Genomic DNA, 144,179 nt, shown 5'->3' on the forward strand with positions numbered 1-144,179 from the left:
TTCTGGAATTCCTACCGTGAGAGAGAGGGAAATGTATGCTGATTGGTCCAGAATTGGATCCACTACTTCACTGAAATCAACAGCAATGACAAAGGTGCAATGTCCCACATCATTCAGATCAGCAAGACAGACATGGAAAGTATTAGGTTTGTCACAATTAGGGCGTATAGGTAATAGCTAAAACAACTGTTGAATTCTCAGTTCAGTCTTCAATATTAGATCTACCATTTTATCTGTCCTAGTATCAGTACCCTTGGAGTTATATCAGCTAGGGGCTGTAGCCCAACCTAGTCTCTTTGCAGTTTAGCAACCTCAGTCTCTATCAAATGTGTCTCTGCTGGGAGCATGACCAATTCAATCTGATCTCTTTTAAGCATCAAGTAGATTTTTACCCCTCTCTTAAATGGACTATTTAGTCCCCTCTCATTCCAGAAGACACGCTTAATTGTCAGAATAATTGAGTACTTAGCACTAGAACAGATTGTGCACAAGGGTATTTTATACAGTTAAAAAGTTATAAGAGAACAGTGGAAAGATAACCTTCACCAGTCCTCCCCCTCCACAGCACCCCTGAGAAGAAAATAACCCCAAGATTCAGTTGTAATGTTCAAGTATTAGTCCAACAACCAGGGTACTTGAAGGTTGACAATCTTAATATTTTGCCTGGGCCAGCCCACTGATATACACCATAGTATCAAGCACAACAAGTCCTCAGCCAGGTAGGCGAGGATTGAGACAACAATACCTGCAGGGTATCCTTTAACAGAGAGGTTCAGCAGATACATGGACCAGGCCATAGACACAATCCCAACTATACGCAAACCAAACTATAACACTTATTAAAAAAGATTCAGTGGATATACTTGCAGTTCTTTGAGTCCAGTGTATACCTCATACATATTTTGTTAACATCTGACATTTTATCAACACTGGCTTGTAAGCAACTCAATGGGGGAAGGAAGAAAGGAGAGGTGGGTGATACAGGGGAAAGCGGTCAAGTTTAAATACCATGCAGAGCATAGAAGACAGACATTCAGCTGTATGCACAGAAAGTCACTGAATGCATTCTACATTATGACTAGTTGATCAAACCATTTCAAACAGCACTGTCAGGAAATAAGTATACCCAAAGAATCTGTTCTTTCAACCAATGTGACCACACCAGAGTTTCACTGCAACCCTCTGTATTGGCCAGGGAATGGGGCTCTGGCTATAGCACCAATGAAGAAAGATCAGACACTAATAATCCATTATGTTCACAATGTGCACAATCCATTTAAAAAACCTTACTCCAGGATCCTGGTAGTACTCAGTCTAGCTACTGCGAAATTCCGGCATAATCTGTGTTGGATTTTACATTGCGGGAGCTGGGCTTCCTGACAATGATGAAGCAGCTGAAGATCAAGAATCTCAAATCTTCCTCCTTAGGTAGCGAGCCAATATAATTTAAACAGGGTGTTTTAGCCACTGAGGAATACTCAAAGGGTAAGATGTCTTGAATTGGATTATGGCACCTAATGGATTATCCCTGAAGAGAGCTAGAAAAGAACAGGATGCAATCTTGGCCAGATGTTGATCTGCTGTGCTCTCTCTTTGGTAAGGTAAATTGCAGTACTTTCCCCCCATGGGTTGGCAAATTAGAGCACATTAGACATTTAGAATTCTAGGAGCCCAACAGAAAAAAGGAAATAGGGAGAGAAATTGAATCCACAGGCCATTAGTTCCAGATAGTTAAATTTGTTAGGAGTTCATTAGAGGTCACAAATGTAGTTTGTTTGTTTTAAACACAAGCATGTAGTGAGAAGAGGCTGCTAATCTTGTTGTAGCCCATTAAACAAGTTTTCTACCTTTTGAGACTTTTACCAATCATGGTCTCCTCTCAGTGCTTTACATGAGACATAGTTGAAAACTCCATATAGTAAGTATTTAAGGCCTTTTTGCCATGTTTCTTGAATTATTAAAGGCAGTCCTGCACTCAACATCTCTAGTGAGAGTCTGAAAAATCATGATCTTAGCATTCAAAGCACCCCACGGTGTTTTCCCCAGGAATTGAAATTAGGGGGGGGTGTTCAAATTTACAATGGGGGGGGGTCAAGCCGATGCGGGGTGAGACCGTGAGGGTGAAGGTGGGCTGTATGGCACCATAGTAAAAACTGAAAAATGTTTCATGACCATTTTATTAGATTTTAAAATCATCACAAATTAAAGTTGGCTACTTAAGCCTTCTATGAAGCACTACATCTACATCCTTCTTGGTTTCTTGTTATAATTTTGCGCAACTCTGTTAATGAACTTCTTGAATGCAATGCATTCATCTTTGGTGGCTTCTCATGTGTCCGGTACTTCCATTCCTTCAACTGATATGCTCATTAGTTCGTTCACATGATCAGGCAGAAGGCAACTTCTTTCAAAACACAAAATTCTATTCAATGATGAAAAAGAATGCTCAACTGTAGCTGTTGTGACTGGGAGTAGGAAGAGATGAATTCCAACTTCTTTCATTTCAGCCCAGGAAACATAGCATAAAGATCGGGTTGAGCCACTGGTGATGATAAAAAATAAGTTGAAGTCAAACCTTCATTCATTCGTCGTATGATATTCCACTCTGTGTTCAAATTCTCTATTCTGTCCTGAGCACATGGCAGTCCCATTGGTGATAGTACCTCACTCCACTCAACTGTCGGTGTTTTATAAAAGACAGGCATCTGTAAAAGCTATGTAGAGGTTGAGTAGAATCTAGAAGTCGGTGTTGTAGATTTTTAAGAATCAAGTCTGTGTACTTTTTCAGTTGTCTTAACAAACACTTCTTGTCCTCTTCACTTAAGGATTCAATATTAATGCCTTCATTAGTCAACTTCTGGACTGAAGTCTTTGCTTCTTCCAGTACTTTTTCAATGGATAGCTCTCTGATTGATCCAAATGTAGCTTCTATTGCTGGACAAAGATCTACTACTGTTGTAGCAGATGCCTAGATGGTATTGTTTAATGACCCAAGTGGTTTCAACAGTAGACTTACAAGACAGAGGTTGGCAATAGTCTTTTCTGAATGTAGTAGCAAAAGTAATCCACCAGCCTCACTACTTAGATCCATCCCATCTTGGTAAAAAAAAAAAGGAGTTCTTGTGGCACCTTGAGACTAACAAATTTATTTGAGCATAAGCTTTCGAATGCATCCGATGAAGTGAGCTGTAGCTCATGAAAGCTTATGCTCAAATAAATTTGTTCATCTCTAAGGTGCCACAAGTACTCCTTTTCTTTTTGCGGATACAGACTAACATGGCTGCTTCTCTGAAACCCATCTTGGTAGATACTTTCCAAAGCCAGTAATAATGGCTGGAATAATTTTAAGAAAACAGCCAAGGATCGCTCATGAGAAAGTCAAAGGGTTTTCCCAGGTTGAACTACTTTGAACTTCAGTCCCAGTGTATCTTCTATATTTTCCAAGATATTCAGTCTTTTTTGACTCTTGCTGAAAAAAGAATATAATAAAGACATTACATTTATAGCTTTTTAAATGTCTTTTGAAGAGTCTGCAGCTCGTACTAGCGCTAGTTGGAGTAGACAGCCTCTGCAGTGTGTATAGGAGAGATTAAGGTTACACTTTTCTCTGAGCAAAGCTTGTGCTCCGCCATGTCTTCCGGAGAAGTTTGCAGCCCCATCAAATGCACAAGCAGCCATCTGTTTGGGGTCCAATTGACAAGCATTTAACTCTTCTAAGATGTGGGTTGTCACAGATGTAGCTAATCTGTCTCTATAATTTGAACATCTAGAAATGCATGTACTGGCCTACCACTGACATCAAGATAACGTACACAATAACTTAATACTTTATGACCATTTGCACTGGTGCATTCATCAGCCATGTATGCAAATTTTCTGAATGCGGTGAGAGTTCTTCACTTTTTCAACTGTTGAGTCTTTCACTGTTGCACCACATGCGTCTAGCCAGTCAGTTGAGTTTCTTGCAGTGACAGTGAGCATTTGCTGGTTCGGAACCAGTGTTCAACTTCAGGATGAACAAGTGACAATGCACTTAACATTGGCCTTCAGTTTGTGATGTGTGGTATTTCTTGCCTAAATAGAAAGGATAATGCCACAGCCATGTTTGTTCGCATGAACTGTGTTGTGTAACAGCTTCATTAACACTCACCGGTGTAGTCCTTGGTCAGTGGAGACCCAGAGTTCAGAGATGTTTTCACATAAGTTCACCTCCCAGGTAGGGAGCAAGAAGACACCCTGTTCGTTCCTCCAGCTGCTCACTGTTCATTCTGGCCACTGTTGTTCGTTGTGCCACCGTTCACTCCATCGCTCTGTTGCCAATGGCCCTGAGCCATCACCTTCTGCTGCCACCTGCCACTGTGACCTCTGCGAGTTGGTCTCTTGAGGTTCCACCCAGCTCTCAGTGATTTCAGCTGAGTGGGGGAACCTGGCTGCTAGTGCAGGCTGGGCCGTCTCTTCCACAGAAACACTATCCCACAGCAGGTCTAAGCACTTAGACCTGATTTCAGCTGTAGTGGTCACTTAACAGAACAAAAGACTATTCACGGAGCCTAACCAGTTTTGTCTTTAAACAGTGGAGAGGGGCAGGTCAAATAGTATCTGTGACTCAGGCAGACCATCAAGCAAAACACCTGTCCCCACCCTCTCTCTTGATGCCCTCAATTAGCACACTAAGTACAATTCTACTGCCCTTTACTCATACAATAAGAATAACAACATTTCATTACCCCCCACATTCAAGTGATCTGTAAGCCAACCCCAGCCAAAATCTATCACTTGGGCAACACAGCTCTATTTGCTGGATACCTAGGTAGATTAGGTGTGAATGTAAATACAATCTGGTCCTGAAGGCTTTCCCCCCAGCCCATCACTGGCTGTCAGGGAGAGCTCATTTAGACTTTGCTTACAAATCATAATTTGAAATTATTAGGTTGGCCAGCATTACCAAAATGAATGCATTGACATGGTCATAAAAACAACAGCTGTATAAAGAAGCTAGTCTATGTTCATACTTTTAAAATCTATTATACTTTTTCAGATACACGTATTTTATGATACACTTTATATGCTTTTAAAGTGTGTATTAATGTTTCAATTTCAATTCAAATTTCCAAACAAGCACTAAATTGGCAACACTGCATGTAACTAGTTCACAAAACTGGGGGGGGGGGAGTTGGGGGAAATTCAGGGGGGATAAACACACCCATAGGAGGGGTGTAGGAAAATCCCTGCCCACCACAGTTCTCTCCTCTCTCTAGCTTTCTGCATAACAAGCTCACTAACAATAAATTTCAGGAAATTGACAATACTAGCTCTTGGTTTATCCCCGGGGCACACCTACAGGCATAATCTACAATTCTACAAAGGCATAATCCTCTGGAAAGTCCAGAATCCCTGTGAGAAACCAGGGTGTGAATTCCAGGGGTTTGCCCCTCTCAGCTCCCACCAGAAACCCCAAATTCTCAGATTATTATGACAATCTTTTTTCAAAGTTCGCACTCTTGCAGAATTAGGCCTAACAGTCTACCTGCTTGTTCCCTGAGGTCATTCTCTATTGGTCTTCTGACATGTACTACTTTTAAACTGAAATTCTAGAGAAGCCGTGTTTGCAGTGGTTTTGTTCTTTGAATTAGAAGCTGGCAAGCCTCTGAAAGTAATGAGTCTTGTTCCCTCACTGTCATTCCTGATGCTCTATGAGGAAATTCCTAAATAGCACTGAACTCCCTCAACTTCCACTGATGTTAATGGGCCAAACTTTGAGGTGCTGAGTATTTTCAACTCCCATTGACTTTACTGAGAGTTGATGATGCTAAAGACCTTGTGTAGATTTGAAAGATCAAATATGCAACATCTAGGCTGAATTAAATGGGAAAACCAGAAGTGTATACCCTGAGTGACCACTGTCTTTTTTAACTTAAAAAACATTTGAAGATCCTCATCAAGTTGACATATTAGCCTGTGAGCCTAGTTGGGGCCACAGCTGAACACGAGCACTCTGAAAAAAGAGCCTTGCCTCATCCTTGGGACAATTCACTCGTGTTAATTTCTTTCTCTGTTTGCTGACAACCCCCAAAGGAGCAGACTGTTCAGCCTCTTATGACTGCACCGGCCTGGTGGAACACCTGGACATCGCAGAGCAGATGTCTAGGTGAGTGCAAGGGCCTAGCCCGGGAACACCCTTGGAAAAGAATCCAGTGACTGAGGCATCTGCAGAAAGTTTCAACTTTTGCAAGGTCAGGCATTAGTCCATTTCAGGGTGGATAAAAATCAATGATTTAAAAAAAAATCAGATGTTTTAAATTTAAATTGGATTTTTTTTTATAAAATGCTTTTTGAGGAAAAAAAACTATCTAAAGATAGCTTTAATTAAGATACATTGCAACTCAAAGATATCTGATCATGGAATAGGGGTTATAAATTCTAGTTCTATAGTATGAGACAATATATTCATGTAATGTTTAAGAAAAGTTTTGTAAATGAGTTCCAATAGTTTACGGATCAGAGACCCAATCTTATGGGGTTCCAGGGGCTTCTGTATAGATTATTTAGGTTAATCTGTCTATCTACCCAATGGGACTCAGTGCTTAGTCTAGAAGATATCATCAGAGATGTTTAGTTTTGCAGTTCTCAAACTGTGGATTTGTGTCTCCAGAGATGACAAGCCTGTTAACAGCATACATGTTTTTAAATAAATAAATAAATAAATAATATGTAGAGGTGAGAAATAACAGACCTCAGCCCTATAGTCCCTCTGCAAATTTGTGTACACAGAGTCAATCTCTTACCTCTCTCTAAAAGTGCAAAGTTTCAATAAGTTCAATTAATAGAAGATTGTTGGGGGTGGAATACATCTGGACAGGGAGAAGAAGTCTGGAGATAAATGTGAGAAGGGAGGGACAGGCAGTAGAAACAAAAGTGAAACTGTTTGAGCAGCATATTCCAAAAGTCTTGAGGTCTTTCTGAGTATAGCCTTCATTGATTTGAGATCTACCATACCATTCTCTCACTGGAAGGGAAAACCTATAATGGCAACAGGCCATAAAAGAGACCTAGTTTGGAAATATTTTAATGAAGTTCCTCTACCTCTGGGTAAAACAGGGATGTGTGCAAAATGCAAACAGTGCAACAAAGAAATGCAAGGCCTGATTGACCGAATGAAACAACATCATGAGATGCTTCTCAGGAGGAAGCTACATTGAAGATGATGAAAGGAACATGTCTGAACATGCAGGATCTTCAGGTTAGTAAACTTTTTTATTTCATACTTCTTTCTTAAGGATTGCCTGTCTTCCTTCTGGACTATTCTTGAATTCTCATGTTTGAGCAAAAAATATAGTTGTTACTCTATAGTACTATCATTTTAGATGCAGTTGTGATAAAAAATAAATAGCTAAATTAGCAGATCTTCCTTTTACAATTTCACCTTTGAAGTAGTACTGAGTGTCAGTGAATGCAATGAGTAATACTAAATGATACTAAATACTAAACTATTGTGGTAATAATTAAATAACTGCATTGACTTATTTTGTTTAGGAGAAATCATCCTCAACATCCAGGATTCGGAAGACTATCCACCCTCAAGATCACCATCATTTTCTATAGTTTCAGAGTTATCTGCCAATGATAGTGTTTCAGTCACATCATGTATAGCCACAGGATATCACCTGTAGCAAAAAGAAAAAAAAATCTCCATCATCCAGAAACAACCATAATTAAGTTTGTGATAAGAACCAGCAGATAACAAAAAACGGTACCTGATGAAAAAATTGCCCAGTTTGTTTATGCAACAAACTCTCCTTTCCATATGATTGAGAAACCAGACTTCATTAACATGGTTCAGTCATTAATACCAGGATACAGCCCACCCAACAGAGCAGATGTCACAGGCAAATTGCTGGATAAAGTGTATGAAAGAGACATTGAGCAGTGTGCAAAAGGTCTAGAGGGTAAAATTGTTAACCTGAGTCTTGATGGATGGAGCAATGTCCACAATGATCCTGTTGTATGTGCTTGTGTGACAGAAGAAGGAGGAAATGTCTTTCTTACAGAAACAATTGATACATCAGAAAATGCACACACAGCAGAATACTTACAAGCAGTAGCAGTAAAAGCTATAACAAAATGTGAAAAAAAATTCAAATGTCTAGTACGCAGCTTGGTCACAGGCAATGCTGCAAATGTATCCAAGATGAGAAGAAATTATTTAGAAGAGAGTGAAGAGAGTCCCAAGCTAATAACATACAGCTGCAGTGCTCATTTGATGCATCTCCTAGCAAAAGACTTTAGTGTTCCAGAAATAAAGGTTAATGTTGTTGAAATTGCAAAATACTTCTGTAACAAGCACTTTACAGCAGCTGCTCTGACAAAAGTGGGAGGAACCAAGCTAACTCTCCCACAAGACGTGCGATGGAACTCAGTAGTGAACTGTTTTGAGCACTATATCAGGAACTGGCCTAATCTAATGACAGTTTGTGAACAAAATTGTGAAAAAATATATGGCACTGTCACAGCCAAAGTTCTCAACATTGGGCTTAAGAGAAATGTTGAACACATGCTGAGTACCCTAAAACTTATTTCTGTAGTCTTGAACAAAATGTGGGGAGCAGAGGGTTGGACTAGATGATTTGCTGAGGTCCTTTCCAACTCTGATATCCTATGATTCTATGATTCTAAATAGCTGTTTTATTGCTGACACTGTTGAAATTTGGAAGGAACTGAGTGAGATCTTAAAAAGAGAAATATGCAATGACAGAGTTAAATTACGAGCATTAAAAAAACAAATGGGACAAGCACTATCTCCAGCTCATTTTCTTGCAAATATTCTCAATACTTGGTACCAGGGTCAAACCTTAACTGCTGAAGAAGAAGAGTTGGCTATGAAATGGACATCCAGCAATCAGCCCTCCATAATGCCAACTATAATAAATTTCAGAGCTAAGGGTGAACCATTCAAGAAATATATGTTTGCTGCTGATGTTTTAAAGAAAGTCACACCAGTGAAGTGGTGGAAGTCACTTAAGCACTTGGATTCAGAGACTGTTGAAGTGATAATCTCACTTTTAACAGCAGAAGCTTCTTCTGCCGATGTAGAAAGAATATTTTCTTCCTTTGGACTAATTCATTCCAAATTGAGAAATTGTTTGGGACCTGAAAAAGCAGGAAAGCTTGTTTTTCTTTTCCAAATTATGAATAAACAGAAAAATGAAGGTGAAGACCACTGAGTTAGCTGCAGAAGCCAATATTTTAAAGTTTCACATATTGACCTGGCTGACATAGTTGATTTAATTTTTTTTAATATTTCATTTAATGATTTTAGTTAAAAATAATTTTAACAAAAACAAACCTGTTTTTAAAAAACGTGAACGTTTAACTAAATTCAAAAATGCATATGCTTGTTTTGTTAAAATATTATAAGTTTTCTGTTGAAGAAAAAAATCCAGAATACATAACATTGTTGTTTTAGTTAAATAAAACAATTTAAATGTCTGTCTGGTGATGTTCTCCTCCTAATACAGCATGGCCAGAAATTCCTCCAAATATTAATGATTAACCTGTTGAATTGGAGATGGTTCATCTCCCAATGACTTCATAAATATCTGCTTCAATTACCTTTGGTAAAAGAAATAACCAAACAATCATTCATTTTCTGATATACTTGTTAAACTAATTTGAAACATTTTCAAAATAAATCACTTTAAAAATGTCTAGTGTGTACCTTCTAAAAATAAAACCTACATCTATCTCTGAGTTATGAAGAATATGTATTAAGGTTATAACAGCCAACAAGAATGCACTTTTATGTAGAAATCTATGATTAAACTGAGTCTTCCTGGTTAGTGATTTAAATCATGACTTAAATCATTTTGATTTAAATCAAATCCATCCTGGTCCATTTAATCTCTCTTTTATGCTTTCAATATCATTTAATAGCTTTGTTAGGTAGAGACCACTCTTTAGCAGCCACCTATAGCTGAATATCACTCCTGAGTTATAGCTACAAACTCTGGGAGCAGATGATCGTACAAAGATCTACACCCATGACAGAATCACTTTTGAGTGATATGCAGGCAGGTTTTCAACCAAACTGAAGCACCTGTGATCAAATGTTAACACTTACTACATACACTGAGAATGGATTTCAAAAGAAGAAAATTGGAGCTGTCATTTTTGACTTTTCAGCAGCCTTTGACAACATCTGGAATACTGGCACGCTGTATAAGATGTCAAGAGTTTTTCTTAAATGAGTTGTCGTGGCAACTGGACCGCTGCTCTGAGGTAGGCATTTTCAGGTGGCTCTGGGCCAAAAACCAGCACCTGGAGATTCCAGGAAAACAGACTCCCACAAGACTCGGTTCTGGCACCAATTTTATTTCATATATTCATCAATGACTTACCGAACAGCATCCGCAAGTGGTTCATGTGATAGCTGCTTGACCTCAACGGACTGACTTCCAAAAGGCTGAAGAGAACCAGAACAATGATACAACTGCCTTCTGTGACTGTTTCAAGAAAGGGAGACTGAAACCAAGTGCATCAAAGATCATATCAACATCCTTCCACTTACATCATGCTCAGAGCCAACCTGAGAATAACGTCTTTTTGAATGGTCAGTGGGCTAGCACATGATTCAAAGCCAGTATATCTAGATTGCATCCTCACATACAAATACTATCTCATTAAAGGTTTCAGAGTAACAGCCGTGTTAGTCTGTGTTCGCAAAAAGAAAAGGAGTACTTGTGGCACCTTAGAGACTAACCAATTTATTTGAGCATAAGCTTTCGTGAGCTACAGCTCACTTCATCCGATGCATCGGATGAAGTGAGCTATAGCTCACGAAAGCTTATGCTCAAATAAATTGGTTAGTCTCTAAGGTGCCACAAGTACTCCTTTTCTTTTTATCTCATTAAAGTATCCCAAGAGATCAAGAACTGAAACTGTCTCCTGAACAAACTGTTCTTATGCTCCTGGGGACCCAGTGAGCAAACACTGAGTAGTTTGGGACTCTTTCTGATACGCAGTGGCAAATACAGTGTCCCAGTTAGGTTAAACTCTGCCCACATTGGACTAGTAGACACAGCTTAATCATACCATGAGAATCATTGAAGAATTGAAGCCATCAGAACTTGTAGTTACCAGTCCTAGCCAATATTTCTCCACCTAACATCCAGCATCAGAATGCAGCCAACAAACAGATCTTTAAGGTACAATTGCCACAATTGCCACTGTTCAGAAATACATAGAATGCATTCCACCACTGACTGTGTAGCAGAAATCTTAACTGAACAGTGCTGCACACTGTCCATCCAGCTGATACTATCAGACCACTATGGCAGAGAGAATGGGAAGAGCCTCTGCCACTACCTGGAACTCCTACATCATCATCAGGTTGGATGAACAGCTCCCTGGCTTTGGGCTCGCATGCCACCTCTGAATCCAGTTTAACAGATTCAGGTGTGGTGTGGTGGGCTGTACCAAGGCCAGCCATGCCTGGGGCATCCAGGACAATCCACTGTGCATCTGTGGGGCTGTGGAAGATGCTACATACAAACTGGATGGTTGCTCTTTTTGTAGTGAGTTCCCCAGAGATCTTCTAAAGTTGAACACTGCTGATTCAGAGGCCATTTATTAGCTTGAGATCATTTAAGCTGTTTGTTTGGGTTTGTTGTGCCCACATAGAATCACTAGATATAATAAATTTAAGAGTATTCCCTTTTTATCCACAATTGTTTGCTCACTGCGGTGAGGTCTACAGTAAGCCAGCAGCTAGAGTTGTCAGAATTTTAAAATCAAACAGACTTAGAAAAATTACAAAAATAAGTTGACTGTATTGGAGTGCTATAGTTTTACTTGGATATGAAAAGAAAAAATGCTTGTAAGATGAGCAGCGTGGATTCAACAATATCTCATTTTGCTGTGAGTTGGGACCATTGCCAAGGGACAAAGATTAAGTGTTGTAAAACTACTGAAAACTGACATCATTAACATTCAATATAAAAATATTGCAGTAAATTAGGTGACACTCATACACTGAAGCTCCAGTTTAATTAAACTTAATAGCAAACAAATAATTTGGCCAACCTGTACAAATCGAGATGTTTACTGGTCCTGAAACCAAGCACTGGTCTTAGAAATATATTTTTTCTGATGATTTGTCCATCTCCAAGTTTCAACCCCATCAACCAACCTGATCCCAGCAACTGAAAGCCACAACTGTGCCAATCATCCCATCCTCCCCCATCAGTATCTGAAGCCTATGCTTGCAGCATGTCATCTTGGCTTGTGGCCTAGCTTATCTACCTCCCTGATTCTCTGACTAGTAGATCAAGCGCTCTCTGGATGTGCTTTCACTCACTGTACTACTCCTGATAATGTTAAAGCACCAGGGTGGAATAAAAATCAATGATTTTTTTAAAAATGTGTTTGGTTATTTTTGTTTAAAATAAAATTGGTTTTAATTTAATACAGGTTCACTTTTTCAAACTAAATCCATTTAAAATTCAATTTGAAAGTGACAACCTATAGTATGACCGAAACTTATTATAATCTATTAAAGTCATTTAAATGCAGCAATTATATACTGATTAATATATTTTTGTAAGTTATAAAGAAAGTCAAACAACTGAACTGCTGGAAGTCACTGGTTAAGCACCTGCAACCAGAGTTTGAAGTGCTTAACCAGCTTTTGACAGCAATAGCCTTTTCTGAAGGTACAGAAAGAATATTTTCTTCATTTCAGTTTATTCAGCTACAGTAGGACCTCAGAGTTATGAACACTAGACTGACCAGTCAACCACACACATCATTTGGAACTGACCAGTCAACCACACACATCATTTGGAACCGAAACCGAAAGTACACAATCAGGCAGCAGCAACAGAGGAGGGGAAAAAAGCAAATACAGTATGTGTACTGTGCTATATGTAAACTACTAAACAAATAAAGGGAAAGCAGCATTTTTCTTAGTTAAGTTTCAAAGCTGTACTAAGTCAATGTTCAGTTGTAAACTTTTGACAGAACCATACAATTTTGTTCAGAGTTATGAACATTTCAAAGTTACAACCAACCTCCATTCCCAAGATGTTTGTAACTCTGAGGTTCTACTGTAGTTCAATATAATAACTGGTACATTCAAAGTTAAGAAACCAACCGGTAGTTGAAAAAGCAGGCAAGTTTGTTTCCTACTTCTAACCTTTGAACAAAAATTAGGTGTGAGGATCAGACCTACTAATTCTAGAGTTTTGATGGACACGGTGACCAGAAATAATTAGTTCACTTCATTAATCAAAGAAAATGCTTCATTTGTTTAATAAATGGGTTAGTTTTAAATGTAACATGTTTTGATAAACTTTTTTATTAAGTATCTAGCACTTTTAGGGACAGTTTATTAATAAAATTAAAATGCTGGTTTTGTTTATTTAATTGAATTTTAATCCAAACAGCACTTGACACAAAGAACAAGTAAAAATTGATCATTTAGTAAGAAATGCATCTGTAAGCAGTATCTGAATGAACTACCCCTGACAGCTAGTTCGGGAGGGGAAAGACTTCAGGAGCAAACTGTATTTACATGAACACACCTACTCTTCATAAGTATCTAGCAGACAGGAATTGCGTAGCTCCAAGTGATCAACTTTGGCTGGTGTTGGGTTACAAATCATTTTAATATTGAATGCACGGGGAGTAAAATGTTGTTATCTTCACTGTATGACTAAAGAGGAGCAGAACTGTGCTGACCTTGTCCCAATTGAGGGGTCACCCGAAGCTGAAAGGAACTTGCTAAGCCAAGGGCTCGAATGCCAGACACCTGTGAAAGTGTGGGGCAGGGCAGGACAGGTGCCCCAGGAGGTGTGGACTCTCCCCAAGGGTCCCCAGTCTGGTTTGACCTGTTCCTCCCCACTGTTCAAAGACAGAGATAAATAGGCTTCATTAGGAGCCTTTTGTTATATTAAAGTGTTCAAATGAGAGCTGAAATGACTTGTGGTAGGGCAGTGTTTCTGCCCAGTCTACAAAGAGCTGAAAATCACTAAGAGATTGATGTGCAGCGGTCACAGCAGAGAGGCAGGTGGCAGCAGAAGGTGACTGACAGTCGGCTGGCGAACGAGTGACTGACGAGGTGGTAAGCAAAATGAGCAGCTGGCCAGCAGAGAGGAATTGCGGCTAGCGGGGGCGGTCAGTGGAGAGGAACCATGTCTGGTGGGGTAGAGAGACAGAGCAAGTGCTCAAGCAAGGTGCCTTCTTCTCCGGGTGGGAGGAAAACTCACACAGATGCACCTCTGAACCCTAGGTCCTCACAGACCAAGGACAGCCACTCTGAGTGGGGTATGGTGAGGGAGCAGAAAGGGGCACAGAATAGGAACTGTTGGTTGTAGAGCTCAAGAACATGAGGCAGAAGGCACTGCCCCACACATTGGGGTGGGTGTCCTGCTCACAGTTTTATGATTATGAATCCCACTTGTGGCATTTTCTCTAATTGGGTGACTTCCCTCCTTTCCTTAAAAGTTTCTTTTCTACACTCAGATTCTGTATTTGTGAGTGGGGAAGTATTGCCTCTCAGAGGCGCCCAGGGATGGTGTGTAATTTTCCAAGGTCACTGGGTGGGGGCTTGAGCTGGTTCTGTGTTGTATTGTTGAAAAGGAACCCCTACATATTGAACCCGGCCCTGTTGCTGTCGGCTCCATTGGGCAGAAGGGTTACACATCATTCACCATTTGCTAACATAATTTAAAAAGTAAAAATTAAGAATCTGAATAAATGCAAGCAAAGCTACAGAACTGCTTAAATCTATGTGTATAAATATATTGTATCCTCTATATTAGCTAAAAGAAGCAAAAAAATGTAAAGACTGTATTTAGTTACAAACATGTTTTATTGGTTACTTATGAATGAGAATCAATTTTTCTTTAGGAAAGTAACTAAAAAGTACAAATACAAAACATTATCAAAACTGACAATTTGAATCAAGGTTTCCTGCTTCCTGATTTAAACCAGGATTAAAAACAGTGATTTAAATAGCTGATTTAAACCAATCCACTCTGTAAAGCACTCTGAGAAGGAGCAGAAATGGCTTTTCCCCTGACTGCAGTCAAACTTTAAACACAGCCGAACAGTGCTACTAAAGTAAAGGTCACTCACACTAATGTGTTTTACCCTATCAGGAGTGGCACTGTACAGCACAAAGCTATAGAAACCACATATAGAAAAAAATACCTCGTCCAGTGCTTATACTTCTTTCCCATGTGTTCAGCAACAGGATGTTAGAAAGGAATGGAAGATGAGACAGAAAAAAAAGAGAGAGGAATAATGCATATAAATTGTCCAACAAGCCCCCACCTCCACCCAATCTCCCTATCCCTCCCCCCACCCCACCCCACACCAGTATTTGAATTATGCTCAGTAAATGTTAGATCATATCACTTGCAACACTGTCAGGCAACACAAATCCTCCAGTTCAAACTCATAAATTATAACCAATCCTCAACAATAGATGTTTCTGTCTGGAGTTTTACTGATTAGCCTTTATTATAATTTATGAGTCTGGCCTGGAGGTTTTGTGGCCTGACCTTTATTTTGCTGGTTTGGTTTAGTGTTTTTATCTGGGATTATTAAATCATGTACATATTTAATCTGAATACTGTATTTAGTAGAAAGTAAACACAGAATCAGTTATTTTCAGTGAAATCAAAATTGAGGATGTGATAATGTGTATGTGACATATATTACAGAATGCATATGTATGGTTGGTCCTGCATAATTATGTATAACAAAAATAATACTTAGCACTCATATAGCACCTGAGGAACTCAAACCAATGTATAAAATGGACTAGTACTATTAACTTTATTTTACAAGTGAGGAAACAGTCACAGAAAAGCTGTGTTCAAAGTCATGCCTCAAGTAAGTGTCAGTGTCTGTGGAATTAAGCATTATGCTCAGCACTATTCCCATTAATAAGCAATTTTTTCAGGATTTGTCCCTATGTATGCAATACAGAGTGTATTGCAGAAAATGTAATATAAACTCTGTTGCATATGTTCATTTAAATATAATGTGAATCAGAAATCATTCTGAGGGACAGAAACTATTCAAATCACAGAATCTAATTACACATTTTAAAAGACACTACTTCAAGTGAGACCACTATGTGTTGCAGTAATTTAGAATGAAGTTCAATTCTGTCATGTAAAAGGAGGCTGGATTGGGCTGAAGAGGATATAGGGTGATCTTTTCTCCCCCACCCCCATAATTTAGCTATTTTTTTACATGTGTAAGACCACAAGATATGTCCCACCTTCCATTCCTTGCAGCTTTGATAATGAATTAAAAACACCACTAATATAAACCAGAGAAGCAGCAGCAGCAGCAATCCCATAAAATACAATAAAAATTAAATGAGCCACAAATTGCAGCAAAAATACCCCACCTGTTGTTAAACATCGCCGTACAAACAGCCTTTCCCTCCCTAAAAGGTCCCTTAAAAGATGAGCCTTGCAGTATACCCTCAAGGTCAACACATTCAGGCTATTTCAAACAGGGGATGCCATGCGGGGAACAGCACATTCCAAAGGACAGGCATCCTAGCAGAGAACACTGCCAGCAGCCCCCTTCTGTTTTCAGTTTGAGCCCCTCAGTTCTCAGCTGCAGCAATATGACACCAGGAGAGAGGCAGTCTTTCAAGTAGATAGATAAACCATCTACAGCTCTCGTCCCCTAAAGCCCCTACTCTACTTGCGCTATACTGATGACATCTTCATCATCTGGACCCATGGAAAAGAAGCCCTTGAGGAATTCCACCATGATTTCAACAATTTCCATCCCACCACCAACCTCAGCCTGGTCCAGTCCACACAAGAGATCCACTTCCTGGACACTACAGTGCTAATAAACAATGGTCACATAAACACCACCCTATACCGGAAACCTACTGACCGCTATTCCTACCTGCATGCCTCCAGCTTTCACCCTGACCACACCACACGATCCATCGTCTACAGCCAAGCTCTGCGATACAACCGCATTTGCTCCAACCCCTCAGACAGAGACAAACACCTACAAGATTTCTGTCAAGCTTTCTTACAACTACGATACCCACCTGCTGAAGTAAAGAAACAGATTGATAGAGCCAGAAGAATTCCCAGAAGTTACCTACTACAGGACAGGCCTAACAAAGAAAATAACAGAACGCCACTAGCCGTCACCTTCAGCCCCCAACTAAAACCCCTCCAACGCATTATTAAGGATCTACAACCTATCCTAAAGGATGACCCAACACTCTCACAAATCTTGGGAGACAGGCCAGTCCTTGCCTACAGACAGCCCCGCAACCTGAAGCAAATACTCACCAACAACCACATACCACACAACAGAACCACTAACCCAGCAACCTATCCTTGCAACAAAGCCCGTTGCCAATTGTGCCCACATATCTATTCAGGGGACACCATCACAGGGCCTAATAACATCAGCCACACTATCAGAGGCTCGTATACCTGCACATCCACCAATGTGATATATGCCATCATGTGCCAGCAATGCCCCTCTGCCATGTACATTGGTCAAACTGGACAGTCTCTACGTAAAAGAATAAATGGACACAAATCAGATGTCAAGAATTATAACATTCATAAACCAGTCGGAGAACACTTCAATCTCTCTGGTCACGCAATCACAGACATGAAGGTCGCTATCTTAAAACAAAAAAACTTCAAATCCAGACTCCAGCGAGAAACTGCTGAATTGGAATTCATTTGCAAATTGGATACTATTAATTTAAGCTTAAATAGAGACTGGGAGTGGCTAAGTCATTATGCAAGGTAGCCTATTTCCTCTTGTTTTTTCCTCCCCCTCCTCCCCCAGATGTTCTGGTTTAACTTGGATTTAAACTTGGAGAGTGGTCAGTTTGGATGAGCTATTACCAGCAGGAGAGTGAGTTTGTGTGTGTATGGGGGTGGGGGGGATGTGAGAAAACCTGGATTTGTGCTGGAAATGGCCCACCTTAATTATGCACATTGTAGGGAGAATGGTCACTTTGGATGAGCTATTACCAGCAGGATAGTGAGTTTGTGTGTGTGGTTTTTGGGAGGGGGGTGAGGGGGTGAGAGAACCTGGATTTGTGCAGGAAATGGCCCAACTTTATTATCATGCACATTGTGTAAAGAGTTGTCACTTTGGATGGGCTATCACCAGCAGGAGAGTGAATTTGTGTGGGGGGGTGGAGGGTGAGAAAACCTGGATTTGTGCTGGAAATGGCCCACCTGATGATCACTTTAGATAAGCTATTACCAGCAGGACAGTGGGGTGGGAGGAGGTATTTTTTCATATTCTCTGTGTATAAATAAAGTCTGCTGCAGTTTCCATGGCATGCATCCGATGAAGTGAGCTGTAGCTCACAAAAGCTCATGCTCAAATAAATTGGTTAGTCTCTAAGGTGCCACAAGTACTCCTTTTCTTTTTGCGAATACAGACTAACACGGCTGTTACTCTGAAACCTGTCATCTACAGATTGTAGAGGTCAATACCAGCACTGTAAACTCAACCTGGAAATTCATAGGCAGGTAGTATAGATCCTGCAGCAGGGATGCTGGAACAATTTGTATAGTGGGGATGCTGAGAGCCATTGAACCAAACTGTAAACCCTGTATTGATGAAAAGCACTCCTACTTCCAACACCTATGTCCTAGAGCAGGGGTGGGCACATACGGCCCGAGGGACCGTCCTGCCTAGCCCTTGTGCTCCCGGCTGGGGAGGCTAGCCCCGGCCCCTCCCCTGCTATCCCCCCACCCCCACAGCCTCAGCTCGCCGCGCCGCCAGCACTCTGGGCGGTGTGGCTGCAAGCTCCTGCCAGGCAGCGCGGCTGCGAGAGCCGCCAGCCTGCCCAGTGCTCTAGACTGCGTGGCGGTGTGGTTGAGGACATTCCATACCCTGTCCCCGCGAGGGACAACCGGTTCTAAAAGGGCTTCTAAATTTAACAACTGGCCAAAAGTGGCACCATAGCGCTGACTCTTTGGGTGCTCCGGGGCTGGAGCACCCATGGGGAAAATTTGGTGGGTGCAGAGCACCCATCGGCAGCTCCTCGCCCCGCGCTCGGCCCCAGCTTACCTCTGCTCCGCCTCCTCCCCTGAACATGCTGCCCCACTCTGCTTTCCCCCCCTTCTCAGGTTTCCTGCAAATCAGCTGTTCGTGCGGGAAACCTGGGAGGGCTGAGAAGCAAGCTGCGGCTTCGCACTCAGGCCCAGGGAGGCGGAGGAGGAGCAGAGGTGAGCTCGGGCCAGGCGCAGGGCGGGGAGCTGCTGGTGGGTGCTCTGCACCCACCAAATTTTCCCTGTCAGTGCTCCAGGGCTTGAGTACTCACAGAGTCAGCACCTAAGGCGCCACTTTTGATGTGATCAGTGGAGGGAGCAGCCGCTCCCCCTGCTCCTCTGCTAGCTACGCTACCCCGCCCCTAGGAGCCAGAGGAACCTGCCGGATGCTTCCTGGGAGCTGCCCCAGGTAAGCACCACCGGGACTCCCCACCTCGCCCCCTGGCAGGTCCCTCTGGCTCTTAGGGTAAGGGTGGGCACCCACTACGGTGGCCCACAAGACCCTCCTGCCCAGTTCTGGGGGCAGTCAGGGGACGGGGAGGGGGATGGATGGGGCTCTAGCCGGAGCATGCACAACAGAACTGGGGCTGGGAGCAAGGGAAGTACCTGGACCTAGTATTGCCTTTTAAACCCTTCAGGCCCAGTATGAAGTTTGTGTATTCCATCACACTCCCCACCCTTGAGACCTCAGACGACCAGGGACTGCTGTTTTATCAATACCTGATGGCCAATGGTATCAAAGGCAATTGAAAGACTCATCATAATCAGTCACGGTAGTTTTTTATTATCCATTAGTATATGGAGGTCAATCACTACATTAAGGCTGTTTCAGTATCATGAGACAGTCTAAAGACTGACTGAAATGTTTCAGAATAAACTGATAAGTCCAGAGCCATATGATTGTTTTGTGACTATCAATCATAGATATTCAAAAGTATTTATAGATTCACAGGCCAGAAGAGATCATGGTTATCATCTGGTCTGACCTCCTTTATAACATAGTCCACAGAACTTCCTCAAAATAATTCCTGGAGCATATCTTTTTAGAATACTATCCAATCTTGTATAATAATAGTCAGTGATGGAGAATCCATTGTGAACCTTGGTAAGTTGTCTCAATGCTTAATTACTCTCACTGCTAAAAGTTTTCACCTTATTTACAGTCTGAATTTGTCTAGCTTTAACTTCCAGCCATTGGGTCATGTTATACCTTTTTCTGATAGACTGAAGAATATAGGTTCCTATATAGATACTTAGAGATTGTAAGGTCACGCCTTAACCCTCTCTATCTTAAGCTAAATAGACTGGTTTCTTGAGTCTATCACTATAAGGCAGGGTTTTCTAATACTTTAAGCATTATAGTGGCTCTTCTCTGAATCTTCTCCTATTTTTCAACATCCTTCTTGAATTGTGGTCCCCAGAACTGGACACAGTATTCCAGGAGTGGTCGCACCAGTGCCAAATACAGAGGCAAAATAACCTCTCTACTCAAACTCAAGATTCTCCTGTTTTTGTAACTAAGGATTGCATTAGTTCTTTGGGGCACACCATCCCACTGCAAGGTCATGTTCAGCTGATGATCCACCATGACCCCCAAATCCTTTTCAGAGTCACTGCTTCCCAGGATAATGTCCCCCGTAGTGCAAGGGCTTGTCTACATTTACAGTGCTGTAGCTCCATCGGTGTGGCTGCTCCACTGTAGTGCTGTCAAGGTTCCTCCCCCACTCTGAACTCTAGGGTACAGATGTGGGGACCTGCATGAAAAACCTCCTAAGCTTATCTTTACCAGCTTAGGTCAAAACTTCCCCAAGGTACAAAATATTCCACCCGTTGTCCTTGGACTGGCCGCTACCACCACCAAACTAATACTGGTTACTGGGGAAGAGCTGTTTGGACGCGTCCTTCCCCCAAAAATACTTCCCAAAACCTTGCACCCCACTTCCTGGACAAGGTTTGGTAAAAAGCCTCACCAATTTGCCTAGGTGACTACAGACCCAGACCCTTGGATCTTAAGAACAATGAATAATCCTCCCAACACTTGCACCCCCCCTTTCCTGGGAAATGTTGGATAAAAAGCCTCACCAATTTGCATAGGTGACCACAGACCCAAACCCTTGGATCTGAGAACAATGAAAAAGCATTCAGTTTCTTACAAGAAGACTTTTAATAAAAATAGAAGTAAATAGAAATGAAGAAATCCCCCCTGTAAAATCAGGATGGTAGATATCTTACAGGGTAATTAGATTCAAAAACATAGAGAACCCCTCTAGGCAAAACCTTAAGTTACAAAAAAGATACACAGAAAGAAATAGTTATTCTATTCAGCACAATTCTTTTCTCAGCCATTTAAAGAAATCATAATCTAACACATACCTAGCTAGATTACTTACTAAAAGTTCTAAGACTCCATTCCTGGTCTATCCCCGGCAGAAACCAGCATATAGACAGACCCACAGACCCTTTGTTTCTCTCCCTCCTCCCAGCTTTTGAAAGTATCTTGTCTCCTCATTGGTCGTTTTGGTCAGGTGCCAGCGAGGTTACCTTTAGCTTCTTAACCCTTTACAGGTGAGAGGAGCTTTCCCCTGGCCAGGAGGGATTTCAAAGGGGTTTACCCTTCCCTTTATATTTATGACAAGTGCTTAGTGAAGACACTGCCTACGCTAATGTGAAAGCTTCTCCCATTGGCATAGACGCGCCACCTCCCGAAGAGGCAGCAGTTATGTTGATGGGAGAAGCCTTTCTGTCGACATAGCTCTGCCTACACCGGGGTGATTGGGGGCGGGGGGGTTAATCTGATATGATTATGTTGTTCAGGATGTGGATTTCAAAACCCCTCAGTGACATAGTTACATCAACATAAGATTATAGTGGAGCCCAAGGCTCAATATGGCCTACACTCTTTGTTCCTAGATATAGAGATTAATCTACTCAACAGAAGAAAGGCTTCAGATTTTGAAGAGTGGTTTTTTTTTCAAGACTTTTCACACCATGGTATCATTCTGGAACATTCAACTTCTTCACTGATTTCCAGTTTCTTAGTATAGCCCTTTGTCCACTTCAGGAATTTGTTTTTTTATCAGATAGCATGACATGAACTATTAGCAATGTGATCACTGAAAAATTTTGCTTTATCTCTCTACTTTTGCCTTCACAAAACAAGAAGAAAAATGACATTACTTTACATTGTCTTTAGTACTGATTTTCCCCCAGGGAGATCTGAATAAAGCGTAAATAGACAATTATAGTGACTCTTACAATTATTATAATGGTTAAGTGAAAATTAAATATCAAAATGGAAAAGTGTAGACTGCTGCACTTCAGCTGCCAAGGTGCCTGGCTACCTAGCCAAACAAATATTAGCATATATGTTATTTTACAAACACTTATGGATTACAATCCTAAATACCCACAGCTTGCCACAACCTTAAAACTACTGCACTGACAATCCCAGGATTTCAAGATGAAAAAAAATCCTATATTCCTGGTCCCCAAATCTGCAATCCCACAATGAGAGTAATGAATTTCAGATAGTTGAATTGGGGATCCAGAAATTGTGAGGCTGAAGAATTGTTTAGGGGTCGCGTACCTTAACCCAGATGGTGTTCATGTATGCTATGTCCATTAAGAGTCTGTTCTGAAAAACGAGTTCTGCAGGGGTCAAAAGAACAAGATTGAAATCTGATAACATGTTATAAGGTAATCATTATGGTTAACCTACCCAGCTTTAATGAGGAGTATCATGCTGTTCACTCACAAATAGATGACAGTTAGTATCACATTTCATTTTTCCTACACAGTGGAGGTCTGGGTCAAAGAAAACACAGCTGATTTTAGTTTTTTCTTATAGTTTCATAATGTAAATGCATTCATAGGTTCATAGAGTTTAAGGACAGAAGGGGCCATGACATCATCTAGTCTGCCCTGCAGTATATCACAGTCCTTTAAATTTCACCCAGTTACAACTGTATTGAACCCAGTAACTTGTTTTTGACTAAATATATCTTTCTAAAAGGCAGAAGGGATGGAGTGGTGAGAAGTGACAAGGACAGGAGGGCAACAGTGCAAGGGGAGAGGCCCTAGGACCACCAGGTCCTCACTACCCCCTGTCTAAATCTAGAATCCTTTCCCTCTCCCCCCCACCCCCAGTGCACAAAATCAATGTTGTTATAGAGTTGTAAAGCTGGTGTGGAAGCAAAGTTTGGCCAGTTGTCTCCAAAGGGCAAGGTTTGAATTTACACCCATAGAAAATTTGGCTCACAAAAATTCTAAGTGGGAAAGATCTGCCCTTCTCCTTGTGGGCGGGATTGGTCTTTACACATATTGTCAACTGCTTCTCTTGGGCTGCTTTTGAAATGACTTCCTGACAGAGCTGAGTAGCCCCAATTTTCATAGCTCTATCTGGGTACTTATATAGCTCCCGTCACCACAGTGCTCAGGGAAGCTGCACGAACATTAATGAATGTATCCTTGCAATACTTTTCAGATGGGAAACAAAAGTTACACAGGGAGTTTGTGGAATAGATAGAGTTCTCCTGAGTTCCAGGCCAGTGCCTGAACCACAAGATGCGGAAGGCACACAAAATAAATACAGTACAGCAGAACATGTTTTTCTTAACCTTGTCAGCTCAGAATCACCTGGGAGCATGTGGATGACTCCACTGCAACATGGTAGTTCATGGTTTTTCCTCCTTTAGTAGCTCTATCTAGGTACTGACAAGGTCCCCATCATCACAGACTCATACATTCCAAGGCCAGAAGAGACCATTGTGATAACACAGGCCATAGAACTTCCCCGAAATAATTCCTAGAGCATCTCTTTTTGAAAAACCTCTAATCTTGATCTAAAAATGGTCAGTGATGGAGAATCCACCATGATGCGTGGCAAACTGTTCTTACCGTTGAAATACTTTCTCTGTTAAAAAATGTACGCCTTATTTCCATTCCGAACTTGTCTAGCTTCAGCTTTCAGCCAGTGGATCATATTATACCTTCTCTGCTAGATTAATGAGCCCATTATTAAATATTTGTTCCCATGTAGATACTTATAGATTGTAATCGAGTCACCCCTTACCCTTCTCTTCATTATGTTTAATAGACTGGGCAACTTGAGTTTATCACTGTAAGGCAGGTAACACCATACTATCCCAGTGCCTCCCAGGTATTTTGAAACAACCCTGCCAGGTAAGAGAAACATCTTGATTAATTTAGAAGGGAGGAGGTGTTATATGTTTTGTGTAAGAGATCTATGTTGTTTACACTGAAATCTTGGAGAGTGGTGTCTTCACCACACTTTTGTTTTTTAATCCCAACCTCTTGTTCTAAAAACTAAATTATGCCCTCTGATATACTGATGGAGCTTTCATTGGTTTCAATGGGAGCAACATCTGAGTAAATCTCCCCTGAAACATTTCCTGCACAGTCACACACACATTCTCTCTCTCTCTCTCTCTCTCTCTCTCTCTCTCTCCTTGGGTATGTCTACATTTTAAGCTGAGGGTGTAGCCATGACAGCATGAGTGGCGAGATGAGCTAGCTACCCCGAGTACATGTCTAGGGTCTCAGATGGGCTAGCCCATCCCTCTACTCATGGTGCCACAGCTACACACTATTTTTAGCGTACTAGGTTGATCAGAGCTAGTATGGGTATGTCTCCTCAAGCTGGGACTTACATCCCCAACTCAAAGTGTAGACATACCCTTAAAAACTGAAATCCTGCCGACATGGAAGTTAATGGCAAAACTCCTGTCAACTTCAGTGGGGCCAGAATTTCTCCCTAAGTGTTTCAAAAAGAACAAAACTACTATAGTAAGAGCTAATCTAACACTCAAAGGTCATTCAGGTCATCTTAATTACTCCCTTTCTTCTGTCCTAAGTCTGAAATGCAGTAATTTTCCTGCCTTCCACTCTTCCAACTTCCCGGCTTGCAACATGCAATTCTAGGTTGTTTGTTCCTCTCACCATGTCACTCTGGTCAATCTTAGCTCATTCACCTGTCTGCTGTGCATCTGGTACAATACTGTAGCTGAAGCTCACAAACTCGCCATTTCCAGAAGTGACAGCTAAGGATCTTATAGCCTTTGTTTCTCTCCTTCTCTGGCTTCCGGAACTCCACATACAAGAATTGTTTTTTCCTGTGTAGAAATACAGTAACACCACAATCCAAAAGTTTGTCCTTTCTAATTATTTTTTCTTTGCAGTTCTCTATAAGGTCTTAGTGCTAGATTTCTCTGTACCAAATCCCCAGGGTTTTTAATTCTTTTTTTAATTTTTTACAAGTGTGCAGTTCATGGGTTTTAAGGTTACATGTTATGCTATGACCTTAAGGAAGAAGCACTGGCAACTATTTCTCAAGATGCAGGTATATTATTTTCCCCTTCTTTTGCCTGACCCCTTGGCTGAAATGGAACTCTTCTTAGCACCACTGAGGCAAGGGAGGAAAGAGGGCAACTATGACTATAAGCGATCTTTGCACTCCCTCACTCTTCAGGGCTGCCTGGGGCTGCTTCAGCCGACAGCATGATTTAAAGGAGCCTTAGGGTTGCTCTAATTTATACTAACTTGTAACAGCTTCTCAGCACCAATAAGCCACATGGCGACTGCCAGAGTGTAGTAAAGACCCTGTTTATCGTTGCCCCCAAACCCTGTGTGCAAAAGTGGATGTAAAAGGCTCCCACTCTGATCTGTCAGCACCCTGCACTGACTGTCAGCACCCTGCACTGCACCAAGCACAGCACAACAGTACACACCCACTGCTGGAACATAGGGGCTGGAACAATTTGGATAGTGGGGGTGCTGAGAGCCACTGAACCAAACTATAAACCCTGAACAGGATGGAAAGCATGTTGGATCATATTAAAGAAGTTCTGTACTAAAATCACAAATAAGTTTGATTCCCCATAGTTTAAATTCCAGGGTATTACTATTTAAGAGGTCTCTTGGTTTTTGGTACTATTTCTCTCCCTCTCTGTGTGAAACTTGCAAGCTGCTAATTGTGTTAGTACATTCTAAGACAGAGTCTGCTCTCAGAGCAATTCTTTGTAACAACAACTACTCACACAGAGAGAGACTCAAAGCAGTACTCTGTAACAATAGAAACAGCACCCAGACACTCCCTGCCCTTTTGTTGTATTCATCTCGCTTTGTTAACAATTGTGATTAAAATAGAGATAGAAGATGTATGTGGATGGATGCTTGGTGTGGCTAACAACTGAATGATCAGGGAGGTGCCAGCCTAAGAATCCAGTGTCCATCGGCTGAAGAAGGTGTCAAGTGGAAATAACCAGAGGACCCCCGGAGGGCAGACTGGAATCCACCCAACAGCCTCAAGAATGGGAGAACCAAAGAACAAGATAACATCTGGCAGCACAGAGCCATCAGGAATGTGCCATCTGCTGATTGATTCAGCAACAGCATGGTGAAGCAATTCCCATAGACTGGCATAGGAAGAAATTCCTATAAAAATGGACTCTAGAAAGTGAGAACTTTGGGGTCTGATTCTGCAAACCAACTTCCAGGAGCATCAGATGAGCATCTGACAAGGCCCTGCTCCCTCCTCATATCCAGACCACCTGGCCAGTGGCTTGGCATGCGCAACTCTAAGGCTGTTAACTATGATAACAACCTTGCAGAACCTGTATGTGTTTATATGAATGAATCTGAGACTGAATGGAATGTTATAGCTATAACTAACTGCTTACTATGATTCTTTCTGTATTCGCAATAAATGTGGCATTTTGCCTTTTCCTCTTTAATAAGATCCTGCTGCTTTTTATTTTATTGGTATAACAAGCACATCAGGCCAGCACCTAGGTCTGGGAATTAAACCCAACCCCCACTCCCCTTGCCCCATATGCTTGAGTCTCTCTCTTACTTGGCCTGCGCCAGCACCCTGGGGGGGCTTCGGGCGGGCCACAGCTCAGGGGAGGGCAGGACGCAGCCGCAGCCCCCAGCTTTGCTTCCTGAGGTGCTGCTTCCAGAGGCTTGGCACACGCTCCCCAGGGGGCAGCCTGCGAGCCGGCCCAGCTCTCCCCAGGGCACGGACCTGCAGGGTCGGCTGCCCCCAAGGGGAGGTCGGATTTCCCGCCCGTGGTGGGAGCGGGCAAGCCCGGCTTGTTAAACTTCGCTCCCTGTTGGCGCTGCCTCTGCTCCCCGTTCCCGGAGGCTGTGGGAGGAGAGGGAGGGGAAAGGCGTGTCTCGCCCCGGCTCAGCGGCTGCCGCGGCTCTTACTGCGCCTGCTGCCGGAGACACGGCGGCGCTATAAAAGAGCTGGCCCCGCGCCGGCTCCGGCCTCAGTCAGCGGCTCGCCTCACGCCGTGGAGACAGCGAGCAGCGCGGCTTGCGAGCCAAGGGGACGGGGAGAGAGTGGGCGCTCGCTCTGGGCAACCCCAATGCGTGGACTATCCGCCGCTGCACTATGCTGGAGCCACAGTGCCGCTGAAGGGAGACTGCACGCGGCCGGCTGGGCTGGATTGCAGCGCTGTCTTTCCTTATGAAGAAGACACAAGTGAGTACATAGACCCCGCGCACGCCAGGAGGCAGGGAGCGTCCGAGGTGCTGGGGGGGGATGCCGAGCTGAAGGAGGCGCACCGCTCAGTGGGAACTTTTCTACAAATCATCATCATAATCATGTTGCATGCTGGGGACGAATCTGTTCACTGGCCAGATGCACGCAAAGAAAAGCGTTCAAGATGCAGGGGCTAGAGGTGGTTTGGGAGCCAGCTTGCCTTACCTGCCTGTGTAAATGGCTTTAGGTTAGACCAGCTGCTGTCCGGTAAGATCTGCTTCAGGCTCTGGAGTATTAAAGGACGTAGTTTATTAAAGTCTGGGTAATTGGAGAGACTCCTAGCTTCTGACACATGGATTTGGGTGGAACAGAAATGTAAACCCCTTTTCCACCACCTAAGCCTCAGCAGGTTGGCTGCTTCAGTTTCAGCTGTCAGTTTCAGCTAGCATGGGAGGCGGGAGGTTCTGGACGCCTTGCAAGGGCAGATCGGTTCCAACGATTAATAATAACATTGCTATTTTACTGGGGTCGGGGGTTTGAAGAATTCCTTCCTACTAGCATTGTCCCATATACCAAGCAATTTGCGGAAAAGTTCCAAGATAGGTCTGAAGTAAAGATCTAATCATAACAGTTCTCAGAAGTCAGCTGGGAAAATGACCTCAATAAAGAAGTTACATATGGTCACTAGCTTCATTCAAGTAGCTTGTACTATATAGCATGTCAGATACATTTTAGATGGCTATTTGGCATTCTTCCCCTTGCCCTTTCCCACCCCAGTAATAAAGAATTGCTCTGTACATTTGGTGGATTATGTGCCATTATTTCTCCAAATTCTATGTGAGATTACAATTACTGTACTGTTTACATTTTAAAAGGGGATGAGGGAAGGCACGGTTGGTCAGAAGGCAGCAGGAAAATAATCTGATTTAAAAATCACCAGAAACTGTTTGTTAAAGGCAAGAGTTTCGGGCCTGAACCTGCAAGGTGCTGAGTACCCTCAACTCCCACTGACATCAGAGAGAGCCAAGGGTACCTCAGAAGATCCTGCTGTTGGAGAGGGGGAAGGAATAGTGGAACTCATGCCCTACTCTCACTGCTCTCTTTGGGGAGCAGCTGCTACCCTTCTGGTGACTGCTGGTTCCCCCTTCTCCTTTTCTGGAGTCTCCCCACCCACTTTGCTACTCTCTTCTCTCTCGGTGACTGCTGTATACACGTGGTCCCTTTCCCTGATAGATCATTTAGAGTCTTGGTGTACATCTAGGACTAATGGGCTACAGTTAAAATAAAAATTAAAAAATTCTCGTTGAAAAAAATCAGGAAAAATTTCCTACCTGTGATCTACTAAGCGGCTAATAGTCTCCCAAGAGAAGTGGTGGAACAGGAAGCCCCCATCATTTGGAATGTTTAAAACTGGCCCGGAGATGGCTGTAGAAAATATATTGTGTAGGGAACTTCCCTGCAGTAGCTCTAGGTGTCAGCACTAATTAATCTTTTCCATCTTTAATTTCAGTGAAATCTAACCACATGTTTATACTAAAATGATCAACTTTGTAAATTGTCATGTCCAACATTCACTTGAGCTGAATGGTGGTGGCTGACACCTCCAAACTATTGTTTCAAAGCTTGTGAGCAAACAATGCAGCAGTGAACATATTATTCACTAGTGTTGCTTTGCTATAATCTTTGTTTATACTTTCGTTTAAAATGGGTTGGATGCCAGAAGAGAGCCAGCATGTTGTGCTAACCCATACCAGCTTACTTTTAAACTTGTTTATGCGGAAGAGAATGAAATTGTTCAGGAAGTAGTTAAGAATTATGCTAAAGTAACTTACAGTCCTAGTGAAAGGAAATGTTCAACTTTTTAAAATATCAAAACATTTTTCCAAATTCACAAATACAGAGCAAAGCAGGCATAATGGATCCCACCCATTCAGCTAGGAAAAGAAGGAAGGCATAGCATATGGCTTAGCTGCGGGGTTTTCAAATTGTGGTTTAATTTTGTGGAACTGCTTCTGTCACTGCTGTGCAGCAACTTGTCAGCCTTCAAGCAGTTGTGCTCCCCCTCCCCCTAACAAGCCACCAAACCACACAATAATTTGCATCCTGCAGAGCTTTTGTGTGTTCTTTTCTGAATTCAACCTGTTATCTAAGGTGATAGGTTAGCAAACAGACAGGACAAAAGCAAACCAATAATCATCCTGAAGAGATCAAAGCAGAGGGAACTGTAAGCTGAAAGATTTGTTCACTACAAATATCCATTTCTACATACAGAGAAAGAAAACTAATAACAGATACAAAAATGGGATGTTTAACCAAATAGTGGAATTGCATAGAAGTGAGTTAGTGTTGCCTTGTTACTCCTTTTTTACATAAACATCCCTTATGATTGCTGCAGAGAAAAGGAGGGGGATTGGAAGGCTGGGAAGGAAGTTGTTCGCTAGATCTGTGTTAAGAAAGGTCAAGCTGGGCAGGATCAAACTGCCTTGAAAAACTACTTTAATAGGAAAAAAAAAATCTCGGTTTCTTACGTTTAAGATAATGTTATACAAGATAAGGTGTTCAACCATTTCAGATAAGGGGCTAGTTGAGGGATACGACTACAAGTAAAGTGCTGATGGACAGTGGAAAAAAATGTGCTGTTAAAAACTAAACTTGGTACAATAGAACATGATCAAGTTTATCATTTTATTTGCAGCAGTCATATAGTCTGTGACCTGACAAAATTAGAGATATTGCAAAGAATTGGTTCATCAATAATTTAAATGCTGAAACTACTTCTTCAAAAACTCTGCATTTTGGTTAAAAAAAAATCTTTTTTAAACGCACCAACAGCTCCTGGCTATATCAAAAAATGATGATAGTAATTCTCTTTTTAACATATGATTTAACATTTAGGGTCCAATCCTGCAAATTTTTACTATGTGAATAGTCCTATTGAAGTAATCTAATTGAAGGATTACTCTCATGAGAGGATTTGCAGGATTATGCCCTTAGTAATTAAACATTAATACTGGAAGTGAGTCTATATTCTATTGCATACTAATATTAAAACAAACAAAATATCACTTATAGCAAGACAACCTTTTAAATGTGAGGAAATATGGTGAGTAATGATGCTATAATACAGTTTACTAGAATATTTAGTAAATCTCTTGACTTTCTTATTCCTTGTTTAATTAAAGGATAATCTAAATTGGTTCAAATTCATTTAAGAAACAGTACAGAGAGGGATCATCACACAGAGCTAACTAGAAAAACTGGAGCTAGTGATAGTGGCACCATTATTGAAATGACTTAAATGTTTCAGAATTTTGACCTGCAGCATCAGGCTAGACACAACCTCTTGGAGACCTTAGTAGTGGAAAAGAGCTTAAGGCAAAATGAAGCTTTTCACCGTTGAATGGGTGCATTCATTGCCAGTGGTTACATGACCTTCTGGGCTCCGTTCAAGGGACAGTCCTAGCTTTACTACATTCTTTGCCCCTGGAGAGGAAGCCTGTGTATTAGTATGAAGTACAATCAAACTATATAAGAAGGAAGCTGGCAGAAAGCAGAGAAGCAAATTATATATTTCTATCTTGCATAATAGCATGCTAAAAAGCCAAAACAAAAAAAAAGGAAAATATGGATCCAGTGCAAAACAATGCATTGTGAGAGCATTCAGAGGCATTCCCAACAAACAAAGGCTGAACTTCTGCTAAGTCTCTCCTGCCCTGCACAGTTGTTCAAGAGGAGAAAGAGAGCTATACACTGCAGGCCATTTGAGGTCCACACAAGTAAAGTATGGATCTCCACAAGTTCTGCTTGGGAGACAGAACAAGAATGTCTAGGAGCTAGGAGGATGCCATACCATAACCAGTCCTCAAAGAACTGAGCTGCTAGACCAGATAGGGTTCCCTCCCCATCCAGTTTTGATTCTTTCTCTAGAAGACCAGTTTATTTAGTTTGTTGTGAACAATGCACTATGAACACTCTGAAGGAAGGCTGATGAAGAAACATCTGTGGGATGGTCTAAAAGACTGCTGTCTTTTTGGGTGTGCTTTTGGATATTAGTATGATGATTTGCTCTGCCTGCTTGCATTTCATGTCCATGGGTTTGTGTGCCTGTAATCTGTGATCCAGCATAGGGGGCAATTTCTTGTATAATATGAAATTCATGTTGTCCTCTTGTTCAACAAATTAAAATTTAGATGCTAGCTAAAGTTACCGCTGTCCTATCAGTTTGATGTTATGTGGCTTAATGGTACACTGGCTCATGTAATCACTGTATGGTGTGAAAGTTCAGTGTTGGCAAAATGTTCACTTTGGCTTAGAGAGGGCAATGCTAAGTATGTAGCATGTAAACATAGCACCCATTTATTTAAAGCAAAGCATGAAAAACATCCCTCTACGCAATTCCATTTGAGTGGTGTGGGAGCTGACAGATGAAAATGGAAGAGTTTATTCTATATTTGGTCTTTGGTATGCCAAACACCAGATTAGTTAACCTTCCAAATACACTGCAAACCGATCTGTTTTTCCTGGGATTTGGGATGAGGGAGATGGAAGAATATAACATGAATGGAGAGAGGAAGGTTCACTTTTTTGACTTTTATTTGCTGGTAATTATCTGAGCTGCGGCAGTGTATTTAATTGTATTCATGAATTTTTATTTTGTGAGTTTTTAATATATGAACACACATTTAATTAGTAAATAAATTCTTGTATACAGCATATATTGATTGTGGTGGGAGGTTTTAATTATTATTACCAGACATAAGTGTAAATATTATCAGATGTTTATCTGTTTAAGAATGCACATGGAAAACATAATACACTTAGGAGCTGCCAGGAAAAAATAAAATTCTGAGTCAAGTGTTTTAATCAAAAATATTTGACCCAGAATTTTATTCTTCCTGGCACCTCCTAAGTGTTTCCTCACAGTTTCTGGACATGCAAGAACTATAAGATTTGGCTCCTTCTCTCTGACCCCATCTACTTTTCAGAAACTACTTGAGTCTCCTGACATAATTAAAGCAAAGTTCATACTTGGAAATGCATACAGGGGGGAGAGAGGGAGGGATAGCTCAGTGGTTTGAGCATTGGCCTGTTAAACCCAGGGTTGTGAGTTCAATCCTTGAGGGGGCCATTTAGGGATCTGGGCCAAAAATTGGGGATTGGTCCTGCTTTGAGCAGGGGGTTGGACTAGATGACCTCCTGTGGTCCCTTTCAACTCTGATATTCTATGACGAAACTGTGTTGCCAGATCATTCTATCTGCTGAAGTCAAGACTCTGTAGCATAGATCAGGAACATGGTTTTTGTTCTATTGACAGTGCAAGACTGACCATATTTTAACCCTGTTAATGAGCAATCATCACTGTAGTATCTGAGCATTTTACAATCTTTTACTGTATGGATCCTCACAAGGTCCTGTGAGGGATGGAAATACTATTATTATATTACACATGGGAAACTGAGTCACAGAGAGACTAAGGCCCAGAATTGTAAAGGCATTGCAAGGCCTAAGTGACTTAGAGTGTAATCCCATTTTCAGTAGTGACTTAGGCACTTAGGCTCTTAAGTCTCATTGAAAGTCAATTACTTATCTCTAAAATGGGAGCCTAAGTGAATCACACAGGGTATGCAGTGGAGCAGGGAATTAAACCCTTATCTCCTGGATTACAGGCTAGCGCCCCAAACATTGAACCATCTTTCCCCACTATTGAGGAAACTCCTGTAGTTTCTTCAGTATGAAAAAGACCTCTTACTTATTAAGTTAATGTTGCATACACCAGAATAGTTAAAATGTTGTATTTTTTAACTTGATTCAAATTAAGGGCCTGATTTCGCCACCCTTATTCACATCTAGTAGTACTTCACTCCAAGAGTAGTCTCATTGATTTTTAGTAAGATATTGCACATCGTGAGTAAGGGTAGCAGAATCTGTCTCTAATAATTTAGATATGTTAGACCTATGACTTTTTTTTTTTTAATTTGAGAGTTTTCTGTTACAGTTTAATTGAACAGTAATTTAAATGTGTTGCCTAAAGAACATACTGTTTCTTCCAAATATAATTTTAATTGTTTTTAAATTATGTGACCTAACATAGTAACTACCCCAGATATATATTTAATTGAAATGTATATAACTGGTGTTAATGATGGATATCTCTAAAGGTTTGGAAACTTGTAATAGATGCTTATCTAATTATCTGATTAGTTTGTGAATTTTTCTAGCTCCCTTTATTTTACAATCTCACCTCTTGTCTCCAACATTCCTTACTTGTTATATTGCTCTCTTATTAGGAGAATGGACCCAGATCAATACCCAGTGTCCTCTCCAGAAATTATTCTTCCAATTGTGGGCTTATAGATCTCGCTGTTTGTGAAAGTTTGAAGGTCTCTACAACTTATATCCTTATAAAAATTAGGGCTGTCAAGTGATTAAAAAAATTAACTGTGATTAATTGCGCAATTTAAAAAATTAATCTCGAAATTAAAAAAATTAATCACGATTTATCACGCCATTAAACGCACTGTTAAACAATAATAGAATACCATTTATTTAAATATTTTTGAATGTTTTCTACATTTTCAATATATTGATTTCAGTTATAACACGGAATACAAAGTGTACAATGCTCACTTTATGTTTATTTTTTATTACAAATATTTGCACCGTAAAAAACAAAAGAAATAGTATTTTTCAATTCACCTAATACAAGTACTATAGTGCAATCACTTTATCACGAAAGTTGAACTTATAAATGTAGAATTAAGTACAAAAAAATAACGACATTCAAAAATAAAACAATATAAAACTTTAGACCAGTGGTGGGCAACCTGTGGCCCATGGGTCTCATGCGTTTCATCAGGGTAATCCACTGGCGGGCCACGGGACAGTTTCTTTACATTGACCGTCTGCAGTGACCGCGATTCACCATTCCCGGCCAATTGAAGCTGCGGGCGGCCATGTCTGCGGACAGTCAATGTAAACAAACTGCCTCGTGGCCCTCCAGGAGATTACCCTGACTGGCCGTGTGTGGCCAGTGGGCCGCAGATTGCCCACCACTGCTTTAGAGGCTACAAGTCTACTCAGTCCTATTTCTTATTCAGCCAGTTGCTCAGACAAACAAGTTTGTTTACATTTGCAGGAGATAATGCTGCCCACTTCTTGTTTACAATGTCACCTGAAAGTGAGAATGGGTGTTCACATGGCACGGTTGTAGCCGGCGTCGCAAGATATTTACGTGCAAGTTGCGCTAAAGATTCATATGTCCCTTCATGCTTCAACCACCATTCCAGAGGACATGCGTCCATGCCAATTACAGGTTCTGCTCAATAACGATCTAAAGCAGAGCGGACGAACGCATGTTCATTTTCATCATCTGAGTCAGATGCCACCAGCAGAAGGTTGATTTTCTTTTTTGGTGGTTCAGGTTCTGTAGTTTCCACATCAGAGTGTTGCTCTTTTAAGACTTCTGAAAGCATGCTCCAAACCTCATCCCTCTGATATTTTGGAAGGCACTTCAGATTCTTAAATCTTGGGTCGAGTGCTGTAGCTATCTTTAGAAAATCTCACATTGGTGCCTTCTTTGTGTTTTGTCAAATCTGCAGTGAAAGTGCTCTTAAAATGAACATATGCTGAGTCCTTATCTGAGACTACTATAACATGAAATATATGGCAGAATGCGGGTAAAATAGAGCCAGAGCCATACAATTCTCCCTCAAAGAGTTCAGTCACAAATTTAATTAACACTTTTTTTTTTTTTAACGAGCATCATCAGCATGGAAGCATGTCCTCTGGAATGGTGTCCGAAACATGAAGGGACATATGAATGTTGAGCATATCTGGCACATACATACCTTGCAATGCCAGTTACAAAAGTCCCATGCCTGTTCTCACTTTCTGGTGACATTGTAAATAAAAAGTGGGCAGCATTATCTCCCGTAAATGTAAACAAACTTGTTTGTCTTAGCGTTTGGCTGAACGAGAAGCAGGACTGAGTGGACTTGTGGACTCTAAAGTTTTGCATTGTTTTGTTTTTGAGTGCAGTTATGTAACAAAAAATCTACATTTGTAAGTTGCACTTTCAGGATAAAGAGATTGCACTACAGTACTTGTATGAGGTGAACTGAAAAGTACTGTTTCTCTTGTTTATCATTTTTACAGTGCAAATGTTTGTAATAAAAATAATATAAAGTGAGCACTGTACACTTTATATTCTGTGTTGTAATTGAAATCAATATATTTGAAAATGTAGAAAAACGTCTGAATATTTAATACATTTCAATTGGTATTCTGTTGTTTAACAGTGTGATTAAAACTGAAAATATTTTTTTTGAGTTAATCATATGAGTTAACTGTGATTAATTGACAGCCCTAATAAAAAATTCAAAGGGTGTTAGATCACTGCCTTCACGTGAACCATTTTTTGAGATATGAAGAAAGGATCTCCATACCCTTGAATTTTACAATCCTGTGGCTCAGTGAAGAGCCTTTTAAAGTATATGAGATAAGCCTGTCTGACAGAGATTTTCCTGCAATGGGTCATCCCTAAAGAGACTCTCACATGGAGAAACACAAGAAAGCAGGATGCTGGGCCATTATTTATTGCCTGCCTTTACATTACTGTTCAGTAGCAATATCTTTCACTTCTGAAGATGTCATTGTCAAAACTGATACCGATTTTATTTTTGGCATATATTTCAGGTAATCTTTCTTGCTTTTTCACTTACGATTTTTCCAACTATTCTGAATTAAGGAGTGTTTGCTGCATTGGAAAGAAGCGTCGCAACGCTTCTCAGCAGCATTTTGGCGGCGGGGTGTCCTGCGGGCGCACAAAAATGCTCCTGCAGGCACCATAGCACCCATGGGTACCGCATTTGGGACACCTGCATTACGAACTCTACACAAATTGTGTCAAAAACCACTTTGTGACAGTAGTTAAGTACAAATAGGAGGGAATTACACTCGTGTAAAACAGGAATAATGCACTGTTGCATCAGGCCCAGTGTTTCAAACTGTAGGTGCCATGAGTATGGAGATTTCCGTGTGTGTGTGTGTATGTTTGTGACTTGTGCAGAGCTCATTTTTATGTTTAAAATAGGACTAAGATGTCATGATAACTAACACTGACTTTTATGGCCTAACTTTAATGGACTGTGGTAACATTGATAGGTCAGGTTTGGTCTATTTAAATTAATAATGTGCTGCATATCTTCAAAGTAAGTCAACAGGTGAAGAGAGGTGCTTGGAAACTTACAGGAGCTAAAATTGAAACATGTGAATGGTTTATTTTTTCTATGCCTTAAATTCCATTCCCTAGTCACTAATTATAAATTAAAGGATGGTTTGTGTTATGCATTCAGTTATGCCATTATTTAATGCAAGTTTATTCACCAATCCTTTTTAAACAGTTACAGATCTGGATGTCCACTCCCATTTGAACTGAAGTGCAAGCGGACAGATTTTATTTTTTTTTTAAATTCAAGTTTGAGTCATGTGGGATTATAAACAATAGACAACCAATTTAATTTAGAAAACTTGTATAATGCTACTTGGCACTCTCCTCTGGGTAATATCTAAGCTTCCAATACATAATACTGGACAGAATTCCTAGGTTTGGACAATTTTAGAAAGACAAATAGTATCCCTAACCTTCAGAATTGCTACCTATTTCAAATGATTAAATTTGAGTCATATATAGCAGTCCTTTCTCCAGCACAAAAACTGCCAGCACAAATTAGACCCAAATCTAATTGAGTCATAAAAATAGTGTATTCTTGTACATGCATGCTTGGCTCTTTTATGGTCAAGGATATGTGGGCCAAAGCCTGTCTATGCTTTTAAACGGAGCATATTTATATTTGGTTTGGTCCTGTCCTAATCACAATAAAATAACATGTCCCAGGTTTGACTTCTAGCCATTAAAGCTCAGAGGTTTTCAACCTGGCTATACCATGATTAGTCCCAAACATTGTTGACTGGCTGTTTCCAAATTGATATAATGCTGGACACTGAAGCTCCAATCTTGATTCAATTAGCCCATGAAACTCTTGCAGTTGTCTTCAATGAGAGCAGGACTGGGCCCTTCAATCATAGTTAATCTTGTATTTAGCAACTGCTAGCAATTCTCTTCTTTTCCCAGCATATCTTGTCTATTACTAGCTCCTTTTGCTTTTTTCTTTTATAATATCACTAAAATTCCTTCATTCTCTATCCCCATGGTATAAGCCTTTGTCTCAGATTGATCATCTCTCATTCAATTGCTAGAACATTCTTCTTCCTGGCATCTCCCTATCCATTTATACAAAAAAGCCATTACAAAAATTATTTTCCTCTCTTGCTGTTCCTATACTATCACCCCCAGCTTTCTTGAATCCTTTCTCTGGCTTCTACCACATCCAGTACAACTTTCTCATCTTCACTTGCATCTCTGCACCTCTTCTGGCAAATACTCTTTATTATTCTCTTCATTCCTCTCACTTTTAGCTTTATGCCTTTATTTGTGCTGCCTACTATACTTACAGTAGTCTGCCAATGACTTTCTCTCCTTCAAATTCCTCCTTTCAATCCCAATTCCATGAATTGCTCCTATACTGATTTCTTTATCAATGAACTCTCAATATGTACATCAACAGAATTGTTGTCTTTCCTGTGTAAAATTAAGCTCTTCAGGGCAGGAATGACTCCTATGTTTTGTAGAACACTGCACATTACAGAACCATGTGCGTAATAAATAATGTATTATTTAGTGCACTTATATTGTGCTCATTACATAGTATCTGGATGCTATTTCAGTAGCTGACTTATTTCTTATCTTTATTTTTTACATAATACCGCATACTACATTCCAAAGAGTCAATCATTTGCTAATGAAACACAAAAGTCTTCTAAGAGTATTGTATCATCCTGCTGTATGTTATACAGTGAAGCTCAGAGATTCTACAAACGATGGATTCATTTTTTTTTCACACTATGGTTGAATCTACTAGAGTTAATTGCTTATTTTCCCAAGGCTAACTTTTCCTCACCATATTCTTTAAAATCTCTTCTCACAAACTAGCTCTAGTGATGTCTTGGAAACTTACCAGTAGTAATCAGACTGCAGCCTATACTTCTGAACATTTCTGACTATGCACAGGACACATAGGTGAGTAAAAGACAGACACTGGAATGGATTTTAAGTGACAGGCTGCAACTTTATTATCATTAGGTAGGAGCGATATACCCACCCCATCACACATATCAGGCATTTAACTGAGTCCAATTTGGGATTACAGGGCTCCGAATTTATAACTGATAACTCAGAGTAAAACCCTCAGCCTATCCCCAGGATTCAGCTCAATTCAAAGTCCTCTCCTCCTCTCTTCCCCCCCCCCCCCGCTTCAAAGTAGGTAGAGAGAACCAATGGGGGAGCTCAATCTGCAAAGACTTCAGGCCTTTCCTGTAGGCTCCCAGACCGTCAGCAAAAATCCTGCGTCTTATTTACCTCTGGGAGCTGGCCTTTTTAGCCTTTATCCACATTGGACACTGGCTGCAAGTAATGACAAACTATACATTCTTATGTTATCTCTTAATATCAGATTTCTAAATCATATCCTTCCTTACCCCAGCTGCACCTCCACAATGCAGTGAGAAAGGTGAAAACCCACCGGATCGCCAGTAACTTGGTCCAATGGGAAAAAATCCTCTCTGATCCCAAAAAACATGCTTGTCTATAGATCAGATCTGAAGCATCTTGGAAATGCAACTCTCTCCCTACACTACAGGAAGGGAAGGCAGGGCAGCTGAAGAGGCAAGAGGCTTAAGTGGCTTCCCCACCTCCACCACCAATTTAAACTAATCAGTTATCCCCTCTGGTTGGTCGGCCAGTCAGTTGCATAGAAGCTGAGGAGGGGGAGGGAGCATGGCCAGGCTCTGGCATGTGCTCTTCTCCCTTCCCTCTGGAAGCGACTTAACCCCTTTTTTGGTCCAACCAGCAACATGCCCCTGATCCAAAGAGGCTGGGAGGAGGCATTTTCTGGGCATGGGCTCTTCCCTCCACTTCCCTTCTGGAGACCGTGCTTTCTCCATGCAGTCCAAATAAATGTCCTCCCCACTAAAACAGGGTTGGGGGGCGGGATTTTTACAAATGGTCCTGACACGTATGTAAACTTAATCCAATTAATAGCTTACCGATTTATTTCTATTACTGCAGGGATCCAAACACTCCTAACTTGGTATGCCACCATCCAAGAACAATATCCCACCTAAAGCTGAATGCTCTATATGTTTAAAAAGAACAGGAGTACTTGTGGCACCTTAGAGACTAACATTTATTAGAGCATAAGCTTTCGTGGGCTACAGCTCACTTCATCGGATGCATAGAATAGAACATATAGTAAGAAGATAGATAAATATATACACACACACATACAGAGAAGGTGGAAGTTGCCATACAAACTGTAAGAGGCTAATTAATTAAGATGAGCTATTATCAGCAGGAGAAAAAAACTTTTGTAGTGATAATCAAGATGGCCCATGTAGACAGTTGACAAGAAGGTGTGAGGTTACTTAACATGGGGAAATAGATTCAATCCATTCTATGCATCTGATGAAGTGGGCTGTAGCCCACGAAAGCTTATGCTCTAATAAATTTGTTAGTCTCTAAGGTGCCACAAGTACTCCTGTTCTTTTTGTGGATACAGACTAACACGACTGCTACTCTGAAACCTGTCTATATACTTAAATTACTAAACTGTGCTAAGTAAATGTCACAGTGTGAAGCTTCACATCAGCACTGAACAGGTTGACTCACTGTAACCTCTTCTTAACACAAAGGTTTCCAATGCAGCAAGCACTTCTTAATTCAGAATAGTTGGAAAAACCATAAGTTTAGAACCAGGAAAATTATTTTTTCTTATGGCATTTACCATCTTGCAGTTGAGTAAATGCAACTAGAAATTATTTCCTAATGAAAATATCTTAGTAACAGCTTTTGAAATCTTACAGCATGTACATTGAAAAGTGCATTACATTCATATATTCAATGCATCTCAGTAGGTTTGCACCAGCCTTTTATACTACAGCATAGGCTCTCTCTAAGGCTATTCATGGGAGCCAAGGAAACTGCATGTTTTTGCAAGGCACTTGTTCTAAAAAGGCAATTATAGTTGAATTGTGGGAACCAGGGCTCAATAGTCCCATGGTAGGCCACCTTACAACATGGAAAGCTACTGTTAAAACAAGATTTCGAGCCTGGGTTTTACACCAGTGGGTCTGTAACAAGGGTAGGTCAGAGAACTGACTTCAGTACATCTGGTAGCTGTTCTTTCAAGGTGTGATATGAATACATCCGATTAGATGGAAACCTTATAAGAAGTTAGATCAGTATCTCTATTACCTTCTGTATATACAGAACAAGTAAAAAAATTGGTAAAATGTGTCCCTAATGTACTAGAATTATTTAAGTATATCAAGAAAATAGTTAATAAGGAGAAACTGCTGAAAACTAATTTGGATTTTTCAAAAGACTTTGGTAAAGTCCTTCAAAAGAATCTAGTAAGGTAACTAAGTAGTGAAATTATAGAATAGAAGTAGACAAAAGCAATACATTGAGTGTAAATTGGCCATTCTCTTTATACAAGAACAATCTCTTTTAATCCAATAACAAAAGGACATTCAAAGAAAGTGAAAGATAGCAAATTTAAAATAGTTAATACTTTTCTTATTGTTTTGTGGTTTCTGGATAAATGCACCACAAAACCAAAGATATACCTGAGATACATCAATGATATTTTCATCATCTGGACAGACAACATAAACTCCCTCATAGATTTCCATAATAACTTCAACAACCACCACCTATCCATTAAACTCTCTCTGGAACACACTCACACTCGCATGAACTTCCTGGACACCACAATCAGCTTCAGCAATGGAACTCTACAGCCAACTATATACAAGAAATCAATGGAGCACCACACCTATCTTTATAGATCCAGTAACTACCACAAACGCACCAAGAAATCTGTTATCTACAGCCAGGCACTCAGATACCCCAGAATATGCTCCGAAGAGAGAGTCTCAGATATACACCGTAACACTTAAAACCGCTTTCACCGAATAAGGACACTCCACAAGAGAAATAGATTGCATCGTGGAGTGGGACACTCAAATACCTTGAGACAATCTGATTCAATAAAACCCCTTCCAACCGCACACCCCTATGTGTTACCTACTAACCCACACTGAAACCCATAAGGGGTACCATTAAACAACTACAACCTATATTTGATGGGGACCCTATCCTGAAAGAAATCTTTCTTGAACCCCCTCTTCTGGCCTTCAAACAGTCCCACAACCTTTCCAAGCTCATCATCAGAAGCAAGCTCCCCACAGACCAGGACACACCAACTCAAAGAGCCATCAGACCCTGCCAGAACAACAGATGCAAAATCTAAAGACACATCTCCACTGCTGCAATGATTAACACACCCAACAACACATCTTTCGAGATCCGTGGGTCCAACACATGCCTACCACAACACTAAATGCTCCAATAACAACTTTGTGGGTGAAACCAGACAATCACTACACTCTTGAATGAACTCGCACAGGAAAATCAGTCAAAAACACTGTATCACTTGTGGGTGAATATTTTTCACAAAAGGTCAGAAATAGAGTGATCAATCTGTCCTCTTACTCAAAGGAAACCTGCACAACACTTTCAAAAGACAAGCCTGTATGCTCAAATTCATAACTTTGCTAGACACTAAGGCCTTATCTACAACTACACATTTTTTTTGTCTGCAAAAGGCAGCTTTTATGGATAAAACAGTGGAGGGGTACACACTCCAATGCTCCTGCTGCCAACAAAACTCTCCTGCTTTGCCAACAAAATAAAACCATCTTGACGAGGGGTAAAGCAAAGTTAGATCGACAAAGCATCAGTGTAGACACTGCGTTCATTACGTCGCTGTAACTGGGCTACAAGAGTTATCCCACAATTACCCCCCGTGACCACTCGCTCTGCTCACTGTTCTGAACTCCACTGGCCTGCATCCAGCTAGACAGCTACGCATGCACCCCTCCTCTTTCAAAGACCCAGGAACTTTTTGAAACTGCTAAGCTGAGGATGGCAAGTCCCGACAACAAATGCACTCCTGGCTGGACTACGGAAGGAGGAGGAGGTGATCTCCTTGGTCTGTGGGGAGGGGAAGCTGTGGGAGAACTCGGAGGGAATTGCAAAATCAAAACATTAACACGGAATCCTGCTCTCCCAGGCACTAGGAATACAGCAGCAGGCAGGGCAGGCTGCTGCTGGGTGGGTTGGGGTAGGGGAAAGAGACTGGTGCTGTACTGTGCTATGCGGAACCAGGGAGGGAGGTGGGAGCTGATGTCGGGCTGTCCCCCTCTCCCTGCTTGTGTACTGGTCAGCTTCTGCCTCAGGATTGGTTGCTTCCAGCTGCATGCAACAGAGATTTAATTATAGCAGTGGCTTTTTGTCAGAGTAACTTGCATTGACAAAACTCCGATTTGTAGGCCTTGTCTACACTACAGAGACTGAACAGACACTGGATTTACAGCTTATTACAACGAACTGATCTGTAACCCACTATTTCTCCTTTTTGTCCTATGACTACAGGGGTATTAATAAGCCGTTTCACCCGGAATGTTCCCTTAGAATATGTGCTAGCTACTTATGCTCAACTATCTGTTCATTTTTGTATTTAGCTGTGACACTCTTAGTACCTTTCCCAGACCTGAGGAAGAGCTCTGTGTAGCTCAGAAGCTTGTCTCTCTCACCAACAGAAGTTGGTCCAATAAAAGATATTGTGTCACCCACCTTGTCTCTCTAATATCCTGGGACTGACATGGCTATAATACTGCATAGTTCTCCTATGACATGCGGCTTAGAAGAATTCTAAAAATAATTGGATGTTTATTAGATAATGAAAATATCGATAGTTACGTTAGATATCTCTCTCTTTCTTTCTTTTTTTTTTTTAATAGAAGGAATTTAATCCTTCATTTTTCAGGACATAAGGTAACCTCTAATTCATGGAGTCAGGATCAAATTTTCCCCTATGGGCAGGTTAGTCTATAACTGTCAGTTACTGGGTTTCTTGCACCTTTCTCTGAAGCAAAGGATACCAACCAGGAGCAGACTGGTAATGGGTATAGCAATTCTTATGTTCCTGATCCTACTTGTCTTAATTGCATAAATGAGATTTGTCCTATAATTCTAAGATCAGTTTCATATACTACCCTCTTCAAAAATTACCATCAGTAGCAATTCAGTGTTTGGTGTGAGACAGGGAAAACCCTTAGAATAATATTTCAGTCTGATCTATTAAACTTTAAAATAAATCTGAGGTGTGACACTGAAAGTTCAATTTAAAGTGTGTGTAAAATAAATAAATAAAACCCCACGATATAGCTCCCACACTTCTAATGGGACACTGACAGCTTGTTTAGGGTCAACCATTTAAAGAAAAGGAAATACTTCATGGTACATCCCTGGGAAATGTTCACACATACAACTCTTTAAAATAACATTTGGGGGAAATACAATTTTAAAAAAAATCTTTTGAAAAAAGATATGTATTCTCCTTCTGGGATACTGAATGGGCAGTTGAGCTAAATGGGCTGCCCTCTATCTAATGAAATAAAACAGTAAGTGGCTTCTCATGTAACAGGGACTTTTTTTGATTTGTCCCATCCCCACCCATTTCCTATTGTCCTTTTTAAATTTACCATTCTGTGCCAATTTGCATAATGTTTTAAATTCCCCAAAGAGCTGTTCTACCAGTTTGCTTTCTTCAGGAGGAAAAGAATTGGTACTTCTTTGAAAAGTAATCTTTTCTATAAAGGTCTTAAACAGTTTAGTCCAGTCTGCTGAAATACAGAATGGTATGGTACAAATTAGTAAATTTCCCCTGAACAAAAGTGTTTATTTTTTTCTTTCTGTGGTGTGGTAGTATAAATAGTTGGCATGGCTGGGGAGTAGGTTTTGTTCTGAAAGAAAATATAATTTTTAGACAGGAAACTTTTTTAAAAATTGCAGTTGAGCCATTCTTCCTAACATACAAGCTAAACTGCGGTAAAACATGGCATAATTTATTGGCAGCTCCAGGCACTGAGATAAGGGGCTTACTGCCAGTCCAGCACTTGTATTCTTGCTAGTAAGATTTGACGATTAGCCTTACCTTCAAGTGCCAATTACCTGGATTTCTGTGCTTGTCTGCATGCTCCAGCTTTATGGCATCTGAGATTATTCTCATCTATCAGTGTATCACTTCAGCTAAATACTCTTTTCCCAGACTATTAAAGGCAAGCACATTATAATATCAATAAAAATGGAAAATCGTTTATACTTCTATCTTCATACTGTTACCCTAATAAACCATAAACAGACTAAATTGTCTCCTGTAGCTCTCCCTCTTCATAGGAACATTGACCTAAATTATACAACGCATAAAAGGCTATTTGAGAACTAAAGTTACGTACAGCAAGTACAACTATTGCCTAGTTTTCTTCTATCAAATATATAATATTGATAATTAATTCAAAATCTGAAATAATTAAAAGGATCTATTTGTTTAGCCAGAAAATTAAGTTACAAATCCTATTTTGCTTTCATTTGTTTCATTTGGAAGCAGCTGAGCTTAATTTTGCATGAAACACTATTACTTAGTGCACACCTAGCATGTAGTGTAAATGGTTGGATATTATGAAACGAAAAAAGGAAAGAATCAAAATACATTGAAGTCTTAAAGGTTAGTAGTCCATCTTCTCCATAGTGCGATGTAAAACTTGGCAGTATCACTTCTCAGAGGCTCATTCAAACATTTCCGTTGGTTTTGAAACATTGTGGGTTGGTATACTCCCAAGTCTTGGGTTTAAACAACCCTTAAAAAATCTGAGTAAAACTCTGTCAAACCTGCTGAGTTTCACTTGACTAGCTACAGTTCTATAAAAAGTTGCAGAGAATAACTGAGAACGTAAGTTTTGCATTATTTTGACTAAATTGCAAATCAGTTCAACTTGATTGAAATTTTCATGGTCTTTCCCACATCTTTTAACTATACAGTATCTCTGGCTTTCAAGTGAGTACCTAAACTCGAAGCCAGAAGAGTTCCATGTGGCTTTAGGTTTTTGTTGCAAACATCCATAACTTCAGTTATCCATAATGTGCTTGTTTTTTAAATTGGCTGGCTTCAGGGTACTTAGCCTCCTGTCCAACAGGTTTCACGAAGGGAATTGTGTAGCAAGTGGCTATAAATAATGACCTTGAATGGCTGAACACAAGGCATTCTACTTTGCAAGCTCAATGCTGTCTAATCAGGGTTCTTTTACAAAGCTTTTTTGCCATCTTAGATTGGCTATGGAAGACTAGAATCATTGTCCTGTAAAACTTTTCCTCTTCACATTCACAGCTGGCAAAGGGTGGGCATTTTTTTGCTTACTAAGATTTGAATGTTTGGGCTATTAGGTAAACAAAGGCTTAAGCAGGAATGCAATTCTAGTGACACAAGATGATACAAATGCTCTTGCACTAGCTGTGTCTTCACGAGCAAATTTCATCGCAGTAATTTATCACCAGTGCAGCTCCACTGGTGGCAATAATGGGAAACAGGAGGTGGGCATTTTTCATTTTCAGGAGAAACGGCGATGAAAGTCTGTAGAGATGACACACTACAACTTCTGTGATTCTATGAGGTGAATCATGGTTACAGAGTTTTTTAGCATAGGAAATGTTTTGGGCCACAGTGGTAAAAACATAGGCACCAAGGGAACTTTTGCTGCAAAAATTTAGGGGCAAAATGAGTTTAGGTGCCTACAGAGTGAGGCAGCAGCTGAGCGGGGGTTTTATGGATCGCAGTGGTGCCTAAAAATGGGACTTGGGTGCCTAAAACTGGAGGCTAGGTGCTTAGGTACCTTTGTGGATCCAAGCCTAGTGTTTACATCACTGGGTGATGCCTAGCATCTTATCCATTGCTTTTTGTAAAGTTACAACTACAGTTGATATAGCCAGAGGGCATCCATGTTCTATTATTACCTAACCAAAAAAGTCAGTGTGTTGTTAGATAATATAGTGCTTTGCAAATTAGGTACTGTAGTTGGCTCTAGTCAGTTGTCCGGATCCTTAGGGTCTCTATCTGGTACTGGTTCCAATGACCATAATAGTTTTGGTGCCAGATCAGAGGATTTGGCTACTGGAAGCTCAGTTGTCTTGGAACTGGAGCTTTGTGCCAAGGCCAGAGTTTTCATAACTGATACTTTCTTGACAGGTTTCAGAGTAGCAGCCGTGTTAGTCTGTATCCGCAAAAAGAAAAGGATGAAGTGAGCTGTAGCTCACGAAAGCTTATGCTCAAATAAATTGGTTAGTCTCTAAGGTGCCACAAGTGATACATTCTTAGATCCACAAGTGCCCGGAGCCAGTTCAGGTCTCCTATCCTTCCTTTTGCATCTATTAAAATTATTGCATCACAGAGACTTGACTGACGAGGCCTCTTGTAACAGAAGGGTCTGAAGTCTGTTCTGTGTCTCCTTCCGGGCTCGAGGAGTACACGTGCTGCAGATAGCACAACATGCCAGAGAATGAGTCTCATTTAGGCCTTTCAGGCAGTGAACATGCACCTCAGATGCTGGGAGCACACCTGGGCACAACATGCATCTCTTAAATCCATGCTGCTTTGTGCTAGAATGTACCATGTCGGTACCGGTCAGTATTCCTACTTAAAGCTAAAATGCTAATCTGAACTATCCTAAAAACGAACTATAAAACTTCCTAATGATAACTAGTCTAAAAGGTAAAATGGCACTCTAGCTATGGAGCTGGGAGATCCGGAGAGGTTCACATCCTTTCACTGCTGCATTTGGAAGGAACTGAGGGGACGACAGGCACAAGCCCCCTTCTAATGCCTTGCCCTCAGAATGTGATCGTATACTGGGCATAGGGATGGGAAGGATGTGTGAGCACTCTAACAGGCCCTGCTACCAGAAGATTCCACACTCATTGCTGCACTGGTTGGTGCATCCCAAGAGTAGGAATGTGCAGAGGAGACTCAAAGAACTCTTAGTTCCTAACAGAATCAGAATGCTATTTGATGGATTAAAATCAGTAAATATTTAAATGGATATAGTTAACATGACCTCAAGAGACCAGCATCCAGGCCGAAGTACCTGTTTCTTGGTAACTAAGTTTCCCAGTGTTTGAAAGCTAAGCTTACTGGCTGTCATCCAAAACACATTAAGGGACACAAGGAAACTGCCTGCCTCACAGATTGGCATGCAAGATTAAAGAGCGGACAGAGTGTTTTTGGCAACAGTGTTTTTGTAGAGGACAGTCTAATATTTTGTATTCGTATCCCTACAGAAAAATGACAAATTAAACTGAGCAAAAACATAGTATTGTAATAAATTTAATGAAAAATTACTAGACTATTGAAAATTCTCTCTATTTCAAGCTAAACTCAGTCTTGTGCATGATGTATTATAATAGTAAATCTTATATGCCACTAGAGACACATACACTGTACTGCAGTGCACAGGTACAATTCTGTATATTACTAAGTGCAGCAGTAACAGATTGGCTGGTGCTGCCCACTGCTGCTGCATCTGTCAAGGGGAGCAGAAAGTGTAGCATGCCGCAGCAGTTCTACTGAGGCAGCATGATGTGAACCTGGAAGTGCAGAAGAGCACAGTGATTATCCTGAGATCCTGAACTATGTGGAGAAGACGAAAGGTGCAGTACAGTGTTGTTCCACTGACAGAGCGATGTGTCGCTATGATGCCCATTATGGGGAAAGGTCAGAGTCGGAGGGGGGATGTCTCTATCTGTATAGATGTAGAGAAGCTAATTGGAGCAGTGAAGAGGGAAAGGTATTCCACAATGGAATATGTCATTTTCTATTTCCACTTAACTATTTTTAGACTATTGTAATGCATTGACTTGAAATTCGTTACTCCTGATTTACTACAAGTGTAATTGAGAGGAGACTAAGCCCCATAATCACCAAGTTCATTGGGGCAACAGTATTTTCCTCACTACGTTCAGCTAGTGGATTCTGGCAAGTTCCACTCCAACGTCACAGATCACTGAATTGCCAAACAGATAAACCATTCAAAATACACTGCTTTTGTCCTCTCCCATTAACCCTAAGCACCTCAGAAATCTTCCAAAGGAAAATGAGTGAGATTCGACAAGGATAGAGGGAACAGTTTATGTGGATGTGAAGTTCATGGGAAGTCCGAGGAAGAAAGCTACATAAGGCTAAAACAACTAGTATAGGCGAAAGAGCCTTCTGAACTAAAATTAGATACAGATTAGTTGCACCCCTCCCACTCTTAAATTTGTAACATTAGTTGACTATTTCCCACCACCACCACACACAAACATTAAATATATTTGTGTGTTAACTATTTTAGATATCACCCAAAGATACTATGGATATAAAAGTAACTTGTGAAATATTTACGTGTGTTTGTTTACAGAATACATGTGAGTACCATAACAAGATGACACAGCTTAATGAATACTTCTGTAGTCCTGCTATTTGTCAGAGTTCTAAATAAATCTTATTATTTCATGATGAATTATTTAAATCTGTTTTGTTATCCTTATCTGCACTCCCCACCCACGTTAAAATATACCAAAATAAAAGCAGTATCAGTTGCTATGGAAGTGTGTATTTGCTTTTGAAATCAGCAATAACAGAGGATTTAAGGATACATGTGCTTACTGAATACAGTGGAATTAGGAAAGGGTTCTATCAAATAGGCATCTTCTTCTTCCTTTTTTTTTTTTTAAGTCTTCAAGGCTGATTATAATTTCCTTAGTTAAAGAAATTACTTCAGTATAAGTAATTCACATTTTCTGCAGTAAGCATGGTCTACAGAGGGATTTATCAGATGACTGGGGATGTCCTGGAAGTGGGTCACAAGGGGTATTTATTAGGTTGCATCCCTTTCTTGAGAAAATAAAAAACTTGTAAAATCCCACAGTTGTTAAGGCTCATCAGGAGCAGAGGCAAGAAGGAGCATGCTCCTTCCTGCTGATTCTGTAGCTGTCCTGCTCCTGCCTTGCCACCTCCCTACTCTTACCCAGACTTACTGCAGCTTCTGCCTCTTCTTTCCTACATCTCACTAGACAAAGACATGGTTCTGCTCTGGTGTAAGGAAGCGGTGCTTCAGGAGACCGTGGACGCTTGAAGTAGTCCTGTATTTGCTGGTGAATCTGGATGGGTGAGAAGATGGGAGAAGCCCCGATTAAGCACCTGGCACACACTCACTGTGCCAAACAACTTGCAACTTATTGCTATGATTCCAGTCTCTCAATCATTTGTGGCCTGTATTGACTCTGGAGAACTGTATGCTTTGCTGCAAGGAACTTTGATGGTTTTGGGATCATGGGAAGGAGAAATGGTGGAGGACCCCGCATCTACATAATATTGTCAATGCAGTTCAACCATTGGTGTGGAGCAGTGCTTGAAGGGCAGGAGTTAGGATATCAAATATGGCTCCTTCTCTACAGAATACACAGTCTCAGGAGCTTATTCTAAATTGGTTAAACCAGTGGTTCCCACTGCAGTGTTCCAAAGTCCCTCATTTTGTTTTTTGGACTGAGATTGGGTTTCTTACCCTTTTCTGCTTTGGGGTAAACAGATTACCTATCCACCACACTCATCCCATTTGGATGACTTAATAAAACCACCTCAACCAGCAGTGGTAGCTATGTTGGCAAGAGAAGCTGTTCACATGAACGCTAATGCCAAAGAAACTTATGTCGTTCAGGGGTGTGTGGCTTTTTTTGTCACACCCCTGAGTAATATAAGTTTTGCCAACATAAGTGCTAGTGTAGATGTGGCCTTTGTTTGAACACTATAAAATTTTGTAATGTAGAACAGCAGCTCTCTGTATTTTTATTTTGTTGCTATTTTTATCTGGCTTCTTTTGCCTTGCCAGGTGGTTGCTACCTCTTTTCTTTGTAAGTAATTTATTACTGAGCAGCAACAGCTTCTCCATAGTTACAGTTGGAACCACGCTATCACTACAAGCTAGACTTTTGGAAAATATCCAAGCTTTCTAGTGTGGTGTTGTTGTTTTTTTAAAACTTTGGTGTTCCCCTAATTTTTTTCCCCTTATGAAATTGCTACATATTAACCAGCATAACTAATATGTTACACTGTGAGACGGAAGTCTGCTGCATTTTAGACCTTTAGCCAAGTCTCTCAAATACTGTAGACTAGTTGAAAATGCAGATGCTTTATAGCCTGAGAGCAATCAAATTATCCATTTTTGAAATTTGCTCTGAACTAATCTCTCCTAGTCCAGTTTCAGCCTCTCCCCTTTTCCTGGCATTGTTTACATTTTCAAAATTCAGACGGCTTCAGAATAAGGGAATAGATGAGTACACCCCCTATTCATAAAATAAAAATAGGGCAAGGCTAGCTAACCATGTGCAAAAGAAAGCAAGGGAGGCAGCAATGTTGAAAGTGGTTTTCTTTGATGTATATGTTTGTCCTTTCAGAATATTTTTCTGGCAAAAAATTGTAGTTAAGAAAATATTTTTTCCAGACAGTTTGTGGTATTTATTCATGCTTCTCCTGACATACACACCTTTCATTTATTCCTGTGGCATTCTTTCCACTATGAAATTGTCAACAGGTGCCATGTAGCTTACTAAGCAGGCAAGTGGAGATTCTGCAAGTAGTGCAGGTGATTTGTCACACATCTTCAGTTACTTTTGACTTTAGTCGAATATGTGTGGCTAAATCCCATGCCCTGCTTTGAAAGTATCACCCTCAGACTGTGTGTGGAAATCTGTAAGCTTTTCCAGTATACATTAAAATGTACTGTACTAGTAACTTTCTTTATACCTGTTTAAATGTAAAGCTGGAAACACTTTTTATAAATTTATGAAGTTCACAATGGCTCATGTTACGCTATCCTTGATTGATGCTGGCAGGCCAGATGCCGCTCTTGTCAAGACTGCAAACGTTAGCGAAGAACTAACAAAATCATAGCTGGAGACCAGACCAGTTCACCTGTATGTTAATTTTGCTAACAATAGGTATTTCTCATATAAGAATGTATGTAGCGTTTAGACTCTATGAAATGCTTGTAAGTTTCTGCATGCATTAATCTCACTTGCAATGTCTGTATTCTGTGCTATAGGAAAATATGTAAATTTTGCTTTATAACTTCGAAAACCCAGGCATGGGAATCGTCCTTCCCCCACCCCCACCCATCCAGAAGCACTGTCAAAATCAGATGGGCCATCAACAAATATCTCAATATAAATGATGGGTTAATGGCCCTATCTCATCTTGGAAATTCTATGTGCAAGGAAGCTCGTCCTATGGATTTGGAAGCTGAGTGAAGGAAATAAAACAAGTCATAGGAAAAATTTCCATCTTTTTTGGCTGTTTGAACTCTGAAAGGGCCAGACACTCTGAGGCAGAGATCCCCAGGGGTTACCCCTAGGTCTGCCCTCAATGACATTTTGAATTGATAGATACAGCTCTGTCACTCTTAGGATTTAGATGATAACTCATTTGTGTGTGTATGTTTGCCTGCTTTAACCTGTAAATAATGCTTATTCCTTTTTTCCTGGTTAATAAACCTTTAGATAGTTTATTACAGGATTGGCTACAGAATTGTCTTTGGTGTAAGAGGTAGGGTACCAGTTGATCTAGGGGCAAGTGACTCGTCTCTTAGGACTGGGAGCAACGTGACCATTTATCACTAAATCCATTTTGTCTGCGTGGTAATTTAGACTGGAGAGTCAAGGGGACTGCCTGTGACTCTGTAGTAAGACTGTTACAGTGATCCAGGAGTTCACATTTCTTACTGGCTTGGTGAAATCTAATTATAGAACACATCACCAGTTTGGGGTGTCTGCCCTGTTTTCTGATGGTTTGCCCTGAGGTAGGCACTCACAGTTGTGAGGCACTCCAGACAGCGTGACAGTTCACAGTGGCTCATGTTATGCCATCCTCGATTTAACAAAACTCGTATTGATGAAACTAGAAAGATGGCTCCAGATGAAGAGCATATAACACAAATATCCTTTAGCTCTCTAGTCTATGCAGTTGTGTGTATGTGTGCATGCATGTGCACACGTGATATCAATATGTACATATAAATAATCAAAGTATTTTGATAACTTGTTCAGAGCAGCAATAATTTTGCAGCTTCTCAGCTGCTGTGGGATGGGATTAAGTTTAAATTTCCCAGATCACCTACAATAGGAAATAAATGGACAAGAAAACTTTCATTTGATACTTCAAAATCCACAAAGCATATGTATTTTATAAAAGTTATAAATGAACCACAACTTTCTATCTGATTACTTACATTAGATATATAATTGTATATTTTAACTGTTGCATATGAGTAAAGTTATTTTTGTTCTCAAAATTTATGTATGGCCTACACCTTTAAGGTATTACCATATGAGGTACAATAACTAACAAGAGGTCTCAAAGTCCAGTTTGTTGTCTAACATGTGGTACTACTTTTATTGGAGCTGCTAATTTGGTTCAGGTCTGCTTGGCACTTGGGATAGCAAAACACCCTTCTATATAAGGATTCAATTACTTCCCTGCTCATTAGACATGTGAGGTGAAATTCTTCCCTTAGTACACTGGTATGACTCATTGTTATATGTAAAGCAGAACAGAATTTGGTGCAGTGAGCAGGTGAGTAAATAAAACAGTACTTCAACAGTCTGCCTCTCCAAAGAACATGTTTGGAAACAGCCCTAAATCTTAGTTTGTCTACATAGAGATTGTTTCTTATTAGCTATTCTTTGTCTTAAGTGTATTCAGCTAATTTAGTTTACAGCACTCTTATTCCAGGATAGGGAGTATTCACGCATGGAGTTAATCAAGAATAATTAATTTTAAAGTCACACCCTACATTATTCAGGATTAGTTTTCATGTGTAAAGCTCTTGGTAACTGCAACGGGCATTGTACTAGTGTAACTTTGAGAGTAGAATTGGCCCTTTTACTTTGAGAGTAGAAGTGGTGCATTTTGAAGCCAAATGCCACCTATTGCCTGTTTGCAGTGTTATCATATTTACTGCATTTTTTAAATTACAATCTGGTGCCATATCCTGCTGTCCCATGGGAAAAATCCACAGGAACAGCCCTGTTGAGAGAGAATCAGAGGCTCTCCTCGGTTTCCTCCAAGTTCTTCAGTTTTGGGGGCAAGATAATTCTCACTCATAGGAAACATAATGCCTAGCCCTTATATAGTATTTTTCATCAGTAGATCTCAATGTGCTTTAGAAAGAGGATTAGTATCCTTATCCCCATATTACAGATGGGGAAACTGAAGTACAAAGAGGGAAAGGGCTACGTCCTCAAAGAGACTTAGGTGTGGCAACAATGAGTGTTGCAATACCCAACTTTTAAGCACACAGTAGACTCCTCAACCTGCCCAGGTTTGGTGATTAGGCTCCCTATACAATGGACAGGGAGAGAGAGGTGCCTAAAAAAGGGGTTCACAGAAGCTAGCAAGCAGAGCAGGGAGCAGCTTGAGCTAGCCAGTAGGAAATGTTGGAGAAGGGTGCGGCCAAGTCCAGCACTTCAGAGGTAGTTAGGCGCCTAATTTAACACGGAGGGAGGGAGCCTTCCCAAAGGGGGGGGTTCCCTTGCTGCCCATGAATGAATGGTCAGTTAATGTTCACTTGAAAGCTAGGATGATTGATTTTAACAGCTGTTTATAAAATAGTTGCCATTATGATCTGTTCTGTTTAGATTCTTATACTGCACGCATCTTCACCATGGTATCTGAGTGCCTTCCAATAATGAAGTAAATTGGTGCTTAATATCTCTCATGTATCACTCCTCCCTATTCAGCTCCCTAGAGAAAATTTTCATGTTCTGGATTTTTTTTAAGCTAATGTGCTCTATACTGTTTGAACAAAAGGCTGAAAGAAGAAATGAGCTTTTCATTTGGGCTAGAAAGTGGAAAGGTTTGAAGGAAATCTTAGTTCCTGGAGGAACAAGTTCCACAGTCCCAATGGAGGTTCAGTCTCCTGCACAAATAGATTTTGCCCTTACAAACAGTTTTTGCCCTTGCCTTTGTCTGTGACTAGATAGACAATTGTGCCAGGAGTGACGTTGTTAACAGCAAAGTCCCAGAGTTTGAGGCAGTCTTTTGAGTTCTGAGCTCAGATCATCTAGCACACTGAAAATAAAGATCTACAGCTTAAACTTGTCATGGTGTTCTACAGGAAGCCAGCACCATGAACAGAGTACTGGGATGATTTGCTTATCACAGGTGTTGCTGAAGATGCAATTTGCTGCATTCTGCACCAGTTGGGAGTTTCCTCAGGACTGAGTCTCTCAAACCTAGGTATATTGCATTGATGTATTACAGATGGGAGGGAACAAAGGCATGTACTACTGAAGCCAGGTCATCCTCTGCCTTGCTGTGACAGTCTTCTAGCCAGCTGGAGAGGATAAAGTATTGTATGGACACTGCCGCATGAGAGCTCAGCGTTGATGAAGGGTCCAGAAGTACTCCTAAGCTGCATGTTGATTTGATGTGGTATGATTGTGTTTCCAACTGGTGGAGTCTATACCATGGATGTAACCTTTTCAGAGTGTTTCCTTCTGCCAGTCTGTGTCATCTTTTGTCTTGCTAGGGTTTAACATCAATCTGCTCCTCCTCATCCATCTGCACATTGCAGACAGTTATCTGAATGGTACTGGCGTTATCAGTGTTATTTGAGTCCATGAAGTCCAACCATTCCTTCCAGCAAGTGCATTTAATGTTGAATAAGTTTGCATGGGGAATCAAGCTGTGCAAAAGAAAGATCTGATGGCTGAGAAACAATTTTCCCATTACTACTTTCTAAGCACATCCTTCCTGGAAAAAGTCTAATCATTTAAGTGTATTTCATATGACCCCTGCCATGTGGACGGTGAATAAAGTAAACTCTGGCTGACTCTATAGTAGGCTTAGTATCCAGGTTGTTTACTGGCCTGTTGAAGATGTTGCATCTAATCTTCACATATGAAAGCCACTATTGCCAAAACACTTGATTCTGTCACACAAGAATCTGTTCAAGATACTGTTGCACAAAAATCTGTTTGTCACTTAAAGCAATAATTTTTGTCTGTTTTTTCCATGCTAAATGCTAACTTCTCAGTTAACATGTTCATAGTTTTTTCCTTTTTGAAACTGGTCAGTATTACGCATATTTTCTGCACTTTAGATGAACCTATATGTAATTATTGAGTATATATGAAGGTGTATTATGTTTTGCTGCATTTTGACTTCCAGAGGAGTGTTTTCTAGAGATTTCAGTTCTAGTATGGCTAGTTACGACTGGAATTTATCTGCTGGAATGGAATATACTGTACATACATTTTAATGATCAGGGATGACATTTAATGAAAGATCTGACTAGTCAGCAATAACCTGATTATGCTGCTAATTTTGTTAAACTTTGACTATCACAATCAAAGTTTTTGTTCGTGTGTGTTCTTGAAGCACGAAAGCCACTGTACTACCATAAAGAGCTACTGTCATCCTTGTTTAAAAACAAAAGTTTAAACAATGAGGCCAGTAGTCTTTTCTTCCCATCTTTATAGCCAAGGCAATGTTTTGAAATCATCTTGGTTTTCACATGTTACTGTCTGTAATCAGTATGATTTTGAAGACGTTTATCAGATCAATATTCTCTTTTTATATAGACTTGGATTATCACTTGCTTTTATCTTCAACTGCTCCTACTTAATCCTCTTGTCAAAGCCCAAAGTCCCTGTGGGAATCCAGTGACAGATGATGTGAATGACATTACAAAACTGGTAAGTGACTTTTAAAAAAAATCCTCTTCTTAAAATATTAAACAATGGAAGGAAGTAAGGACACCTAAGTTTTAAGGAGAGATTAAAGTAAATATTCTGATACCTTTTGGATAACTCCATTCTGGAGACCAGAATGGTAAACCAGATTGGTGACCAAAAGTGTTTAGAACTGAAGGATATTTGGCCCACCTGAAATCAATTGTTGGTATTGGCCCAGTTTCTACAATATTCACATAATTAAAAAAACGCCTTTACATTAAATGCTTTTGTTAGCAGGCTTAGCAGATAGTTTCAATAAGGATTCCCTCTTTACCCTTAGATTTGATCCAGGTCACAACTGAAGCAGAATAGGGAAGAGTGATCATGTAGGATAACTTGTACTATCCTTTTATACCAGTTTGTGTTTAATAGGACTTCATTCTTCAGGGTTGTCAGACTGGCACCTGTTTATTAGAATTAAATTCAATTAAACATAAAAAAATATTCCTTAACTGTTAATCACATGAGTGCAATGTTCAGCTAAATATAGATATAAAGCCTTATCCTTGACTGGTTTAATCTGGTGCAGCTCTATTGGTGTAGTTCATTGACTGGAACTACGCTGATTTCGAGCAGCTGAGGATCTGGTCCATAGCTCTTAATTGTTCAGCAGTAAATATCCCCTAACAAGCCCTATCATCTAGAACTTCCCTTCAGCCCAAATTGTTGCTCTGATGTGGTGAAATGGTTGCTATTGTTAAGGTTGCATTAAAGACTTCAGTTTCTAGACTTCAGTGTTATGTTGCTTGCATTTAGTGCCAGCACATCTCAGATGTCCTTATCCTGTTTAATTTGGGCAGTTCTCATGTCCATCAGGCACACAGTGTATTCTCCTAATTCCTCAGTTTGTTTTCTGTGTTCTTTCTCAAACACTTAGTGCTTCACCGCAGTCCCCTTCAGCTTAATTCCAAATTATTTAAATGTTCATTCAGGATAATAGTTTCTGTTTGAAGAACATTCTGTTTTGTTTCCTCAAATGTTGTAAGAGTAACTTTAAATAACAGAACTGATTGTGAGGGTTAGCTAAATAAAGGACAAACTATTCTGAAAGAAGATCATCACCAATTTTTATGAATTGTCATATTTTCAGATGGAATAAATCTGTTAGCTCTTCCAATTTAACAATATATGGCTTAAAACTGAATAAGATGTAAACGTAGGGAGCAATACATTTGCATGCAATATGAGCATTCACACTGTTTTCCTGTGATAGCTCATCTTAATAGGATGATTAGCTTAAAAAACTTCACTCCTATATGAATTTTGTTACCTACATCCGTTACAAGAGCTAGCACCTAAGGGCTAGACCCTGCAGGTGGATCCATGTGGCAGATGACTGTGCCCGTGTGGTGAGTAGAATTTAGGCCTGGGAATAATACAGAGACTAGAAGGGAAATTTTTTCTATTTTTTCCAGTTCACTTACTTGTGTATTCTCTCTCCCCTGTATGGTCAGTTTATGTGAGTGTGTCACACACAAGTCATCACTATAAAACCACAAAAATTGGGAGCAGGACTTGGAGATAGGTGTCGTACCTTAAACTACTTTAACTCTTTTTAAAAATTAGACTATTACAAGTTGATGGTGCCCTTTTAAGTATACTGCACTATTGAGAGCTTGTCACTGGGAATGGCATAGGGAGGATATGTATTATGGGTCTTAAACTACAGTGGTTTTAGAGCCTAAAGTCTTGTCAACACTACCGGGGTAAGTTGACGTAAGTTACGCTATTCCAGCTATGTGAATAACATAACCGGAGTTGATGTAGCTTAAGTCAACTTACCGTGGTGTCTTTGCTGTGCTGTGTCTATGGGAGACTTACATTACTCTTCTCGGGAAGCTGGAGTATGGAGTCGACTGTAGAGCGCTCTGCCGTCGAGTTAGCGGATCTTCACTAGACCTGCTAAATTGACCCCTGATGCGTCAAACACACCTGTATGCAAGGGTGGAGAGTAATTCATATCGAGCACTGATTGTTCAGACTACAGCAATAGCAAAGTACAGTATTACACAGAATACTTCAAAACTGAATTGGTTCGGCAGGGTTTTCAGGTTTCTGTAACAATGGACTATGGATGAAATCATGGCTCCACTGAAGGCAATGAAAGTTGTGCTACTAATTTCAGGATGTCAGGATTAAATGCTCTTCATACATGCTATTCCCTTCCTCTCCAAAGAAACCTTTTAATACTTAAATTCAAAGGAGGTATTGCCTTTATTTTGGAAATGGCTGGGTAGTGAAATGATAGCAGTGTATTTGGAAACATGAGCTTTTATGTTGATTTGTTGCATTTCTTTTATATTCATCAACATTTTATGATCTAGAGATAGTGTATCATTAATGCATACAAATGTAGATACTCCAAAGAGGTAAGTTTCAGAGTAACAGCCGTGTTAGTCTGTATTCGCAAAAAGAAAAGGAGGACTTGTGGCACCTTAGAGACTAACCAATTTATTAGAGCATAAGCTTTCGTGAGCTACAGCTCACTTCCTCAGATGCATATCGTGGAAACTGCAGCAGGCTTTATATATACACAGAGAATATGAAACAATACCTATTCCCACCCCACAGTGGGATTGTTTCATATTCTCTGTGTATATATAAAGCCTGCTGCAGTTTCCACGATATGCATCTGAGGAAGTGAGCTGTAGCTCACGAAAGCTTATGCTCTAATAAATTGGTTAGTCTCTAAGGTGCCACAAGTCCTCCTTTTCTTTTTCCAAAGAGTTAAGTGATCAAACATTCAGTTTGGGCATCATTTAAAATATATAAATCTTTTAACTTTAAGCATTTTGGCAACATTTATGCACTTCAAAGCAAAATATCTGAATTGAAATGAAAAATGCCTCTGGTTATCACTGGTTGCAGGAGATTGAGTTACAAGGATCAATCATGCGTAAATGTGGAGCATAATAAAGTCTGTTGTTTATTATTTTTATTGCTGAAGCACCTAGAAGCCCCCAGATATGGAGCAGGGACTCATTGTGCTAGAAGTCTACATAGTGAGTTTCAGTTCTGGTGGTATAGATTTGCCTTATTTCTCCATTAACCCAAGGAACTTGTTTCAAAGTTCCACATTATATACCTTAACTGTTCCTTTCTCACTAAAACAGACTATAGTTCCAGGGATGCCACAGGAGCTAATGCTAAATGCACAATTATATCTGTTTTGCCTTGAGTTACTTTAATGTTTGTGTACAAGGGCCAAATTCTACCTTTAGTTACACTTACTGATAGTTAAATTTGTTAGTCTTGAAGGTGCCAGAAGTACTCCTTTTTCTTTTTGCAAATACAGACTAACACAGCTGCTACTCTGAAACCTTACATTTAATGTAACTCAGTTTGTCTTTATGCTGATAGCGCCTCCGTACAGAGGTTGATTTGTAAGTCATCTTACATCATCCAGTCTAGTATCTTGACCTGTCGTTCTCACCTCTCATCATGAATGTCCGGACATCAGATTAAACTCAATATGGCCACAACTGAGTTCTTGATTTCTCCCACCCGCCAAACTCTCTCCTCTCCCCTTTATTCTCACTCACTGTGGAGAACATTGCCTGGATGTCATCTTTGACTCTGTCCTCTCACTGAATCCTTATATTCAGGCCATAAATCTTGCCATTTTTTCCTAACATAGCACCTCTATAATCTGTATTTTTCCCCTCTCTGTTCACACAGCCCAAGCTCTCATCCAACCCCTCATGTCACACCTTGACTACTGCAACCTCTTCTTTCCTGGACTTAACTACTGCAATCTCTCTGCTCAAGTCTATTCAGAATTCTGCTGCTAAAATAATCTTGGCTTAGTGTCCTGACCACATCAGCTCCCTCCTGGAGTCTCTCACCTGACTCACCTTCATCTCCAAATCAAATATACACTTGTTGGCTTTGCCTAGAGCCCTTCATAACTTAACCCCACCCAGCCTATTTGTTCTAATAACCTATTGTGATGTCAACCCCTGCCTTTGCTCTGCCAGCATTCTCAGACTTTACCACCCACCAGTCAGTTTCTCCCATAATCATCTCCAGGGTTTCTTTCATGCTGCCCCTTATGCGTGGTAAAAATGCCCTGTTAAAATCTAAACAAGCTCTCTTCTCTTCCTTCTACTCTCGCCCTAAGACTTATCTCTGCTGTGATGACTACAAATGATCATCATGGCTAGGCAGTTGATGAACTATGACTATTCCTCTTCTCCTTTCTTTTTCCTACTCCCAACCTCTACCTCAATTAGATGGAATACAAATGTAACTAAGATGTGCCAGTTCTTCACCGGATTAATTTGCTTGTATGTTGCTTCCCCATCCTGTACTGTTCATAAACTTCTGTTAGATTCTAAACCCTTCTGGGCAGGGATTCAGTCTTTTCTGTGTTTGTAAAGAGACCAGCATAATGGGGACCCAGTCCCAAATGTGGTCTTTGGGCATTATCATTACATAAAGATTTAGTAGTAATAATCTGGAAGACAATGGAGTTGCTCAGGTGTAAAGGGAGTCAAAATGCATGTATAAAGTGCCTTGAGCTTAGCTGTTGTTCTATAAAACATTGTTCTAGTCTATTAAACCATATTTTATTCTATTAACATAAAAATATAGCATGCAGTTTGGAAATCAGCATTTTAGTATATATGCTATACGCCAGCACTCTACTATCAAAGTAAGGAATGAGGAACTTCCGGTAATCTCTGACTATGCGGAATGTTGGACCGTAATCAAGTTTATATTGAGTAATAGACTGAGGATCACATTTTGCTGTTATAAAGTGATGCAAGTATTGGTTTCAGTGGTGTTAGTCTGGATTTACACTAGCATATCAGAGCAGAATTAACCCCCCCCCTTTTTTTTTTTTTTAGTCTATAAATATTTGCATGGGGAACATTTACCAAAATTTAGGATTTGAAAGAACTAGTTCCTGTAATATACTGAGGTCAGTGGGCATATATCACCATTGACTTCAGTAACAGCAGGCTCAAGTCAAAAGAGATTTAGAAAATATAAAGATTACAGAAATTATATATTTGTCTAAATAGATAGTGATTCTTCTGATTTATAATATTCTGAAGTCGCTATAATCTAGTATTGCAACATAAAGAAATACTCTATAAAATGCTCCTAAAAACACAGAATTTAAATGAGCAAAAGTGGTTTCTTTTTAGAGAAATCTTATCTACAGAACTTTTAATCTTTTTATTTAAATAAAGTTTTCTCTGAGATTTGAGTGACAATTTTAATGTAATATTCAAAATTTAATCCGTGGGAGGAGAAGTGGGTATTAGAACCGGTTCAGTCAGCCCTTTTTTAAGGGCATTTGGAAGCCATAATTTCATGGCTATAGAAGTAATTTTTTTTTAGAGCGCATTCTTCACCGCCAATCATCTGGGCTTTTTTTTTTTTTGTATTAAGGCATCTTAAGGGAAATGCACTCTGTTCGTGGAGCAAATATTCCATGTTACAAAACTAATTGCAGCACCTGTCAATAGTAGTTGTGTCACTGGTGCTATGGTAATTTTTTTTTTTTCAAAAGCAAGTAAACAGAGCTATCACACTGACCTTTTTAGAAAAAAGGTGCTAAATCTCCAGAATTGAGAACCTGCTGAGTGTACTTTCTATGATGGTCAAATGCCACCTCCAGGTCTCAATAAAATTTTCATCAAGGTCATTATACAGCACAAATAGAATAAAAAGCTCCTTCTGTTAGGAATATAAATCTTACATTTTCTTGTCTTATGTATTCTACCTATTTAAAAAGTTTTTCTTTAGACAGTTGGAGGCACAAGTAATATCTGGTATTTACAAGACTCCAACCATTTAAACAAGTGGCTTCAAACACCTCACCTATGGACTCTGTTTTTTCTGTTTGATATATTTATGAGCTCTGCATGGAGTTTGCAGACTCTGCAGCATCTGAGCTTTCATATTTAAAAAAATGTTTCTGAGGCCTGGTTGATGTAAGGCAGCTTACAGCGTTGGGTCAATGTAAGGCAGCTTACGTCAATCTAATTATGTCAGTGTACGCACTACAGCCTTGCTCCCACCAATGTAAGTGCCCTACTACACCATCATAACTCCACCTTCACAAGAGGTGTAGGGCTTACGTTGGTGTAGTTAGGGCAACGCAGTGTCCCTATAGACACTGGGTTACTTACATCTATTAACTGCCTTTCATCAATTTCAGGGCTCTGCCAGAGTTGTGAAATTGACAAGAAAGCTGGCTCCCCAGCTGGGCTGCTGCTCTTTCTCAGCTCCAAGCTGGGCTCCATCCAGGACCCCAGCTCAGGCTGCCACCTGGGCTCTCTGTGCCCAGGCTCCCGGCTCCCTGCCAGGAGCACAGCAGTTGACTAGACTCTGGTCACGGATCTCCCGCTGGGAGCTCAGCTGCCCCCCACTCCTCTTGGCTCCCCACTGGGAGCATGGCTGCACCCGGCAGGGAGCTCTGCACCCAGAGTCAAATGCAGCTGACCCATTCCTGGCAGGGAGCCAAGAAGCCCATTGCAGCTGCCCTGTTCTTGGTGGGGAGCCGAGAAGCCTGGTGCAGCTGCCCCATTTCCGGCGGAGAGCCAGGCTCCTGGCAGGGAGCTGCATTCAGAGCTGAGCCCTGGCTTTCTGCCCCTCAGACTGTCCCACTTAAGTCTGTGGAAGTGCTCCTGCTCAGGACACGAATCACCGACTGAAGGGCAGTGTGGATATGAATCAGTGCAGTAATTACTGCGATTACTGTAAGTCAACCTAAAATAGGCTGACTTAAGTTTATACTGTAGAGATGTCCTAAGTCCTCATAAGTGAGAATAGTATAACTAATCTAGTATTGTCTTCCTGAATCTTTAGACAGCCATAAACTCTGAAAAGTATAAACTTCCCAGCTAACATTAATTTAATTGGGATGTTATTTTAAGTCTAATGATGAGGTTTTAAAAATGTCCACATTAACTATTTCATTGCTGATCATTTTTGCAGCTAGAATGCAGAAGGTGGCAGGAATAAAGCCCCAGGGGGTGGAAAGTAAAAGCTGCTCTAGGGAAGGAAATGCAGAAGGAAGCAAGGAGCAGAGATCCAAAGGCAGGAAAGCAAGGAGGATGGGGTAGGAAATAGAAACAAAGGGCAGAAATGGTGTCCTAAAGGGGAGCATATTTTAAAAATTGAATGAGACAATAAGGTACTGATCAAATGATGACTAAGTTACTACTTCAATGACCTATTTTACCTTTTATCTTTCTGAAAACCTTGCTTTGATGTCTGTGGGTTGTTCTTCAGTGAATTCTGAATATTAAAATCCTAAACGTATACCTTACCCCGTGGACTGAAAAAAATGGAATTTGACAATCTGAGACAAATGAATTTGATACCCTGGACTTAAACCATTCTCATTCATTAAACTAATTTTGTTAGGACTGCCCTATTATAAATCCTTAGTGTGGTACAGTATGTTGTTCTGTGATTACAAGTTATATTAAGGTTACTGAAACTATTTCATTTTTGCCTTTTTGATTAACAGGGCTGCAGATGAAATCATTTATAATGCACCATGAGACTGTTCGCATATTATCTAAGGATTTCTCAAGGGTCAAGGAAATGTGTCTTGGAAATTCACAAAGAAACTAAAGTTCTTGGCTTTTTACAGAGATTAACATCTTATAGATAAGGCTGGTCACTTGTCACAGAATTTTGCCCCTCCAAAAATAGTCAGATGAGTCATAACAAACTTTAATAAAATCAAGGGGTTAAATCCTGGGCCCACTGAAGTCCATGGCAAAACTCTCATGGACTTCAATGGGACCAAAATTTCACCAAGGATTCTTGACTCCTCTATGATCTTTACAAAATTATATGTACTCCCACCCCGCATCCCCCTCACTGACTTGGGCTTCTGTGCCCCAGATAGTTAGCAAGAAGAGGCAGCTCTTGAGCTCTCTGCAGAGGGCTCAGGTAGCATTTCTGGTATTTGCAAGGGACCCAGACAGCAAGGCAGGGTGCTCTAAAAACGGGAAATTCTGGAACTGGTGACTTCACTGACCTCTGACAAACAATCACCCCAATTCTAGAGCTTGAGCTGAATTCTTTTTTGCATCATTCTTATTCCAAGATGTTTCCAACGTGTACAAACAGTGGGTGATCTATAAATGCCTTGTATTGCAAAAGATACTCCATGTGCATCAGGATTATCTATCAAAGGAGTTTCACCGTAAACCAGGGATCGGCAACCTTTGACACGCGGCCCATCAGGGAAATCCGCTGGCGGGCCGGGACGGTTTGTTTACCTGCAGTGTCCACGGGTTCGGCTGATCGCAGCTCCCACTGGCCGCGGTTTGCCGTTCCAGGCCAATGGGGACTGCGGAAAGCGGTGGCCAGCACATCCCTCAGCCCACGCCACTTCCCACAGCCCCCATTGGCCTTGAATAGCGAACCACAGCCAATGGAAGCTGCGATCAGCCGAACCTGCGGATGCTGCAGGTAAACAAACCGTACTGGCCCGCCAGTGGATTTCCCTGACGGGCGGCATGCCAAAGTTTGCTGATCCCTCCCCTAAACCCTGAATTTCCTGTGTTATATTATTAACATTATTTCAACAAAGTTACTGTGTTTCCTTTGAGTTTTTCACACAAAGAATCATGGAAATGTATGAGCTATACTTCCTAATTTTATGGGCCAGTCATTTGCAAACAAGTATTTTTTTTTTAAATTAAAGTAATTTTAAAACTGGAGCTAAGCAGCTAATACATGTTTCTCATTTAGAATTTGTTATAAAATCACTTTAGCCTTCTAATGAGTCCCAAGATGAAAAACTTCCAAGTTCTTTCCCAAAATGAACTTGAATCACAATGTTTATTATTCCATTTTCTTGCCTAAAGCAATACCACTGCAGAGCATAAATTCATTAGTCTGATAATTTAGTGACAGAGCTAGATCTCACTTTATTTTCCTGTAGATTTTGATAAATCTAATTACAGAAATAAATTAATATGAGAAGGTTGACCTTCTGGAAAGGAGGCTTCCAGCACAAGTGGACAGCATGGTTTCTGCCAACTTAAAGGGGTGGTACAGGAGTGTCTAAACTAGAGTAGGATTAAAAAGCAGAAAACAAAGCTCAGAATGCTTGCATATTGAACTTTAGCTGTTTACTTATCACAGCCATAACTTCTGTGGGGAAAAAATGATTTTTTTCAGGCCTTTGTAAGGAGTCATAGTTGTCAGTCCAGCCAACTTGCTGCTCAGCAGGACTACCATTAATATATACACATTTTGCTTTAAATCCAGTCCAAAATAGTGGATTGTGGGGGAGTGACAAGTTTTAAAATGGTTTTAATTATTTTTGGAATGGATAATATACTTTATCAAACAAGATACATTAGCTAGAGTTTTATTAAAATGTTCATGTTTATATTTGGTGATTTGTGATCTCTTTCTGCTTTTAAACTATGGCTAATGGCTATTTAATACTTTTCTAATATAAAATCAACTTAAACTGTGGTGTGTTTTGACTTCTGTTTTATTTAAAAAGGAAATGTCACATTTTTAATTTTTGCCATGAACAACAACCACCCTTACGTATGAGCAGTAAGACTGCTGCTCTTGATAATCTATGTGGCCACTAGAAAACAGCTGGGTTTTCAGGTATAATTGCAGTATGAGGTGATAAAAATTCTTGGAAGATGGTTCTGCAGTATCAGCACTGTCAGTTGAAATCACTGAGGAGGGGTGTAGATATGTCTAAACTATAGAAGTGTGAATTTACAGAGAAATGCAATAGGTACTATGTAATTATCAGATGTATAAAAAGTTGCCATTTAGTTCCGTTCACGGTTTTCTTTTTCTTTGACTTTCAAAATTCTCAAAATAGCTCATGATAAAAGGACTTTTCAAAACCAAAGCTCTAATATTGGATCATTTCATTGCAGAGATGCACATAACATTCCATCCTTCTTGTACAGTACTGTTTTTCTGCTCTGTGTGATAAGGGCAGGGTACTGGAATTTGTATCACTTGTGAAGCATTTCTATGGGGATTCATCCGTTTTTCCTATATTTTTTTTAAACTATATTTAAGTCAACTTTTTGCGTGTCATTCTTGACAGCATTCAACTGAATATTGAGACTCCCTATGTGACCTGATAGTGTCCATCACAACTGCCAACAGATGGTGTCTTTACTTGCTTCATTTTTATAAATAGGAAACTTGGGGCAGGTATTACAACCTGGTCCTGTATCCACTGTATGGCCACTAATCTATAGTGAGCTGACCCCCATTGCTGTGCTTAGAAGCCAACTGCGTTTGGCCTAGCTCTGGGTCCCTCTGTTACACTGTCACACTCAGACCTCTTGCCTACTGTCCTCCTTTCGGATGTGCAGTGCTGCTGCCCAGTCACCTTATATCCCAAAATCTGCCTGAGTCTCCTGCATCCTCCAATAGCTTTCACATGCACCCCTAGAGCTCCACCATTCTGGGCTTCTCGTTTAACTCCTTCAGGACAACATGGCAGGAAAGCAAGGAACACAAGCTTAGTAAAGGAGTTTCTTAACCAGTGAGTACTTTTTAAAAGCACTTGAGTGTTACACAACACAAATCTTGAAATGCACCCCCCACCCCTGGTCTGATCTCATCCCTTCTCTGAGTCTGAGGTTTGTCACCATTTCAAGATAGCCAAAGTCACTTCTGCAGGTCCTCCTTACATGTGATGATAGTTGCCTTCCCCCTACCACACACCTGCCAGAGCAACACCCTGCTCTTAATTAAGATCTATCTCAGGGTAGGTCTACACTACAAATTTACAGCAAGGTAGCTGCACCGATGCAGCTGCGTCACTGTAGCGCTTCTGGTGAAGATGCTGTAAGCCGACGGGAGAGGCAGTAGCTATGTGTACGCTGGTGCTTAGTTATACTGACCTGTGTTGGCCAGGGGTGTGGATTATTCACATCCCTGAAAGACATAGTTGTACCGAAGTAATTTTGTAGTGTAGACCAGGGCTCAGTTTCCTCGGGATGTGCTCCACTGGGATGCTCCAGCCCCTCCGCCAATCATGCTCACCCTGCCTTTGGATCCCTGTGTGTTTTTTAAAAAACGTCTCTTGGGAGTGGGTCAGCAGTTCAGAGGCAATCAAGTTGCTGGCTCCTCACTGACAGTCTTTTAGTGAGGTATCAAACACCTTTCCGAGACAGGGCAGCTGTCTGGAATGCAATTCCATAGGCTTGCCTTGGGCAAGTTTAGACAGATGTTCAATACATAATACAAAATGGAATTAATAATTTGATAGACATATCTTACTCTATTTTAGCAGGGAGCTCATCTTCCCATATATCTGTAAAGTACCATGCCAGCCTGGGCCAGAGCATAGCTCCATTGGCTTCAACTGTGCTATGCCATTTTAGACCTGTGAAAGATCTGGCCTAGGATGTTTAATAAATACATCTTAGTAAAAGCTCTTTCTGGTCAGAGTGAGAATGTATGCTCTGATTTGGCCATCCCCAAATTCCCCTTTTTTAGTTACAAATTCTACAATTGATCATAGAGAAAAATGTCTAATGATAATCTGGTATCTCTAGGGGGTGTTTTAAGGATGTTAATTCTCAGTAAATCTGTAATCTTGGCCTTTATTTTTTTTAACTGTGCATGAAAAGTGCTTGACAGGCTTTATGCCAGTAAAGTAGACCGTATACATAATGCATGCCCGTTCTTGTAGTGTTCATTGACGTGGAACAAATTTCATCTTGAACTGACCTTTCTTAAAATAATATACTATTGCTGACAGTGCTAAGTATCAAATCCCTGTAGATTATGTATGGGGAATTTTGCGCCAGCAGAAGTGTCTTCAGTGTCTTTGCTGTTTAAAATGCTGTATCCCTGAGCATAGCAAATAAACTGGAAAGACAACCAGAATATCTGTTAATGTGGCATGATGTGTGGGTGTCCTATTGGAAAGGAAAGCATAAGATTGCAACAAAAAAAAAAAAAAAAGAGTGGGAGAGGGTTCAGATTAAATAAACCAATTTAAAGAGGAAATAAAAGTACCAACATTTTCTTTAAAAATAAATCAAGGACAAATATACTGCAACAGTATTTTTCTAAAGTTCTACTTTCTACTGAGTCAGCACCTCAGAATCAAGAAGCAAAGGGCAATAGATATAGAAATACGCATGGTGAATTCAGTGACACCTTTTCAACCTCTACTTTTGGAAGGTGCATGTGCAAAAAAAGTAAAAATCAGTCAAACTATACAGATTATATAAGGGTCAAATTATATAAATATATAAGAGCATGAAGGTGACTATTCATGCACATATTCTTATATAATATGACCTTTTTAACTCCCTTTAGGAGAATGATGGAGGTCATCAAAGTGAGAGTCTCATGGTTCACCCCATGATATGAATGCAATAACATTTTGAACTTATTTAGGCATAAGTATTGCAGCTGACCAGAACTATGTGTATACAGTGACTGCTTTGAAATTTTGTATATAGTTAGAGCGGTTGCTAGTGCAAATGATTCAGTGAGTGAGAGTGTGGGAAATTAAATGGTATTGCTACAACAGCACGCAGAAAAGGAAACTTTTCTAAGTAAAAGTGCCCATAACAGAATGTCCCTTGTTCACAAGAACTGGGGTTGCTTTTCTGAACAAGGTTTAGGCCACAGTTAAAGCACTTGAGCAGGTGTTTCAAGCCATTAAGTCTCTTGGATGTAAACACATGCTCAAAAATAAACCTGCTTTGCTGAACTGGAGCATTAGTGAGCAGGATGCAGGCAATTGCTTGTTTCGGGTTTTTTTTAAACTGGTTCCCTGCCCCCCCGGAAAATTTCTCATCCAGGGTCTACCTGTTTGGGGCATTACAGGTTACTTAAAGAATGACTGTTTCATTTTCCACATATACATTTCAGATATTTCCAGAAGTTCAGTTAAAATATGGAAATGTAAACATGCTCCTCCATTAACTAATTACTCAGACTCTTCTGAAGGATAGTGCTGATACCAGTCAGGTGATACTGACAGTAGAATTCCTGTACCAAATCGGATGAGGAATGTGGGCAAAGACAAGTTAAGATGTTTGTACACCAATGCAAGGAGCCTGGGTAACAAAATGGAGGAACTAGAACTACTTCTGCAGGAAGTGAAACCACATATTCTAGGGATAACTGAAATATGGTGGAATATTAGTCATGACTGGAGTACAGGTATTGAAGGATATGTGTTGTTCAAGAAAGACAGATGGTGGAGTAGCAAAAGATGGTGGAGTAGCATTGTATATTGATGATGAGGTAGACAGCAAAGAAATTAGAAGTGATGGAATGGATTAGACAAAGTCTGTTTGGGCCAAAATCACTTAGGGGAAGAAAGCTATTAGAGGTTCCTCTGAGATAGTGCTTGGGGTGCATTATCGACTACCAACATCCAATTTGGATATGGATAGAGACCTCTTTTAATCAAATAAATACTACTTGGAATTGTGTGATTATGGGGCCTTCATTTCAAGAACATCATAAGAACGACCATACTGGATCAGACCAAAGGTCCATCTAGCCCAGTATCCTGTCTTCCAACAGTGACCAATGCCTCAAGTGCCCCAGAGGGAATGAACAGAACAGGTAATCAGCAAGTGATCCATTTTCTGTCACCCATTCCCAGCTTCTGGAAAACAGAGGCTAGGGCCACCATCCCTGCCCATCCCGGTTAATAGCCATTGATGGACCTATCCTCCATGAACTTACCTAGTTCTTTTTTTAACCCTGTTATAGGCTTGGCCTTCATAACATCCTCTGACAAAGAGTTCCACAGGCTGACTGTGCGTTGTGTGAAAAAATACTTCCTTTTATTTGTTTTAAACCTGCTGCCTGTTAATGTCATTTGGGGACCCCTAGTTCTTGTGTTATGAGAAGCAGTAAATAACACTTCCTTATTTACTTTCTCCATACCAGTCAAGATTTTGTAAACCTCTATCATATCTCCTCTTAGTAGTCTCTTTTCAAAGCTGAAAAGTCCCAGTCTTATTAATCTCTCCTCATACGGAAGCTGTTCCATACCCCTAATCATTTTTGTTGCCCTCTTCTGTACCTTTTCCAATTCCAATATAACTTTTTTGATGCACCATATCTGCATGCAGTATTCAAGATGTGGGCGTACCATGGATTTATGTAGAGGCAATTTGATATTTTCTGTCTTATTATCTCTTTCTTAATGATTCTCAACATTCTGTTCGCTTTTTTGACTGCCGCTGCACATTGAGTGGATGTTTTCAGAGAACTATCCACAATGACTCCAAGACCTCTTTATTAAGTGGTAACAGCTAATTTAGATTCCATCATTTTATATGTATAGTTGGGATTATGTTTTCCAATGTGCATTACTTTCCATTTATCAACATTGAATTTCATCTGCCATTTTGTTGCCCAGGCACCCAGTTTTGTGAGGTCCTTTTGTAGCTCTTCGCAGTCTGCCTGGAACTTAACTATCTTGAGTAGTTTGGTATCATCTGCAAATTTTGGCACCTCACTATTTACCCCTTTTTTTCAGATCATTTATGAATATGTTGAATAGGACTCATCCCAGTACAGACCCCTGGGGGACACCACTATTTCTCTCTCCATTCTGAGAACTGACCGTTTATTCCTACCCTTTGTTTCTTATCTTTTAATCAGTTACTGACCCATGAGATGACCTTCCTTGACATATCCCATGACAGCTTGCTTTGCTTAAGAGCCTTTGTTAGGGGAGCTTGTCAGTCTTTCTGAAAATTTAAGTACACTATATCCACTGGATTTCCCTTGTCCCCATGCTTGTTGACCCCCTTAGCAAATTCTAGTGAATTTGGAATGATTTCCCTTTACAAAACACATGTTGACTCTTCCCGAACACATTGTTAATTTATGTGTCTGACAGTTTTGTTCTTTACTATAGTTTCAACCAGTTTATCGATACTGAAGTCAGGCTTACTGGCCTGTAGTTGCTAGGATTGCCTTGGAGCCCTTTTTAAAAATTGGTGTCAAATTAGCTATCCTCCAGCCATTTGGTACAGAATCTGATTTAAATGATAGGTTACAAACTACTGTTATTAGTTGTGCAATTTCACATTTGAATTCCTTCAGAACTTCTGGGTGAATACCATCTGTTCCTTGTGATTTATTACGGTTTAGTTTATCAATTTGTTCCAAAACCTCCTCTAATGACACCTCAATCTGGGACAGTTCCTCAGATTTATCATTTAAAAAGAATGGCTCAGGTTTAGGAATCTCCCTCACATCCTCAGCCGTGAAGACCGATGCAAAGCATTCATTTAGTTTTTCCCCAATGGCCTTATGATGCTTGTGTGCTCCTTGACCAGATATAGATTGGAGGACAAGTGCTAATAATAGGAGGGCCAGATATTCCTGGATGTGATAGCTGACAGATTTCTTCAAGAAATAGTTGCTGAACGAACAAGAGGTGACACCATTTTGGATTTGGTATTGGTGAGTAATGAGGACCTCATAGAAGAACTGGTTCTAAAGTACAATCTTCGTTCGAGCGATCATGAGTGAATTCAATTTAAACTAAGTGGAAGGATAAACAAAAACAGATCTGCAACAAGGGTCCCTGTTTCAAAAGAGCTAACTTTAAAAAATGAAGGGAATTAGTTAAGGAAGTGGACTGGACCAAAGAACTCAAGGATATGAATGTGGAGGACGCTTGGAATTACTTTATGTGAAAGTTGCAGAAGCTATCTGAAACCTGCACCCCAAGCACGGGGAAAAAATTCATAGGCAAAGGTTGCACACCAAGCTGGATGAGCAAGCATCTCAAATAGGTGATTAAGAGAAAATACAAAGCCTACAAGGAATGGAAGATAGGAGGGATCAGCAAGGAAAACTACCTCTTGGCAGTCAAAGTGTAGGTATAAAGAGAGAACTGCCAAAAGCCAAGCAGAGTTGAACCTTGCAAAGGGAATTAAGACCAATAGTAAAACATTCTATAGCCATATAAATAGAAAACAAGGAAAGAAGAAGTGGGACCCCTAAGCACTGAGGATAAAATGGAGATTAAAGATAATCTAAGCATGGCCCAACACCTAAACACATACTTTCCCTCAGTTTTTAATGAGGCTAATAAAGAGCTTAGGGGTAGTGGCAGGGTAACTAATGGCAACGAAGATATGGAGATATAAATTACCTCATCCAAGGTGGAAATCAAACTCAAACAGCTTAATGGGACTAAATTAGGGAGCCTGGATAATTTTCATCCAAGAATATTAAAGGAATTGGCACATGAAATTGCAAGCCCAATAGCAAGGATTTTTAATCAATCTGTAATCTTGAGGGTGGTACCCTATCACTGGAGAATTGCAAATATAGTACCTATATTTAGGAAAGGGAAAAAAGTAGTCCAGGAAACTACAGACCTGTTTGACCTCAATTGTATGCAAGGTCTTGGAACATATTTTGAAAGAGGAAGTAGTTAAGGACATAGATGTGGACAGTAAATGGGATAAAATGCAACATAGTCTTACAAAAGATATATTGTGCCATACCAACATGATCTTTTTCTTTGAGAGGATGACTGATTTTTTTTTTTTTTTTATTAGAGAAAGGAAATGCAGCAGACCTAATCTTCTTGGATTTCAGTAAGGCCTTTGGAGACAGTTCCACATGGGAAATGATTAGTTAAACTAGAGAAAATGGGGATTGATATGAGAATTGACAGGTGGATACGGAATTGGTTAAAGGGATGACTACGACGGGTCATACTGAAAGGTGACCTGTCAGGCTAGAGGGAGGTTACTAGTGGAGTACCTCAGGGATCAGTCTTTGGACAAATCTTCTTTAACATTTTTATTAAATAACCTTGGCACAAAAAGTGAGAGAGGGTGCTAATAAAGTTTGCAGACGACAAAGTTGGGATGTATAGCCAATACAGAGGAGGGCCGGAATATCATACAAGAAGATCTGGATGACCTTGTAAACTGGAGTAATAGAAATGGGATAAAATTTAATAGTGCAAAGTGCATTCAGGGACTAACAAGAAGAATTTTTGCTATAAGATGGGGACTTATCAGTTGGCAGCAACAGAGGAAGAGAAAGACCTGCATATATTGGTTGATCACATAATGACAATGAGTTGCAAATGTGATGGGACCATGAAAAAAGCTAATGAAGTCCTAGGATGCATCAAGTGAGGTATTTCGAGTAGAGACAGGCAAGTGTTAGAACCATTATACAAGGCACTGGTGAAACCTTAGCGGGAATACTGTGTGCAATTCTGGTCTCCGATGTTTAAGAAGGATTAATTCAAACTGGAACAGGTGCAGAGAAGGGCTACCAGGATGATTCGAGGAATGGAAAACCTACTTTGAGAGGAGACTCAAAGAGCTTGGCTTGTTTAGCCTAACCAAAAGAAGGCTTAAGGGAGATATGATTGGTTTCTATAAATACATCAGAGGGATAAATACAAGAGAGGGAGAGGTGTTATTTAAGGTAACCACCAATGTGGACACAAGAACAAATGAATATAAACTGGCCATCAACAAGTTTAGGCTTGAAATTAGGCAAAGGTTTCTAACCATCGGAGAAATGAAGTTCTGCAACAGCCTTTCAAGGGGAGCAATGGTGGGGAAAAAACCTAACTGGCTTCAAGACTGAGGTTGATAAGTTTATGGAGGGGATGAAATGACGAGATTGCCTATAATGGCATGTGGCCCATTGGAGACTGCCAGTAGCAAAAATCCCCAACTGCTGGAGACAGGACACCAGATGGGGAGGGCACTGAGTTACTACAGATAATTCTTTCCCAGTTATCTGCCTGGTGGATCTGGCCCACATGCTCAGGGTCTAACTGATCACCATATTTGGGGTCAGGAAAGAATTTTCCCTGGGTCAGATTGGCAGAGACCCTGTGGGGTTTTCACCTTGCCCTGCAGCATGGGGCACGGGTCACTTACCTGTTTAAACTAGTGTAAATGGTGACAGGTTTCAGAGTAGCAGTCATGTTAGTCTGTATCCATAAAAAGAAAAGGAGTGCTTTTGGCACCTTAGAGACTAACCAATTTATTTGAGCATAAGCTTTCGTGAGCTACAGCTGACTTCATCGGATGCATACCTTATCTAGTTTTTGTAAAGTCCAGCCACAAGGAAGCTTGTGTGGAAGGTTGTTTTTTAATCCAGTTTTGAGAGCTCATTCTTAATCTTTCCCTGTTTGCTGTAGACTATGTTGATCAAGTGGTTTCGCAGCTTCTTTGAGAGTGTGTGGCACAAGCTGTCAGCATAGTCTGTGTGGTATGTTGATTGTAATGGATTTTTTACCTTCAGTCCTTTTGGTATGATGTCCATTTGTTTGCATTTGGAAAGGAAGCTGATGTCTGTCTGTATCTGTACAAGTTTTTTCATGAAGTTGATAGATTTCCACTCCATATGGCTAAATTCAGTGCCTTGCATAATGACAGGTTTCAGAGTAGCAGCTGTGTTAGTCTGTGTCTGCAAAAAGAAAAGCAGTACTTGTGGCACCTTAGAGACTAACCAATTTATTTGAGCATAAGCTTTCATGAGCTACAGCTCACTTCTTCAGATGCATGGTGAAGTCTTTAAAACATGATTTGAGGACTTCAGAAACTCGGAGAGAGGTTGGGGTCTATTTCAGGAGTGAATGAGGTTCTGTGGCCTGCAATATGCAGGAAGTCAGACTAGATCATAATGGTCCATTCTCACCTTGAAGCCTGAGTCTTAAACTGTCTGCTCTTTGACAGTATTACCATCTTAGATTCTGCCTTGAGATGACCACTGAATAAGGTCAACATGGGTCTGTGAAGAGTAGGGAGATAATGGAAAAGCAAACCAGGGGTCACCAAATGAAATTAACAGGCAGCAGGTTTAAAACAAACAAAAGGAAGTATTTTTTTTTTTACCTAATGCACAGTCAACCTGTGGAACTCTTTTCCAGAGGATTTTCTGAAAGCCAAGACACTAACAGGGTTCAAAAAAGAACTAGATAAATTCAAAAAGGATAGCTCCATCAATGGTTATTAACCGAGATGGGTAGAGATGGTGTCCCTAACCTCTGTTTTCCAGAAGCTGGGAATGGGCGACAGGAAACGGATCATTTGAAGATTACCTCTTCTGTTGATTCCCTCTGAAGCACCTGGCATTGGCCACTGTCAGAAGACAGGATACTGGGCTAGATGGATCTTTGGTCTGACACAGTATAGCCACTCTTATGTACACAATCCCTAAACACGGACTTAAGTTATTTGCAACTGATCAGTAATTTCTAGAAATTGTGTTAATTACTTTATAAAATGTATATTAACTACAGTGACTAAAATAAAGCCTTCATTTTCTTACCAAACACTAATATATTCTTTATTACCTGTTTGTTTGTTCTAGGTTGGAAATCTTCCAAATGATTATAGGATAGCCCTTAGGTATGTTCAGAAGATGGATACTCTGGTATGTACAATTACTTGAAATCAATCCCAATAAAATAGCCAGGCAATGATGGCTGCAGCTCTATGTGTCTTGGACCTCAGTGCTTCAGTCACATAAAATCTTGCTAATTACAGAAATCTTGCAAAAACTTTCAATTTTTTTAGACCTTTTCTTTGGGAAATAGTTTTCAATCATTATCCACTTTATTGAGTGGGAATGGGGAACATACTGTTTATTTGGATAAATAACTTGTTTTTATCTATGTTGGAGAAGACACTGTACAATGTTTTGTGGCAAGCGCATGTCCACAATATGTACGTAGGAGGCTGCTAAAAAAATAGAAAATACAGAGACTGATAGTTACTGAAACTATTTCCTTAATGAAGCTTCTGAGGGATTAGGACAATATTGTATTTCACTCACGTAATGATTTGCATCACTCTTTTTCCTGCATAATACTGTAGTTTATAACCACTCTTAAAATATGCTTTTTAAAAACATTACAAATCATGTGATGATCTAAAGAATACACTCTTGCAAATATTGTCTTTGGGTGATCTGATATTAGTTCTGGTTTTAAAGTTTCCCTCAAATTCATTTTATGAAGGATTACATTTGAAAGATTGCTACACTGACATAAGTTCAAAATTTTAAAAAGATTAATATGATGATTTGGGAAAGCCCTGGTGTAGACCTCTTTAGAGTGGAAGAAGTGCCAAAAGTGTAAGTTACTTTGAGCAATATACCAAACTAATGCCTGGCTAATGATAGCCCAATGACCATATGATCTAAGCCATTACTTGCATTAAAAGAAGATCTAGCAATGCAGAAAGGAACAAGAGAGTATAGGAGAATGAACAACAAGAGGAATGATAGCATAAGTACCACTGACAGTCACGGCAGTCACGTAGGCAATACTGGCAGTAAAATGATTGTACCTAATTAGGCAAGAGATCTGGATGAAGCCAAGCAGAAACAACTAAGATGTCTGTGCACCAATGCAAGGAGCCTGGGTAACAAAAGAGGAAATAGAACTACTGTTGCAGGAAGTGAAACTGAATATTAGAGGGATAACAGAAATATGTATGGTGGAATAATAGTCATGACTGGAATACAGAAATTGAAGGGTATGTGCTGTCCAGGAAAGACAGAAATAAAGGTACAGGGGGAGGAGTACATAGTATATTATGACAAGGTAGATTATTAAGAAATTAGAAGTGATGTATAAAACAGAATCTGTTGGACAAAATCACTTTGGGGAACAAAGGTAACTGAGGCTCCAATAGAATAGTGCTTGGGGTCTGCTACAGACCCCCGGGATCTGATCTGGATATGGATAGAGACCTCTTTAATGTTTTTAATGAGATAAATACTACTGGGAACTGTATGATTATGAGGCTTTTATTTCCCAGCTATATATCAGAGAACAAGGACTACTCACAAAAGGTAGGGTCAGATATTCCTGGATCTGATAGCTGACAGATTTCTTCACCAAATAGTCACTGAACCAACAAGAGGTGATGCCATTTTAAATTTAGTATTGGTAAGAAGCAAAGACCTCGTAGAAGAACTGGTTGTAAAGAACAACTTTGATTTGAGTGATGAGTTAATTCATTTTAAACTAAATGAAAAAATAAACAAATACCTCTGCAACTAGGATCCTTGATTTCAAAAGGGCAAACTTAAAAAAAAAATTACAGATTTAGGGAAGTGGACTGGACTGAAGAACTCCAGGATCTGAATGTGGAGAAGGCTTGGAATTACTTTAAGTGAAAGTTACAGAAGCTATTTGAAGCTTGAATCTCAAGCAAGGTGAAAAAAATGTAGGTAATGGTTGCAAACCAAACTGGATGAACAAGCATTGCAGATTGCTTATTAAGAGAAAGCAGAAGACCTGCAAGGAGTGGAAGAAGAGAGAGATCAGCATGGAAAGCCACCTGTTGGAGATCAGAAAGCATCAAGAAAAAGTGAGAGCTACCAAGAGACCTGCAGAGCTGGACCTTGCAAAGGAAATTAAACCAAAATTGAAAGGTTCTTTAGCCATATAAATAAAAAGAAACCAAGGAAAGAAGGACCACTAAGCACTGATGATGGGGCTGAAATTAAAGATAATTTAGGTATGGACCAACACCTAAATGAGTATTTTGCCTCAGTTTTTAGTAAGGGTAATGAGGAGCTTGGGTTCCATGACAGGGTGACTAATGGGAACAAGGATATGGAAGTAGAAATTACCACATCCGAGGTAGAAGTCAAACTCAAACAGAGTAATTGAACCCAATTGCCGGGCCTGGATAATCTCCATCCAAGAATATTAAAGGAACACACAAATGAATTTAAGCCCAATAGCAAGGATTTTTAATCATCTGTAAACTCGGGGGTCATATTCTGACTGGAGAATTGCAAATACAGTACCTCTATTTAGGAAAGGGAACAAAGGTGATCCAGGAAACTATAGACCTGTTAGTTTGACCTGAATTGTATGCAAGGTCTTAGAACAAATTGTGAAAGAGAGAGTAGTTAGTGATATAGAAGTAAATGGTAATTGGGGGAGAATACAACATATTTTTACAAAAGGTAGATTGTCAGCCCAATCTGATCTCTTCCTTTGAGAAGATAATCAATTTTCTACCCAAAGAAAAATGCAGTAGGTCTAAACTTCTTGGATTTCAGTAAAGTATTTGATAGAGTTCCTTGTGGGAAATTATTAAATTGGAGAAGAGGGGGATTAATATGAGAATCAAAAGGAGGGTAAGGAACTGATTAAAGGGGAGGCTATAACGGGTCATGCTGAAAGGAGAACTGTCACGCTGGAGGGAGGTTACTACTGGAATTCCTCAAGGATCAGTCTTGGGTCAAATCTTATTCAATGTTTTTGTTAATGACATTGGCATGAGAAGTGGGAGCGTGCTAATAAAATTTGTGGATGACAGAACGTTGGAAAGTATTGACAATATGGAGCAGGACTGGAATATCATACAAGACTATTTGGATTACCTTGAAGACCAGAGTAATAGAAATAGAAATGTAACAGTGCAAAGTGCAAGGTTTTTTGTTATAAACTGGGGATGTATCAGTTGGAAGTGACCAAGGAGTCGTTCTGTGATCGACCAATACACCCAAATCTATGAGCCATCAAATTGATATGAGTGTGTAGAAGACTAATGCAATCCTTGGATGCACCCGGTGAGGTATTTCAGTAGAGACAGGGAAGTGTTAGAACCATTATACAAGGCACTGGTGAGATTCATCTGAAGTACTGTGTGCAATTAAGAAAGATGAATTCAAACTTGAACAAGTGGAGAGAAGGGCTAGTAGGATGATCTGAGGATTGGAGAACCTGCTTTATAGGAGTCTTAATGTAATCAGCTTGTTTAGACTAACAAAATGAAGGCTGAGGGAAGATATAATTGTCTATAAATACATCAGAGATAAATAATTCCTCTTCCTCCCTGGTATTTAAGTTAAGGAACAAGTTGACACAAGAACAAATGTCTATAATCTGGCCATCAGTAAGTTTAGGCTTGAAATTGATTAAAGATTTCTAATAATCAGAGGAGTGAAGTTCTGGGGAGAAAAAAACTTAACTGTCTTCAAGATTGCGCTTGTTAAATTTGTAGAGGGTATGATATGAAACTGTTTACAATGTAACCGATCTGTGACTGCTAGTAGCAGATATTCCCCAGCAGCCAGTGATGGGACAGAAGGGGAAGGGCTCTGCGTTACTATAGAGAATTCTTTACCAAGTGTCTGGCTGATGGGTTTTGCCCACATGCCCAGTGTCTAACTGGTCCCCATATTTGGGGTCAGGAGAGAATTTCTGCCCAGGTCAGATTGGAAGAGACCCTGAGGAGGAGGGGATTTGCCCTCCTCTGCAGTGTGGGGCATGAGTCAGTTGCTAGTTTGAATGAGAGTAAATGGTGGATTTTCTGTAATTAGAATTCTTTAAATCAAGGTTTGAGGACTTCAGTAACTCAGCCAGAGGTTAGGGGTCTATTACAGGAGTGGGTTTGTGAGATTCTGTGGCCTGCAATGTGCACAAGGTCAGAGTAGATGATCATGATGGTCCCTTCTGGCCTTAAAGTCTCAAGTCTCTAAATAACTGTGCACATTATATAATATATAAATAGAACATAAGAACGGCCATACTGGGTCAGATCAAAGGTCCATCTAGCCCAGTAGCCTCTCCTCTGATAGTGGCCGATGCCAGGTGCCCCAGAGGGAATGAACAGAACAGGCAATCATCAACTGATCCATCCCCTGTCGCTCATTCCCAGCCTCTGGCAAACAGAGGCTATGGACAGCGTCCCCGCCCATCCTGGCTAATAGCCATTGATGAACCTATCTTTCTTGAACTTATCTAGCTCTTTTTTGAACCCTGCTATAGTCCTGTATTAGCTGTGTATTATTCAACAGATGTAAAAAGTAACGTTGTTGGCTATCATACTTGTAACTAGAGCTGTGTGAAATTTTCATTATGAAAACCAAAATCATGCACAGTGGACATAGTTCAGTAAATTCTCATTATTGCCAATCTCAAGAGATCAAAAAAATCACGTGACTTGCTCAACAATCCATGAGGGCTTGGGGGCTTTTGTTTTTTGGTTCTTTTGTTTGTTTGGGGGGGGGGGTTTATACCCCAAAAATACAATAGTCTGTCTTATTTTTGAACGCCCGTGCCCATCCTTAATGTGTGTGGCATCAGTGTTGCACTGGGGCAGAATAGATGGTTATGAGTTCTATTGAAGCTTGGAGGTTTGCACGAACCAAAAATCCCAAGTTAACCTCAAGGAGTGCAAATTATACCTGATATCTTAGGCTAATTAAACTCAGCTGAACAAAATATTTTCTTTGCATCATTTGTTATTGTGAGTCCTTTCTGAATCCAATATGGTCTAATATATATTATAGATTACAATTTTTGATGAGTCCCAAACAGCAGTCATCCAAAAACAAGGAAATAGTAACAGGCTGCTGTAGCTGCACATAACATGCTTTCAAATCACAGATATTTGATATCTATCTTCCATGTCTCAAAGATTTACATCGGGGTGGTCTTTAAAAGTGCAAAAGTTAGACTCAACTCTAGCCTCTTATCCTTCCAGATCAGTGAACTAAACTGACAGAACTATGTGGGAAGTAAACATTATCACTATTTGCACTGTTTTCTCTATTAGTTTCCAGTTCATCCCATCTGGTACCTCTCATGAAATATGTATTTTAAAAAAAAATCAATACTCTAAGGTTTTTTAAACATTCAATTTAAGATCTTATTACTTTGTCTGTAACTGAAGAGTTTTAAGATTAATTCAGACCAGAAAGTTTTCTTTAATGCCCTGCAGGATGGATTGATTTATATGAAAGTGATTTAAATCACTGATTTTAATCATGTTTTACATTTGTACTTTTCAGTAACTTTGCTAAAGAGAGGATAAGATATTAATTAGTAACTATTTAAAACTTGTTCATTTACCCTAAATTAGGTGCCTTTTTTTTGCTAACTAGGAGTATATCCTATATCTATATATATTTATTTAACAATTATACAGCTTAATTTACATTTATTCAGATAGTTAATTTTTACAATTTTTATTTGTTACAAAATAGTGAACAATGCATTTATTATTTACTAGGATTTCTTTGTTTACTTGTGATTTGTGTCAAGCTCTATTTGGAAATTCAAATTCCATTAAAATGCACAAAATAGCATTTAAAAAAAAATTAACAAAAACTACCTTAAAGGTGCTGGATGCATTAAAAAAAATCAAACACATTATCAAAACATGTTTGTCATTTAAAACTGATTTATTAAATGAAGTAAAAAGTAGAGTTCATGAATTGAACTCATTGTTTCTGGTCACTGGTTCCTTCATGATTTTAGAGCTAGTAGATCTCATCCTCTCATACCCAGTTTTATTCATAGATTGGAAGAAGAAAACAAGGTTTCCTGCTTTTTCAATCCCATTGGTTTTTACTTTTAATGAACTGAATTGAAGAAAATATTCTCTCTGCACCTGCAGAAGAGGCTACTGCTGTAGCACTTCAGCAAACTCTAGTTTCAAGTTCTTAACCAATGGCTTCCACAAATTTAGTGCTCTGAGTTTCTCTAAAACTTTGCAGAAAACATGTACTGCTTAATATTATTTTTCATTTAATGCAAAGTTTTAATTATTTAAGACCTAAATTTAATTTGTAAATTTCACATTTAATTTTAAATAGGTTTATTTAAAAGAACTGTGTATTTAATTTTTTTATCTGATTTTTTTAATTGAAAAAATATTGGTTTTTATCCATCCTGATTCCCTGATTTATAAAGTGAACAAGAATGTGACTTTTGTAATCACCAAAACATCATATAATACTATGACCCCCTATAATAGGTAGTAATCTGATTGTTAGTCCAGTTTGCATCCTACATTGATTAAATATAGTTTAGATGTAATGGTGTTTTGTTTTGGCCCAACAAGTTTCCTTTCAGCAGTATTGCCTTTAAGAATTGGTGGCTATAAAACATGCAAACTTTGGCTGTACAATGTATTTCATTAAGTACAGTGTTTTCATGGCCATGGCATCTGGCTGCATCACATCTAAAAACTAACATCCATATGTATTCACAATGAGCAGCAATACTAACTCACCAAGACACAAATAGGAAGAGACAATGCCTCAGTTTAGAGACTTTTGGCAAAGGGTTGGCTGAATAAATGCCCTTTGATTTGGGTTCTGACAGATTCCTGCAAGCAAAGAAACCCATAGCTGGAGCCTCTCCGGCAAATGTTCTGCCTTCAGTCCTGAAAAGTGCACATCTAGGGACTGAGGAAAGTGCCTTACTTTATCAGACACTTCGTATGGTGCATGAAGTGGGAAATGGTATCTATTGTAGCCGCTCCAAAGCTTTATAGATTAAAAGTAGAAAGGTAAATTGCATAGAAAGCAGATGGGAAACCAGTGCAGTGCATGTAACGTGTTCAAACTGACCAACTCCATTAAGCAGAAGGGTTCTTGCATTATGCACTAGCTGAGTAGCTCTCAGAGTAGATCCAAATAGAGTGCATTGCAGAAGTCTAACCTGGAGGTAAAAGGCAAGGTCTGAATGAAAAGAAACTGCAATCTCTTCGCTAAATGCAGAAAGATAAAAGCTTCTACTGCTACTTCCTGGGAGCATAAGAGCAGTCAGGTAAAAAGTACCCAGAGATGTAAATCTCTTTGTCGGGGGCAGAAATAACTAGTACAGATGGAGCAGTGGTAAATTTCTCAGTTCCATTAACTATTTCTCTCTGTCAACTATTATCACATCTGTGCTTTTGAACACACTTCAGCCAGCTTATTCTCATCCCTATCTTTGATCTTTCCCTACTGAGAAAGCAAGGAAAGTGCACAGCTTGTCTCTGATGAGAAGGAAATTTAGAGCTGAATATCATCAGTCTGCTGACAGCATTAGAAGTCAAAGCCCTTCATGACTCTCCTAGAGATCTCACTTATTGAGCAAAAAGGGCAACAAATTAGAATCATGCTGGAAACACAGAATTTTTGTATTCTACATTACAAGATATTGTTTGTAGTGCTGCTCTAGTGGTAGCAGAGTCAGTGCAGGTGATGAGCTGTCTGGACCATTAGGGGTGTGTGGAAGGGCACAGTATCAGACCTGTCCCTACTACAGAATAAAGGTCAACAAGGCTTCTACTCTTTGCTCTTTCTAATGCCCTCCTGTTCGTGCTCCTATACAAATGGAGCAGAGAGGCAAGGCCAGGCATTGTCAATTGCACAATGCCCAAAATGTCACTGTTCGTTACACATTTCCCATTCCCAGACCTGAAGGAAGAGCTCTGTGTAAGCTCAAAACTTCTCTCACTAACAGAAGCTGGTCCAATAAAAGATATTTCCTCACCCACCTTGTCTAATACCCTGGGGCCAACACAACAATAACATTACATACTGCTTGTTACATCATTGCATGGGGACTCATACCAGGAGGTATACTGCTTTATGGTTTCTTTTACACAAAAATGACAAAGTTAGTGAAGACTGTAAGGTAAAGCTAAACTGTAAATGTGAACCTGTTCACTAAACATAAAGATTGCTCAATAGTTTATTTAGTCTTAGAAGGTATGCATGTCTCTCCCCCATAAAAATGCAGAAAGGTGAACTTTGTCCATAAATGGTAATGAATAGGAGGTAAACTAGACTAGAAAAGCATTCAGCCCCAAGTGATGCTGATTGAACACAACATATAAGGAATACCAAATTTAACACTTAGTATTGTGATCAATCTCACAAGGTGAAGAAAACCCAGGCATGTCAGTATTTGGATGGAAGAACTCCACATATCATGTAAGGTACTGCAAGAAGTGTTAGAGACAGGCACTGTGCTACTGAAGGCATATCTTCCATATGAAATGCAAAACAAAATCTTGACCACTTGTCACTAAAGATGCCATGGCAACTTTCTCAAGAGCTGGGATAATAGCTTAGTGTACTAGACAAATTCCAGTGTTTTACTTACGGTACTGATATCTACATTATTCTTCACTTTTTAAAAATCTTTCCTACAATGTGTAATAGAGCATTGTGTGGTGAAGGCACAGCTTGTTGTGAAGAGATTTCTATATATAAAGTTGTCAGTATATAAACCTGGCCCCTTCTTGTTGAACAGATCTACTGCCTGTGTGTATTTAGGCATAATGACTTAGGTTCTCTCCTTTTTTTACTCATGTTAGTCCTGCTGAGCCAACATAGCTAAGTAAAAGTGTGCTGTATTTTATTACTTCCTGTACATCAACAGAATGATTTACTAGGTTCCAATTACAGAAGCAATCAGCTAAATCTGTGCAAATCCACTGACTTGTGGTTGCACAGGTATCACTTGGGGCATGATTTGAAGACCATGTCACTGCACAGGTGTAATTGAGGTCATAACTTGGCCTCTTGATTCTTTTTATTAGTAAGGGTACATGAGAAGGAAAAACCTCAGGTTGACTTTCATACCCAGGGTGAATTTGTAGGGCTGGCATTTAGTAAAAAAAGACTGGAGGGGGAAGCAGTTTCTTGTAAACTATGCAGAGTTGCTCAGAAATTAAGAAAACAATCATGGAATCCCATAATGCCAAGTTTAGAAACTTATTTTTCAGAACAGAATCTTAACTCAAAGATCCTCCTGGATTTAAGGTGCTATAAAAGTGTAGGGTAGCAACAGTAGTGAAATGAAGATGGGGAGTATTTTGAAGATTGTCTGGAAAACAATTGTCCAAGAAATAGTCTTTAAAAAAAAACAAAAGTAGGTATGATATGGAAGAGTCGGAATAAATGGCCAGTTTCGGCATGGAAAGAGGTAATACTGGAATAGCCCACAGATCAGATGCTCAAACTGAAGTTTGACATTTATTCCCAAACTGGAAGAAGGGGTAACATTATGCCGACAACTTTGCAGAGAACATAATTAAGTCAGCCAAGATCAAGGAGGATTGTAAGATGCACCAAAAGGACTCAAGAGAACAGCAGGCAACATAATGTTAGTTGAATTTCAATTTAGAAAAGTGCAAGATGATGCAAATTGGAAGGAACAATTTAATCTACTTTTACACTCTGTGTTACTTATGCAAAAATTGGTTAAGTGTGGTGTTTAATCTGCCTCTCTTCTTTTTTATCTTCCCTGACAGCCTAATCACTGTTGGTTACATTTGATGGTGCCTGAGTTTTCAAAGAGTCTGCATAATCTTCTGCAAAAATTTTCAGATATGTCTGATGTTTTAAGCAACTATTCAATCATCAATAATCTCACGAGGATAATCAATGATATTATGTCATGTCTAGATTCTGAGAAAAATAAGGTAATCTTCTCAAAGAGCATTTTCCCCTTTATACTGCACAATTATATCTGAATTTTTGTAGCAGAGTACATGACATGTACAAAAAAAAAACCCTACAACCAAGGCTACTTCAGGTTCTATATTCGTTGTTTCAATTCCTGTTCAATGCAACTACTACTTCCCCTTTAAAGATGTACTGAGTACAATGGAGAGATGTTAGCTATTGGCTACATCAAGTGAGAGAAAAGGTATAAGATAAGGCTAGGATTTTGTCACGGAGATCACAAAGTCATGGAATCTGTGACTTCCAGAGACCTCTGTGACATCAGCCCTGGGGCAGCAGAGCTGGAGCTGTCAGCCAGGACCTGCCGCTCCCAGCTGCCAGCGCAGTGGGATGCTCCGAGAGGAGTTCCAGGCCTCTGCGGGTCATGGGGTCCCCTCCAGGCTCCAAGCTGAGGCCCCTGCAGCTGCTCCGCCGCCGCTGCCATGGGCGGCGTGGGGACCTTAGAGCCCCAGCAGCGTTGTGTGTTGGATCCTACCCTATCCTTCTCCCTACCCATTTTGTTATGGATATTTTTATTAAAATCACGTACAGATCACAGGCTTCTGTGAATTTTTGTTTCTTGTCCATGACTTGTCTGTCCCTTTTTTGCTAAAAATATCCCTGACAAAATCTTAGCTTTAGGTATAATCACTTAAAAAGCCTCAGAGGGATTACAACGTATAGGATGACCAAATAAACAGATATATTCAATATGTTGTCAGTGCATAGTCCAAACATTTAACTCTCATTCTCAAGGTAAATCAAACAAGCATGAATCATTTTGCATCTAACTTACACTGGAATCCTGAGCATAATTACTAATTTCAATCTAAAAATATCTGAAAAAGACTGCGATAAACTAGTAAGATTATGACAGGTTTCAGAGTAACAGCCGTGTTAGTCTGTATTCACAAAAAGAAAAGGAGTACTTGTGGCACCTTAGAGACTAACCAATTTATTAGAGCATAAGCTTTCGTGAGCTACAGCTCACTTCATCAGATGCATATCGTGGAAACTGCAAAGTCTGCTGCAGTTTCCACGATATGCATCTGATGAAGTGAGCTGTAGCTCACGAAAGCTTATGCTCTAATAAATTGGTTAGTCTCTAAGGTGCCACAAGTACTCCTTTTCTTTTTTAGTAAGATTATATTAATCAGTCAATTTCAGAAACCTTCATATTGAATTAATGGACCTTTAACCAAGGACAATTATACATGATAGTGGACCTCCCTAATTCCAGTAGTTGCTGGAAGTGCTCCAGGAATCTCACTCCAGGAGTCTGATTCTAGCCTTATTAGGAATGAGAGTAATAAAAGACTTATTTTTGTTAATAAGTTTTATGTGTAAGCCCTGATATATCTAATTGTATTCTGAGTAACATTGCCCAGCTTTGAGTACTCTGTGTATGAGTAAATGGTTTTGTTAATAATTACTTAATTAAAAGTACTAAGTGTGAGATCCAGGCCCTGTTGAAGTCAAGGATTTCACCCTATAGTTACCTTCCATCAGTAGATCTTAAACCACTTACAAAGGTGGGCAAGTGCAATTATTTCCATTTTACAGAGAGAAACAGATGCACAGAGAGGTGAAATGACTTGCCCAGTATCATACAGCAAGTCTATGGCAAACCTCAGAGTAGAACCTGATCTCCTGACCTGCAGTCAGGTGCATTATTTAGTTGCTGTGATGATGATTGCATGTTAGGGTTTTAGTTACCTTTCCATTACAATCCTAATTTTGTCCTTTAGCACACACCCAAATGTATCTATCTCAGCAAATTCAATCTATGAATTTGCCATGGTCTGCTGGTACAAGATACTTTTTTTTTAAATTAAATGTGATTTTACTTAAATTTTTTGTCTTAAAAGAAAGGCTTTTAGATAAATGGAAATGAGGATAGTAATCTCTGTAATTTGAAGGAACTACTTCAATAGGTAATTTTGTTTCCTGGAAGAAGAATGAACCTAGATCTATCCTTGTAACAAGAAAAAGAAAACAAACTGAAGAACTACCCACTAGGAAGTTTTCTTGGTGCATGATTTAAAGATGCTCTTGTCCCTGCCACACTTATTAGGACCAAAAACTAGCCCCTGGCCAAACTTGAATTGCTGGGATAAGTAACAGCTGCCATTAAAGATAAGGGTAGGTTTAAAAAAATATCATTAACAGGGATCTCAGAGTCTTCAGTTAGTTTGGCACAACATATTATCCATCAGGCTTCACAATTATGGAGTCCCTCTCTTATTTTTAGATGCACTCCAGAGAGGCAGGCTGACACCAATAGTGGAACTTGGACCACAGTTACTTGTTTCAATATCCAAAACACTTATGCTGGTAACGCTGAATGTATTGTGTTCCTGTTTCACATTATAATGGTCAAGCAAAGCCTTATAAAATTCCACACACCCAGGAACAAACAACTCTTTTTAAAATTAAGAATTAAAATCTCATGGGTGGTTGTTTTTTTCCCCCATCATTAGGGTAAGATGGGTGAGGAGATTTCAAGCCTAGGCTGTACATTTTTGTGACAATTTTTCAAGAGTGGATTAACAGTGCTAACTTTGCAAAGTGAAATAAATTAATTCAAAATCCTGGGATCAGAGCTTTTGGTATTTTTAAGGTTGAGATCTCCTGAAGTAAAGCAGAACTCTGCATCTTAAATGTTAACTTAATTTCTGTGTCACCTGTTGGTATTCCTTGGTAAAGTACCCATTGTCTATCTCTTAGGCCAGATTTACCAAAATGAGTATTTGTCTGGACTTTTAAAAAATAGAATTCTGTATTTTTTCCCTAGAATTTTAGAAAAGAAAATCTTCATCTTTATGAAGAAGGCAGGTTCATTCCTGAAGAATTCTTTAGGTACTTTAACAGCACCATTGAAGTCTACAAGGATTTTGCAGAAACATCAGATCATAGTGACTGTGTTCTGCCGTCAACAACAGAAACACCAGAGAACAGTAAGATCATAAAATTGTTCCTATTTTTGTTGAGCCAGATCCTCAACTGGTGTAAATTTGATGTAACTCCTTTGAAGTCAATAAAGTTAAGTCAGTTCAGAGCGTCTGAGGATCTGATCAATTAGCTTCATGTTTTTTACTATCTGTGACAGCGACTAATAATGTCAAGGCTGAAGTCCCACTGCTAGTACTATAGAACTAAGCCTGATAGCAAAACTGACATCATTACATACCATCGTTTATTAACACAGCCTACAGTTATTTCAGTGTATGTGCTCAGATTGTTTTCACATCAACAAAAATATCCTGGGTTGTTCTTTTACAATGTTCTTAGTGCTGCATTTTATCTTGCACTTGACTTTTTCTTAACTGTGACAGTTTGATCTTTTTGAAAATGTCTTTGTGGATACTGGGCCAATTCAGAGGCGATATGTAAGGTGGTATAGGTTAAGCATTGGTAAGCAGGTCTAAAGGAATTTAAGGTGGCATAGTTTATAGGCTGAGTGTCTGGAACGAAGTGTAAATAGCACCAGTTGAAAATCATCTCTGAATTTGGCCCATTCCCACTAAAGAGTATCATGGATTTATGATAGAGTCTTAACAAGCTCAGGTTAGATTCCTGTGGTTTCATATACTTGTTCCCATTGCAGTCCTTAATGAATGGATGTTTTGAATTTCTTAAATTTTGTTGCCACCGTGATGATTCTTAATTAATTGTTTTAATTAGGGCAACATATCCAGTTGCACAGTTACACCAATAAGAACTGGAAGTACTTTAGGCCTGGATACACACAGAGGCTGAAGTGTTGCAACACCTAACATTTTTAGACACCTAGAAAATCACAGGAACAACAATGCAATCTACAAAGCCCGAGTTTGCTACTAGGCTCCCTATACAATGAATGGGGAGAGACAGACACCTAAGAATAGGACCCTCAAAAGTCAGTAGGAAGGAGCTGCATACACTAACCAATGGGAGATGCTGACAAGCAGGGTGTGTCCTAAACCCTGCCCCTTTCATGGACTTAGGCACATCTCTGCTAGTGATCCATAACTGGGAACCCCTCACCTGGAGTAGGTGGTTTTGGCGCCTCGGTTGTTTCTTGTGAGAATGAATTAGGCACCTGCCTCACTCCATGCAAAGTAGCCGAGGTGTTGGTGCCCACACTGTAACTTTTAGTCATTAGAGTATTCATCTGGGATGTGAGACACATGCAGGTTCAATTCCACCCTCAGGTAGAGGGGGAGAAAGGATTTGAAGAGGGCTCTTCCATGATTCTCAGTGATTACAGCACTTTCCTGAGAGGTGGAAGATATGGAAGTGGGTAGGGTTCCCATTGCCCCTGACCCCTGTTGCCTCCCCCAGCCCACTACCCAGCCCCTCACTGCACCCTTGACCCACTGCCTTGCCCCTTCCCCCCATTGCCTCAAGCTCTCTTCCACAGCCTTGCACCCCAGGGCTTCCCCACTCCTTGCCTCTTGACCACAATGCTCTGGGCAGTCTTCCTCCATAAAGCCAGCCTTGGATAGGACATTGCTGTTCAAAACCTCTCTCTCCCCCTGTATGTGAGGAGGTGAAATGGAACCTCGGTTTCCCACATCCCAAGTGAGTGTTCTAACCACTGGACTAAATATTATAAGGTGACTACCGCCACCTCCTCGTCCAGACAGATTTTGAATGGGACCCAATCCAGTAGTTGGCCTCTGAGCACACCTACTAGATCAGGCTCCTCAGGGGAGATAGGTTCACTCTGAGCATCAGGCAGGAGATAGCCATCTAGGTGCTTAATCAAGGCAGCAGTGTGCAAGCCCAGAAGCAGAAACTTAGTTACCTAGGGAACTCTTACTTCAAAAACTTAGGTGCCAAGTGTGTTTAGGTGCTACAGGGTAAGGCAGCAGCCAGGCAAGGGTTTAGTCAATCACAGTGACATCTAAAATGGGATTTAAGCACCTAAATCTGGTGTTTAGGTGCCTTAATACCTTTGTGGATCCAGCCCCTATAGCCATAATCTAATATCATATGTTAACTGATCAGAGTAGCCCTCTTGCCAAGTGCCTTACGTAAGGGGAACTGTATTTTAAGTTGCATAATACTGACACTCATTTTCTATTTAGATCCAAGAGTCAGTGTAACAAAACCATTTTTGTTACCTCCTGTTGCTGCCAGCTCCCTTAGGAATGATAGCAGTGACAATAACAGTAAGTACAAATTATATAATGGACTGATGATATAGGTATATGAACTGATATATGTATATTTCCATTTAACACTTTTTTTATGAGCACTTAGAGGAAAGTAGCCTTAACCATGCAAAGCAATTGGATCATTATAATGTCTGATGGTACATCGTATTATCTGTAATTACACCAAAATGAAATGACCTGATTCAGTCAGACTCCAGGGATGCCATACAATTACAACTATGTGGTGACTTTCAAAAATGACAGAATGCAAATCTCTGCACTCTGATTTTTTAGTGCCTTTAAGACTCAAACCATGTGACCTCAACCAACATGCCTTCCCCAACATTTAATTTTAATGGACAGAAAATGAAACCGTTCCAAACTACTACTGAAATTTTCTTAAATTGGCATCATGACACTAATACTGTTGCTTTACTATGTCAATTTTGATAATACTGAACTAGTGATTTGGATACAGCATATTCTAATAGGCCACGTTCAGATGGACTCATTTTCCCGTCTTCCCAATCTTTGTACAACTCCCAGTTTAATGGGTGTATTTTTAAGGGGTGAAGTTACACCCCGTTACCTAGGGAGGTGGTAGAATCTCCTTCCTTAGAGGTTTTTAAGGTCAGGCTTGACAAAGCCCTGGCTGGGATGATTTAACTGGGAATTGGTCCTGCTTCGAGCAGGGGGTTGGACTAGATGACCTTCTGGGGTCCCTTCCAACCCTGATATTCTATGATTCTACACATATTTAAATATAGATGTTCTGTAGTTTAACTTAGTTAAAATTACTGCAGACTTAGAGGGTGTTTTTTAGTCTTTACAGCAACTTAAACAAAATAAATTTTAGATCTAGTAAATCCTGAGCTGAGGGGATTAACACAAAACCAACAAACTCTTAGTATGTTATTTAAATCAAGCATTTGATTTCTTACCTCCGGAGAGTGAGGGGTCTGTCAGAGCCTGATGGAGACTGAGGTGTTGCTCTAATATTTGTTGCAGAAGTTAGAGCAGTACCTGGGTGGACATCCAGAGCCCTGATTTCAGTGTCCTGCCTGTAGGAGAGAAAGAGGTTTCCCATCTTCTGCCCTAATAAATTATCTGTGGAAGGCATTGGGAACATCACTGAATCTGCCGACTGCTGCATTGGAATGAAAAGAAAAGTCATCAGGTATTTGCAGGAACTGCAGTGAGACTGGAAATGGGAAGGAGAGTTTACACTGGGGAACAAAAGTAACTCTCCATTAGTAACTTCTGGCTTGATACCAGGAACTACTACTTTCTTGCCAGCATCCCAGGTTGTAACAGTATTATTTCCCTAGCTCTTTTTCTGCACCAACAGCTGTGACATGCTGTAAGTCTCTTTCCAGCTCTTTCCATATACTTCCCATGTAACTGGGGTGACTAAATATGTGGTATGGTGGGATGAATGGTGCTGCTCCTGCTGAGGAACGCACAGGGAGAGAGAAGCCTGTGGCAGCCTGCCTTGCTGATGAGCAAGAAAGCAACTCCTGGCCACGAGACAGGAGAAGTTACTAAGAGAAAGGCACTTCCCCCCCACTCCCTAGGGGCCCTTACACAAACTGACTCTTGGCTGCCTACATTTCTGCTCCCTGCTTGGCTTGTGGCTCTGCACACCAGCCCCTAGTTTCCAGAAAGAAAAGGAGTACTTGTGGCACCTTAGAGACTAAAATTTGAGCATAAGCTTTCGTGAGCTACAGCTCACTTCATTGGATTCAACCGATGAAGTGAGCTGTAGCTCACGAAAGCTTATGCTCAAATAAATTTGTTAGTCTCTAAGGTGCCACAAGTACTCCTTTTCTTTTTGCGAATACAGATGAACATGGCTGCTACTCTGAAACCTAGTTTCCAGAAGATTCTCACCCTCACCCACCATTGCCACTTTCAGATATTAGGCTCTCCCTGCCCTGTTGCTGTCTCTTTAGGAGGTGTGTTTGGGGGAGATTTAGGGTAGGTCTGCACTTCAAGTGTAATTCCCAGCTTGAGGAGACATGTCTGCACTAGTTCTCATTGAGCTAACTGACTAAAAATAGAAGTGTAGCTGCCGTAGCACAAGTGATGGAAGGAACTCCCTGCCCTGAGTACAGTTCCATCCCAGACACCAGACACACAATCAGATGGCTAGCTCCTCCTGCCACTCATGTCTATGCTCTATTTTTAGCTGCTAGCGCATTCTGTGATAGCGTAGAATCATAGAATATCAGGGTTGGAAGGGACCTCAGGAGGTCATCTAGTCCAACCCCCTGCTCAAAGCAGGGCCAATCCCCATTTTTTTCCCCAGATCCCTAAATGGCCCCCCTTAAGGATTGAACTCACAACCCTGGATTTAGCATGCAAATGCTCAAACCACTGAGCTATTCCTCCCCCAGGTATGCATGTCTCCTCAGCCTGGGAATCAAAACCCTAGCTCCAACTGTAGATAAACCCATTGTGTAGAGCCTTCATTCCCTAGATCTGCAGTTAAGTAGGATTGGGACAAAATCCTACCCCTGACTTCCAGTAGCCAGACCACCTCTCTTTGGAAGAGAGGAATGTCACTCCAGGACAGGAGCTGAGCTCTGCCCAAGTGGGGACACGAGGTTAGCCCAAAGCCAATCAGCTGGGACGGGTAGGGCTAGAGAGAGCACACACATAGTTGGGGCCTGAACAGGTTCAGTTTTTTGCTGTGGCTGCTGGGGGGAGTAGGCCCAAATGCATCCTGTGCCCAGGGCTATGGGATCAGCCCAGAAGCAGGCCAGGGCACAGCTGGAGGAGCAGCCTACACCCAAAACAGGAGCCTGGACCAGCACAGTGACCATGGGATTGATGCCAGGCAATGCAGCCAAGATCAGGACTCCTCACACCATAGCTAAGTACCAGTGACTACCGCAAGGGGCAGAAAATACACTGTTTGTGACTGAGACTCTGGAGCTGCAGGTAGTTTAGACTCAGATTAAATCTATGTGTTTTAGTACTGTTTTCAAACCAGCACCTTCAAACCCAAGTTTCAAACAGGAAGTGAAGATCAAGGGTAGAAAGAAATGTAAAATAGGCATTTAGCTATCAATCTGACATACCATTCATTGCTCACAAGTTAAAATTGAGAATCATTTTGTGGGCATAATCAGGTATTTAGATTCATGAATGATATTACTTAAGCCTTTCGATATTTGGGCCCAGAAAACTGGACCCATAATTAATTTCCCCCACAAAACTCAATATGAGAGGCATCTCTGAAAATGAATTTAGCACCCCATTTGGGGAGGTTACTAAAACTCAAGTTTTACACCTTTTAAAGTACTGTGATCAAAATACTCACACCCACAACTTAATCTAAAGGTTCATTGTATTCAAACTTTGTACAGTGAAACACCCATAAAGGAGAGGTTGTCAAAAAACTGCAAACCGTTTCCATTAAAATTATTTAGTTGGGGAAAAAAAATGGCCAAAATTTTGATCATCTCCATCTGTGGTAATTTTTTTAAATTAAATATTGAAAGTAATTATTTTTGGATTCATGTTTATAGAACCTCTGTTTACAATTATATCCTCCCAGATGAATGTCTGACAAATTATGAATACTGCATTGTTAATGAATCTGTTCACAAGAAAAGATGACTTTGTAACTGCTTTGAATTCCAAAGAGCATATAGTGAAAATCTGAAATGTATTATAAAAGCTCTGTTGAAAAAGGATGATTGTAATATAGAATTCTGCATATATTATAAGGAAATGATATTAAACTTTTTACAGTTTGAATGGATGTTTATTTCAACAGTCATGCCTGAGGATCTCTGAACATTTTAATAAAATGAAATAAAATTGCAAAAATAGAGCAGCATGTCCTGAGTAGTTCCCATAACAAGAAAACAGGGAAAAACAGCTTGTCAGTCTGTTTAATCTCACCTCCTTTCCCCTTTCTGACAAAATCCTACCCAAACCAACTGAATAGTAAACTGGAAGCCACTGGAAGGACTGATTCCATTCTCATTTTGCCTTGATGGCAGTAGTGCAGTACCAATCATATGATATTGAATACGGAACTGTCACATGTTCCAAACCAATTTTTTCCCCTCACTAACATGATTTCTCTACTGAAAACAACTGACAGCTTCTTCTGTCTGGTGCTTCACCTTTCCATTTTTATACAGTAACTCCTCACTTAACGTTGTAGTTATGTTCCTGAAAAATGCAACTTTAAGTGAAACGATGTTAAACAAATCCAATTTTCCCATAAGATTTAATGGGAATGCGGGGAATTAGGTTCCAAGGAACTTTTGCGGGGGGCAGACAAAAGGCATTATGTACTGTACTGTGGTTGGGAAGTGCCTATGGCTTACCCCACACAGGCTCAGCCAGCTGCAGGCAAGAATGCTAGGAAGCACCTTCGCAGGAGCAGTGGCAGCTTACCCGGAGAAGAACAGATGCCAACTTTGCCAGGGGATGGTCCAGGCCCGCCTCTTCCTGTACCCACTCCACTCCAGGCCCACCTCTTCCCACTCCACCTCCTCTCCGGAGCACACCGCATCCATGCTCCTTCCCCCTCCGCCCCCAGAAAGTCCTAAGCGCCGCCAAACAAACAAACTAACTGTTCGGCGGTGCTTAGGACTTTCTGGGAGGGAGGGGGAGGAGCAGAGATGCGGTACTTCCCTGCTCTTCCCCCTCCCTCACAGCGCTTCCATGCCACCAAACAGCTGTTTGGCAGCGCTTAGGATTTTCTGGGAGGGTGGGGGAGAAGTGGAGATGCAGTGCTTTCTCGCTCCTCCCCCTCCCTCCCAGAAAGTCCTAAGCACTACTGAACAGCTGTTTGGTGGGGGGGAAGCAGTGGGAGGGAGGGGGAGGAGGCGGAGATGAGGAACTTGTGCAAAGCTCCCTTGTAAAGTCTTGCCTGCTCTTCCACAAAATCTGATATGCAGTGGACAGAGCAGGCAGCCAAACGATGTTATAAGGGAGCATTACACAACTTTAAATGAGCATGTTCACTAATTGAGCAGTGATGTAACTTTGAAACAACGTTAAGCAGGAGGATGTTAAGTGAGGAGTTACTGTACCCTATCCTATTTTTAAATTCTAAGTAATGATTTTGGTCACATTCTTGCGGTTTGTTCTGCATAGGTGGACTGCTGTGCTATGCAGAGTCCCAGTGAAGTCCAATAAGGGTCTTCAACACAGAAAAAGTTGCAGGGTTGGTGCCTTGAGTCCTAATGATGCCTGTTCTTTCAACAGATTAAACCAAGATGAATAGTCAAAGTTAGTCTTGTTATCCAGGTTGGGTAGCCTCCTGTTCCCCTGTTTAAAATTCAAAAAGTCTGACTTTTACTTATTTTTCACTTCTAGCTCAGTAGTGCTGTTTGTACTTTCATGGAAAGTTCAGTGCTGCATTCTGCCATTTTGCCTGCTGTTTCTTTGCAAGAGTTTGACTCATTTCTTCAGTACTGTGCAGCTCAAAGAATATCCAGGCATGCCTTGTGTGTATCCATAACAATCCCTAAGTTTTTCCAGGTAGAATTTGGATCTTTTTAATTAAGAAAATATTATTTAACAAATATCTTCAAAAGGCATTAATCTGCTTTGTTTCCAGTTCATGAAATTCATATTGCATTCCATTTCTTTGACCCCTTCTTTTTAATTACAAAAGATTTACCAAACAGGTGGGAAATACTGATTTTGAAGTGATAAAATAGTGTGATAATTACTTTGGAGATGAGTAGATATCTAGGGCAAATCCCTTTGAGACAGATATGGCAACAAAACGTAATGTCTGGTCTGAATTGTAATTTCTTGCTGAACCTACATACATGGTGTAAGATGTATTTACCAGTTCAGATAGCTTTGTCAACAGAGATTGTAAGCTACCAGAGGCCAATAACTACAGTGCCTGGATCTTGTGTGATCAGTGATGCATCTGACTTTTTTTTTTTTTTTTTTTTTTTTAAGTTCAGTGGAACAAACAGCTTATTTCATGGAAATTAGCCAAGTATTTTGAAAAACCAATTATTGTTCATGATGCTACAGAGGCCCCCTGCAGAGGTTGCAAGCTGTCAGGTTCCAGAAATAGCTTGTAACTCTTCCTGAGTGTCCACGAAATTTACAACATATACTATTTTCAGTTTGCTGACCATTGCACTCTGCCATACAGCAGCTCCCAGATGTACTCACTAATAAAAGGTAAACCTGGCTCCTCAGAGGAGGAGCCTGCTCCCAGATTCTCTTTAATGAGTGAGGGAAAGCTCCCTTCCTCTCCGGCTTGGCGAGAATGATCAGCTGACTGCCCCTAGAAACACTAAAAACAGGGAGAAAGGCAGATCATTAGACATTTCCACACCACAAAATATCAGTAGACTGTGGGAGTCTGAGCCTGTTAGGAATTTTTAAATGGAGGGTGGGTGTTGCCCAAAACCTGCTGAAACTCAAGTGTTGTTTGGGTGACTCTTACCCTATTTGGGTTTGAAATTTCTATTGTAAGGAAGTAAAAAGAGGCAGAACATTTTTTCAAAGTGAAGTTGGACAAGATTTACTATGATGTCAATTCCCCTCTCTCATTCTGTGGTGCCCTCTTCTCCCACGGTGAGCTTTGTCAGCTTCCCACACAAATGCTTCTGCTTTCCTCCATAGCATCCCCTATCAACTGAACACTCTTCCTGAGTACATCTGTAAGGCCACTAACTTCTTTGGCCTAGATTCCCTCTTAAAAACCCTATCTGTGCTGTGATTCCAACAGAAAACAAACCAACTGAGAAGCTTGAGGAGCCCTATGAGAACAGTGTAAATATAATCTATTTTGAATATAAACATCTGAACCTAATTGCATATATTGTACCAATTCCCCATATCTTCTCTCCAGGAGGGGCAGGGATCATGTGGTAGGGTTTTACTTTTTTTTTTTTTTGGAAGTACCTACCCCTCTGCAGACATTACCAGAAATAAAGCTACCACCTTCTATAAACTCAAAAGGATCTTAAACAAATTTACAAAAGAGTTAAAATTTTTCATGACCTGACATGTATTTAGAAGACAGTGTCCCATATGCCCTGCCTCCCCAGGTACAAACCTAATTGAGTATTCCTTTCAAGTTTGTGTCAATGCTAAATGAAGGCAAAACTGAATGTTGAGGCCTTCTTATCAGAAATGAGACTTTCCAATCAGTAGTGTCTAATTTTAAGTCAAGCTAGTTTATGGTCCAAAGACTTGTTGAAATATGTACATTAACAAATGTGAAAATGTAGCAATTAACTAGATATCTGTGTATCTAGCTGAATACTTTGAATAACTTTTGTTAAAAGTGTTTTATGTAAAAGTCTACACACTTGCCCTTGCGTGCTGAGACTGGCATTGTAGAGTAGGTGGAGAATTTGTAGTAGGTTATATATGGTAACTAAGGTAACACGTTATCAAATAACTTCTCTGCTCTCTGAGATCTGCAACAACATACATACCTTCCTTTGAAGATTATTCATTTTTCCTGGAGTATACAGAGTGTGACAGACCCAGACCAGTGAGTTACAGGAGTTTGGTCTAAGGCATATATACTGGCCACTGGCTGAATAGTGTTCTGTTCCCTGAGTGACCAGAGCAGGGGCTGCACTAGAGCAATCAAGAACCTGCTAGAACCAATTAAGACAGGCAAGCAAATTAAGACACCTGGAGCCAATTAAGAACATACTAGAATCAATTATGGCAGGCAGACTAATCAGGACACCTGGTTAAAAAGGATCTCCCATCAGTTAGGGGAGGAGGTGCAAGGAGTGAGAAGGCATGCTGCTGAGGGATTGAGGAGTACAAGCATGATCAGGCTTCAGGAGGAAGATCCTGCAGTGAGGATAAAGAAGGTGTTGGGAGGAGGCTATGGGGAAGTAGCCAAGGGAGTTGAGCTGTCATGTAGCTGTTACAAGAGACACTGTAGACAGTTGCAATCCACAGGGCCCTGGGCTGGAACCTGGAGTAGAGGGCAGGCCTGGGTTCCCCCATCCCCCCTCAACTCCATATTTGAGATGAGGAGGTGACCTGAACTGTGGGTCCCACCAAAGGGGAAGGTCCCTGGCCTATCCCCTGACCCACTAGGTGGGTCAGCAGAGACCGTGGGGATTGTTCTCCTCCCTTTCCCCATGCTGGCCAGTGATGAGGTTAGCTGAGTGAATGGCAGGTTTGGCCACTAGCAAAAGTGACCAAACTGAGGGCTGCTGTGAATCTCTGAGGGAAGCAAATCTGCCAATAAGCGCAGGACCCACCAAGGCAGTGGAGGAACTTTGTCAAAAGAGTAAGGTGTTTACAAATGGGAATGCCCATAGCTTTGGGTAGTTATATACTCTAGTTGTATAACTGTAAAGTGTCCAAGAAGGAAATATGGCTAATGAACAAAATATGGATTTCTTTCCCTGGGCAGAAGCAAGTCTGCATTCTTCCTGAGTAAACCACAAGAACCATGTTGGAATTACTTCTAAAAATAAGATCTGTGTGTAATCAGCGATATGAATTATTTTCATGTGTATTCAAGAGGTCTAGTTCTAGTTCCAAACCGCCTCAGGTCTAGTACTAGATATGGGGTTAAGTTATTAGTTGAGTCATGGCCCTAAATCTCTGAAATGCACATCAGCAAACCCATCCCAAATCCAGATTCTTACATAAACTCTGTGAATTGTGGGAGGGCTTGATAAAAGATGTGCACAGGGAGTAGAGACTTACTGGAAGACTAAGCTAGCAGAAACTGCAAATTCTTTGGAGGGAAAACCGCCACAGACCTCAGATTAACCAGTTTGTTCTGTGTTCAGTGTTCCCACTCTGTTCCACATAACTGTGTCTGCTGCATCTACCTGTCTTCCTTTCTCCAGAGAATCTCTACTCTTTCAGTAATGTAATAATTGAGTATCTGTTCTGCTTGATTAAAATTTCCCTTTAGTATTTACACACCTGCAGGGTTCTAGTAGAGTTCAGTCTTGATCAGAATCATGATTAAACACAGGACTTATATTTTATAAACTGCATATTATTGTTATCTAACCACAGCATTTCTTTTCCAATACTCAGTCTAAGGTTTTCAATGTATCCTGATAATGCACCATTTGAGCTGCAGTTCCTGATACTAAGTAAAGCTAGGTTAAAGCTGTTTAAATCAAGTGTCCTGTAGCTCAATTTGCAGTTTAGAAGGTGGAATCCTAGGCTACCCCCACAGGATTTTTCATATCCTGCCTTAACTAACTAACCAAGGGTCCAAATTCTGGCCTCAGCCTACACATAACTCCTGCTGAGATCAGTGGAAATTGCTTGTGTGCATGAAGGATAGGACTTGTGCAGTAGCAACAAAAAATTTCCTCAAAAAGAAAAGGAGTACTTGTAGCACCTTAGAGACTAACAAATTTATTTGAGCATAAGCTTTCGTGACTACAGCTCACTTCAAATTTTCTGTAAGTTTTTGGCATGAATATCACCGCCAATAAAAAAACCAACCAACCAAAAAAAAACTTTGAAGGAAGTATTTATCTCAGTTACCTGGAATGCTGAGAGTTGTCATTTTATGTACATAAATTAGCTATTGTTAACAATGCTGCTCTGAAGAGAAATTTTTTCCATAAAATCTGTCTTCACTTACCCTGCTTTTAATTACAGAAGAGGCACTCGACTTCATTAGCAGCCCCAGCCTGAAAGGGATAAGCATAGCATTGCCGTCATTGTTTTCTCTTCTTATCGGCTTTACTTTGGGAGCCGTCTGCTGGAAGGTGAGAAATTTTCAAACTTACCTGGGTAGGCAGAGACCGGTTACATTTTATCCCTAAGCAAACAAGTATCCTGATTTTAAAAACTAGGGGCATATCATTTGAACTTCACTGAATTATGTAACTCTCAAACATATATAATCAGTGAATCTCTGTTTTTAATTCCTAACTCACTCCTGCCCTTCCTTCCAAATAATAATAATAATAATAATAATAATTAATAATACTAATAAAAAATGCCTGTTGGTGTGCTAACACAATAACTCTAGGCCTGAAATTTAGGAACTAGAATTCCCACAACTTTCCAGTTGTCCCAATTTATGTCTTGATGTGGTAGTGCTTTTCCATTTATTGAGGTCTTGTCTGCACTAGAAAGGGTTTACTCTTCTTCAACACTTAGCTGAATAGTCCGCAGTAGCAATTGTTAGCCCTTTTTTGGTCTGTTCCTGTGTGGCCACAAGGGCTTGATGGCCCAAGAGTCCAACATCAGAACAGACTTGATGAACCCATGTAATAAGGGGGCTGCCTCTGGGCTGTCTCCACCCCTCATTGGTGGAATTTTATCCCAGATATTACAAGCCACGCTGAGAACTTCATTTGTTGTAACATCTTATGGCATTCTTGTGATATGTTTGAAAAGCATAAGACACTGTCTGTGGACAATGGTTCCAGTAGACAAATGAAGTCATTCCACTTTATTCCCAATATACGACATTGGCATTTTTTTTTTATGGAAAGCCTCCAGCTTTGCCCAGTCTGAGTAGCATACTGTCCATGTTTCACAGCCGTACAACAGTACGGAGAGGATACAGCTCTAATAGATCCTGAATTTTGTGGTCATCCTGAGATGATCTTGATTCCATATTTGTAGTAAACGACACATGGCAAGTGCTGCAATACCAATCCAATGGAGAACCTCTGTGTGAGAGTTGGAGGAACTGGTGAGTATAGAACCCAAATAGCAAAAGCTGGAGACAGCTTTGACAGTTTCATTGTTCAAAGAGATTGGTGGACTTGGTCCTAGATTTTGCAGCTTTGTCTTTGACCATGAAACATGGAAGCCAACCCTAGCGAACTCTTTTCCATTTTCTGGAGTGCCTCGTAAAACCTGTTGGGGCTCTGTTCTAGAAGAACAACATCATCAGCATAGTCAAAGTCTGAGAGCAAGAGATCACCAAGCTTATTGCCTGTTGACCTGATGGAATGTTGCATTATGAAATCCATTTCCTGACAAAAGAGTGCAGGGGTTAAGACGCAGCCCTGCCTGACACCAGATACTGATTTAAAAGATGCCAACATCCAATTCCCCAGAGGTACATTGGCAGTGGTTCCATTATGCAGTTCTCTGATCAAGTCCAGCAGAGTGGTAGGAACACGTACACCTTTTAAGGCCTTCCATAGTGTGACTTGGTCAGCTGATTCAAATGCAGCCTTAAGATCAATACGCGTGATGTGCGTGGGCTTCTTGAAGTCGTGGTGTAGCTCCGACAACAAGCAGAGGGCCAAAATGATGTCTATTGTGGACCTGTTCCTCGTAAAGCCTGACTGTTGGGGGCAATGCTTCTGATGTAGCAGGGGCTCCAAATGCACCAGCAGAACATACACACATTCCCTGGCATGGACAACAAGATGATCAGCCTGTGGCTCTTACATTCACTGCGCGGTCCCTTGCCCTTACAAAAGTGAGATCACAATACTGTCCTTCCAGGTAGCTGGCAAGGTTCCATATCTCCACACCAGAGAAAAGATGGCCAGAAGTGATTCTGCTACAGGGTCAATAGCACAATTTAGCATCTCTGGGGGGGATGCCATCAGCGCTGGCTGCGTGTCCGTTTTTCAGTTTACAGATGGCATTCTTCACTTCATCCAACATTGGTGCAAGTGTCTCAGTCCCAAATCACAGTGGTTGCCAGATTTCCTAGCTCTAAACAAGCAGCAGCTGGAGGGTGGTTCAGGGTGCTGTGAAAATGTTCCACGCAGCGTGAGAGGATGTCATCATCCGATTTACATGGGTGGCTTTGGCTGTCCCTCAGGATGCCGTTTGTAGCGATTACCTCTTGACCACTGAGGTTGCAGATTGCACAGAATGCCAGCTTTAAGTTGAATTGGGCTTAGCCAGGGGAGACATCATCCGCCACTTGGTTATAATATGCCTCATGATTGCAGTGTGACAGGGTGTTAAACTTTCGCTTCAGCTGAATACAAGTGTGCTTATTGCTATGCTGGCAGACTGTGGCCTTCAATTTGATTGTCTGGAAGGCCTGCTCTGATAGCCAGAGTCAGCGTGCTGAGTGCCTATAGCTAGACGTCCCACTTTTAAAGGGACAGTCCCGTTTTTAAGCCCTCCTACAGGTGTCCTGACTTTTTTTAGAAAACAGGCAAATTGTCCCATATTTTCTGTCCCCCACCCATCAGTACTGGTGGGTTCTGCTGCTGGCTGGTTCATGCTCGCTAGCTGCTCGCCCACCAGCGGTGAGTGGAGGGGTCCACTGGCCGACATTGGGGGGGTGAGTGTGCAAGGCTGGGAACGGGGCAAAGCCGCAATGTGCGGGGCTGCAATGTGCGGGCTCCCCCTGCTGGTCCATCAGCACAGCCCCCAGGACACTACCCCACATACTGTTTCCGGCCAGTACTGGCTCTGTGCTGTAAACTGTGGTGGCTGGTGAGTGTGAGCAGGTGCCAGGCAGGGGCTGGTTACATGTCGTCTCTGCTGCCCACTATTGACTCTTTACGTGCTTCCCCTCTTGCTGTCCTCTCACTGCTTTGCCCCTTCAACCACCAGCTCTGCTGCTGCTCCATATCCCTCCCCCCTTCCCCCCAGGCAGGGTGTGTCTCTCTCCCAGCACTGTGCAGAGAACCAGCCCCTGGTTGGAGCACTCAGCTCACCAACAGCCCGGCTGGCAGGCTCCTTCCTTCCCCCACTGCCTCTGGTTGGGCAGGCACTCTGAGAAAGCCCAAGACCCTTCAGCCTGGGGCGCTGACCAGGAGGACCAAAGCCCTGCATGTGCCAAAGCCCCACACAGCACTGGTATGGGGAAGCCTCTCCACCTCTCAGCTAAGCTCTGGAGGGGCAGGGGGAAGCAATTTCCAGACTGTTCGTGCCCCAAATCTGCAGGCTCCACAGCAGCCCCCGAGGCAGGATTTTAGCACCCTCTTCACCCCCCCCCCCCCCAGCCTAGGTCTTACCCCCAGGAAGCGTGGGGCTGCTCTGTCCCCTAGGCACCCTCCCCTGATGAGCCACCTCTCTGGCCATATTCGCTGAAGCCCCTGCAGTCAGGTTCCCTGGGCACTGGAGCACTGTGCATCCTTGGGGCTTAACCTTTTCCTGCCTGCACTGTAGCCCGTGGGACAGGAGGCAGCTGGGTTATGTCAGTGGCCAGCAGCAGCCTGGTGATGTTAGCTGCCTTTCGACATTCTGTGGGCAGAAAGAGACAAGCTGCTTCCAGCCACATGGGAGAGGGAGGAGAGGAGGAAAGAAGAGATGAGCTCTGCAAAGACACGGACCAGGTCATCCCTCCCCCAGCACAGTGCTGAAAGGCTGCTGTTGGCCACATTCTGGTGTGAACCCAGGCAGAAATCTGGGGCGGGGGAGCATGTGACCCTGTGTGCCCCCCACCCCATGCCGCCTCAGGAAGATGCGGCTACAGGTACCAGGAGAGGCTGGTCCATTCCAGGGGGCCCAGCCAGGCATGGAGGGTGGGGAACACCAGGAAGGGAGGCTCAGGTCAGTCAATCCCCCTGTGTGTGAAAGAGAGATGTATGGGGGGGGGGGTGTCACCTCTTCCTGTGTGAACCCTAAAGCCTTAGAGATAAGAACGTAAATTAAAAGAATCCAGCTACGCAGCATTTCTTTTTAATGGGCACAAGCAACTTGATGTTAATGTGAACGTTTGTACTGCATAGTTCTGATTGATTGCCGTTGAACTCGGTGGGCGAGTAATTTTACGAGGTATCCCATATTCAGCATAGGGAAATACGGTCATCCTACCTATAGCTAATCGTCGGCTTAGCAGATTGGTGGAGGATGGAGGTGAGCAGAGACCAGGCAACCTTGATATTGTCTGGCAGGTCAGCTAAAGAAGAGAATCTATTGCTGACGTCGCTGCAAAACCTGTTGGCTAAACCGGCACATGGAGAAGTGCATCAATGTCAAATTTCTTCATCATCGCAGAGGGCTTACCTGCTTGTCGGAGAGTCAGTGCCATGCGGGCAACCACTGGGTGGTGGTCTGTGTTCATAGCATATTATGCACCACCAAATACTCTACAGGAGGTGAAGAGACACCTATCACACGTGGGATGATGTCATCCAACTACTTCTGAGAGATGCCATAGTGAGAGATCCATGACATCTGGTATATGCATCACCACTTGAACCATGACCCAAGAATGGAAAGGTTCTGAGAGGCGCAGAATGTGAGCAAGCGGCAAGAGTTATCACTGGGTGTACGTGAACCGTAAAGACCAATAACCCATTCAAGCCCAATTCGCAGGGAGCCAATAACTGCATTTAGGTTTCCCAGGATCATGAGATTATTATGTGGAGGGACGGTGTGTACTAGAGATTCCAACTGATTGTAGAAATGACCTTTGACTAAATCAACAGATTCCTCTGTCGGTGCACAGACGACTATGACAGCGAGGTGACCATGCCGATGTTTAAGACGTGCAATAAGTAATCGAGATGACACAGGCATCCAGGTTATCAAGGAGGACATGGTCTCGCCTCGCAGTAGTAGTGCTACCCCATGTAAGTGGTTGGGGCTGCCGGAATACAGAAATAAAGAATCTTCCACCTCATGGCTTCCATGATCTATCAGCCTTGCTTCCATTAGGCCTGTGATTGATATGCCAAGATGATTGATTTCACCTGAGACAGTGACCTGATGACCACACCTGTAAAGAGTTGCAACATTCCAGATTGCAATTTTGATGAATTACTGCAGATCCCCGCTACAATTGAATACACTGTCACGGTATATTGCAGATATGCCTGCCGACATCGGAGGATGCATGCCCACTAGGGGGCTTTGGCACAAGCCCGTCATATTTGCACCAAAAGAGGATGGCACCGGCAAGGCCATCTACAGCTGGGAGTAGAGCAGGGGCTGTAACTGGTGCTGAGTGCCAGGTTATTCAAGTTGGTCAAAAAGTTATACCAGCAAACCCACCTAGCAGATGCACAAAATTATTTTACTGGTATAGATTATAACAGTTCCCAAATTATGTAAACTATACTGGCAAAAAAACATTTTTGCCAGCATCACTGTGTCTTACTGGGGATTTTGCCAGCATAGCCCCATCAGTTAGGGGTATGATTTTTATCACACTCCTAATGACATAGCTGTCCCAGCAAAACATTTAACAGTAGATCAGATTTAAGTTTCTATAGGTTCCAATCCTGCACAGCTTTAGAGGAGTAATCTTGCTCACACAAGGAGTTCCAGTTGATTTTGTAGGACTGGTTCTCACACTCTAACAATTAGGAGCTATTAACCTGGTATTGTACTTGGTTAAAAACATAACACTTCATTGAATATAAAATACATATAAATTCTGCTATCACACTTGCATGCATAACTCTGCTTGACTTCAGTGGGATGCATGTGAGCATCTGAAAGCGAGATTTGATTTATCTGGTACAAGAACATATTGATACTGAAAATAGAAAGGGAGACTTAAATGAATAATTATCATTTGTTTTGGTTATTTTTTTTAAAGTGTCACTATACAGTAATTATATCTGATGCACTTCCCTCGTAGAAAACACATCGCACACCCAGACCAGAAAGTGATGAAACAGCACAGTGTAATAACTGTCAAGAGGATAATGAGATAAGGTATTTTGCTTCACTGAAGTCTTTACATACTTGATTTTTCAAAGATGAGATGTATCATTTTTCTGTTTCTTAATGGTTTCTCTTGTTGTCTGAAAGGTGCACTTGGAAACAAAAAAAAAAAGTGCATATTACCAAGATTCTTGTCATAAAAATGTATTGGATAGAATTTGTGCCCAGAGTATGTCCCTTAAAGTGTGCTGCTACTCTAAATGTACGTATGTTTTTTCTGGATACAAAAAAACTCCATTAGGAGAACATTATTGTTGAAAGGTTAATCACTCAGAAGCCAGGGAGAAGTTCCATACTTGTAATGTCAAGGGAGGGAGTTCAGCTACTGAATTCTCAGCAAATGGCAAAATCTGCTTCCTGTGGTAGCAACTTCCCTTCAAAGGGGATCTTTTGCGGAATAAGATGGATTTAATATTCCTTCTGTAGCAGATTAAAAATGAAAGACTTGTAGGCCCAAGGGAGACCACCTGGGATCACATCCCTTCATCATATATGATTATCCTTCATCTTCACCTCTAGTTGTCAGTACTGAGACAGAAAAGGCTCATCTCTTCAGACTAACTTCCCCTTCTTCTATCAATAATTTTCCCTCTATGTAGTAGAAGACGGTGGAGAAAAGATACTGTCTGCATGTCAGCTTTCCCCTGGGGGAGGAGAGATGCCCCTCTCCTTTCTGAGTAGCAGCCGTGTTAGTCTGTATCCGCAAACAGAAAAGGAGTACTTGTGGCATCTAAGAGACTATCAAATGTATTTGAGCATAAGCTTTCATGAGCTACAGCTCACTTCATCGGATGCATGCAGTGGAAAATACAGTGGGGAGATTTTATATACACAGAGAACATGAAACCATGGGTGTTACCATACACACTGTAATGAGTGATCAGGTAAGGTGAGCTATTACCAGCAGGAGAGGGAAAAAAAACCTTCTGTAGTGATAATCAAGGTGGGCCATTTCCAGCAGTTGACAAGAACGTGTGAGGAACAGTAGGGGGGAAAAATAAACACGGGGAAATAGTTTCTCCTACTGGTTTTTGAATGTTATAATTCCTGACATCTAATTTGTGTCCATTTATTCTTTTACGCGGAGACTGTCTGGTTTGGCCAATGTACATAGCAGAGGGGCATTGCTGGCACATGATGCAATATATCACATTGGTAGATGTGCAGGTGAATGAGCCTCTGATAGTGTGGCTGATGTGATTAGGCCCTATGATGGTGTCCCGTGAATAGATATGTGGACACAGTTGGCAACGGGCTTTGTCCTCACCTATAACCCAGTCGGAGAACACTTCAATCTCTCTGGTCACTCAATTACAGACCTAAAAGTTGCAATTCTTCAACAAAAAAAAACTGCAAAAACAGACTTCAATGAGAGCCTTCTGAATTGGAATTAATTCGCAAACTCTGGACACCATTACATTAGCCTTGAATAAAGACTGGGAGTGCATGTGTCGTTACACAATGGAAATGGCCCACCTTGATTATCACTACAAAAAATATTTTTTTTTTCTCTCCTGCTGGTAATAGCTCACCTTAGCTGATCACTCTCATTACAGTGTGTATGGTAACACCCATTGTTTCATGTTCTCTGTGTATATAAAATCTCCCCACTGTATTTTCCACTGCATGCATCCCATGAAGTGAGCTGTAGCTCACGAAAGCTTATGCTCAAATAAATTTTAGTCTCTAAGGTGCCACAAGTACTCCTATCCTTTCTGTTACAGACGGAGACCATGGTGCACTCCTCACAACTTCCTGCCCTCCTGCTGCTTGAATGAAGGACCCAGATGTTCCAGTGTTTCTTAGTATGGGGAAAGGGAAGGCAGGTCATGATGGCCTCTCTTCCCCTGGGGGGTTTTGGTAGCAGCAACAGCTGTAAGGGGAGGTTGGTAGATAGCAGCAGATGACTTTATTTCTTCCTTCTGTGCTTACTCCACAAGGGAGGTAGAATTTGCTAATGAAGGGGGAAATGATCAGTCCTATGAGATAAAACAGTGCTGAAAGACTGCCATACAGGAAGGGGAGCAGCTGGGTGGTATCTAGCCAATCCCAAAATATGATTGGATTTATGTAGAGACCAGCAATTGGAAATCGATTTTGCCATTCACTGTGCTATGAAGCATGGATTAATATTGTGAAAATTCACATGAGCCAACTTCAAATTTAACATTCATGTGAATATTCAGGTAGGTGTGTTCATCTTGAAATCTTTACCCTCTTCCTTAACTATTTTTTTTTTTATTCAATCAGTGAGAAGAAACAATTCCACAGACTTAGATGACCAATCATACTTTATGAACCCAAAGACTGAAATTTTCGGAGTGTTCAAACAATTTAGAATGGCTAACAAATTCATAAACATCAGCCTATGCATGGAGGATTAGTTAACATATTAAGGCTTACATTAATATAGATATCATTCGCAACAAAAAACTCATCCCACTTTAGTACAGTGACTAATAAAGCTGAACATCTTCCCCTTGACACCACAGGTAGAATGAAAAAAATTGAGACACAGTTCAATGCAAGAGACTACCTCTCCAAAAAATTCAAATTGGCTGTTTTCCCCATCAAGTCTTTTTAAACATATACAATATTTTCTCCTAAAAAGAAAAGGAGTACTTGTAGCACTTTAGAGACTAACCAATTTATTTGAGCATAAGCTTTCGTGAGCTACAGCTCACTTCATCGGAAGCATACTGTGGAAATTGCAGAAGACATTATATACACAGAGACCATGAAACAATACCTCCTCCCACCCCACTCTCCTGCTGGTAATAGCTTATCTAAAGTGAGCTGTAGCTCACGAAAGCTTATGCTCAAATAAATTGGTTAGTCTCTAAGGTGCCACAAGTACTCCTTTTCTTTTTGCGAATACAGACTAACACGGCTGTTACTCTGAAACCTGTCAATATTTTCTCCTACCATCCCATCACAAAGTTTTGATCTTCTACTGTAATTAAGTAGCACTTATTAGTGCTCAAACACTATTTGACCGCAAACACTGTGGTGATGCTTGTTAATGTATTTATTTTAACTAGCAGATGCAGCCATTAATTGCCACCATTCCCTGAAATTTTAGCACAATGGAAATAAATTTATTTTATGTCTTCCAGTATGTTGCAGCAAAGAGAAAAAGAGCTCTTACAAGTGTAACTGTTGCTTTTTTCCAACACTGTTACTGTTTTCATGTACTGGTAAGTCCTTAAACATGACAGTATGACAGATTCCTACCACAAACTTCATAAATTTTGTCAGCTGAAATTTACGGTGTCTATTCTGTGAAGCCACATCTAAAGCTAACTTTGTATTAGTCAGCTTAGCCTACTTGTAAGACAGTCTTATTGCACATATAATTATCCTGTGTTCTGAATTTAGTTATTTAACTTGCAGCCAGCCCTCTCAATATCACAGTGGGAGACAAAGATCCCAAAATGAGGGACAGCTCTCACTTCCTCCTTTGGTGTGACAGCCAATTGAAGTCATAGGCCCTTCATTGAAAATTTCCAACCCTCACTCCCCAAGTCCCTCTTCAGCTGCAGTGCTATATCATGAAGAGACAGGCTGTCTCAGAATAGTTTATAATATAAATATATTATCCTGAATGCAATAGATGAGTGGGGGAAATAACAGAAAGTAGGGAAAACGTTCCACAGGGGAAGAATATTTACAGAATATACTGATGTGATTCCAGATATGAAATACTATACTGCTAAGCTATTGGACTGTTCTGCATCATTGTCAAACTCTATATTTATCCAGGACCTTCATTCATGAAGCATTAGTATCATATTGGTATTAACTTGGCCACCTAGTTGTGTGGGAGAAAAAAGCACATGGATTTTATTTTCAAACAATACTGTAAAAGAAAATGCCAAAATATTTTGCTTTGACTACATGATTTCCATAACCAATTAATTTACTCTAGAAGACCAGCTTGCCTTTCATTTTAACTTTTTTTAAAAGCTCTATTGTTAAGGCTTCCCTGTACTGCAACTGTACAACAATCCTGCAAATACACATATGAGCAGTCCCTTTAAATTCAACAGGACTACTCGTGTGTGTATGCAGGAACAGGGTCTAAATGCATTCTGTGCCCAGGATTGGGAAGCTAGAGGAATTGTACATTAACTCTAATTGGGGCCCCTTTAAAAATGTTTGGCAATGTGCTTTGGGATGAAAGAATGTACATACAAGTTATTTCATTATTTATTTCTATAAAGAAAGTATTATATTTCTCTGCTAGGCTTCTACTACTTATTAATGAGTATGAGAAACCAGCAAAAATACAATTTTCTTTCCCCCCCACCCCCAGGCAGCCAACAGTTCCATGTTTGCTTCATAAATGAAGCAACTTTAAGCATATTCATATTCCTTCTGGAGTGACAGACTGAGTCTGCATTGGTTGCTGCCTAGGATCCATATCGATTCAAAGAGATGAGGGCGAAGTGTGTGTGTGTGTGTTACTGTGAAACCAACACTGAATTGAATAGCATCAAGAAGAGTATGCTGTGAGCAGGACTGTATGTTATTCAAATACCTACCTTGTGTGGAATTGTAACTGTATAGTCCTTACAGCTGATTCTGGCAAAGGAAGTACATGGCCTGAACAAAAGACATCTTTCTTTCAAATGCCGCCAGATACATGTAATCTTTGAAAGTCATAAGGAAGATTGTATTCTTAATTTACATCCTGTGTCCTCTTGCTTACCCTGATGCCTACAAATGGAGTACTCTGAATTGAAAAAGAAAATGCAGAAATGGATACAAAAACATACTCTGCAGTACTGTTGTAAAAAACTTGCCAGTCAGGTGGTGCAATGGACCAGTGTGCTACCCTTTCACTTCTAAGAAACTGGTTTAATATCTAGCAAAGGTCATATGTAAAATGAGAGGTGGTCTCTGTCTTGTGCCAGGTGGATGTATGTCCATCTCAAAAATCCTCCACAGAACTTGTTTGGGCTGGTGGTCTCCATTTAGGAGAAGCAAAGAATGGATCAAAAAGAAGTAAAGCGGAAGTGACGGTAGCAGGATGGAGCTTTGACAGCATTAGAAGAAACTGTTGGATGTGTGAAGACTCCAGTTAACATTCCAGCCATAGAATGGGGAGGGGAAACAAAGAATTTGAATTGCATTCAACATCTGAAATAACACTAAACGCAAGAAACCTTTTCTAAATATTGATGATGCATGCCACTGATTCCTTGGCTTGTATAAGATGTAGGAAATGTGGAAGATACTGAGAATGAATTTATTAATTACTGCTGACATACAGTAAAAGCTATTTGTATTGTGTTTTAAATTACTAATAATGTTTTATTTTTTAATCTGGCATTCTCCTTTTCTTTTTTTTTCTTTTTTTTTTTTTAAGATGAAATCTAGTCAAGGTATGAAAGCTTTATTTCTGGTTGTCCTCAGTGTCTACTGCTATTATTAAATACATGGACTACAGAAACAAAACTGATAAAAAATTAAGTCTTTTTCAGGCATGCATTTTTAAGGAGGCACTAAAAATACTATACTGAAACTTGCAATATGCGTTTTATGCATCCCATTTGTACAGGCTCTTTCCAGATAAACTACTTATCTATTTTAAAGTTGTCTGCTGCAGAAAGTAGGAATGTCTCACCCCAAATGACAAACTGCCTAACAGCTGACTATTAACCCAATAACAGTTTTAATTCAAATATGTCTAAAATATTTTGTTTTAATGTCTTCATAAAGCTCACTATATCTTAGATGTACTTTTATTTAAACTTTTAAAAGAACTCATGGATGCTTTAGTTATTTCCTTAATCTGCTATGAACTATATGTCAAAGGAATTTGCTATATATAGGGTCAAGTAATTATTAAGACATTTGAGTGCCACAATGTACAAAAAGTATTATGGTCAGTGATGGAGATTACAGACATGTAGAGACACTTTGGGTGGAAACTTGGCAAGTCAGTGGCAAACTCCTATTGATTTCAGTGGGGTCAAAATTTGCCCGTTAGGTCTAGTTTTCATTTACACTAAGTCCAGTTTTCAGTGTTTTAGCAGTGATCCTCAGCCGGTGTAAACTGTCATAGCTCTATTAAAGTCAATGGAGCTATGATAATTTACAACAGCTGAGGATCTGTCCTTACAGCAGGTCAAAGAGGCTTTTGTGTAAGTCAGAATTGGGCCCTAATATCCTGACTTTCATTAGGTGCTGGAGCATCTACCATTTCAATTGAAATAAATGGGAGAAGTTCAGCACCTCTAAAAATCAAACCCTTGGCAACTTTTAGCACTACGGAAAACCAAGCAGTAGAATTCTCCATCTGTAGCAGCTTAGTGTGACACAATAATGTATGTGCCTGTATTTACTGGTCCCTTAGACTAGTATTTGATGCCTACTTTAAAAGTTCCACTTTTTGAATCTTAGCATGACCGAATGTTTGTTTGGGAACTTGCACCTAGAGCCCCGCAGCGGGACTAGGATCCTGCAGAACCCGCTGCCATAATAGCAGGAGTGGGTAAAATGTCCTTTGTTGCTGGAAGGATTGGGTGGGCCAAAAAAAAAAAAAGACTGTCATAATTTGTGGGAAAACACTAAATATCTCGTCAGTTTGGAATAAATAGAATTTCAGCAATGTAAAGCAAGTTTCTTTTTATTTTAAATAAAGGTTTTAATGCTTAAATTTAAGCAAGGGATAGAAAGATTTGATGTCTATTATAACAGGAGTTAAATGTATTTTCACATGGTTTAAGCAAGCTTTGTTTTATTCTTTTAGTGGTTAAAAATTGTCTGAATTTTGTGTGTGTGTGTTAACCCACTGTTGTTTGTTTTAATAGCTTGGAGGGAATCTCTCTCACACAAGATTTGCAGAATCTAAGGTTTTTGAGGGTGGGAGTGGAATAAAAAATGCAAGAAACAATGCGGGAGCAGGTGAGAGTGGGTCCTGCAGAAGCAGGATTAAAAAAATAACCGCATTCAGGGCTCTGCTTGCCCCTTACTGGTTGTGTTGAGATAGAGGAAATGTGCCCATAATAAATGGCAACAAATATCACTGAACACTTGACAAAAATGTTAGACAATAAACATTTCCCAGTTGCTGCAATCTACAGTATTTTCTCAAGAAAACTGAATGCATTTGGAATCTTGTAGCGGTTTTCTTAGCTTCTGTAATGGAACAAAACCCAATGTTATTCAACTACCTTAATTGTTCATAAAGATGCTATTTTTCCAAACTGAATATTTGAGGAAAATTAACAGTAATAAAACATGAAGCATTTGGAGTAATACATCTTGATGTGTCTCAAATTAGGCTTTGAAGTTCAAATTACAGTTTTTTGTTGAGTTCATTTTACCCTTGATAACAATGAATAGTGCATTTATAAATTGATATAAAATTTGCCTCCAAATGCAATGCTACTAAACAGTAACAGTCTTAAAGCTTAGTTATAAGACGGGGTTTATAACAATGCCACACACATTCATCTTTGCCACAGAACAAGGTAAATTTGAGGCTGAATGACATTCATGTATCCCTGAAACAGCACCCATGTACAATCCTTCTGACAACACAAAGTTTACACAATCATAATTGTTCTCATTTGGAATGGAAACATCCATTAGCACAAAGTGCAATAGCATCACGTGAAGCATTTGAGCTGGATAATCAATTTGACAGCTCATGGCTTTTCCTTCATTTTTATCCGACTTACCAGGTGTTTGGGCCTTCTGAGAGGAGTATCACAAACCTGAATAAATTTAAATATTTCTAAATAGGGTAGATTGTTTGGCATTTGGAAATCTAATAAGATATATATGTAAATTGTTATAAAGGGCCTGATTCTGCTACCTGTTGTGTAGAATTTACTCCATGCATGGTGTCAGTCATCTGCCAATTTACAAAAAGCAGTTGATATCACTGGGACCACTGCTGGAGTAAGTTGCTACTCAGTGGGAGTAATGGTGGCAGAAGGAGGCCCTTAATTACTTTTGCCTATCTTGTAAGTAGTTGTGCAATTCCTGAGTACAAATAAATGTTAAAATCCTTCATTTTTAGGAAGGGTCAGACCTTGTCTTGTTGTGATTAGAAAATGAGTGTCCATTTATTAAAATGGAGTGCTTTGTTGTATTAAAGTCAACCTAAATTATTCTCAGATCTCAGTGGATTTTGTAAGGAAGAAACATTTGGAAGTTTCCTTGGGAGAAGCTGAACTTTGCATGCTATTAATAGCAGCTTTGTGAGAATAAAAAGCAGCTAATGGTATACTGCAAAATTCAATGTGCTCTTTTAGAAGTGTGTTTACTTGAATAAATTAATGGTACTTATTTAGTCATGAAGTCATTTTATAAGAGCTTTTAAAAACTAATGTGCTCTTCCATGGGACATGTATAAAAACATCTTAAACTTGCACATTTTCTAGACTCTGATCTTCACCACCTGTGTATTTTCTGTTGCTATCCATTTGTAATAGTGAAACTGCTCAGCACACACAACACAACTGTTAATTTGAAAAGTTAACAGTGTACTACTCTAGCTATTTTCAATGAGATTTGCATTTAAGAATTATCCAGAAATTTTCTCCAGATCGAAGTTGATTCAACTATGTATTTAAAATAGATGTACAGTAATACTGGCATGTTGCTATTATATTAGCAAATAGTTGGGATGTGGAGATTTCAGACTCTTTAGAGACAGAGGCACAGACATTGGTGGTTGCGTCATGTGAGAGAGTTTGTATATTTTGGTGTAAATAACAACACAATCTTGCATAGTTACATTCTGACTGAAAGGTTAAGCAACAAGGTTTATAAAATGTGATATGTGTGTGTATATATATGTCCTCTTAAAAATAGATGTATACCCTGATCCTTTTTTATACTGGTTTGAAAATGGAATTACATTATATACATATACTTTATTGTTCTAAATAAAGATTTTATGCACTGCCATGATATGAGTACATTGTCTTCACTCAGTCATATTCATGATCTCTCATAAATCCTGGCATATTCTTAAATGGATTTAATGGTATTCTAGACCCCTTTGCATGGAGACTCTATTAAGTAATGTGCAGATATTTCAGAAATAAAATTCTATGAAGTCTTAAGACGCGTTATACCCATTATCAAGCTTCTAGTGCCAACACACATTTTTATTTGTGATTCAGGACACTACACGCAGACCTCAGATTAAAAATTATTGTAGCTCCTTAAGGGTATGTCTACATAGCAATTAAAAACCTGCAGCTGGCCTGGGTCAGTTGGCTCAGACTCATGGCTTTTGGCTGTGGTAAATTGTGTAAAATTGTGGTGTAAACATTCAGGCTTAGGCTGGAGCCTGGACTCTGGGGTCCTCCCCTCTCACTGGGTCCCAGAGCTTGGGCTCCATCTTCAGCCTGAACGTCTACACCACAATTTTACAGCCACACAGCCCAAGCCGTGTGAACCTTAGTCAGCTGACCCAGGCCAGCTGTGGGTGTTCAATTGCTGTGTAGACATACCCAGAAGAGGACAAATACAAATCTCAGCCACTTAGGGTAACTTTCCAAGTCGCATATAGATATTCATCATTTGGGTCAAATGCTGGTACTTTGGTTTCAATTGCCATGGAAAAAAAATTGTGAACGCAAGGTGTTTTACAATGTCTATTTTTGGAAAGAGGTAATTTATAGTCTAAAACCTGAAATGTTCTATAGAGTTGAGAGAATCCCTTATTTGCTGTATTTTGTACTTTATTTTACATAATTGTGGGTCTCCAAGAAGATGTAAGTCATATTATATTCAAAGATGAATAAGAAATAAATTGTTTGTTCCTTTCCCTCAGAGGAAGGATTTCTCCCCAGAATCAAAGGCCACTTAATGTAGTGTCCCCAGCTTATAGCTAGCAGAAAAGTAACACTTAGCATTATAACAATATGAATTGCATTACAGCAATGTAGTTTAACAGTTTAGTGCCAAATGGAGCTACACTGATTTACACCAGCTGAGATTGTGACCCACTGGCTCCAAGATCATTTTAGTGTATGTTAGCATAGAATTGTTTTCTGCAGGAACTACTTAATTTATATTTTTGCAGAAAGTTCCTGAATGATAACAATTGACAATTTTTATTTTTAATGAAGATGGGTTGGTTCAGGATTTCACATTTTACTGCAGCTTATAAAGTTCCAGCTTCTTACCCCTTTCATGTAACTATTGGTGGTAGAAATTCTTCCAAAGTTCAAAACTATTCTAAAAGAGCTGAAGTTTCCCCACAGCTGCACTGGCCATGTGCTAACACAATCAAAATTTTAGATTGTAAAATGCATAAAAGAAATTCACATGCGCTGCTGAATCCCAGAGGTATGAAGAGTAAGGGCCTCCACCATACTCCCAAAAAGATTATTTCAACACAATACAGGAGCATTTACCATAAGCAATTACTGCTCTCCTGATTTGTGGCCTTTTCTGCACAATCCCATGACAAGAAAACAGGAATTAAAAATGCAGACATGATTTTCTCCGGGCTTGGGCTTCCAGCCAAATTCAGGGCAATTATCTTTCTTTTTTTGTCACAATGTGACATATTTCTTGAGCTCATGGAATAATATTCCATTGAGATCACAGAAGCTTCTTTGTTTATTTGTTGTGTATTGTGCTTTTCAGAATAGTAAAATATGCCAAATTGAAGTTAAGCTGGAAGGCAACCTGTAGCTTTTATCAGTTTAACTATTACAAGTATCAAAATGTCATGTTACAAATTTCTCCTTATCATCACTTATATTGTGACTGATCATTACTAGGACTCATTGGCTATTTAATCTGTCATGTCCCTGAAGTTAAATATTTAGACTACCCTTCTATGAGACAATGCTGTCAGCATGAACAAGACAGGAAACAACCTTCACCTTTGTAGACAACAAAGCCAATTAACAGCATCAACTAAGGCAGAGAGGAAGTGTCTAAATTCTTGAATGACTCCCTGAGAACAATACTGCAAACTTTCTTGGGCAGTTGCCCCTTTGCCAAAGCTTGGGTGAAAAGCATCCCAGTGAAGTAGTTAAATCGCTCTGTAGCTCGTGGACATAGATTACTACTTGTTTTGTACCGTTCCACAATTTTCTGGCACTGTAAAACTTGCAAATGTTTTCTAGACTTATTTATAATGCTGTACCATAAGTATCAGACAGGTGATTGATCAACTTCACTCCAGTACAGCCGGTGGCTATTTAATTCTATAAGTAGCTGATGGGGGGGAAATATTTAATAACACACTCTTCAATCTAGCAGAGAAAGGTTTAACACAATCCAATGGCTGGAAGTTGAAGCTAGACATATTCAGAGTGAAAATAAGGTGTAATTTTTTAACAGTGAGAGTAATTAATCATCAGAACAATTCACCAAGGATCATGTCAATATTTAAATGGAGATTGCATGTTTTTCTAACAGAGAAGCTCTAGGGATTATTTGGGGGAAATTCTATAGCCTGTGTTATACAGGAGGTCAGACTACATGATCAGAATGGTCACTACTGGCCTTGGAATCCATGAAACCTATGAGAAAAGGTATTAAAAAACCAGGGCATGTTAAGAAAAGAAGACTGAGGGGACACCAGATGACAGTCTTAAAATATGTTAAGGGGTGTTATAAAGAGGACGGTGATCAATTGTTTTCCATGTCCACGAGAAGTAATGGGCTAAATCTGCAGCAAGAGCAATTCAGGTTATATATTAGGATAAACTTTCGAACTATAGGAATAGTTAAATAGTGGAATAGGCTTCCAAAAGAGGTTGTGGAATCCCCATCAATGGAGATTTTTTAAGAACAAGGTTAGGCAAATGCAAATGGGATGGTTTAGGTTAACTTGGTCCTGCCTCAGCACAGGGGTCTGGACTTGACTTCTTGAGGTCCCTTCCAGCCCTATATTTCAATGATTCTACAACTTATTAAGCTTTCAGATAAAATCACTGATACCCACAAAAACATAAAACCAAGAAATATGGATACAGGAAGGTGTGCTTTGGTTTAGCCAGGTTAAAAGAAAACTACCTTTGATTTTGAATGCATGGCCCAGAGAAAAGTGAAAAAAATCACCAAACCTCTTTAGGCAAGTACTAAACTACGGGTTCATAAACTTCTATTACATGGACAACATCTTAATAGCAAGATTGTTCTGTCAACTGACTTTCCATTAACCATTGCTAAGGCTCCGTGTTGGTCACAGATTCTGAGACTTCCCCTGACTTCTGCAGCAGCCGGTGTGCCTGAGCAGCTCGGGCAGCCCCTGGGCCAGGCACACCGGCCACTGCTGGGGCAGTCTCGGGCCCCCTGCACCCCAACAGCAGGAGTTTGGGTGTGTGGGGGCTCAGGGCTGGTGGTTGGGGTGTGGGGTGGTGCTTACCTGTGGGGAGACTCCGGGGCAGGGAGACAGCAATGCCCCCCACTCCGTTCCTAGTTCCATGTGCTGCCTCTGCCTGCAGGCACTGCCCCTGGAGCTCCCATTGGCCGCAGTTCCCAGCCAATGGGAACTGCAGAACCAGGGCTTGGGGTGGAGTGGAGGCAGCACAGTGGAGAATCTGCACTATGTGGCCAACCACTTCTCTGCAAGCTGCCAGCAGTGCTTTCAGACCACAATTTTATAACATAATCAGTGCTCTGAAGAGGGTGTTGAACTTAGAGGAAGCAAAATATGTAGGAATGTATTTAAATAAAGAATACTAAAGGACTGCACACTTTGTTGATTATGTAAGCTGAACTGTACACCGAGCTAGAACCCACAACCCCAGTATAAACTGGGGGAGGTTGAAAACCGGACCCCTGGCAATCCTACCCCCTGCCCCTGCTGCTCACACCTCTTTGCCTCCTCCGCCAAGCTGACAAGATCCCCAGTGGGTGAAGGTGCTGGCCAGAGTGGGAGGGGTGAGAAGTTTCCAACAGCCTCATTTCCACACAAAAAAAACAGGCCGACAGAATGCCCATTGGGTGCTCCAGGCAGAGGAGGTTCTCTGACCCCCCTAAGCCTCACTCCTCTCTTCAGAATGACTCTGCTCCCAGGCTTCCACGGGCCTCTGTGAGGTCACTGCCTCACTCTTGTATCCAGAGCCTGGATAATCCTAACACCATGGGCGACGCGTGACTCCTCCGTTTGAGGAGGCTGGGCGTGCCTGGACTGTGGCCCTGTCCCGAGGCCCATCCATGCTCAGCTCCCTCCCCCGAGCCCCCCTACCCGCTTCTCGTGCCTCTTCCCCCAAGACCCCCAAGGGTTGCCAACTTTCTAATTGCTGAAAACCAAAGGCCCTTTCCCCGTCCCCTGCCCAGACTCTTCCCCCAAAGCCCTGCCCCCGCTCACTCTCTCCCCCATCTCCATCACTCATGCCCCCCTCCATCTCTGCCAGCCCCACCTCCTCTGCCAGCCTCCCCCCTCGCCCCACTGCCCCTCCAACCCCTCTCCCCAGCCCCGGCCCCTCGGGGCACCTGGGGCATGGTGGGGCAGAAGGGGGATGGATGGGATCTCCCCCCAGCAGTGGCAGCACCTACCTCTTGGAGCCTGGTCCAGAAGCCAGCCACTGGCATCAGCAGCTGAGCAGAGAGCAGCTCCTCCATGTGGCTTCAGCCTCAGCTGCTGCTCTTTCCGCCCCCAGGGACAGAGGCCAATTACTGAAGCTAACTGGACTTTTAGCATCAGGTCAGCTGTGCTGATTGGATACTGCCAGGTTCCCTTTTTGACCACATGTTCTGGTTGAAAACCAGACCCCTGGCAATCCTACCCCCTGCTACTGCTGCTCACGCCTCCTTGCCCCCTCCACCAAGGCCTTCCTCCCTGCCCCGCCCCCACCTGCCCCTTCCCCCAAGGCCTTCCGTCCACTGCTCACGCTTCTTCTCCTCCTCCCCCAAGACACCCACCCGCCCACTGCTTCCTCCTCTTCGCCCCCCGCCCCCAAGACCCTCATACGAGCGGAGCAGGGACGGGAAGATGCAGAGCAAGGGTGGGGACTTTGGGGGAAGATGACGAGTGGGGCCTCGGGATGAACCGTGGGCAGGGCCATGGTCAGGGCCCCTTTCGGCAGCAGTGTGTTCCAAATGTGGTGGGCCAGTTGTTTGGGCAGATTTAGCCTCCCCAGGCCTTTTATCCCCACCTCCATGCATAACACTCAGATTAGTGGAAATCAAAAACAGTGGGAAAATGATAGGATTCTGCCCATTGAACATTCCCCCAAAATTGTGTAATTGGTCAGATGTGGTTTTCAAAAGTTATTGCATTATTGACAGAAAAATGCCATTGAGTTGAGTGTTAGGCCTCATAATCCGAAGTGTGACTGAACTGCAGGGAGTGTGAAGACTGAGAAGAAAAGAACACCGTAAAGGTTAGCTATATAGAACTAAGGGATCAGAAGGAGGAAAAGTAAAGCACTGACAAACAGGCCCAGCAGCAGTGTTTACTGAAGTGACAATGGGCTAGATCCACAAAGGGATTTAGCCATTACAATGCTCAATGTAGCAATGCCTAACTTATAGGTACCTTACCACACACTGGAATCCACAGACCCAAGATGAGTGCCTAGGTTCCTACACAAAGCCTGGGGAGAGAGAGATGTCTAAGAATAGAATCCACAAAAGCCAGTAGGCTGAGCAGTGAGTCATCTAAGATAGTCAATAGGAAAGAGACGGGCTCCACCTAACGAAGAGAGGGAAGACCATCTTCGCGAGCAGGCTGGCTAACCTACTGAGGAGGGCTTTAAACTAGGTTCACCGGGGGAAGGAGATCAAAGCTCTGAGGTAGGTGGGGAAGCGGGATACCGGGAGGAAGCACGAGCAGGAGCATGTGAGAGGGGAGGGTTCCTGCCTCATACTGAGAATGAGGGGCGATCAGCGGGTTATCTCAAGTGCCTATATACAAATGCACAAAGCCTAGGAAACAAGCAGGGAGAACTGGAGGTCCTGGCAAAGTCAGGGAATTATGATGTGATTGGAATAACAGAGACTTGGTGGGATAACTCGCATGACTGGAGTACTGTCATGGATGGGTATAAACACTTCAGGAACGACAGGGAGGCCAGAAAAGGTGGGGGAGTTGCACTGTATGTAAGGAAGCAGTATGACTGCTCAGAGCTCAAGTATGAAACTGCAGAAAAACCTGAGAGTCTCCCTACCTACATGCCTCCAGCTTTCACCCTGACCACACCACACGATCCATTGTCCACAGCCAAGCTCTGCGATACAACCGCATTTGCTCCAACCCCTCAGACGGAGACAAACACCTACAAGATCTCTATCAAGCATTCTTACAACTACAGTACCCACCTGCAGAAGTGAAGAAACAGATTGATAGAGCCAGAAGAGTTCCCAGAAGTCACCTAGTACAGGACAGGCCTAACAAAGAAAATAACAGAACGCCACTAGCCGTCACCTTCAGCCCCCAACTAAAACCCCTCCAACGCATTATCAAGGATCTACAACCTATCCTGAAGGATGACCCAACACTCTCACAAATCTTGGGAGATAGGCCAGTCCTTGCCTATAGACAGCCCCCCAACCTGAAGCAAATACTCACTAGCAACCACATACCACACAACAGAACCACTAACCCAGGAACCTATCCTTGCAACAAAGCCTGTTGCCAACTGTGCCCACATATCTATTCAGGGAACACCATCACAGGGCCTAATAACATCAGCCACACTATCAGAGGCTCGTTCCCCTGCACATCTACCAATGTGATATATGCCATCATGTGCCAGCAATGCCCCTCTGCCATGTACATTGGTCAAACTGGACAGTCTCTACGTAAAAGAATAAATGGACACAAATCAGACCTCAAGAATTATAACATTCATAAACCAGTCGGAGAACACTTCAATCTCTCTGGTCACGCGATTACAGACATGAAAGTTGCGATATTACGACAGAAAAACTTCAAATCCAGACTCCAGTGAGAGACTGCTGAATTGGAATTCATTTGCAAATTGGATACAATTAACTTAGGCTTGAATAGAGACTGGGAGTGGTTAAGTTATTATGCAAGGTAACCTATTTCCCCTAGTTTTTTCCTACCCCCCCCCCCCCCGCCTCCTCAGACGTTCTTGTTAAACCCTGGATTTGTGCTGGAAATGGCCCACCTTGATTATCATACACATTGTAAGGAGAGTCATCATTTTAGATAAGCTATTACCAACAGGAGAGTGGGTTTGTGTGTGTGTTGCGGGGGGGGGGGGAGAAAACCTGGATTTGTGCTGGAAATGGCCACCTTGATTATCATACGCATTGTAAGGAGAGTGATCCCTTTAGATAATCTATTACCAATAGGAGAGTGTTTTTTGGGGGCGGTGTTGGGGGGGGGAGAAAACCTGGATTTGTGCTGGAAATGGCCCACCTTGATTATCATACACATTGTAAGGAGAGTGATCACTTTAGATAAGCTATTATCAGCAGGAGAGTGGGGTGGGGGGAGAGAAAACCTTTTGTAGTGATAATCACCCATTTTTTCATGGTTTGTGTGTATAAAAACGTCTTCTGTACTTTCCACAGTATGCATCCGATGAAGTTAGCTGTAGCTCACGAAAGCTTATGCTCAAATAAATTGGTTAGTCTCTAAGGTGCCACAAGTACTCCTTTTCTTTTTGGATTAAGTTTAGAAGCATGAGCAACAAGGGTGATGTCATGGTGGGAGTCTGCTATAGACCACCGGACCAGAGGGATGAGGTGGACGAGGCTTTCTTCCGCCAACTCACAGAAGCTACTAGATCGCATGCCCTGGTTCTCATGGGCGACTTCAATCATCCTGGTATCTGCTGGGAGAGCAATACAACGGTTCACAGACAATCCAGGAAGTTTTTGGAAACTGTAGGGGACAATTTCCTGGTGCAAGTGCTGGAGGAACCAACAAGGGGTGGAGCTCTTCTTGACCTGCTGCTCACAAACCGGGAAGAATTAGTAGACGAAGCAAAAGTGGATGGGAACCTGGGAGGCAGTGACCATGAGATGGTCGAGTTCAGGATCCTGACACAAGGAAGAAAGGAAAGCAGCAGAATACGGACCCTGGACTTCAGAAAAGCAGACGTTGACTCCCTCAGGGAACTGATGGGCAGGATCCCCTGGGAGAATAACATGAGGGGGAAAGGAGTCCAGGAGAGCTGGCTGTATTTTAAAGAATCCTTATTGTGGTTACAGGGAGAAACCATCCCGACGTGTAGAAAGAATAGTAAATATGGCAGGCGACCAGCTTGGCTTAACAGTGAAATCCTTGCTGATCTTAAACACAAAAAAGAAGCTTACAAGAAGTAGAAGATTGGACAAATGACCAGGGATGAGTATAAGAATATTGCTCGGGCATGTAGGAGTGAAATCAGGAAGGCCAAATCACACCTGGAGTTGCAGCTAGCAAGAGATGTTAAGAGTAACAAGAAGGTATGTTTCTTCAGATATGTTGGCAACAAGAAGAAAGCCATGGAAAGTGTGGGCCCCTTACTGAATGAGGGAGGCAACCTAGTGACAGAGGATGTGGAAAAAGCTAATGTACTCAATGCTTTTTTTGCCTCTGTCTTCACGAACAAGGGCAGCTCCCAGACTACTGCACCTGGCAGCACAGCATGGGGAGAAGGTGGCCAGCCCTCTGTGAAGAAAGAAGTGGTTCGGGACTATTTAGAAAAGCTGGACGTGCACAAGTCCATGGGGCCAGATGCGTTGCATGCGAGAGTGCTAAAGGAATTGGCGGATGTGATTGCAGAGCCATTGGCCATTATCTTTGAAAACTCATGGCGATCAGGGGAAGTCACGGAAGACTGGAAAAAGGCTAATATAGTGCCAATCTTTAAAAAAGTGAAGAAGGAGGATCCTGGGAACGACAGGCCAGTCAGCTTCACCTCAGTCCCTGGAAAAATCATGGAGCATGTCCTCAAGGAATCAATTCTGAAGCACTTAGAGGAGAGGAAAGTGATCAGGAACAGTCAGCATGGATTCACCAAGGGAAAGTCATGCCTGACTAATCTAACTGCCTTTTATGATGAGATAACTGGTTCTGTGGATGAAGGGAAAACAGTGGACGTGTTATTCCTTGACTTTAGCAAAGCTTTTGACATGGTCTCCCACAGTATTCTTGTCAGCAAGTTAAAGAAGTATGGGCTGGATGGATGCACTACAAGGTGGACAGAAAGTTGGCTAGATTGTCGGGCTCAACGGGTAGTGATCAATAGCTCCATGTCTAGTTGGCAGCCGGTATCTAGCAGAGTGCCCCAAGGGTCGGTCCTGAGGCCGGTTTTGTTCAATATCTTCATTAATGATCTGGAGGATGGTGTGGATTGCACCCTCAGCAAGTTTGCAGATGACACTAAACTGGGAAGAGTGGTAGATACGCTGGAGGGTAGGGATAGGATACAGAGGGACCTAGACAAATTGGAGGATTGGGCCAAAAGAAATCTGATGAGGTTCAACAAGGACAAGTGCAGAGTCCTGCACTTAGGATGGAAGCATCCAATGCACCGCTACAAACTAGGGACCAAATGGCTAGGCAGCAGTTCTGCAGAGAAGGACCTAGGGGTGACAGTGGACGAGAAGCTGGATATGGGTCAAAAGTGTGCCCTTATTGCCAAGAAGGCCAATGGCATTTTGGGGTGTATAAGTAGGGGCATTGCCAGCAGATCGAGAGATGTGATCGTTCCCCTCTATTCAACATTGGTGAGGCCTCATCTGGAGTACTGTGTCCAGTTTTGGGCCCCACACTACAAGAAGGATGTGGAAAAATTGGAGAGAGTCCAGCGAAGGGCAACAAAAATGATCAGGGGTCTGGAACACATGACTTATGAGGAGAGGCTGAGGGAATTAGGATTGTTTAGTCTATGGAAGAGAAGAATGAGGGGGGATTTGATAGCTGCTTTTAGCTACCTGAAAGGTGGATCCAAAAAGGATGGATCTAGACTATTCTCAGTGATAGCAGATGACAGGACAAGGAGTAATGGTCTCAAGTTGCAGTGGAGGAGATTTAGGTTGGATATTAGGAAAAACTTTTTCACTAAGAGGGTGGTGAAATACTGAATATATTACCTAGGAAGGTGGTGGAATCCCTTTCCTTAGAAGTTTTTAATGTCAGGCTTGACAAAGCCCTGGCTGGAATGATTTAATTGGGGATTGGTCCTGCTCTGGGCAGGGGGTTGGACTAGATGACCTCCAGAGGTCCCTTCCAACTCTGATATTCTATGACTCTATGAAATGATGAGGAGATGGATGGGTCCTAAATCCTGCCACTCAAAGGGACTTGGGTGCCTAAATCCAGACCAGAGGCTGGTACCTGTCTCTGCCTAGGATTCATAGCCATGAACCCTGTCTTTGAGTTAGGCCTAAACTGGGTTTTTTGTTTTGTTGTCTCTGGGTTGTTGTTTTTGTTGTTGGGTTGGCTGGGTTTTTGTTTTTTTTTTGCAAGAAATGCAAGAAGAGTAGAAGTAGGCAGAGACCACTGGACTGTAAGATATTCTCATGTGGATCTCTTTCAGTCTCTCCTGAAGCTGTTCCACTGGGCAAAAAATACTTAAATATGTATTGGGCCAAATAGAACATAAGAATGATCCTATAGCCAAGTAATTAAGGCCCCCACCTAAGCAGTGGGAGATCCAATTTCAAATCCCTTCTTCATTTCATGCATAAAAGGGACTTGAACTGCTGTCTTCTATAGCTTGAGTGAGTAACCTGACTACTGGGCTAAAAGTTATAAGATAGTCTTCTTCTCCTCACCTCCCTCTCTGCTTTGAGTGAATTTAGGCATGAGCCACCACCTTTCTTGGAAGAAACACCTTAGGCACCTAACTCCAGGGGAGGGACAAGGCTTAGGCCGCATCTAGCCCATCACTTAAGGTTGAACTCAGTATATCTTGTTAACACTTTTTAAATATCCAAGCCTGATTTTTTTAAAATGTGTTCGAGAATTTGCCATGTAATGTGGAAATCTTTTCCAGTGGTTTATTAGCCTCACTATTAAAAATTTGCATTTCATTTCCCACTTTGAACATTCTGCCTTCAACTTCCAGCTGCTGATAAATGATCTGGATGTGAAAAAAGTGGTCAAATAAGGGAAGAGTTCAACAGTAGAGCAAACAGAGGCAGCCACCTTGACAAGTCGCTAAAATATTTGAGCTAACACGGTACTCTGCTACTTGGTGTCATTTTTACTCATGCCAAGAAACAGAGGACTCTGCTTGAGGAAGGAGTAATAAAATAAAAACACAGATTTCCCTCAGGAGAGTACATGATAATAGCTTTTTCTTTGTTCAACTGCCAGCATTTCTCTGACTACAAATAAGATTCCTTCAATAACAGCAATATTTTTTCATTATGGAACAACTTGCTTTCAAAACCACCATAATATGTTGCTAAACTGAGCTGTGTACTTGATTGATTCTCCCTGCGCTATTTCCCATAGTACACGTAACATTCCCAGTTACTTAAGACGTGTTTTGGAATTGTGGATGTTCAGCACCTCTGAAAATCAGGGCCCTTGATACCATAGGTTACCATGAACAAGGAGTATAAAATGAAGACAGACCAAGCAAACAGGCCAGCATGTATAGCTGGGATACTTACCTCCCATCTACACAACATGTATGTGTCTCCAGTACTCCAGAACAAAAATGACGCTTGGTAGGCTATACCATGGCATCTCCAGGACACTCGGGAGGTATAAGCAGTAGTTCAGAGGCTGCTGACTGAAAACCAGATTTACCACAATAAACAACAGTTCCCCCAAGTCTTCTCTTCCTGCTTACATCCCATCACTTCAGGAGCAAATTTGATTCTTCAGTCACTCCAGGTAGCATTTTACAATGGTATTATAATTGGGAAACATTTTTCTAAGTAGTTACTTCTGTCGACTGAGCCAGTTATCATGGTTGGTTTGGTGCAAACACTGATTCCCTGAATTCTCCTCTAATCCCTTTCTTTCATCCTTGAGGATATTGAATCAATTCTCCAACTTTGAAAAGTCACACCAGTTGCACGTCATCCTGCAATGCAAGCATTTGCTCACACATGTGCCACGGTGATCAGTCTCTGTGAGAATTCTTCTGTAAGAGCACTGCCAAAGACAGAGTCAGCTTGGCCTGCTCTTGGGAGGGCTGTGCTTTCCTTATTTCTTAGGAATTTTGAAGTCTCTCAAATGTTTTCACTAGCTGTTAGACATCTGCTTACCTACCTCAGAGCTCGAGCTTTCGTTGGAACCTTTCTTCATGGCTGTGTGTGCTGATGAATATGGCAATTTGAAACACTTCACCTTCTCCACACAATTTCAAAAATGTTTTACAAAGATGTTCACCATTTTGGGCCAGCTCTAGTAATAACCCTTACCTGATTGTAAGGCAGGTTTAAGCTGGTATAAAACCAATCCTGCTAAAACAATTATACTATAGATCTACTATACTGAGGATCAGGCAAACGCCTACCCCTAATTATTACAAAAGGGAGATTCCAGCATCCTGAACTTTCAGCCTGTGTGGGATTATTTATTTGTTCTTCTCCACTTTCAGCCAGCTGGAAGCTCTCTTCTTCTACTTGACCTCTAGAAGTACACCCAAAGTGTTTTATCAGAAGCCCATCCTGGGCTGCAGGCCTTTGAAACTTCTGGTAAAGAAAGGACAATCTATGAGTTAGCAGTTCTTTCTTGAACCTGTTGGTGTTTGCAATAGGATTAAAGGGTCTCTATACTTAACACTAGATCAATAGGTTTTCAAAGACATAAAATAAATAAAGTTACTTGTTTCAACATCTCAAACATTTCACTTGTCCTCTGATACAATATGGTTAAGTTGACATTGCTTTTGTGATTTCTGTGTCAAGGGTTCTTTCTTTGAACCATATCACCTTTTAAAAATGTATAGCAATATTAAATCCTGTTTACCTGTACTATTCAATGGTTTGAAGCTTTTATGCTTACAAGTAGCTGACAGCCCAGCACAAAACAATCCAGGCCTTTAACAGAAGCTGATGGGAACAGAAGAGGTGTTGAGAAATGATAGCCTTTGGGGAGAGGCAAAGCCAGGGAAAAGCTATGGTGAAGGAGGATTGAGTGGGGACAACAGGTGCTTGAGGAAGTGGGTGACAGTAAGAGTTTTAGTGGGGCAGGGAGATACAAAAATTGGCTTTTTGAGATGGATTGAAATTTGGTCATTCCCAAACTCAAAGTTACATAAAAATGAACAAAATCCTCAGCCCTCACTTGGAAAGTGATAGAACTCCTATCGCGTTGTGGAAAGCTGGAAGCATGAAGTGACCCACAAAGAAGGGAGCAGTCTGCATCCAGTTAGAAAAGATCCACACAATAAAGAGCCCATAGAAAAAGAAAGTGTACTTTGTATTCATTCTCTTTAATCACTGCAAATCTATGAGGTAGGAGCATTTTACTATTTTAAAATATTCTCTCTTCTTTAAAGGTAGGAAATAATAAGGTAGGAGACAATTTGATTTATTTTAGTCTGAAGAGGGGAGAGAAGCAGCAGGGAGAAGACATGGATTTTTGATAAATCCTCTGTGTATCTGCACATGTGCAGAGGGCAGTACAGGGAACTTTTTAGGCTAACTCCACAAAGAGACTTAGGCACTGCAATGCTGAGCATTGCAGTGCTGAGCTTTTTAATGCCTACCCACCTCACGGAATCCATGGCCCTGAATTAGGCATATAGGCTCCATATACAATGCATGGGGAGAAATAGGCACCTACAAGTGGGATCCACAAAAATCTGCAGGTTTAAGCCTGACTTCAGTACCAGGCAAACTGGTTGAAACTATACTAAAGAACAAAACTGTCAGACACATAGACAAACATAATGTGTTGGGGAAGAGTCAACATGTTTTTTGTAAAGGGAAATCATGCCTCACAATGTACTAGAATTCTTTGAGGGGGTCAACAAGCATGTGGACAAGGGGGATCCAGTGGATATATTGTACTTAGATTTCCAGAAAGCCTTTGACAAGGTCCCTCACCAAAGGCTCTTAAGCAAAGTAAGCTGTCATGGGATAAGAGGGAAGGTCCTCTCATGGATTCGTAACTGGTTAAAAGGTAGGGAATAAAGGGTAGGAATAAATGGTCAGTGTTCAGAATGGAGAGAGGTAAATAGTGGTGTCCCCTGGGACCAGTACTGTTCAACATATTCATAAATGATCTGGAAAAAGGGGTAAACAGTGAGGTGGCAAAATTTGCAGATGATACAAAACTACTCAAGATAGCTAAGTCCCAGGCAGACTGCAAAGATCTACAAAAGGATCTAACAAAACTGAGTGACTGGCAACAGAATGGCAGATGAAATTCAGTGTTGCTAAATGCAAAGTAATGCACATTGGAAAACATAATCCCAACTATACATATAAAATGATGGGGTCTAAATTAACTGTTACCACTCATGAAAGAGATCATGGAGTCATTGTGGATAGCTCTCTAAAAACATCCACTCAATGTGCAGCGGCAGTCAAAAAAGCGAACAGAATGTTGAGAATCATTAAGAAAGGGATAGATAATAAGACAGAAGATATCATATTGCGACTATATAAATCCATGGTACTCCCACATCTTGAATACTGTGTACAGATAGGGTTGCCCCATCTCAATAAAGATATATTTGAATTGGAAAAGGTTCAGAAATGGGCAACAAAAATTATTAGAATTATGGAACAGCTTCTGTATGAGGAGAGATTAATAAGACTGGGACTTTTCAGCTTGGAAAAGAAACAACTAAGGGGGGATTTGATTGAGGTCTATAAAATCATGACTGGTGTAGAGAAAGTAAATAAGGAAGTGCTATTTACTCCTTCTCATAACACAAGAACTAGGGGTCACCAAATGAAATTAATAGGCAGCAGGTTTAAAACAAACGAAAGGAAGTATTTCTTCACACAATGCAGAGTCAACCTGTAGAACCCTTCACCAAAGGATGTTGTGAAGGCCAAGACTATAACAGGGTTCAAAAAAGAACTAGATAAATTCATGGAGGATAGGTCCATCAATGGCTATTAGCCAGGATGAGCAGGGATGGTGTCGCTAGCCTCTGTTTGCCAGAAGCTGGGAATGAGTGTCAGGGAATGGATCACTTGATGATTACCTGTTCTGTTCATTCCCTCTGGGGCATGTGGCAATTGGCCACTGTTGGAAGACAGGATACTGGCTAGATGGACCTTTGGTCTGACCCAGTATGGCCGTTCTTATGTTCTAAACTAGTTGACAGCAGAAGCTATGGAGAGGGTTGTGGCCTAAGCCCTATCCTTCTCCTGGAGTTAGGCCCCTAAACCATTTCTTCCTAGAAAGACCCACACAAAACAGCCAAGAAAAAGGTGAACTCCCTTATATTATTTATTCCACTCATTAGGATACTTGTTCATGTCAATTCATCACCACTCCCAGTGTGGAGATGGGATTTTAATTTGGATCTCCCACCTCTCAGGTGAATGCCTTAACCACTAGACTACAGAATTATTTTTCACTCCTTATCTGGCCCAATGGATATTTAATTATTTATACACAGTGGAACAGCTTCAACAGGAGAGACTGAAAAAGATCCACAACAGAATATCCTGCACGGCAGTGGTTGGAGCCAGTCCTGTGGGCTCAGCGGCTGAACAATGCAAGCCTAGGGTTTGTTTGCTGGGGGGCGTTGTGTCTCAAAGCCTGTGCCACTTTGTATCTAGACTACAGACTCTCTGGATGCTGAGGATGTGTGCAACTATTGATGCTAAGACTGGAACTGCTGCTGTCCAAGGGGATTTCTGGACTGCTTCTGCTGAGGAGTTTGAAAGAGAAATGTGGGACTGTCATTTCCCTCTGCTCTGATGATACACATGCACAGGCTGGGGGCTTGGCTACACTTGCGAGTTACAGCGCAAGAAAGGAGCCCTGGGCGCCCTAGCTCACTCCCTGTCCACACTGATAAGGCATGTAGGGCACTCTGTCTCCACGGCTACAACGCTGCTGGTACTCCACCTCGGCAAGTGGAATAAGGTTTGCTGCCCCCCGCTGGAGCGCCATGGCACCAGTGTGGACACCCTCGTCTGTTATTGCACTGTGATTGGCCTCCAGAAGTGTCCCACAATGCCTGTTCTAGCCACTCTGGTCATCACTTTGAACTCTACTCCCCTGCCCTCAGGTGACCAACCATCAGACCTGCCCTTTAAATTCTCTGGGAATTTTGAAAATCCCCTTCCTGTTTGCTCAGCCAGGCATGGAGTGCTCTCAGCACATCTTTCCAGGTGACCATGCCTCCATGCACCAGGAGATCCCCAGTATGGAACTGTGGCGAGGTACTGGACCTCATCAGTGTTTGCGGGGAGGAAGCTGTCCAGTCCCAGTTGTGCTCCAGCCACAGTAATTTCAATATCTTCGGGCAGATATCAAGAGCCATGCTGGAAAGGGGCCATGACTGAGACGCACTGCAGTGCAAGGTTAAAGTGAAGGAGCTGTGGAATGCCTACATTCTCACAAATTCCGTGAGGCAAACAGCCGCTCCGGTGCTGCCCCCTCAACCTGCCATTTCTACAAAGAGCTGGACGCGATACTTGGGGGCGACCCCACTTCCATGCCGAGTACCACCATGGACACCTCAGAGCCCAGTTCAACAAGGCTGGAGGAGGAGGAGGAGCAAAGCGGGAGTGAGGGTGCTGAGGAAGACACCCTGGAATCCCTAGATTCACGCAGCCAGGAGCTATTCTCAAGCCAGGAGGAAGATAGCCAGTCGCGGCGGCCGGTGCTTGGGGAAGGACAAAAACCAGAAGAGGTTCCCAGTAAGCGGCTTTTATTTTGGGAAGGAAGTTATTTGGTGCAGGCTCTTGGGGCAAGGAGGGTTAGGGCTGCATGCATGCCTAGATGCGGAATAGGGCATTGATGTGCTCTCTCACATCGTGGTAATCGGCCTCAGTGATCTCTTCAAAGGTCTCATCCAGAACTTGGGCAATGCGCTTGCGCAGGTTTTTCAGGAGAGCCACTGTTGTCCTTACCCCAATCAGGCTAACTTGTTCATGCCACTGTGCCGTGAGGGGCAGGGGGACCATTGCTGCACACAGGCAAGCTGCATAGGGGCCAGGGCAGAAGCCACATTGCAGTAGAAGACACTCCCTTGCTTCCCTGGTCACCCTGAGCAGCAAGATATCTTTCAGGATGAACTCCTGTGGAAAATGTGGGGACAGTGTTCAGTATAGGGGCCCCCTGCCGCTGTTGGCTCTCCCCAAGGCACAGAAACTCAGAGGACATTACAGCTGTGAAACAGTCACGCTTGACCCTGTGCTTACTCACCATTTTGGGGCTCCCATGGGTTATGTGCGCTCGCTTTGGGATGGGCAAATTATGCTACTGTGTAGACTGTGCTTGTCCTGGAGTATGGGGGAATCATTGCTCTGTCTGGGGTGAACAATGCTGCCTCTGTTACGTGTTGCATTTTGCCTTTACAGATACAACCTTGAGGTCTCAGCCGTCCGTGTTATCAATGGCCAAGAGGCTGCAAAGGATCAGGAAGAGACCACGTAGAAGCAAAGAAGTCATGCAGCATTCAACTCATGAAAATAAAAAAGTGCAGGAGTGGTGGGAGAGTGAAAGGAGGGTCCGCCAGCAGAATGCGGCTCGCTGGCACCAAAGCACAGAGCAGCTGATAAGCATCATGGAGCGCCAAGCGGACTCGATCCAGGTGCTCGTAGCCATGCAGGTGGAGCACTACTGCGCCCACCCCCACCCTGCAGCCCTCGTCCCAAAACTGCTTCCCTTGTGCCACCATGTCACCTCCAAACCACTTTCCCCAACATCTGGGTTCTTACTGCCACCCGCTGCCTCCAACACCTGTAGGTTCACCACCCAGCCCTGAAAACTACAACCCTTGCCCACTGCAGGGTAGGGCTTGGGGGGATATTTTGCGGGGAAGACGTCTCCAAGTGGGCTCTTTCCCTGTTCTTTGTTTAACACGCTTGGTGGTGGCAGCACAGGGTTCAAGGACAAGGCAAAGTTTGTACCTTGAGGAAGTTTTTAACCTAAGCTGTAAGAATCAGCTTAGGGGGTCTTTCATACAGGTCCCCACATCTGTACCCTAGAGTTCAGAGTGGGGAAGGAACCTTGACAGGGAGTTTATTAATTATACATATAACTTAGCCCCACAACCCATTACAACATTCCTGTTTTCCTTTCCTCAGTCAATGTTCAAACAATTAAACAGAAGAACCCAGCAATTTCCATCAAGTAGTAATTGCGGTATTAAGATGTTCTCTTCTTATAGTACAATATAAAGAAACTAAATATAGCTATTTAGGATTCTTCACAGCCATAAAATCATTGCAGGCCTCATCAGTCACATGGCTGACCTTGTATTTGACTTCTATCATAAACAGTCTTCAGATAGGACAGCATTTCCCTAATACAAGGGGACAAGGGCTGTGCCTCTGAAGGCAGCTAAGTAACCATCACACCAGGTAGCTGTACATTTCTACTGAAAGCATCATGCCATACTGAATAGTCAGAGAACTAGATCAGTATGTAAAATTTCTACCTTGAGGAAACAAATATATAAAGGATGACTCAGCCTCTGCTACTTGCAGAGACTATCTTTACACCGGTTTCAGAGTAGCAGCCGTGTTAGTCTGTATTCGCAAAAAGAAAAGGAGTACTTGTGGCACCTTAGAGACTAACCAATTTATTTGAGCATGAGCTTTCGTGAGCTATAGCTCACTTCATCGGATTAACCATTATCCTAAGCTTGGATCCCTAGTATTCTCCATGAAACAGTGTAATACAGTCTCCCATATTGCCACAGTGCTCTCTTGCTGGGCCAGCTGCAAGAGTTAAATAGTTTGTTCTTTAAAGGACAGAGGAATGTGTGAAATGTAATTAAGCTTCAGGGTGAGGGTTTTTAATAAAATAGAATATTCCTGTTTAAATGTTACATTTCTAGTGCAAGAGTAAATTCTAGTAATGCCCAAATAACGGGGAAAATGGATTATGTTATACAAACTTTGTGAAGCTGACATAACAAGTTATTTGATAAATATATTTGCAATTTATTTACCCATCACTGCAAAGTGGTTGTATAATGAAAAGGCTATAAAAAAAAATCCTGTCCCAAATTATTCAGTGGATATTATTCCATCATCTTCAGTAAATTCACATATAGATTTTATTTTACATTTTTCAGTTTTATGAATAAGTGTCTTTAAATAAAACTGAACATTAATATTTGAGTTCTAGACTCTAAAATGATGTTAAGCCATCTGGCTTTAGATTTGAGAACAAAGCTCTATGAATCATCCCTGAATGTGTTGAATAAGTACTGGGAGTAGAACAGCTGAGATCTGGGGAGGGACCTGAATTTTTTAAGGCTCATCTTCAAACTCTTTATAACTGAGTTTTCCTCATGCTTAAGCCCAGTTTAAATTTAACTGTGACAAGATCAGGTTCTAACATAGCTTGGATGAGCAACTTAGAATGGTCAAATTATGTTAGAACTATATTTAGAAATCATGTTCTACCCTTCTGATGGATTTACAATCTACTTAGGATGGGACCTGCTTTTTTAATACATTTCTAACCACTTCCATACTGGCCAGTCAAACCATCTTAGAATCTGCTTTTGACCACAACAGAATTTAAGCCAGGCCTAGATATGGTTGTATATCTGAAAAATCTGCCATTTCATAGGACAAGATGCAAATGAAACAGGTTTAAGAAGGAGGGGATTTTTCACACTTACTTACCCATCTCTTTCTAAACTATATTGTATTTATTTGTTCATCCTCTGCCAGCCACCTACCATGGACCCCAGACAGATATAGGAGTAACTTGAAGGCAGGCAGCCAAGTGGAGGAAGCGTTCAACAGCTATGAGTACTTCTCAGCTCAGGAGGTCTTGAACAAAGGCCAATCACAGGCCCCATTAAAGCCAATCACTTCTCAGCTGCTGGCCACCTGGAAAGTGTAACGAGTGTGGCCAAACCTAGGCACTGGGAGAGTTCACACCTCCCTCCCTCCTATCCCACTTGTCACCTCTAGTCTGGGATGATCTGTTTCCCATAGGCCCTGTTCTTGTATGGGAAGGCTGTCAGATAAGAGAAAGGGACCGATTAAGAGAGAGAAAGATTAAATGGAGCAAGCAATGGAGCTATAGAAGTAGACAATGGAAGATTTGGGAATAAGGATGGAAGGAGTTAAGACTGGGGGAGAAACAGAGGGACAATGAAGAGATAATATCTACATTTTGTTACTCCTTTTGGAATCCATGTCCCCCTTTGTCCACATTTTGTGGGCCTACGTCCCTCACTGCAGTGTTGGGATATTGAAATAACCTCAGTAATTGATTTCAGTTTTCAGGCCTGTTTAAATGGTGCTTTACATAAAAACTCTGCATTGGATAACTACCACTGCTCCACCATCTGGTGGAAGGGCAAGAAAGCTTAGCTCAGGTGCATCATTTAGTCTTTATGGTTCTTTCTTTCTTTCTTTTTAAACCAGGATTTCCATCTTGACTGACTGAGTCACTAGAAGGTACTTGTTATGATCCCACTCTCAGATTGAGCAATTTAAGAGTGCTAAATCCTTTCAAAAGCTAATTGATTTGGCCATGGGTGGCAGGTCAACCGCCCATTCGGGGAGGCTAGGTCCCGCCCCACCCTGCCTTCATGTCGCCCGCCAGAGCCAGAGTATCTCTGAAACCCCCGCTGTGCCCCCTGCCAGGCCATCCCTGGCCACCGACCGACCTGAGCCAAGCCCCTGCTGACTTTGGGAGAGAGGCGGAGTGAGGGCACGGCCTCTGGGTGGAGTGTGGACAGGACCACTGCCTGGGTTTGAGGAGGCTTAACTCCCGTGGCCTATTATACCTGCCTCCCCATTATACCTGCCCCCACATAGTACAAAGTGTTCTGCTATCTGTGACCAATATGTGACAGACTGTGAATCAGAAGCTGAAATAGGAGAGACTAGCATTTTTCCAGGTGTCATATTTCCTTCTGGTACACTGCAGTATAGAAAGCATGAACAACGCTCAACCCTTCATTCTTCAAATAGGGAATGGGTGAATTTGTTTCATCTAATTCTGAATCTACTCAGATATTGTGGATTCAATCTCTTGAGTCAAATTTGGATAGTTTTGAGTTTCCATTCCACAACTGAATAAAGTGCATGCAGACTGTAAAACAAATAGAAAGACTGAAAAAGGAGAGGGGAGAGAGAAAAAAAGGAGTCACAATGTACAGAAATCTACTGGCTTCCAAGAAGCAAGAAGGGTTGAACTTCTTGAGCTGGCTAATTCCTTGTTGGAAGGAAAATGAGAGAATTTAAGGCTTGTCTAAATGAGGAATTTGATCAGAATAATTTTTGAGGAATAAACTATTTCACAATAAGTATTCTGGAATAGCTCCCTGTGTGGACACTTTATTCTGGAATAAGTCTCTTTATTTCAGAACAACTAGGAAGATCACAAAGCACACTAATTATTCCATAATAAAGTGACTTTTATTCTGGAATAGAATGTCCACACAGGAAGCTATTCTTGAATAGCTATACTGGTCAGTTTCCCTGTGTAGACAATCCCTGATACACAGTGGCAGATTAATGCATGGGCCCATGGGATCTATGTAGAAATGGAGGGGCCACCCGCGCTGGAACTTTGGCCCTGCCCCCTGCTCCTCCTCTTCCTCTGTGGCCCCACCTCCGATCCTCCTCTTCCCCCAGACCAGAAGCTGGAGTCGGGTTATAGTAAGAGCTGCCCTTGGAGCTTGGGCCGCTGTGGAAAGATGTGGGGCAGGGACACAGACTGGGGGATGCTTTTGGAAACCCTGTCACTCTGTACAGGGCAAGTGGAAGGTCTGGGACTCCCCACAGTGGCCTGGGCTCTCTGATAGGTTCTTACCATGGTCTGGCTTCAGCTTCCAGCCTGACCAGGGGGTGGGGCCTCTTGGAGGAAGAGGAGGAGCAGGGGGTGGGTCCCTGTGGTAAGGGGAGGAGGGAGACAGGATTCGCAGGGTGCAAGCTGGGACTGTGGGACTGCTATGCCCCCTTTATTCACTCTTCTGGATCGTCTCTCACAATGCCTTACTGGTGGAAAGCAGCAAACTCCTCCAGGTGTGTTCCACTCAGTACAACCGCATGTGGAGCCCCACACCCACCTAGATTGAATGAATGCTCCCAGAGCCATTCATGAATCACACGGAGAAAGGCACCAGCCAAATCCCACCAGCTTCCAGCCTTGTACCTTAGGAATATATTGTCTTGCACTGCTCAAGACCCTTTTTTGAGCAATGCAAGTCTATTAATTGGTTCATCACTTCATCAGTGGAAAGTGGACATGCACCAGCCTTTGTGAGCTGAGTAGATTTACTGAACCTTTAGGCAAACTCGCTGGTAAAGGTAAACAGTAAAACAAGTGTATTGATGACAAAAGATAGATTTTAAGTGATTATAAGTGATTGGTAACTATCTCTAACTTTTTCCCTAAGAAAACAAAATAAGCACACAATCTAAATCCTAAACCTGCAAAACACTAGGCAGTATTTAGATCAAGCAGTTTTCTCACCCCACTAGATGTTACAGTTCATAATACACAGGTTTCACCCTTGAAACCTGGGCCAGTCTCTTTTGCTGGAGTCTTCAGTCTTCTGAGCCTCCTTGTTTCTTGAAGCATAAGTGGGGAGAAGAGAAAAGGCAAAGCATGGGACCACTGTGTTGTGTTTTATACCCTTAGTCCATGTCCTTGGAGAACACAAGTCCAGGCATGTCTGGTGGGCATTTCTGATTGCCCAGACAATGTTAAGCAATTCTCCTAGTGTCACTTTATGCAAGTGAGTCATTGCATTGTCGTTCCCTTGCTGGACAATGGTTGGTGATGTTTGTTTGGCACCCACCTGGCCGTTGGTTATCCTTCTTAGCAGTATAAGGGGCCTACCATCAATCAAACTTAGGCCCCTCCCTGACTCATCAGGCCCCGCCTACCTGTCACCCTAAGACCCACCCCCTGGGTATTGAATCACATGGAGGTGATTCAAAGGGGGTATTACTTCCGGGTCAAGATGGACACATACTGGAAGCCAAGGGTGTCATGTGACCCCTCTAAGAACTCCTCCCGCCACCCTCTACCAAACAGGATGGGTCTCACCCCCCCACCCCATAGGACTGCCCCGAGAGGAGATTTGACCAATGGGGAGAGTTCTGGGGAGGGGGTGACCAGGCCAGAAAAGGGTCGTGTGACCCCCCTAAGAACTCCTCCCACTGCCCTCTACCAATTAGGATGGGTTTCAGACATAGAGGACCTCATAAGTGATATCCTACCAGATCAACACCTCACCAAGTTTATGTCAGCTGGCCCAAAAACATATGGGTATAAGCTGTCAGGAGGAAAGGCCTATATGAAAGTCAAAGGGATTACCCTGAACGTAGCAAACTGTGAAAAGATCACCTTTGACAGTTTGAAAGATCTAGTCCTGGACTATAGTGCGGCCCTGGGAGAGAACACCCCAAAAAAGATAGAGGTGCAGCAGCCCTCTATCATAAGGAACAAAAATCAGGGGCAAATAGAGACAAAGGCCCTTAAAAATGCAAAAAAAAAATGCAACAAGAGGGTCCTTGGAGAACAGTTTAAAACCCTGTCATATGGCTTTTGAAAATGGATACAAGGTGGAGACAGCCCTTTTGTGTAATTCTTGCAGGGCCTAGAAACTGTGGGAAAAGTTATTTTATTAAAAACATGTTGGATAATGCCAACCAAATGTTGTCTGTTATGCCTGAGAACATTGTTTGGTGTAACAGTTGCTGGCAACCTCTGTATAAAGAATTGCTCAGTAAATATCTCTTTATCAATTTTGTGGAGGGGCTGCCCGATGCTTTTGACACTGACCGTTTGTTTCCTATTAATAAAGTAAATATGATTATCGTAGACGATCTCATAAACTCTTCTTGTGAAAGCATGAAATCAAGAAAGCCTTTACCAAGTACGTGCATCACAGGAACTTGAGCCTTATGTAATAGTTCAGAACATATTTTGTCAGGGAAAAAAGAGTCGCACAGTTAATCTAAACACAAAGTACATGGTTTTGTTCAAAACCCGCAGGGATAAATTACAAATTGCTCAGCAAATGTACCCTGGCAAAGCACAATTCTTTCTAGAAGTTTTTGAGGATGCTCCCAAAAGAACGTATGCTACCTGGTGATGGATTTAAATGCTTCCACACCAGAAGCTTATAGACTAAGAACTGGTCTTTTCCCTCCAGACTGGCTGGCAGTTTATACTTTGAAAAGAACAACAGCCGGGTATAAAAAGAGATGAATTATCGGCAGACCCTTTTTAACTGCCAGGGTTGCTGACCGAAAACATGTCTAGCTGCGTGAAGAGAAATCCCCACAGCAAAGGAGGGCTATACTGTGTTCGGCCTCTGATGGTTTAGTAGCAGCCATCTCAGAAATAGCGCTCAATACCTTAAAAGGAAACCTACTTTTGGCATGAATCAAGTGCACATGCTGAAAAAGAGATGCACACTTATAAAAACTTTGTGTAATAAAAGGGTTTCACTTAAAAGAAAGAAGCATCTGGTAAAGCAGTCTGGGGGGTTTGTCGGACCTCTGTTAAGTTTTGCTACCCCTCTGATAACGGGGCTTTTGACTAATCGATAATGGAGTATGCCAAAAAAATGCACCTGGTGCCCAGCCACCAGCTGGAGCAATTAAGGGCTCCCCCTCCAGCAGAGGAAAATATCAGAATGACCACAACTCGCTTATGGGATGCTGAAATGAAGTCTGTTCTTCAAAGGACTGACTTAGCCGAATTTATGAAAAGGCTAAACTTTACAGCTCTGTGCTTCAAAGGTACCTAACGTACATGAAGCAGAGTGATGCGGATAAAGGGTCTTTCTACCGGAACTGGAACAGAGTGTGACTGCCAAACTCCCAGAAACACCAAAGACCTCAGACTCTGTTGCTCAGGAGGTGCTGGATAACGTGAATAAGCGTTATAAGAAAAATGCATTAGTATTGCTAAATAAGCAGGGCCAGGATAAAAATATCTCTTCATGGAACAATAAAGGGGCTTTTGTGTACAAAGGCTCTGTGTTTAACGGTTCTAACATGCTCGACTTAGTCAGGGCCATCATCCAGACTCGCTCTGTTCCTAGCAGACACGTACCTAATGGGTGGGATGTGTTTATGAATGCCATGGTGGAACTGAACGTACCATCTTCCGTCATGGGCAACTCGGCCAACAGAGATCTTCTGGAATGCCTGAAGGACTCAACCGCTGATACCGGGGCTGATTGAGAAACACTGACCCGATTTTTGCCGTCTAAATAACGAAAATTGGCTAAAAGACCAGTATGTAATTTTTTCATGTTCTAAAAAGAAAATTAAAACTGGTAATGTTTTGCTTTAAATAAAACATTTTTATACTTCTCAAAAAATATTAATATCTACGTGTTCTTTTTCTGAATTGGTTATTGGGTTGGTTTTTTTTAAAAGAACAAAAACCCACCAAACATCAATTGTCTTTAAACCCCTCACCTGGGGTGCTTTATTGGGTAACATGGCTATGAAAATCTTGTAAGATACTCACATCTGGGTTTGTTGAACCATGTTTTGAGTGAGGCTAGATATGCCCGAGTATCTACATTTTATATTTTTTACAAAATTCATCACCATTTGGTAATTTTGCACTAAGTCGTTAGAATTCAATTTTAAAATCTGGTCAAAAGATAAACCCTTGCTATGATGATGTAAGAAAAACATGCACTGATAGCTGCAAGTGGTGGAGTGGGGGTCTTGTAATCATGTAGTGTGAAACATGATGTCAGTGGCATTTTTGTTTAAAAATTTCATAATGCTTCTAGGAAACAACACTGTTCTGGGGATGCCCATATGAGTCAAAAAACTCTCCACGGTTACACTCTGCCAGATACAAGGCGAGCCAGTGTTCACACAGTTGTTTGTGCGGATGCGTGTTGACCACAAAACCTAGGGGTCTCTGAGACAGCTTGCTGCCAGGGAGCCAATCGCAAGGGAACACATCTAAGAAATTCTTTTTTGTGTAAGGGTTGGCTGATAAGAAACGTGAGAGCTGCACGGTGTCCATATTCACATGTAGTCAAACGAACGTTTCTCCTCCGATTTATTTCTATGACGTTGTCAAAAACCCCATACACAATAATCAAAGCCTTCCCAAAATGTATTTCTGCTCTCAGGTTCCCAGTTTTAATCAGGGAATAGTGATTGGTGCATTCCTGGTCAAGAGACAGGTCAAGGGCAAACAAGGTGTAACCCTGTGCAAACTGCTCATGGTTGATTAACAGAGAACGATCTTTCATGTGTTTACCAGCCGTCTGTACCAGATTCATGTATTCTCTCACACAGCGTCCAGCCTCGAAGTCTGGTTGCAGAGGCTTAGTTGGTATGTCTTCACCATTCACATACTAGACCACAAAATTAATATTGCAATGTTTAAAATGAAAGGGGTTTTTACCGTAACTTCCATTAAAGGCATCATTATTCACAAACCCTAGGACAAGCATTTTGGGTAACTGTCCCAAGAACAGGTTCTCCTGGTTACTGGCCCTGCTGCCCATGGGGACGCTAAACACTTTCATTCCCACATGGCCCACGGGGTATTTAGCATTAGTGGTAAGCAGGGCCTCTGCATGCCCCATATGGACATTCAGGGCCACCCATACTTTCTTCACAAAAAGGGATGCTGATACAATGTGCAGTTTAAAGCCTTTGGCTGCACTGCCCATTAAACAGAAGGTGTCTTTACTGTGCATCAGTGTAATTTTCACATCCACTCTGTTCAACAAAAGTTTTTCTAGAAAAAACAGGTTGCTGTGTAGATGACCCAACAGCTCTATGGTCCTGCTCAGGGCCATCAGCTTTGCCCGCCTCACAAACCCTAGATTTCCACCATCCAGTTCTATTTCTTTGTGTTGTCCGGGAGTGTTTTTGTAAAACAGGCCAGCAGAAAATTGCATGGCGAGGGTGTCATCACTGTAATTGAGCACCAATTCTATAAAGGCCCTGTAAGAGTAATGGTTGTTGCTTTGGCTTATGAGGCAATCTCCCTGAGAGACATCCAACTGACTGAAAATAGAGGCAATTCACCAGGCCCACTTCGGCGTCCCTGGTGAGTTCAGTTCTGTCTCTTTTTACAGTCTTGCCACATAGGTACAAGAGCGTGTTGTTCAAATCCATATAATCCATGCCATTCCCTGCTATAAAAAAGTTGATGGGGGCAGCCTCTGTAACGGCCAATAGAGGCAGTACCTCAGTGTAGATGCTTTTCTTAGTGCTGGTCTGCATAAGGGCTATTTGGAACAAGCCTAGTTCAGACTTGGTGCACTCTTCAGAACTGCTGTGAACAAAAGCCATGTTGATTAAAATATATCTCTTTTACCAGATAGAGAGTGTCTCCTCTTTCACCCAGGCTTCCTCTTGGACTTTTGCTTATGGCCGGCACTGAGCATCAAAGCCCTTCTTTTAAAGGGTTTTGGGGGACCCATTTCTCTTCCTCCTTTTAATGTACATCAGTCCCAATCCCTCCTGTGCAGCTGGATTCCCCACCTTCTCCAGAACAGCATGGGAGATGTGGTAGCTATGTTTTGAGTGGCGGTTTTTACGGGGGGTTTAATCATCTCTAGCCCCCTCCTCAAAAGCGGTATGGCTTTTAGAAAGAGGCTATGGAATATTCCGCCCATGTCAGCCCTGGACATCATGGCGGCTCCATGATATCCAGGAAGGGGTATCCAGCCTGGGCTTTGTAATAGTTCCTGTAGACGGTGGGGTTGCCGTAATTTTTTAGGGTCACCATACCGCTTTGCTTTTTAGAAACCTCACTGTCTTCGCGGACGCAAATGCAGCTTGATGATCACCTTGCTGAAACAAAGTGAGCCGTGTCTGTTCAGTGATGATAGTGTCAATGTGGTGTTTACTGACAGGGACGTAATGAGGTTTATCGTAGGTGATGGTGACAAACTCATTGTTACTTCCTTGGATGGGAATGCAGCGTAACAGGGGAATGAAAAGTCCCCCACAAACTGGTGTTTTATGATATCCATGTATAGATACAAAGAGTTGAAACCTTCTGTGATGTCTGCTGAGAAGGGGATGTTTTGGATGCTGCACTTGGGGCCCAAACCCAGATTGTTAGCTAGCTCCCCGCTGGTAGAAAACATACAAGTAAAATAGGTGGATTTAAGTCTAACTTTTCTACCCACAGGGTCATAGTTCATGAGCACCTCAGGCAGTCCGGGATGACGAGCCATGGTACTGTTCATATGATCCAGTAATTCAGGTATGGACGAGTAATAACCTCATCGTAGGTCAAAACTCCACTCCATAGCTCCAAAGGTGATTTTGAAACGGGTGTCTTTGTTTATAGTGTTCCAGCTGTGTGGGTATTGTATTTCCATTAATCACACCTCCCAGACAGCCAGGACATCCAAGGGCTTAATTTGACATATTGTAAAGTTCGAGATGGTGTTTTGGGGAAAAACACGGGGCAAAGTAATGTAAAACCCACCGTCGCTCATTTCTCTCTCTCTCTCTCTTCGCAGGAGGAATTGTTTTTGTTTGTGTCTAAATGTCACATAGTTGAGAAGCTGTTAAACTTATCTGGCCACCCCAACCATTTCACCAGTAGCTGCTTTTTTCTCCCTTTTCCTTTCTCCGCTAGAACTTTTTCAATCCTGTAAATCCTGTCTCGTTTGGGGTTTACTTTTTGTAATTCTTAAGAATAAAAAGATCGAGTAACTATCTCACCCTTGTAATCTTTTAATTGGTATACAGGTTTCTGACCCCTGGTTAAGGCTTCATCCACTGTGAATATCTCATTGGTAAACATTTGTTCATAACCTTTTTCAAAAGCTCCTTTGGTTTTAGATAGTTTCATGTGGTCGCCTTTTCTAAAAGGGGTAACAACCGGTTTTATT

At 41.3% G+C, this 144,179-nt stretch overlaps 1 protein-coding gene across 5 annotated transcripts; it reads left to right on the top strand.

Annotated features, from left to right (window-relative positions):
• The first annotated feature begins 27,321 nt into the window (after window positions 1-27,321).
• Window positions 27,322-115,262, top strand: KITLG (KIT ligand). Of its 5 annotated transcripts, XM_073327583.2 has the most exons (10): window positions 27,322-27,579; window positions 56,267-56,380; window positions 75,749-75,811; window positions 85,444-85,614; window positions 88,431-88,593; window positions 90,709-90,792; window positions 100,387-100,496; window positions 106,256-106,332; window positions 109,458-109,538; window positions 110,657-115,262. In XM_073327583.2, the coding sequence occupies exons 1-9, from the start codon at window positions 27,565-27,567 to the stop codon at window positions 109,495-109,497; spliced, it is 837 nt and encodes a 278-aa protein (XP_073183684.1). In that variant the 5' UTR covers window positions 27,322-27,564; the 3' UTR covers window positions 109,498-109,538; window positions 110,657-115,262. The 5 variants fall into 5 exon arrangements, with proteins under 5 accessions (XP_073183684.1, XP_073183685.1, XP_073183686.1 ...); XM_073327584.2 differs by lacking the exon at window positions 109,458-109,538; XM_073327585.1 differs by lacking the exons at window positions 109,458-109,538; window positions 110,657-115,262 and adding an exon at window positions 108,592-108,939.
• The last annotated feature ends 28,917 nt before the right edge of the window (window positions 115,263-144,179 follow it).

The sequence above is a fragment of the Lepidochelys kempii genome, chromosome 1 (genome assembly GCF_965140285.1).
Source record: "Lepidochelys kempii isolate rLepKem1 chromosome 1, rLepKem1.hap1, whole genome shotgun sequence".
Classification (NCBI taxonomy): domain Eukaryota; kingdom Metazoa; phylum Chordata; order Testudines; family Cheloniidae; genus Lepidochelys; species Lepidochelys kempii.

Coding starts and splice junctions, on each gene's coding strand:
- KITLG (XM_073327582.2), top strand. Junction 75,812..85,443: donor TTCAGAAGATGGATACTCTG/GTATGTACAATT, acceptor CTTCCCTGACAG/CCTAATCACTGTTGGTTACA. Junction 100,497..106,255: donor TGGGAGCCGTCTGCTGGAAG/GTGAGAAATTTT, acceptor CTTCCCTCGTAG/AAAACACATCGCACACCCAG.